The following is a 144179-nucleotide window of genomic DNA, read 5'->3' on the forward strand; positions in this document are numbered from 1 at the left end:
AGGAAAGCATACCAAACGCCTTCTTCACAATCCTATCTACCTGCGACTCTACTTTCAAGGAGCTATGAACCTGCACTCCAAGGTCTCTTTGTTCAGCAACACTCCCGAGGACCTTACCATTAAGTGTATAAGTCCTGTTAAGATTTGCTTTCCCAAAATGCAGCACCTCGCATTTATCTGAATTAAACTACATCTGTCACTTCTCAGCCCATTGGCCCATCTGGTCAAGATCCTGTTGTAATCCGAGGTAACCCTCATCGCTGTCCAATACACCTCCAATTTTGGTGTCATCTGCAAACTTACTAACTGTACCACTTATGCTCGCATCCAAATCATTAATGTAAATAACAAAAAGTAGAGGACCCAGCACTAATCCTATGGCACTACACTGGTCACAGGCCTCCAGTCTGAAAAACAACCCTCCGCCACCACCATCTGTCTTCTACCTTTGACCCAGTTCTGTATCCAAATGGCTAGTTCTCCCTGTATTCCATGAGATCTAACCTTGCTAATTAGTCTCCCATGGGGAACCTTATCAAACGCCTTACTGAAGTCCATATAGATCACATCTACCGCTCTGCCCTCATCAATCTTCTTTGTTACCTCTTCAAAAAACTCAATCAAGTTTGTAAGACATGATTTCCCACACACAAAGCCATGTTGACTATCCCCAATCAGTTTGTGCCTTTCCAAATGTATGTATATCCTGTCCCTCAGGATTCCCTCTAACAACTTGCCCACCACCGACGTCAGGCTCACCGGTCTATAGTTCCCTGGCTTGTCCTTACCACCCTTCTTAAACAGTGGCACCACGTTTGCCAACCTCCAGTCTTCCGACACCTCACCTGTGACTATCGATGATACAAATATCTCAGCAAGAGGCCCAGCAATCACTTCTCTAGCTTCCTACATGTTGCGCTGAAGGGTCTATTTCCATACCGTAGAGTATCTAATGTTCCTGCAAATCAACATAGAATCTCTACCATTAAGGGTGTTTTGAAGCAATATGGGTAAAATGTTATGATAAAAAGCACTGTGTGAATTGTTAACTTTAAATCTGGGATTGAGATTAAGTAAGAAAGACAGTAACTGCCTAGTTAAAATATTCTGGCTATTATTCCAGCACTTATTTTGCTAGCTTATGTCTGTGGTTTTGTGCTAATTTAAATACTGCACTGTCGAAGAAATCAGTGATTTTCTTGAGTGCTGTGGTTTACATTTAATGAAGGGATCATAATTATTGAGGAAATTGATAAATTCTTCTAGTTGTACTGCTGTGTGAATCCATATACCAAATAAATCAAAGTAATGCAGAAGGTAATGAGCTGAATTTTAATATATTTTTGTTAGGAGTCATTTTTTTCTGGTTTCATGGAGGGCTTCGATGAGGGACAGGAAGAAGTTATCCCAAATTCACCTCATTAACTACATATTGCAACCCTTTGGCTTCTCTTGTCCAATGCTGGTCCTATTCTCCCACTCGAGGTTCTAGCTACTAGGCTGGTATTACTGGTATAAACAAGGGTCCAATATTCAAAAGGCCATTGAGCACCCAGTCAGTGCTGGTATACCAGAGTTTCTCTGCTCAGTTGTAGACATTCACCCTGGACATGGCAGAGACTGGAAAGTGGCAGGGTCCTGAGTAACAGTGAGGTGCAGAGAAGGAACATTGTCATCCCCAGGACTGTCAGAGGAAGCCATGACAACATGAGTCAGTGCGGTTTTCACTATCCAGAGAAACAATTAGTATTGCCTCAAGAAGGCAAATGATCGTCTCTGCCGGTGTAAGTGCCACTATCTTCTCTCAGCTCACTTTAGCTGGCATAGTGGCTCAATGGTTAGCACTGCTGCCTCACAGTGCCAGGAACCCACGATTCCAGCCCCAGGAAACTGTCTGTTTGCACAATCTCCCAGTGTGTGTGTGGGTTCCCACCCTCAGTCCAAACAGTAGTTATCCTAATCTGCCCATGGTATCCAGAGATGTACAAGCAAGGTGGATAAGCCATGGGTAATGCAGTGTTGCAGGGATGCAGAGCGCCATTGTGGACTCACTGGGCTGAATGGCCTGTTTACACATTTAGGGATTCTATGAGTCTAGCCTATGACCTCTGTTATGACATGGAGCAAACTCCTCTGCTAATTTAAACCAGCCACGCAAAAAACATTCACTCCGTGTTGTAATCTATTAAAATTCAAGGCAAATAACTATTCCAAAAGTCACTATTTAAAGTAAAAATTTAAGAACTTTGTTCTTTAAGTCTAACAGAGAATATTAACTAACAACTATTTACAACTCCTTTCTCTTAAACCTATTTTTTACCTCCCACTCCAATACTAGTCCGGTAAAAAATCCCGATTACAATTTACAAAAAACCAGCCAGCTTTGCTAAGTGCCCTCTGTAGATTTTCCTCTGTAGATTCACTCTCCAGGTTGGCCTCAATGTTCTGCTGTACAAACTTAGAGACAGGTACCTCTCAGAGAGCTCTTAAACTAGTAGCCTTATCTGTTGGTCTTTTGGCAGTTCTCTCTCAACTGTTCAAAAAGTATTCAGTTTTATACGCCAAAACATCGGATCATTTCATTGGTTTCAATATTATCAAAACACTAACTTCAAACTTGTTTGGAGTTTGATATCTTGGGGCATAATTTAAACTGATTGGCTAAATTTGAATTTGTTTTTGTCTCATGGCAACCCAACTATTCTAGCTGCTTGGACCAAATGTTACTTTGTTACTTTGTTCTGGACTCTCTGTGCTTATCGAAGTCCTTTCTGATGGTGTACAGTACCTCTACACCATCATAACAGCTCACACTCACTGTATCTCTGCTACAGCACCCAGCTCCTGCCAACAATCCTGATCTAGCACTCTCACGGCTGCATTCAGCATCTTCACCAGCGAGGACTGGAAATGATACACTGAAACATCCATATCCTGGTTACTGAGGAAGAAGCATTGGCTATGCTAGTTCTTCATTACCCTCCTAATGTGCATTTCGCCTTAACATGTCACAACCTTGGTCATGACAATCTCTCTGCAGGTACCAGCATGTTCTTGGTGACTTTGACGAACAGGAACACCCCTTGGCAAAGATAGATCGTCAGTTCCAATACAGTTTCCCCAATAGACTCATGAGCACTCATACTTATGAATGTGATCCCGCCCAGCACTGTCAGTTTAAAGATCTGACATACGAACAGCTACTTTATATTGTCCTGCAGTGTGTTCTGATGTTCATACGAATCGACTTGTGAACGTGCCCAAGATAACCGGGGGCCTGCCCATATATGAAATGTTCGAGTGTTTTGATATAAATGTGGCTTCTAGAATTGACTCGTGAATAAAAACTGTTCCAAGCTGTCTGCAGTGGAAAAGACTTGGGAGCACAGTGCTAACTGTCGAGGTTTGAAAACATGACAATAGCTGAAAGATGTCAATAAGCACTGATTGTGCAAATGAATTTGTTTTCACAACTTTAGAAAGTTACGTTCACAGCTTTAAAGGTTTATACATATGACTGTCGGCAAGGTGATGGTGTAGTGGCAATGTCACTAGACTAACAATACAAAATTGAAAATGTGCTGCTGGTTAAAGCACAGCAGGTTAGGCAGCATCCAAGGATCAGGAAATTCGACGTTTCGGGCCAGTGCTCTTCATCAGGAATCTGGCCCGAAACGTCGAATTTCCTGTTCCTTGGATGCTGCCTGACCTGCTGTGCTTTAACCAGCAACACATTTTCAGCTCTGATCTCCAGCATCTGCAGACCTCACTTTTTACTTAACAATACAAAATCCCAGTCTAAATATCTGGGGACTACCGGTTCAAATCCAACCGTGGTTGCAGGTTGGAAAATGAGAATCTAAAAAGCTAAGTAACCACATTTAGTTCTTTTGTGCGCAGTACAAGTGAAATCATAACATACAAGGACAAACAGACCATAGAGTGTTTAGACAAAGTGAGGCATACCAGGTTACAGCTGCACAGGAGGTGCACAAAAGCAAGGTCAGCATTAGAGTTGAAATTAACGAGGTCCATTCCGCTGTCTGTAGTGTTTATCTGGACTGTTAGGAAGGAACTGTGTTCCAGCTCCAAGTCCTGTGTGAGTTGAAGAGGAAATCGCAGTGGTGGTGCATTTGCTGCCCTTACCCTTCTAAATTATGGAGATTTGGAAAGTAGTGCCAAAGAAGCCCTGATCAGATGGAAGCTCTCCAATTCGGTCTATGGGACCAGTGGCTCAGGCAAAAGGCCTGGGCTGTAGTTCAATCACTTGTCTAGACCCACCTCTCCAACGTGTGCCCTGATCTGAGCACACTGACCCCAAGCTAGGGTTCTCGGGCTCTGATGCATCCAGTCTGTCCTGTGCCATGGGTGAAAATTGGAAATGTACATTTGGACAGGTATATGAATAAGAAAGGATTAGATTCCCTGCAGCATGGGAACAGGCCATTCGGCCCAACAAGTCCACACCAACCCGCCGAAGAACAACCCACCCAGACCCATTTCCCTAAATTTACCCCTGACTAAAGCACCTAACACTATGAGCAATTTAGCATGGCCAATTCACCTGATTCACACATATTTTGGGAGGAAACTGGAGCACCCGGAGGAAACCCACGCAGACACGGGGAGAATGTGCAAACTCCACACAGTCAGTCTCCCGAGGCTGGAATCAAACCCGGGTCCTTGGCGCTGAGAGGCAGCAGTGCTATCCACTGAGCCACCGTGCCACCCCAAGGTTTAGAGGGAAGTGCAGGCAAATGGGACTAGTTCAATTTAGGAAACCTGGTCAACTTGAACGAATTAAACCATAGGATCTGATTCAGTGACTCTATGTAGAATAGAGATTGGATAAGACAGGAAGCTGCAACCTTCATCTATGCATCGTACTAAAACAGAATCAGGGTGCAAAAGACAGGAACAAAGTATATTGGGCCCTAAACATTAACTCTGTTTTACTCTTCACAGATGCTGCCAGACTCACTGAGTTTCTCCAGCACTTTTTGGTTAGATTTCAGATCCCCAGGTGCTTCTTTTGAGAGCCTTCCTCACTGCAGTGGTAAGTCAGCACAAATCATTTTCCCTTATTGGTTGTATAGCGGCCGTTCATTGCTCATATAATTTATCTGAATGTGAAATTCAAGTTTAGTAAGATAACCAGAGGTCCACGCGAGTGGCTGGGTGCTTGAACCTATCCACACTCGTTACAGAAAGGAAATAATTTTATAAGCGCGATGCGCAGGGAAATAAAACAGGTCAGCGATGCAACAGGGAGTGGAAGGCTTCTGCTGCAAAACTATTTGAAACAACAAAGCATCACTGTCCAGAACTTCTCTGCACCTGGATGGAGCTGACTGAGTCAGCAAACCTGAGGGACAGCTTGATGAATGGTTAAAGCAACAAGCTTTCTGTTCAGCCACAGTAAGCAATCCACACAAGTTGAAATTGCTATATCTTCAAATTTAAGAAAATGCCTCAAAGATGTTAATATTAATTTTTTTTGTGTGTTCCTAATGGACACTGATTATGTCTGAGTGACTCGAGTAGAATCACAGACCAGCCCAACACAACACAGAAAGAGCCCATCCTGTTCATCTCTTGAAGAACTATGTAGTTGCTTCCACTACCTCATTCTTTTTCCACATCCCTACATTTTTTCCTCACATGTTTATCTCATTACCGTCTGAAAACAACTGCCTCCATCACCCTTTTATGAAGTGCATTCCAAGCCCTAACCAGTCACTAAATAAGTCTTTCCTCACATCATCCCTGTCACTTGTGACCATCATCTTAACATACGTTTTTTTTGTGAAATACAAGATAATTCTGCTTCAGGGGCTTAACTGGAGCAAAGGCTTCGAAAATGTACAACTGAGGAGGTTACTACGTGTTTTAAAGTTTGATTTCTAGACTCCGATTCATTTGGTGACGGCTGCAGGATCCTACAGATGCCTAGAACATCATAAACTCAGCTTCCACGTCCACAATTGGGAAATAATATCTGGCACTGCAACAAAGGAAAATTCATCACAGCACTGTGGAGAAGGAATTCACGCCTGGAGAGGGTCACCCTCTGAAAGAGTCAAGGGATAGAATAATTTAATTCCTTCTGTACATCTTGCACCAATTGCTGCCTGCTGAATAAAATGGTCTTCTCACACCAGCTGCCTGATACCTTCTGTATTCATTTTGTCAGTGTAAATAGTATTTCTGCTCCCGTTCTCTTAAAATGAGATATATTCAAATGCTTCTTTGTAGCACAGAACTCCATTTGAAGAGGTGAATTAAGGTCTAGTATCATACAAATATTATTCCTTTGAGGTGCAAAGCCAATAAATTGGATTCTTACTCGACATGGAGTTTCGTTATGAAAGCGTTTTGTGATCATTTCTAACGAGCAAAATCCATCAATAATTATATCTTCTCCAAGGCAGTGAAATGTAATAGATAGGGCAATCATCAAATATTAGTAGAAAATGAGCAAAACAACCATCACAGAGAGATTTATTCCCAATAAAAGACAAATTTTGCAAACAACAAAATTACCAGAACAGGAAAATCGAAAACCTAGGAAATGGAAGATATATCTAACATACCTGTAAAAGATGAACACGCTCACTTTAACAATATAATCCAAACTATAAATATATATGGACAGCACACTCAGTAGATAAATGTGTGCATGCACCTTCATTTTCTGTTTGAATACTTATACTCAAGATGAGGATGATAATATTGTAATCATGAATTCACCATTTCAAGCACCCGTCATCAGGTTAAATGCAGTGTAAAATTTATTCTCCCCCCAAAAATATGCTGAATAACCCAAATATGACTATCTTACATTTCCAAAATTAGTGGAAATATAATTTCCCTCAGAGTCATAGTCATCTGTTCATAATATTTTGGTTATAGGAGAATGAGTTATAGTTTCAATTTAGCAGCACTGGGCGAAGCATTAGTTACTAGGCCCATATTTGTAGAAGCTGGAATGAATGCCCTGAGTAATGTTTTAACCTCTCCACAATCACAAACAGAACCAATGACAAATTCCATGTGCAGTATGCACTTACAGTCTATTTTACAGTCACCTGCAGCTTTGTACAGTATATTTTGAGGTAATTTTTGTTGCAATCTGACAGAAGCAGCGTGTGACACAAGTTGACTGCATGGGTTGGGCCACTCTCAGCAATGAAGTCAAATGGACAGAAAGGTGGGAGCTCTGAAATCACAGCTGGAAAAACAAGTGATGAAATGACAACTTCTCCTATCTCAGTGAGGATGCTGTCCAAAACAATGAGGCAGAGTGGCTTAGCTGTCAAAGTGCATCAAAACAGGTGGCGCTGATGGATTGGGAGGGTGTTAGGAAACAAAGTTAAAGACAAAACTGTTCTTAAGGTTTAAAATATCAAAGAAAAAACATGTACAGGATATTACTGTAAAAAGTACACATTAGATCCTGGTGTTTAGATTATAAGTTTCTCTCTTCAAACTTTGGCCCTGCAGTTTACATTGCCATTTAAAGCATTTGATCTTTTTTCTTTGATAATCGACCTGTTCAGGGTGATCTGACACAAAGGTCTCCTAGCCCAGAGTTAGACACACTACCACTACACCACAAGAAGCCTTCAAAGCCTTTGATTGTTATTTTGTATTCATTGTTTTCAGCTGCAGATCAACCTATCCTGATCATTTTGAGCATTCTTCTGAACTAAGAGGTCCAGGTTCAAGTGCCACCTGCTCAGAGGTGTGTAATAACCTCTGACAAGATCAAGTAGAAAACAAAATCTGAGTGGGTCTGGCTGCATAGACCACACTCGTTCTTTGGTCTTTCTGCTTCAGTCTTTTAACATGTATAATATCATGAAGCATACTTCGGACTGCAATAAAATGACATTAGTTTGCAAGTTATGAGGTGACAATCAATCAGAAGGTTTTAAACAATCAAGAGCTGAGAGAGAGAGAGAGAGAGAGAGAGAGCTGTTAGAGCAAATCAGAAAGCAGAAGGAAGGAATTAACTTGTTCTTTTCCACTGAAGATTTGACTGGGAATAGGATAATCAGCTTGACGTGGGGAAGGATGATTAGCAACACAGAGCCCAATGATGAAAGGCATCGTAACACTGGCATGATAATGATAATGAGATTTTCCTTTTATGCCAGAGATACTAAGAAATGAATCCTTCCATTATCAATGAATTTTACAGTAACTGGCAGATTTGTACTGGCCAATGGGGAAGCAGCTGAACCAAGAAGCTGCTTACTGTCCTCCTATTGGTTATCCAGAAAACCAAATGGGGACCTAAGGCACACATTATGGAGAGGCAAACCAGCAGTGCCTGCATGTTATGTATTTCACTTTGAAATGTGCTCCTAGGTGACCTAGACCCAATGTAAAAAAAAACTGAAAATAATCACGAGGTAATTCTTGCATGTCCAAAACAACAGCTCCAATGTTATGACAGAATGCCCCAGATACTGCAAGTCATATTAACTGCCTTAGCTTGGTTGCAACTCACTCTAAGAAACATAAAGGCACACCCACATGAAGGCCTGATTGATAGTGGAGGTGCTGGCAGAGGTGCAGGCCTCAGCTTTAGACTTAGCCTTGGTGGTGTGAGTGTCGCATGGGTCACTCCATTTGTTTTCAAATAGGTTGTGGCAAATTGGGAAATGGTGGAACTCAATAAGCAAAACCCAATGTGTTGGTGAAACGTCTTCTTGCATCACTTGCTCTAGGAGGAAATAGAAAGAAAAGAAAAAGCAGATAAAGAGCAAGATAGAAGTTCCAATCTGGGCCCAGAAACTGTTTCTACTTGTATGCAGGCAAACCAAACAACTCTGGCTTGAAATCCTCCATTGACTTGAGTACCAAGGTAGCTGGCTTTGTCAGTTCTGGGTCAAGGTGTGGATCTGGAATCTGGACGACTTGCATTCCTGCTGCCAATGCGGCTGTAACTCCATTCGGGGAATCTTCAAACACAAGACACTAATGGAAAGAAAGAAAGAAAGAAAGCATGCCTATGAGAAAAATACAATTTCTCTTGTTTGCCCTCAACCTTTTAGTTTTCCCTTTCTCTTTACACTTTCATCCAGACACTAATGGATTGCAATAACCGCTGCCCTGGAGAGGTGATGTGCATATCCCATGAATAAATAGTAAAATAAAAATGCTATATTTATTTCACTCCTGAAACTTTGAAAGCATTTTAAAATCCATAGCAGATTAAGTTGTCTGAGTGAGATTATTTGAGTAATTGTCCCTAGCAGAATTTTGTACTTGGCCTGTGCTGAATTGACTGATTACAGCCAGGGCTGAAAATGTGTTGCACTGTCTTGACTGCACTGTCCACTTGACACCCTCTGGTAATACTTTTAACTAGCCATTCTTTATGTGCTAAACTAGACAATGAAAGTCAACTTGTTATTCAATCAGGAGGGACCGAACTTTAGGAACATCATCATCATGGAATTCCTATTGTGTGGAAGCAGGCCATTCGACCCATCGAGTCCACACCAACCCTCCGAAGAACAGTCCGCCCAAACCCACCCCCTCTACCCTATTCCTGTAACCCTGAATTTCCAATGGCTAATCCACCTAGCCTACACATTTCTAGACACCATGGGCAATTTAGCTTGGCCAATCCACATCTTTGGACTGTGGGAGGAATCCTGAAGAAGGGCTTATGCCGGAAACGTCGAATCTCCTACTCCTTGGATGCTGCCTGACCAGCTGCGCTTTTCCAGCAACACATTTTCAGCCCTGGCTGTAATCAGTCAATTCAGCACAGGCCAAGTACAAAATTCTGCTAGGGACAATTACTCAAATAATCTCACTCAGACAACTTAATCTGCTGTGGATTTTAAAATGCTTTCAAAGTTTCAGGAGTGAAATAAATATAGCATTTTTATTTTACTATTTATTCATGGGATATGCACATCACCTCTCCAGGACAGCGGTTATTGCAATCCATAATTGCCCAGAAGGCAGTTAAGAGTCGAAAAATGTGGTGCTGGAAAACCACAGCAAATCAGGCAGCATCCGAGGAACAGGAGAATCGATGTTTCGGGCATCGGCCCTTCATCAGATTTTTGCCTGAAACATCGACTCTCCTGCTCCTCGGATGCTACCTGACCTGCTTTCCCACTCGACACCATACTTTGAGACTTTGATCTCTAGAATCTGCAGTCCTCACTTCCTCCCAGAGGGTAGTTAAGAGTCAACCATACATTTTGACCCCTCCACATTTCATGTCAGCTCTGATGAGGAGTCATCTAGGATCAAACGTTAGCTTGCTCTCTCTCCATGGATGTTGCCTGAGCCACTGCGATCTGCAGCATTTGTTGTTTTCAGGGCAGATTACAGCATCTGCAGTAATTTATTGCTACTCCTTTTGTGGGGCTGGCATCACATTCAGGCCAGACCAGGTAAGGTCCAAATTTCCTCCAGTAAAGAATATTCGTGAACAAGATGGGTTTTTACAACATCAACAGTGATTGCCATTAGGCTAATGAATATAAATTTCACTGTCTGCCAAGGTAGGATCTGAGGCTACAACCCCCAGAACATTAGCCCAGGGTTCTGGATACCTACTGCAGTGATATTATCACTATGCCATCACCTCTCCACTCCATTGTGTCCTATTATAAAGCGACAATGTAAAGAAAATACAAAATTAAGGCAAAATGGGTTTCTCTGATTTTTCTTTCCACACCATCAAGCATGCAAGCCAATCTCTTTCATGCACCTTTAAATCAGCGCATTTTTGATCAAGTGATCAAAGTAAACAGCAACAATTACATTTGTTTTCTATTCAATTTGTCGGAATCCTTTTGAAATCTTTGTATTGTGATTTTTCACAAACTTCCTTGTCCTCGAAACTTTGAAACACACTTATACTCTGCTCAGATTTAACCTCAATGGCTGTGCAACTCTCCTTTGTGTTTCAAAGTGCGTCTCAATTACAGGTTTTACATAGAATAATATTTTGGTGACAGTAACCCCTCCATATTAGTCTTTATCTTGCCCTGGACAGTCCATCTCCATTACTGCTTTGAATGCTTCTCACGATATGCACGTCAAAGTAAAAGCAGACCTTGCCAATTGGCTTTGTTGCGGAGTGTCTACCCACTCCACAGCATTAACTCAAAGTCTCTGAAAAGCTCTCGGTCTGTCTGCTCAAAGCTCTGAAACCACAGCTGAGATATGGTCTGACTTTTGTGAGTAAGCTTAAAAGCTACACAAAATAGCATTATCAGTCCCTTTCAGAAATCTTTGGTATCCAGATATAGCATAGAAATGTACTTGACAAGCTTGCACTGAAAGATCTAATTGACTTCAGTGATGTCTCAGAACTAGCTATATGGGAGCAACCAATTATTAGCCCAGTAATCTGCATAATGGAAGGGCTTAACTAATTCCCTGAAACTAGAGGTAATTAAAACTCCTCATTCCCACAGAAGGCACGTTAATGATCTATAATCATTCTGCTTTTTTGTTACAGTATGTGCATACTCGTCATGTTTGCTTTTGACCACAATGAAAGACATTTGTTCCTCATCAGCATTGAACTGGTGTGCATTACAAATTTGTTGGAAGAGAAGAACAACAAGATATTGCATAGCGCCTGCAGAAGGACTGAAGTCATCCTTATTATCGCCAGATATGGAAAAAGGAGAGGAAAATTGTTGAAAGGCAGCAGCTAAATTTTAAAGTCTTTCTTATTGTCATAAATGAGAGAATGGATGACTGTTTCGGTCTCAGTTTCATCTAATAAAGATACAGGAAATAAGATTGTTCACCGCTCACATTCACCCGTGCCTAGTATTACAGATTTCAAAGGATAGTTGTGACAAAAATTAAACTCTTTCTCCCCCTCATGTCGGGTCCATTAATATGATGAAGTGGGCTGCTCTGAATACTGATTGTGGACAGTGGAGTGCTGTACAAGGTCAGGCTGCAAACCAGCAAGTTACGAGAGCAATGTCAGATTAATAACAATCCATAGGCGCTAATATGCTGAGAATTGAAAGGTTGTTCCATTCTTGATCTTCAATAAGTTTGGAGTGTGGGTTTAGTGACATCCCAAAAGTACACAGCAAAGCTGTACCTGCCAAGTAGGATCATAGCAACAGAGATATAGACAATGCTCAGAAATGTGAAAAAGGCTATCTCTAGATCACAAGACCCACATTTAAAGTGTCATTAAGACTGCTGCAGCCCCCTGGTTTTATCAATGTGTTATCTTTCTGTTACTTTTAATGTGTCTCTCTCATACAGAGCTTTCCCTAAAATTTGGGGATGGATACTAAAAACTGCACAAACAAATCTTAAAGCAAACTTGCACATATTGTGTGGCTCAATTGGCTGCATTCTCGCCTCTGAGTCTCCACTCCAAGATCTGAGAACAAAAGTCAAGACTGATGCTCCTTTGTAGTAATGGACGGTATGGGCAAGTTGGGCCGAAGGGCCTGTTTCCCTGCTGTAGACCGCTGTGACTGTATGACTCTACTGAAGGTGATCTGCACTATCGGAGATGCCACATTTTCAGATGAGACAATGAATGAAGGCTGCCTATTTGACTACTCCGGTGGATATAAAATATCCCATGACACTATTTCACAGTTGATCAAGCCAATATTTCTCTCTCAATCAAGAGGAAACAGAAGGCTAACTTTATAAAGGTTCACAAAATCATGAGGGGCATTGATCGGGTAAATAACAAATGCCTTTTGCCTAGGATAGGGGAGCTCCGAGCAAGAGGGCACATTTTTAAGGTGAGAGGAGAAAGATTTAAAAGTGTTCTGAGGGCCAACTTTTTCACACAAAGAGGGGATCATATGTGAAATGAACTGCCAGATGAAGTGGTAGATGCAGGTACAGTTACAACCTTTAAAAGACATTTGGACAGGTATGTGAATAGGGAAGGGTTAGAGGAATATGGGTCATACACAGGCAAGTGGGCCTAGTTTAGTTTGGGAAACTTGGTCGGTCTAGATGAGTTGGACCAAAGGGTCTATTTCTGTGCTGTTTGACCAAAACAGATGATCTGATCAATATCACATTGGTGTTTGTCAGTGCACTGAGTGCAAAATTAACTGTTTGGTTCATGCATTACAACAGTGAATGCAGCAAAAAAAAAATTAATTTGTAAGATTTGAGAAGCATGTGCCTGTATAAATCAAGTATTTTCTTTCCTTCCCAGAGACACCACTGTCAGAGATCTCTTGTTTTACGTGGTGAATGCAAGCTGCCCCAGAGAGTCCAGTCTGCCTGAGGCCTAGTGATCATTGTGATCTTTGAGAATGACCCAATGGACACAACAAGCAGCAGGCAATTATGGGAGAAGGTGCATTCCTTTCATTTGGTCTTCTATGGGGCAACGAGGTCCATGCTGGTAGGGCAGCTTTCAGCTTGCACATTACTAGAGAAGAGATTCAGCCAACAACAGTAAATGTGGGGGACAGAAGATGACAACGAAAGCTGGAGGAGTGATTGCTGGTTCAACCTTATTCCTCACTCTTGTTTGCTCCTATCAGGCATTATGCCATACAATATAAAACATAATATAATGTTGGGGAGGTGATGACTTAGTGGTTCTATCATTGGACTGTTCATCGAGAGACCCAGGGAATGTTCTAGGGACCTGGGTTTGAATCCCACCATGGCAGAAAGGTGGATTTAAATTCAACAAAAATTCCTGGAATTAAGAGTCTAATGATGACCACGAATCTACTGTTGGATTAAAAAGCCATCTGGTTTGGGGCAGGCCCTTTGGGGAAGGAAGCTGCCATGCTTGCCTGGTCTAAGATAGAAACTGCAGATACTGTTATCCAAAATAGACAACAGGAGGCTCAAAAAAAACACAACAAGCCAGGCAGCACCTGAATAGCCTGGACTGAAAGGTTACACCCGAAATGTCGACCTTTCCACCTCCTGAAGCTGCCTGGCTTGCTGTGTTCTTCCAGCCAATTATTAGCCTGTATATCCTTGCCTGGTCTGGCCCACATGTGTCTCCAGACCCACAGCAATGTGGCTGTCTCTGAAACTACCCACTGGGCAATTAGGGATAGACAACAAATACAGGCCTAGCCAGTGACACATTCATCCCGTCAACAAACACAGGAAAATATGTTTCTTGCATACACGGTCTTGAGGCATTTGATGTGCCCATTTTACGTCTTCACTGACGCACTTCCTTGAGTGGGGGCTTAAAGTCTTTTTATGAAATGTTTAAAAAAGTGTGTATTTGTAAAATGTGAATAGAGAATCCATGAACAATAAAGGTGGAAGAGGAGGGAGGCAGGGGGAATGCAAATTTGTGCAGGGAAAGCTGCAAGTGTTATTTTGTGGCATCTTAGGACCCAAAAAGCTAAATCCCATTTAATGTGGAAAATCACCATGGTGTGCCTGAAAAAGAAAATCCACTCACATAAGCTGCACAGGGAAAGTTATTTTCATAGTTCTGGTGAGCTGCAAACCAAAGCAAATCGCTTGTGTGCACTTAACGTCTCTATGATACAGTGGAACCTTTATTATCCACCAGAATGGAAGGCACCCAATCCCAGGCAGTTTGGCTGATTATTAAAACCTATTCCATATACAGAGTCTAACAGATTAAAACTGTTTATTCAAATTCTTAATATGCAACAAGGACCCATATTTGTCCATTTGAATAATGACACACTCTTCTGAAACTGCTTCCAGGATGATTGCTGCTGGTTCCCTATTCTGAATTTCTGCCCACTGCCACTGACCTACAGCTAAAGATAAATTTCAGAGCTGTATATAAATTAAATCCTACCAGGTGCTGGACATCCAGACAACATCTATTGATTCGATCAGGTCAAGAACTCACAGGCTGTGAAATATGCAATCAAAAATCCCCAAGTGTGCTTTGGCTAGCTTATCAAAACCTGACTGAATTCCATGCAAATCACTGACGTTTCAAGTAATCCAGTGTATTCATCCCCCATCTCATTTCAGTGAGCTCTTCCTGCCAACCAGGTAATTCATTATACCGGTCTCCCTACAACGGCAGATTTATACTCAATCCTGCTGAATATTCAGCATGCTTCTTCCTCATCCTTCTCTGATACTTGCATACTTCAACCTCAATCCTTGATACAGCTGTATGTCTTTTTTTCCCTGAATCTAACACTACTGCCTAATCTATTATGATTAAGCCTATATACGCATGGGAGGTACCAGCATGATCATAGAGATGTACAGCACAGAAACAGATCCTTCGGTCCAACTCATCCAATCAAGTCCCACCTACCCCATCCCTCCAAACCCTTCCTATTCATATACCCATCCAAATGTCTTTTAAATGTTGCAATTGTACCAGCCTCCACCACTTCCTCTGGCAGCTCATTCCACACACACACCACCCTCTGCATGAAAAAGTTGCCCCTTAGGTCTCTTCTATATCTTTCTCCTCTCACCCTAAACCTATGCCCTCTAGTTCTAGACTCCCCCACCTCAGGGAAAATACTTTGTCTATTTATTCTATCCATGCCCCTCATGATTTTATAAACCTCTATAAGGTCACCCCTCAGCATCCGACGCTCCAGGGAAAACAGCACCAGCCTGTTCAACCTCTCCCTATAGCTCAAATCCTCCAACCCTGGCAACAACCTTGTAAATTTTTTTTCTGAACCCTTCCAATAGGAAGGAGACCAGAATTACACACAATATTCCAAAAGTGGCCTAACCAATGTCCTGCACAGTCACAACATGACCTCTCAACTCCTGTACTCAATTCTCTGACCAATGAAGGAAAGCATAACAAATGCCTTTTTCACTATCCTATCTCCCTGCGACTCTACTTTCAAGGAGCTATGAACCTGCACTCCAAGGTCTCTGTTCAGAAACACGCCCTTAGGACCTCACCATTAAGTGTATAAGTCCTGCTAAGATTTGCTTTCCCAAAATGCACCACCTCACATTTATCTAGATTAAACTCCATCTGCACTTCTTCAACCCATTGTTTCATCTGATCAAGATCCTGTTGTAATCTGAGGTAACCCTCTTCGCTGTCCATACACCTCTAATTTTGGCGTCATCTGCAAAGTTACTAACTAAATCTCTTATGCTTGCATTCACATCATTTATATAAATGACGGAAAGTAGTGGACCCAGCACCGATCCTTGTGGCACTCCACTGGTCACAGGCACTTGCCACATTCTTAGGACATGGGAACCGCTGGTTGGAGCCAGCAATTACAGCCCAGCCCTGATGTCCCTCGAAAAGGTGGTATTGAGCTTCCTCCTTGAACTACTGCAGCCCTTGAATAATACAAACACCTGCAGTGAGAGAGTTCCAGGCCTTTGGACTACTAATGCCTTCCATGTGACTGAGGTACATCCAGTGTGTTGTCAGGAAGGTAGTTTTGACTTAGTGATTGGCAATATAGTTCCAAGTCAGAACGTTGAGGGGCTTGGCGGAGAACTTGCAGGTGGTGACGTACCCATTTATCTCCTGCTCATCCTTCTGAGAGGCGGAAATCATGGGTTTGCAAGGTGTTGGTGAGGGAGTGTCTCAGTTCATCTTGTAGGTCCATACTGTTGCCACTGTACATCATGGTGAAGAGAGTGAATGCTGAAGGTTGTGGATGGGGTGTGAATGAAGTGGGTGCTTTATCCTGGATAGCGTCAAGCTGCACTTATTCTGGCAAGTGAAGAATATTCCATCACACTCCTGGCCTGTGCCTTGTAGGTGGTGGAAAGGCACTGGGAGGGCAGGTGAAGAGGTACTCACCACAGAATTTCTAACCTCTATCCCAAGACGGCCATTGCCGGGCATTTCAAACATTACTTACCAATTATCAGCCAAAGCCCAAATGTTATCCAGGTCATGCTTTATTTAGATTTCTGAGGAATTCTAAATGGTGCTGAACATTGTACAATCATCCAGAAGGCAGCTGACAAGGTATGGAGTATCCAAAAGGATTATATGCTCAAGTCTCAAAATAAACACAATGCTCTGGCTCAGAAACGAGAGACCGTGTGCTGCTAACTGAGCCACACACCACCTGTCAGCCAATGAAAATACTTTTCCTTGACTTCAGTTTATCTGCCACTCCTTAGCATGAAGCTTGGTTGAAGACTGCCTGATTGTTGAGGTCAGATTTTTTCATCTCCTCTAGTATTCAACTTTAATTTTTTTTTCTCTGCACAGAAAACAAACTGAATTGCAGAATGTGATCCCAAAACAATAATAAAAACCTTGAACTCCGAAGTAATAAAAAATAAATTAACTTACTTAGCCCTCTTGAAACAGCTATCTTGGCAACTGGCTTTTATTAAGGGTTGTTTTTCAGTTGTACATTATTTCTCAAGTTGTCACATCTTTCTTGGGGCTGTAAGTTTTTTATGCAAGCTGTTTGTCAACTTTACTGAGTTACTGGGTTTTGTAGGTTGCTTTCAATAGTTTGGGAGGTTGAGGTGTAACCTAACAGGGGTGTTTAAAAATGATAAAAGGATTCAATAACATGGAGACAGAGAAGCTATTATCTCTGCTGAGACAAGGGAGATAGTTAGAATGAAGCCATTTAGAAGTGAAATTAAGAAGTGTATTTTCATACAAAGGGTAATGGAAATCTGAAACACTCCCTCTCAAAAGAAGGCCATGGATTTTAGATCAAGTTCAATTGTCAAATCTGAGATTGATAAATTTTTGATGACTAATGGTATTAAGGGATGAAGAGAAGAAAAAAGGCAGATAAATATCTAAGTTGGTACAAATAGTACTGTATACAGTTCTGGTTGCTCTGCTACAGTTGGATATTATTAAATTGGAGAGAGTTTCAGAAAAAATTTACAAGAATACTGCCAGGACTGGACGGTTTCAATTACATGGAGAAGCTGAAGTCAGAAGTCCCACAACACCAGGTTATAGTCCAACAGGTTTATCTGAAATCTCAAACTCTTCATCAGGAGAAGGAGACGCTGGACAGACTGAGACTTTTTTCACTGGCGCATAGCAGGGATGAGGGGTGACTTGTAGAGGTTTATAAAATCATGATAAGGGCATTGATAAGGTGAATAGCAAGCGCCTTTTCCCTGCGGTGGTGAAGTTCAAATCTCGAGGGCATATTTTTAAGGTGAGAAGGGAAAGATTTAAAAGGAAATTGAGGGGGACCGTTTCACATGTTCATATGTAGAATGAACTTCTAGAGGTGGTTGTGAATGCAGGTGCAGACGAAACATGTAAAAGACATTTGGACAGGTATATGAATAGGAAAGGTTTCGAAGGATATGGGTCAAACACAGACAAGTGAGCTTAGTGTAATTTGTAAAATTTGATCAGCATGGATGGGTTGGACCAAGGGTTCTGTTTCCATGCTGTATAACACTATGATTCTAAATACAGCTCAAGGAATGTTCCCTGTAATTTGTTTCCCCCCACTATTAGACCTCCAGGATCTGTGCACAGCAGCAACTCCCAGAAGCAGACGCTAACGTGCCAGACCCGCCTAGAGGCTACACAAACATTGGATTAAAGTATAGATTACCCATGTCCCAAATGAATGGCAGAAGTTGGTCATGGGACTGAATGGCCTCTACCTACTCCTATAAAGCCACACTTAAAGATTTTAAATGTAAATTGCAGACTGTACAGCATATTTTTCCATTTCAACAAGCTTCACTCATTCTAATCTCTCACGGGTGGTATGGTACAGCTTTTCAGAGCCCTCTTCCAAAGCACTCACTTTCACCATTTTGGATTCCTGGTTTAACCTTTTGCAGTCTCCCCCGTATCTTCCTCACTGCTAGTAACGTGTTCTGTAACATTCTTCCAGGTGTAATTGTTGCCTGATTCGCATAGTAGTGTAATGTTTGCTCCTTTTAATTATTGCCTTTTCTTGCAACATCCAGCAACCATTTTCCCATTCAAATTAAATATAAGCAATTCAGAAGACAGAAGGATACACAACTGTTTTGTTTTTATGTTCTAAGCCAATAGAGCAGCAAAGAAATTGCAGTTTCACTTTGCTGCCACTTGTTGTCATTATTGCACTATCCCTGACCCTGTTGCAAGCAACGACATACAACCCATAGCGTAAAGCTGAAAACAACCAACAGTGCACCAGTCTGCTAAAACATTCACTTAGTCCCAGAATGCCACCATTTCAGTGCCTTGCACAAAAAGGACACTCAGTCTGGGTAAGCACCTCTGCCATAATGAAATTGTTGTTAAGCGACTCTAGAAACCAAACAAAAACAAACGATGAGAGATAGAGGCAACAGAGAGAAAAAGAAATTCCATTGGCTCAGGTGCTTTGCTGTGGAAAAGTGCTCCATAAAGCCAGTGCCTTTTAATACTACATCCTGGGCCCTGTGCAATATTCTTCATTCATTACCAAGAATAACTCAACAGTTACCATTAATGACAGGTCTGTAAAAATCAATAACTACCCTAGATTGTATATGGAGATCTTTATAAAGTGAAAAATCCTACCCGCCATGACCAATTACTTAAACCCTAATACTAACATTCTTTGATATACCTTTGCTACGCATTGTAAATGGAGAGAATTTAAAAGAATACCAGTGATATGTTGATAGGCTTTCATTGCTAATGATATTGACAGACTTTCCAACTTGCAGATTTTGATTACCTCTTCTGACCTCCAATGTAATTTCAGCACCTCTCCACCTATCATCAGCTCCAACAATGCCAAGGAACACCTTACACTTCAGATAATGTCCAGTTATAAAGTAAAAGCTGAGAGGTTTCCCGTGGGCTCCAACTCCTTTTGTTCCCTAGAGGAGTAGCATCCCTGAAGTTCTGTATGCACTTCACATATGACTCAATGTTTGTTCAACAGGTTGAAAGCAAAGTAGATCAACAGAAAGCAGTATTTCAACTGATCCCACCCAATATGCATGCACACCCTGTCAGTGGTCACAGGGCAACGAGGAATGGGAATCGTAGATGCCCTTTCCTTCCTTAGCCCCAGCTCTACTGTTTCCCATCTGAACGAGTACAGCTTGCTCAGGGAACTAAATCAAGGAAATCATAAGCTACTTGGCTCAATAACACATTACGTTTATCTAGAGGTTGCAAAGCTATCTTTTACAATGCTAATTAGAACCATAGCCATCTAATGCATATTTGGACACAGTCAGATCTAACCCCACCTAGCAACATCACAAAATATCAAACTCAATATTGATGTTTAAGTCTTTATCTCTTCAATCTTTAACAGGCACGGTGGCTCACAGCACCAGGGTCCCAGGTTCGATTCCAGCCTCGGGCGGCTGTCTGTGTGGAGTTTGCACATTCTCCCTGCATCTGCGTGGGTTTTCTCCCACAATCATATAAGATGTTAAATTGCCCATAGTGTTAGGTGCATTAGTCAGAGGGAAATGGGTCTGGGTGGGTTACTCTTCAGAGGATTGGTGTGGACTGGTTGGGCCGAAGGGCCTGTTTCCACACTATAGGGAATCCAATCTAATCTAGAAAATTTGTCATTGTGGAAGAATTTGAAAGCTAAATCATTTAACAAGATTACAAGAAACAAGAGCAGGAATATACCACTGGACCCTCTGAACCTGCTACAATATTCAATAAGATTATGGTTGTTCAGAGTGCTGTCTGGCCCTCTAATCCTCGTTCAAAATTCCAACTCAATTTAGACGATAGTCAATGAGGCAAACCCCCAATGTTCTCTGGGTTAGAGAATTCCAAAGAATAACGACCCCCTGAGACAAGAAACATTTCCTTACTTAGTTTTTAAATGAAAGACCCCCCCCTTTACAGTTAAACTGCAGCCCCTAGCTTTAGATTCCAACACAAAGAAGACATCCTCTCAAAACCTATCCTGCCAAGTGTCCTCAAAATCTTATAACTCATCAGTGTTTAGAACAGTGAGACGTGTTCGGATTGAAAATATATGCTCGATTTATTCATCCAGGTGACCTCTGGATGAGGCAAATGTATCAAGGTATAAGGAACCCGAAATTAATAGAGACATACAAGATAATAATAGAGACTTACAAGATAATCAGAGGGTTACATAGGGAGAGCCTTTTTCCAAGTACGGGGACGGCAAACACATGGGGACACAACTTTAAAGTGAGGGGAGATAGATGTCAGAGGTAGTTCCTTTACTCAGAGAGTAGTAAGGGTATGGAATGCTTTGCCTGCAACGGTAGTAGATTCGCCAAGTTTAAGTGCATTTAAGTCGTCATTGGACGGGCAAATGGATGTACACGGAATAGTGTAGGTGGGATGGACTTCAGATTAGTATGACAGGACAGCGCAACATCGAGGGACAAAGGGCCTCTACTGCGCTGTAATGTTCTATGATCTATGAACTTGATTTCAGGTTCCTTCAACCTTGATACACTCAATTTTCATTGGGAGTGTTTAGTAGCAGGGTCTTTGGGGATTTGTTTCCATCAGTCCTCTGGCTAGAGGGGCTGGAATGGTGGGTAACCTAGCTGTGGGCCAGAAATCCTGAGTTTGAATTCGATGCCAGGACCTGTTGGTTGGTCCGTGGAAGGTGTGTTTGTGATCAGCCCTGCAAATTCTTCCAATTCAGGTGATAGCAGGTCGTAAGAGCAGGAGAGTTTCCAGTGCAATCATTATGGATAAGACAATGGCAAGCCATTATGGTACTTTGCCCATAAGCAATCTAATGATCGAAGGCAGTTAAAGTTAGGGGAAGGTCTTTTTCAAAATTTACTTCTGGGATGTGGGTATCACTGGGGTGAGGCCAGGAATGTATTGCCCATCCCTGATTGCATTAAGAAGATGGTGATGGGTTGCCTTCCTGAGTTGCTGAAATCCATGGGAAGGGAAGGTATGCCCAGTGCTGTTAGGGTCCATTGTTTTGGGCTTTTGACCCAGCAACAGTAAAGGAATAGGTAAGTCCTAGACAGGATGGTATGTATCTTGGAGGTGAACTTTGTTGCTGGTGACTCCTGTATTTCTACTGCTCTTGCTCTTCCAGGTGGTTGAGGCTACAGTTTTATAAAGGTGTTGTTGAAAAGGTAGCAAGGTACACCTTGTAGATGGCACACATTATGTACTGGTAGCAGAGACAGTGAATACCTCAGGTAGCAGATGGGATACTTGACCAAGTGAATTGCTTTCTCCTGGATGGTGTTGAGCTTCTTGAGTATTATTGGAGCTTGACCCATCTCGGCTAATGAGGAGCATTCCATCAGACTCCTGACTTGGGCCTTATAGATGGTGGACAAGCTTGGAGGAAACAGCAGGTGAGTAACTCACTGGGGAATTCCCAGTCTCTAATTCGCTCTGGTGAGCACAGTGTTGAAAGTCAGTTTCTGGTCAATGATGACGTGGTTAGTTGGGGATTCAGCAACAGTAATGTAATTAAATGTCAAGGAGAGACGGTTCATTTCTTTTTATTGGAGACTATCTTGTACTTGTGTGGGGTGAATTTTGCCTGCCACTTATCAGCCCTAGCCTGAATGTTGCCCAGGTTTTGCTGCGTAAGAAAGTAGGATGCTTCAGTATCTGAAGAATTATAAATAGTGCTGAACATTGCGTAAAGTTGCACAATCACTGATGAAGCAGCTGAAGACAGTTGGGGCGAGGAAACTACCCTGCAGAGATACTTCAACAGCCACAACCGTCATCTTTTCTGTTAGATAAGCCTCCAACTAGTGAAGAGTTTCCCCCTGATTTTCATTAGTTTGGTTATATTCTGTGAAATGCTGCATTGATGTCAAGGGTATTCACTCACATCCATTCTGGAGTTTAGCTCCTTTGTCCATGTTTGAACCAAAGTCATAACAGCACTGAATAGCCCACGTGGAACTCAACTAAGCTCAGTGAGCAAGTGTCACTTCATAAGCACTTCCAATGATTCCCTCCATTGCTTACTTCACTGATGATCAATTGCAGACAGATGGGATAGCAATTAAGCAGTTTGAACTAGTCTTATTTCTTGTGGACAGGATATAACTTGGCAATTGTCCTAATTTTTATCTGTTAGCTGGATGGATCTTGAATATGGCTTTTCCTTTAAATAAAATCCAGTCCCTGCAGCAATTTCTCCTTCCTGAGGCCGAAACACTGTACACAATCTTGACCCACCAATACATTGATAGAGGTTAGTATAAGGGTTTTATCTGACTTCAAAGATCATTCCACAGATATTAGTTACTTTTTAACAATCGCTTTGCAGTTTCTAAGAGCTGCAACCTTGTTACCACCAGGTTGCAAATTAATTTGAATGTTACCCACACACTGCACGTGGGCCAGAATTTAAAAAGTTCTCTGGCAACAGCTAAACTAATGCTTAATCACAAACCTGCAAAACAGGCTCATTAAAATTGTGTTTTCTTGCACTAGATTTTGATGCTTTATTATTCAATTCATAAGGTCATGTACAAAGAAAATGCATCATCTTGTATTTCAAATTCCCATCCTACACCCTTCCTTTTAATCATTCCCCCACCTCCTTTAAAGCCCTCCTTAAAGTTCCCCTCCATGATAAAACTTGTGTCACCTTAACCCTCTCTCTGACTTAGCATTCATTTACCTCATGCCTCTGCAAAGTGGCCTGAGAGCAGTTTTCAATTGCAAACATTTCCAGTACAATGTTACACCTGTCATTGAGTCAGACAGCAAGGAAACAGACCCTTCGGTCCAACCAGTCCATGCCGAACATAATCCCAAACTAAACTAGTCCCACCTGCCTGCTCCTGGACCATATCCTTCCAAACATTTCTTACTCATGTACTAATCTAGGTGTCTTTTAAACATTGTAACTGCCCACATCCACCACTTGCTCAAGAAGTTCATTCCACACAGGAACCACCTCTTGTGTAAAGAAATTTACCCTCATTTTTTTTAATCTCTCTCCTCACACCTCAAAAATGTGCCCCCTAGTCTTGAAATCCTCCATGCTAGGGAAAAGACACCTTCCACTAACCCTATCTATACCCCTCATGATCTTATAAACGTCTATAAAGTCACCTCTCAACATCTTACACTCCAGTGAATAAAGTCCCAGCCTTTGTTTATAAATCATGGCCAGTCAAAACCTGCCATGCAATCTTTGTGAGATCACTAACACAGTTGGAAGAAATTTTGTTCAGATATTTCACTTCATTATTGCCATTGTTCCTGTAGGTACAACAATAGGTGTCATTTTTAAAGCAGCTTTAACATAATAAGCATTCCAAACTGTCTCAAGGAATGTTAAAAATGACACAAAACCACGTAACATCATAGCCACCTCAGATACTGAGGCAACCCAACATTCAGGTTTAGGCTGGTAACTGGCAAGCTACATTTGTGCCACCCACGTGCCAACCAATGAACATCTCCAGCAAAGAAGAAGCAAATTCCTGAATTTAACAAAATAAGTACATGATTATGTAGGGAATGGAAGGATATGTACCAAGGGCAGGCAGAAGGGATTAGCTTCATTCATGTTCAGCACAACATCACGGACTGAAGGGCCCATTCCTGTGCCATACTGTTCTAAGTTCTAAGATGAAATATTGGGGCAGGGGACCAGAAGGTTGCTTGGCAAGACACGTTTTAAGGTGTGTCTTAAATGGAAGAGAGAGAGAAATTAAGCAGCGGAAACGCTGGCAAAGGGATTGAAAGGTTCATTTCCAGACGTTTCGTTACCTTACTAGGTAACATCTTCATGCGAAGACCTCATGCGAAACAATGCTGAAAATTCCTGCTTTCTATTTATATGTTTGGGTTTCTTTGGGTTGACACCACAGGAAATGACATCTCCACCCCAAAGAAACCCAAACATATAAATAGAAAGCAGGAATTTTCAGCATTGCTTCGCATGAGGTCCACTGAAGATGTCACCTGGTAAGGTAACATCTGGAAATGAACCTTCCAGCTCAGTGAGCAAACCTACATCCAAAACCTCAACCTGAGCTACAAATCTTCCCAAAACTTGCTGGCAAAGGGAGTTCCAGAGCTTAAGACTTGGTAGCTGAAGTTGCATCAAATGTTTGAATGATTAAAATCTGAGAGATTTAAATAAAATCAGCATTGTAGGATTATAAGGCTGGAAATTACAGTAATAGGGAGCAAAGACCATGAAGAGGTATGAAACGAGGTTTATGATTTTGAAAATTAAAAAGACTGAATACTCAAGAAACAAATACATATATGTAAGCAGATGAATTAGGGGCAGGAATAAGCCATTTGGCCCCAGGAACCTCCTCCACCATTCAATAGCAGATCAGTATTGATAACAATTTAGAACTCTATAACTAAAGGTAATATTTACTGGTATTAGATGAAGTCCACAGAAGGTTCACGAGATTGATTCCAGGTATGAAAGGATTTTCTTATGAAACGGGGTTTTGATTGTACTCATTCCAATTTAGAAGAAAAACAGGTGACCTTATTGAAACTTAGAAGATTCATAGGGACTTGACTGTGGTAAATGCAGAGAGATTGTTACCCTTTGTGGGACAGTCTAGTAGCGGAGGGCCTAATCTCAGAGCAAGAGTTCGCACATTTAAGACAGAGATGAGGAAAAATTTCTTTTCCTCTAACGTTTGTTAACCTAAGGTATTCTTTAACACAGAGGGCTGTTACACTGGGCCATTAAGTGTATTCAAGGCTGAGATAGACAGATTTTTAATCAGTAAGGGAATCAAGAATTAGACGAATGGCAGGCCAGTGGAGTTTATCAGAACAGCCGTGTTCTGATGGAATGAGTAAAAAAAAACTGCTGATGTTGGAATCCAAGGTAGACCAGCAGGAGACTGGAAGAACACAGCAAGCCAGGCAGCTTCAAGAGGTGGAGAGGTCAATGTTTCAGGTGTAATCCTTCTTCAGTCTCGATGTAATCTTGCTTGCTGTGTTCTTCCAGCCTCCTGATGTTCTGATGGAATGGCAAAGCAGACTCAATGAGCTGAATGGCAGAAGTGGGTACTGCAGATGCTGGAGATTAGAGTGGTGCTGGAAATGCACAGCAGGTCAGGCAGCATCCGAGGAGCAGGAAAATTGATGTTTTGGGCAAAAGCCCTTTAGTCCTGATGACTTTCCTGCTCCTCAATGGGCTGAATGGCCTACCTCTGCTCCTACATCTTTTGGTTTTATGGACTCGCAACACACAGAAAAAAAACTTTTCTTCATGGTCATCCTAAATGGGAAATCCTCCACTATTAAATTTTGTCACCTCATGTCTCTCTCCCACAAGAGGAACTATTCTTCCTGCATCCATTTTTTCAATACCCCTCAGGAGCTTATATGTTTTAATAGAAGTTTATAAAATAATGAGAGGTATAGATAAAGTTAATGGTAGTAGTCTTTTCCCCGGAATGGGGTGTTTCAAGATGAGGAAGCACATTTTTAAGGTGAACGGAAAGAGATTTAAAAAAGACATGAGGGGCATATTTTTTACACACAGGGTGGTTGGCATGTGGAATGAACTTCCTGAAGAAGTGGTGGATGCGGGTACAATTACAATGTGTAAAAAACATTCAAATAAGTACATGATTAGGAAAAGTTTGGAGGGATATGGGGCCAGGAGGAGGCAGGTTAATTTGGGATTATGACTGGTTGTTTCTGTGCTGTTTCACTCTGTGACTCAATAAGGTTTCTGATTTTATGTTGGACATTTGTGCTTTCTGTAATTCTACTGTTGATTCATCAATGTTTGTCAGCAGTTGCAGAGATACCAACGTGATACAACTTGGTATGCATTCTGCACAGTACATTTTTCAGCAAGAGTCTACCTGGTCTCTGTCAGATTTTGTAAAAAATAACTAAAAGGACTGAAGCTTGACTGTAATCATCAACTACAAAGATTGGTTTCCAGCATAGGAACATTAAAGACATGCTCTGACTCTTCCAGGAGACATCTGAGTGAGCACATCAAACCTATGATCAATTGCCTGCCTCTACTATAAAGGTTTGGAACCCGTCAGATGGTTTCTACAAAACAGTTAAACTATCCTCTGATTGAACAGGCTGTCTTCTGTGGTCATATGCCATCAGTCTGTAGGGTTAATGATGAGAGCTAATGTTTCACCAGAGAATAAGGTATTTAGTCACTTCTTTAAAAAAATTACTTGTTCATGGGATGTGAGTATTGCTGGCTGGGCCAGCATTTACTGCCTAACCCAGCTGCCTTCTTGGAACCAGAAGAGTCCATGTGATGGAGAGACACACAATGCTGTTAGGAAGCAAGTTCCCAGATTTTGACCCAACAGTGAAGGTTTGGCTGAATTCGTTCCACGTCAGGATGGTGTGTGGCTTGGAGGGGATGCTGCAAGTTCACCTGAATCCATGACCCATGACCTTCTCAGTGGGTACAAGAAAGGTCATCCACAAATCACAGTTTAAAGTTTAATTTTAATCTGTCGATTTCAAGAGCTGTATTAATTTTAAAAGTTGATAAATAGTGTTGTTAAATGGTAATAACTGTGCTACTACAAAGTAAATCCCTTTGATTGTTAGCTATAGTTGTGATCGCAGTGGTTATGTTACTGTAATCCAGGGAGCTGGACAAATGATCCTGAGCCTTGCTTTCCACAAACTTACTAATTAGGCCACTACATTCTCCTCCAAATCATTTATATATATCACAAACAACCTGGGGACCCAGTACTGATTCCTGCAGCACACCACTGGCCACAGATCTCCAGTCAGAAAAACACACTTCCACCACGACTCTGTCTTCCACAACCAAGCCAATTTCATATCCACCTTACCAGCTCAACGTGGATCCCATGTGACATCAGCTTTTGCGTCAGCCTGCCATGAGGGACCTTGTCAAAGGCTTTGCCAAAGTTCATATAAAAAACATCTAATGTCCTGCCCTCAATCACCTTTGTCACTTTCTCAAAATAATCAATCACGTTTGTGAGACTCAACCTTCTCCACACAATGCCATGCTGCCTATCGCTATTAAGTCCATATTTTTCCAAATGTGAGCTAATCCTATCCCCAAGGATCTTCTCCATAATTTCCCCACCACTTCCGAAAGCCTTTCCAGTATTTACAAGGGACAAGTGTGGAGGGTGAGGCATTTGTTTCTGGATGAGTGCACCTTCAACAACACTTCAGAAACTCTCAGTCTCTGATCTCTTTTTCACTAATCTTACTTGCTTGTACAGGGAAGGACAAGCACAATTGCCCATTCATAGAGTTGTCATAAGCCTGTAAAACCCAGTCTGATTAATTAGGAATCCACCATCACTTTTAACGTTCCTTCGCCCTCAACAGTACATCCCATCTGTGGTGTGCATCATATGCAAGGCGCACTGCAACATCTAGTCAGGGTTTCTTTGACACCTCCCAAACCCGCAACTTCGACCGCCTGCATGGACAAGGGCAGTATGCACACTGGGACATCTGTACCTCCACCTTTCATTCCAATTCCCACACCATCCTTGTTTGGAAATGGACCGTAGTGCCTTCATCAACCCTGGGGTGAAATCCTGGAAATCCCATTGAGCATTGTGGAAGTTAGCAACACGGAAGTAAATTAGTCAGTAGTGAACTGTGGTTGGACATATTCATGGAGGGTTGATTATGCAACAATTGATCATGTGATGTTCAATTGTGTGGTACTCCTTCAGTCACATTTAAGGTTCATCTGCTTTCCTCCACCTCGAGTCAAAATTTAGTCCATAACTTGATGGAAATCCCTTTTATCATCAGCTTAACCCCTCCTCTGCATGCTGTCAGCCTGCCTCATTGCTCATGGAAATTTCTGCCTTTTGTCTGGCTGGATGTTGATCTTTTGCAATCTAGTGGTTGCTGGCAGAAACATTGTTCCCCAGCTCGTTGCAATGGTGACTTTGTGACTTCTTTCTATGCCAATGAATGCACACTGGAAGAAGGGTGCGAGAAAGCTCCCCGTCATTCCGAACTGCAGGAAGGATCTGCTCCCAAGTTGTTCCAGTTGCTCTTTTAAGGTTGGCGTATTTCAGTTTCTTTATTTATTTGTCCATGGGATGTTGGTGTCATTGACTAGACCAATATTTATTGCCTATTCCTAATTTCCCTTGAGAAAGGTGAGCTGCTTTCCTTGGGATGTAAATAGGCAGGTCTAGGATTTTCAGCCAGTAACACTGAAGATACAGTTCCAAGAACGGGAAGATGTGTGGATTGGAAAGGATCTTTGCAGTGGGGGGTGTTCCCATGCAGCTGCTGCTCTTGACCGTTTAAGATGGAAAAGGCCATGGGTTTGGAAGGTCCTGTCAAAGGAGCATAGCCAAGCTGCTACAGTACATCTTGCTGCCAATGTGCATGAGTGGTGGAGAAACTGTGGAATGAGATGCCACTGAAGTAGAGTCCACTGGGTCCTGCCTGGTGTTTAGTTTTGCACCTACTGATGTAAGTTAAAGCTTTGCCTTTGTGCTTTACACCAGTTGATTGGTTCTGTTCGGTACAGTGAAATTCCTTATGCACAGATCAAATTTCGCTCAATGCAATAGAGACGCCAACCATAAAGTTTCTGCTTTGCTCTGTATCTGAATTAAAATTTTGTGGGCTGAAAATGCAGTCTAAATTTTTAAAATATACCAGATACCTATTTTCCCCACATTAGTGGATTTTAATGTCTTCATGAAGCAGTCGTATATTTTCGCCAATATAAAAGAATGTAAGCTCTGAATCATTTCAAAGTCTTGTATGTTTCAATGAAATCATCTCTTGTTTTTCTAAATGCACAGCATGGGCCCAAATTCCACAGCCTTTCTTCAAATGACAACTCACCCAACACTAAGAGCAATCTGGTGAACCTTCATAGCCCTGTCTCCAATACAAGTATATTCTTCTTTAAGTGTTGAGACCAAAACTGCACACAGCATTCAAAGGGTGGTACTACTAACACCCTGTACAATTGCTGGATGACTTTTTTAAAAATTGCACTCCAATCTCTTGCAAGAAAGCCTTCCCTGCCATTTGCCTCCCATATTGCTGACTTCAGTTGGAGCGTTAACTCCGGAGTTTCATTTACAAACATACCCATAGTTGCCTGCACATTATGGCTTTTGAAAATAATTCTGCTTATCTATTGTTACAACAAAAGTGAATAACACCGCACTTCCCCACATTTACCATCACATTGTCCACTCGCTTACAAATTCTTTATTTCCTTGCAACCTCACCGTGTCTTCATAAATTAACACTTACAATTAGCTTTGTATTATCAGCAAACTAATAATCTACTCTCTGTCCAGTTTGTCAAAGCCAATAATAGAAGTTCTAAACAGCTGAGAGGAGAAAGTGAGGACGGCAGAACCGAAAGTGTGGTGCTGGTAAAGCACAGCCGGTCAGGCAGCATCCGAAGAGCAGGAGAATCGACATTTTGGGCATAAGCCCTTCATCAGGAAGGGCTTATTCCCGAAATGTTGAATCTCCTGCTCCTCGGATGCTGCCTGACCGGCTGTGCTTTTCCAGCACCACACTCTCAACAGCTGAGAGGTCCCAGCACTGCTCCTTGTGGCATTTCACAAGGCACAGCCTGCAAATGGAGAATGTTCCATTAATTCCTACTCTTCACTTCCTGTCTATTAATGAACTCTCTTCCCAAACTAACAGTTCATACCCACCCTGGACTCCATAAGCTTACCTATTAACTTTTTGTCTGGCGTCCTATCAAATGCCTTTTGGAAGTCCAGGTATACTGCAACAACTGGTTTCTCTTTCATTCTCTTTTAGTTAAATGCACAAGAAGTTCTATTAAATTTATCAAACACGATTTCACTTTCTAAAACCTTGCTGACTTTGTCAGACCATACCATGATTTTCAAAGTGCACTGTCAAAACTTCCTTTCTTTACAGTTCTTGTAAACAAGAAGTGATGGTTTTATCAACAGACTTACGTTGGAAAAATCGTCTTTAAAAACAATCATAGAGCTCCCGAGTTGCTGTGTCAGTCCTGGCTGTTCCAGAGCTGTTTAGTAACATTGCTGAACAGGTAGATTGGAAGACATAAAACAAGCCACTCACCAATATTCATAGCTTGGCTATTCTTTTCCTGCTGTCTCAAATATTTTGAGCTATTACTGCAGGCTTCAGGACTCTGATATTGAGCTGACAATTTCAAAACATTCCAAAAGATCTAGAAAAGGCTCTGGATCTGCATCTACCTACAGCAGGAGCAGGTCAGCTCAAGGGCAGCAGCAGGTTCCCAATACTACCTCACAGCTCTGAAGCTTTAGCAGCATTACCAGGTGAGTGGACACTGCCGACTCTCACTCAGGGTCTAGTAAGGGTCAACCCATTATTACTCACTATGAATATTGAGTACAAGAGTTGGCAGGTCATGTTACAGTGATAAAAAAAACACACAACACCAGGTTATAGTCCAACAGGTTTATTGGGAAGTACGAGCTTTCAGAGCGTAGCTCCTTCATCTGTAACTAGTGGGATAGGATCATAAGACACAGCATTTATAGCTATAAATTTGGCGTCTTATGATCCTGCCCCCGGCTACCTGATGAAGGAGCAGCGCTTTGAAAGCTAGGACTTCCAAATAAACCTGTTGAACTATAACCTGGTGTTGTGTGACTTTTAACTTTATCTACCCCAGCCCAACACTGGCACCTCCACATCATGTTACATTGAGTAGATTTGGCAGGTCATGTTACAATTGCATAGGACTTTGGTTCAGCTACATTTGAATTTTGCACACAGTTCTGGTCACCACAGTAACCAGAAGGATGTGGATGTTTTGGAGAGGGTGCAGAGGAAGTTGATGTTGCATGGTACGGAGGACGCTGGCTATGAAAAGACAGTGAGTAGACTAGGATTATTTTCATTAGAAAGACAGAAGTTGAGGGGGGACCTGATTGAGGTCGACAAAATCATGAGAGGTTTAGACAGGGTGGGTAGCAAGAGTAGGGGACTCTTTTCCCAGAGTGGGGGACTCAATTATTAGGAGTCACAAGTTAAAGGTGAGAGGGGAAAAGTTTAAGGGAGATATATGTGGAAAGTTCTTTACACAGAGGGTGGTGGGTGCCTGGAATGTGTTGCCAGCGGAAGTGGTAGAGGCGGGCACGATAGCATCATTTAAAATGTATCTAGATAGATACATGAATGGGCAGAGGAATACAGGTCCTTAGAAAATAGGCAGCAGGTTTAGATAGATGATCAAGATAGGCGCACGCAGGCTTGGAGGGATGAAGGGCCTGTTCCCATGCTGTAATGTACTTTGTTCTTTGTTCTATAAGAAGGGTAAAGTTATCATCGTGAAAATATAGAGCCTTGTTGAGACTACACCTGGAGTATTGTGTGCAATTTTAGTCTCCTCCATAAGCAAATGGAAACTTCCCAGAAAGGAAACATAACAAAGACCCACCAAAACAATGTCTAGGATGAAGGATTGTCCCATGAGGAAAGATAGAATAGACTGGTCCTATATTCTCTGGAGTGTAGAACAATAAAAGGTGATATCATTCAAACATATAAAATTCTTATAGAGGTGCAGAGTGCAGATGCAGGAAAGATGTTTCCCCTTTGAAGGATATCAAGAACTTCAGTTTAAAATGAAGTGGAATTTCTTCACTCAGCAGATGTTAAGTCTTTTGAAATTTCCTCTCCCAAAAGACTGTGGAGGCTCAGTTGTTGAATATGTTCAAGACTGCAATCAAATTTCCAGGATACACATGTAATATAGAAACACAACATTGGCGTGTCTCAGGCATGATCTCATTAAGTGGTGGGGCAGGCTCAAGAAGCTTATTTCTTATGTAGTTTAAATTCTAAAATCGGTGGAAGATATGTTTCAATGACAAAGTACAAAATTTACAAATGGACATGGATACATTACATGAATTGACCAAAATTTGGCAGATGAAGTTTAAGGTGAATAAGTGTCAGGTTACCCATTTTGGTCAGAGGAATAGAAAAACAACTTATTATCCAAATGGAGAGAAACTTGAGCGTGTTTCAGTGCAGAGGGATCTCGATGTCCTCATGTATGAATCACTGAAAACTAATATGCAGGTACAGCAGGTAATAAGGAAGGGACATGGAATTTTAACACTTATTGGTAAAGGATTAGTGTAAAAGTAGGGACGTGTTACTGCAACTTCATCAGGAAAGGGCTTATGCCCGAAACGTCGAATTTCCTGTTCCTTGGATGCTGCCTGACCTGCTGCGCTTTTCCAGCAACACATTTTCAGCTCTGATCTCCAGCATCTGCAGACCTCACTTTCTCCTCATTAGTGAGACTACACCTGGATTATTACGTACAGTTTTAGTCCCCTTATTTGAGGAGGGATTTAGTTGCATCAGGCGATGTTCACTAGATTGATCCCAGAGATAAAGGATTTGCCTCACGAAGAGAGATTGGGCAGTTTAGGCCAATTCTTTCTAGAGTTTAGAAGAACAAAAGGCGATCTAACTGAGGTATATAAGGTACCAAAGGGGATTGACAAATTGGATGTAGAAAGGATGTTTCATCACGTCGGGTAATCCAGAATTAGAGGTCATAGTTTTAGGATAAGGGCTAGCTGATTCCAAACAGAAAATGAGGAAAAAAAGTACTTCTCTCAAAAAGGGTTGTCAATCTGCAGAATTCATTACCTCAGAGAGCGGTAGACACTGGGACACGGATATATTTAAGGAGGAGATAGAAAGATGTTCACATATGAACAGTTTGAAAGGCTATGAAGTATGGCCAAGGAAGTGGACTTGTGGCCAAGATGAGATCAGCCATGATTGTATCAAATGGTGAAGCAGACTCGAGGGGCTGAACAGCCTACTCCTGCTGCTAGTTCTTATGTCTTTATTTCTTCTACCTAACATCACGAGTTCAGACAGACCCATGTTGAACTTGAATTATCCATTGAAGCACATTTTCCATTGAATTACCACATGTCATTTAGTAAACTTTGTGATGAACTGTGAAGTAAGTCACTCTACTACCTAGCTCACAAATTAGTAATGTCATAGAGCAAGTGGCAGCACCGTAATACAAATATGAAAATGGAGGAAAAGAGGGACTAAAATTGGCACTAAAGAAAAGGAAGCAGTTTTCTCTGTCTTACCTTTTCAAAAGGTGGTGGAGGGTCAAATCTCTTAGCACAGACCAGGAAGCTGTCAGGTGCAGGCTTGCTTTTCTTGACGTCAGGGTCATCGCCACACACAATATGGTGGAATAAGTAGAAGATCGGCATGTGCCTGGATGTCTTTAGGTTATACTTTTCCTTCGGCGAGCTGGTAGCCACTGCGATTGGCACATTGTATTTGGTGAGATGGCGAACTAACTGCTCTACGCCTTAGGGAAGATCGGATAAAGGAGCAATAGTTAACTATTTTCAAGCAACCCATTGAGTACAACACTCAAGTATCCTCCTCATGTATGTCAATGTGCCAGTCTGCATCAATAGGCTTGCTAGCCTCACAGGGAATCATGTGTGGGGTGGCCCTGGAGAAGGAAACACAAAATTTAGCAAAATTAATGTGTTTTTTTCCCTATAATTCCAATATGGCTGATTAATGGTGAGCAGTATCTAAGCCTACAATCAGTGTTTCCCATTGAAATCTAAAATGCATTTCCTTTTAAGGGTAAACCAGAACAGCTCCAGGAATCTATTCAGAGCAGGAGATGCTCATTGGACTTTGTATTGGCAACAGTCAATCTAAGGGCTCCATGGTGCTATAGTAGAGTCCCTGCCTCTCAGCCAGGAGGGCAAGGTTAAAGACCCACCTGCACCAGAGGCATGTAGTAATGTCTCTGAATATGTTGATCAGAAAATATCTAAATTATGCTCCTGCCTTAGTCTTAGGATAAGGGCTAGCAAATTTAAAACAGAGCTGAGTAGAAACTATTAGTCCCAAAGGGTTGTGAATCTGTGGAATTCACTACCTCAAAGTGCGTTGGATGCTGGGACAGTGAGTAAATTTAAGGAGGAGTTAGACAGATGTTTAATTGGTAAAGGGTGGAAGGGCTATGGAGAGAAGGCAGGAAAATGGGGGTGAGGAACATACCTGCCATGATCGAATGGCAGAGCAGACTCGATGGGCTGAATGGACTAATATCTTATGAATGACCTTTTCAGGGTGCTTGTCTCACAGTTGTAGTGCCCCTACCTCTAAGTTAGAAGGTCTGGATTCTAGACCTATCTGCTCCAGACGTGTGTGGATTAATATCTGAACAGGTTGATTTAGAACAAAAAAGCTATGCTTCTCCCTGGGGTTGACTACTGGATAGGGAAAGGATTCAGAAGGGCGGTGTGTGCAGAATTGGTGTTTGTGCTATAGATTTACAATAAAAAAACCTTGTAAATCTCTGACAGTCTTTTGCTGCCTAATTCAACACATGGACAACTAGTCTGTGATGCCACCTGTACCATCAGCTTGGAAGGGGTCAGTGCATCCAGCTAGTTTCTCCTCGCTGTCATGACCAATACGAAATCGCCAACTGACATAAAAAAAACCATTATCTGGTCATTAATACATTGGTATCATGTCTCCCCACGAAGTAACAATGACTGTACTGCAAAATATTGTTGGCTGTGAATGGAGGTCAGTTATTCAGCCTCTCAAGTCAGAGCCTGCAAGGAAAGTAGAGGCAGAAACCCTCATAACATTTAAGAAGGATTCAGAAATGCATTTGCAACATCAAGGCATACAAGCTGAAAAATGGGATCAAAATACTTAGGTGGCTGTTTTTGACTGACACAGGCTCAGTGGCTCAAAGAGCCTTTCCCTGTGATGTGGACCCTAAGAATCTAGGGTGCATATTTTTAAGTTGAGAGGAGAAAGGTTTAAAAAGGACATGAAGGGGCAACTTTTTCTTTGCAGAGATTGGTTCATATGTGGAATGAAGTTCCAGAGGAAGTGGTGGATGCAGGTACACTTAAAGCATATGAAAGACATTTGGATACATACTTGAAGAGTATAGGGTTGGTGGGATATGGGCCAAATGCGGGCAAGTGGGACTAGTTTGGTTTGGGAACAGGGTCAGCATGGACTAGATAGACTGAAGGGTCTGTTTTTGTGTTGTATGACTCTATAGTAGCCTTGGAATCCCTCCTCTCAAACTTCACCTTGAAGATATCAAATAGCTCCAAATGGCACAGGGGGAATCCAGAATTCTGCTAATGTGTGACTTTTTATTTATCTCCTCTGTGGGAATGTATTGAGGATTAAAATGGGGTCATTTACCCCAATTTTTCTTTACTCCTTCTCCATGGCACAACTGCTCATTGACTTAACAATGGAGGTGGACTTCTCTTTTGATTGCAATGTTTGTGAATAACCGACAGTTACCTGGCATTAAGCTTGCACAAGCAAACAGGCGTTTCTCTATAAGGGAACATTCCTTCACAAAGTCCTCTGGAGTAATTGGGAGCTCCAGTTTTTCACAAATAATTTTGGCCACGATCATGGTCTGCATACCCATAACCATGGATTTCAACTCCCATGTAAACGTCTTATTGTAACGGCCACAGACTTCATCAAACACAAGAGTGTACAGTCTTTCCGTGTCTGAGAGAGAGAATCAGAAAAGCAAATACATTACATTCAAAAAGATTCAACCACTCCCTCCCTTACCCGATCCATGGAACTGGAATGTACTGTGTTAACATGCAGTTTCATGGATTCGGAAGTAAAAGCAGCAAAGACTATGACTGATCTGATAATCCTCAATTCCACTCTCCTGCCTTTTCCCAAGAATCTTTAATTAAATCAGGAGATTTGATCTATGTCTGTTCTCAGCTCTGGAAATGCTGTGAATGCATAACATTGGTCTGGATGCAACCATGACCAGGAGGAAGGGCAGGGGCATGTGAAGAAAAGAAGTCCTTTGCACTTATGCAGAACTTTTCACAGCAACAGAATATGTCAAAGAGCTTTACAGCAAACGTAAAGGTTAGGTGAATTGGTCATGCTAAATTGCCCGTAGTGTTGGATGAAGGGGTGAAATGTAGGGGAATGGGTCTGGGTGAGTTGCTCTTCGGAGGGTCGGAGTGGATTTGTTGGGCTCAAGGGCCTGTTTCCACACTGTAAGTAATCTAATCTAATCTAAAAAGTGCTCTTGAAGTATACTTACTTTTGCAAGAAATGCAGTGACCAGCCTACCTGAAGCAAGATCATGCAAACTGCAAGACCACAATGACCAGATTATTGTTGAAAGAATATTGATGGAGAGATAAATATTGGGAGAACGCCAATATTTGCCATTATAGTACCACGGGAACTTTTACATCAATTGTAGGGTAGACGGGATCTCACCCTGTTTAAAGTCTCACTTAAAATCACAGGTTGCCATGGGTCTACCAGATTTCAATGAAGAGACATGACTGGTGGTGCTTTAACTGAAGGGTCATCGTGCCTCAGGTGAAGGGAGAGGTTGAGAAGGAGAGTCCTTCATGGTAACCTCAGACAATGCAGGAACTGAACTCACTCTGTTGGTATCATGAATCAGCCATCCTGCCAACTAAGCTAACCAACTTCTCAAAAGGCAGAACACCCAGTGGCTCAGCTCTCCATCAGTCTAACCAAGGCATCTCAGTCTTGATTTCTAAGTTCAAGCTCTTGAGCAGAACGTGGATCCAGGATTTTATGACTGAGAGGCAAGCCAATGGAGAGGACTCAGTTATGGCAGAAATCTCCCATGGCATTGCTCACTATAAGCTAGAGGATACAACAGTTTGCTTCTAAAAGGACTAGAACATCATGCAATTGAGCTTCTGCTGCTGAGATACATAAAGTAGATTTTCCACTAAGGACATGTTTAAAAATTCATGGAATGCAGTTGTCACTGGATGGGCCAGGATTTATTCCGGAAGGTGGTAACGAGCTCCTTCTTGAACTGCAGCAGTAACTGGGGTGTAGGAATACTGTTCATTGACTATGAAGGGAGTAACTGTTGAAGGTGGTCAATGGGTCAGTCATGCTTCCTGATTTGTCCTGGATGATGAGTACTTCATGGGGAAGGGCTCGTGCCCAGAACGTCGATTCTCCTGCTCCTTGGATGCTGTCTGGCCTGCTGCGCTTTTCCAGCAACACATTTTCAGCTCTAATCTCCAGCATCTGCAGACCTCACTTTCTCCTTGTCCTGGATGATGCTGAGCTTCTTGAATGTGAAGCTGCACATGCATTTTTAATTGATTCAGGGGATTTGTGCTTCCCTGGCAGTTGACATTTATTTCCAATAAGACCATACGACATAGGAGGCGAGGTATGTCATTTGGCCCATCAAGTCTCCTCTACCATTCAACAAGATCATGGCTGATCTCATAGAGTCATAGAGATGGACAGCACGGAAACAGACCGTTCGATCCAACTTGTCCATGCCGAACAGATATCCCAACCCAATCTAGTCCCACCTGCCAGCACCCAGCCCATATCCCTCCAAATCCTTCCTATTCATATACCTTCAAATGCCTCTTAAATGTTGTAATTGTACTCGCCTCCACCACTTCCTCTGGCAGCTCACTCCACACACGCACCACCCCTTGCTTGAAAACTTTGCCCCTTTTATAGCTTTCCTCTATCACGATAAATCTCTAACTCTGGACTCCCCCACCCCAGGAAAAGACCTTGTTTATTTACCCTATCCGTGCCTCTCATGATTTTATAATCCTCTATAAGGTCACCCCTCAGCCTCTGACGCTCCAGGGAAAACAGCCCTAATCTCTCCCTATCACTCAAATCTTCCAATCCTGGCAACATCCTCATAAATGTTTTCTGAACCCTTTCACGTTTCATAAAATCCTTCCTATATGATCTGACAATCCTCAACTCCATTTTCCTACCTGTTTCTTTGATTCCCTTCCTGATGAAACATCTGTCTATCCTAGCCTTAATGACCTAGCTTTGACAACCCCCTGTTGTACAGTAATCCACAGATTCACTACCCCGATCTGTACCTTAGGTGGGTGACCACTTGTCCTGAGATGGTGCCCTCTCGTCCTAGACTTTCCCATTGAGGGAAACAACCTCATTATCAACACCATCATTCCTGATGAAGGCCTTGTACCCGAAACATTGATTCTCCTGCTGCTCGGATGATGCCTGATCTGCTGTGCTTTTCCAGCACCACAAGTTTCAACACCATCAAGCCTCCTAACAACCTTATACATTTCAGTAAGGTCTCCTCTCATTCTTTTAATTTTTCTAAAGTGCTTTCAGATATTCTAGCAGCATTTCGAAATACTTTTTATACCACTTAAAACAAACAGATAAGCTTTTGTATCCAGGAAGTGCTGGAAAGAACTGGCTTTGGTCAGGTTTAGCACAGCTGCAGAACAAAAAAAATGTGCACTGTTTTATTTTTCCCCGCAGTCTACATGCATTGAATTTCAGATCTGGAGGAGTGTTCTCCATCTGTAATCAGGTTATTACATTTTAAAATCTGAGCTTGTACACTGGAGCCTAATGGGTTTCTTGAAAGGAAGCTTGCATGAACTGGCCAGATCTTCAGTGGGGAGGGGAGGGATGGGGGGGAGGGGAGGGATGGGGGGGGTTGAGGGGAGGGGAGGGGAGGGGAGGGGAGGGGAGGGGAGGGTTGAGGGGAGGGGAGGGGGGGGGTTGAGGGGAGGGGGGTTGAGGGGAGGGGGGTTGAGGGGAGGGGGGGTTGAGGGGAGGGGGGGGAGGGGAGGGGGGTTGAGGGGAGGGGGGGGAGGGGAGGGGGGGTTGAGGGGAGGGGAGGGGAGGGGGGTTGAGGGGAGGGGAGGGGAGGGGGGGTTGAGGGGAGGGGAGGGGAGGGGAGGGGAGGGGGAGTGAGGGGAGGGGAGGGGAGGGGAGGGGAGGGGAGGGGAGGGGAGGGGAGGGGGGTTGAGGGGAGGGGAGGGGTGGGGTTGAGGGGAAGGGGAGGGAGGGGTGAGAGGAGGGGAGGTGGGGGTGGGGGTGAGAGGAGGGGAGGTGGGGGTGGGGGTGAGGAGAGGGAGGGTGGCGTGAGGGGTGGCGTGAGGGGAGGGGTGAGGGAAGGGAGTGGAGAGGGACAGGGAGTGGAGAGGGAGAGGGAGGGGGAGTGGAGGGGGAGTGGAGGGAGAGGGAGGGGGAGTGGAGGGAGGGGGAGTGGAGGGAGGGGGGGGAGTGGAGGGAGAGGGAGGGGGAGTGAGAGGGAGAGGGAGGGGGGAGGGAGTGGGAGTGAGAGGAGGGGTGGGAGTGAGGGGAGGGGTGGGAGTGAGGGGAAGGGGGAAGGGGAGTGGGAGGGAAGGGAGTAGAGAGGGATGGGGAGTGGAGAGGGTTGGGGAGTGGAGAGGGAGGGGAGTGGAGAGGGGGGGGGGGAGAGGGAGGGGGAGTGGAGAGGGAGGGGGGGTGGGGGTGAGAGGGGGGGGGGGGGTGGGAGGGGGGGGTGGGGGGAGGGGAGGGGGGGGGGGGCAGGGGAGGGGGGGTGAGAGGGGAGGGGAGGAGAGTGGAGGAGAGGGGAAGGAAGTGGAGGAGTGGAAGGAAGTGGACGGGGGAGGGGGGTGGGGAGGGGGGGAGGAGTGGGGAGGGGGGGAGGGGTGGAGGGGAGGGGGTGGGGTGGGGAGGGGTGGGAGGTGGGGTGGGGTGGGAGGGGGAATGGAAGGGGTGTGGGGTAGATGAAGAAATGAGTCGGAGAGGGATTGGGAGAAGGGGTGTGTGAAGGCAGAGTGGGGGTGTGATGGGGAGAGGGAGCAGGAAAAGGGCAACGAGAGGATGGGGATTGTCAATGTGGGAGGGGGAACGGGGCGGGGCTCGGCGAGCCGGGGGCGGGGACCAGCTGGTGATTGACAGCTCGAAACCTGGGCGCGGCCATGGGCGGGTTTCGGTGTGAGTGGGCGGGGACTCAGGTGGCAGTGGGCGGGTCCCTCGGTGATTGACAGCCGGGTTGCAGAGGGTGGAGCCCGGTGCGTTTGACAGCTCACTGAGTGGGCGGGGCTCAGGGTAACTGACAGGCCGGAGGGCAGTGGGCGGGGCTCAGGGTAACTGACAGGCCGGAGGGCAGTGGGCGGGGCTCAGGGTGAACCGACTGTGAGTTAGTGATGGGTGAGCGGGTCGGGGTCGGGCGACAAAGCGGGGTCGCTGCGGTCGGCAACGTGTTGACGCTGTGAAGGGACGGAGCGCGGCGACAAGCGGGCACTCACCCAGGAGGAGGCCGTCCATGTCAAAGATGACATGACTAACCGGCTTGAAGTCTGTTGTACAGCTCGCCGCCATTTCCAGAGGAACCGTGGGCCGACGATCAGCTTCCCAGAGTTACCATCCAGGGGATGTGAGCCATAAAATACCGAAAATACATTCCGAAGACTGATAAATCATCCTTCCAGCCCCAAACATAATCAAAGGGTAGGGATTATTATCTTGGTTTGTTAATACTATATTCTGAAGAGAGCGGTATCCTCCATCCATTCGGCATCGCTGTTGTCGTAGCTGGTCCTAAAACGAATGAGCGAAACGTCGGAGGCCTCCCTTTCAACTCCAGCTCTGGTTTCAGTCGGCCACCATCTGCCGGCCTCGGGGCGGGGCTATCCTTCGGAGGCGTGGTCAGGGTGTTGGAGGTTATCTGAGGGACGGGGTGGGCGTGACTGGAGTATGAAGGGGCGTGGTGACCGGCTCAGGATGAAGGGCGGGGCTTTAACGATAGAGGCGTGGCCATGTGGTGACGGAGGCGGGCCAAGGAGGCGTGGTCTAATGGGTGTGAGGAGCGGGGCCAGTGGTGAAGAAGGCGTGGTCAATGGGAAGGGGCGTGGCCATGATGTGAGGGGCGGGGCTGTCGACGTAGACCGGGCGATCTGTGGGGGCGGGGCCTATGGAGAGGGTGTGGTCAGATAGTGGGGGGCGGGGTATGTCTGGGAGGCGGGGCTGCCAGCCCAGGTAAGGCTGACAGACACTGCAGCAGGTAGTCAAGATTAGAATGGTGCCTGAAAAGCACAGCAGGTCAGGCAGCATTGGAGGAGCAGGAGAATCGACGTTTCGGGCAAAAGCCCTGCATCAGATACTGCAGGTAAGTGAGCTCCTACCTTGACAGCTTCCACCAATGGTACTGCTGAGCTCAGGATGGTGTTTTTTGCATGCACACTGATTCAGATTTCTATTTGATATGTGATTGTCTCCTGCCTCTTTGCTTCCATAAGACATAGGAGTGGAAGTGAGGCCATTTGGCCCATCAAGTCCACTTCTCCATTCAATCATGGCTGATGGGCATTTCAACTCCACTTACCCGCATTTTCCCCGTAGCCCTTAATTCCTTGTGACACCAAGAATTTATCAATCTCTGCCTTGAAAACATTTAGCGTCTCGGCCTCCACTGCACTCTGCGGCAATGAATTCCACAGGCCCACCACTCTCTGGCTGAAGAAATGTCTCCGCATTTCTGTTCTGAATTTACCCCCTCTAATTCTAAGGCTGTGTCCATGGGTCCTAGTCTCCTCGCCTAAGGGAAACAATTTCCTAGCGTCCACCCTTTCCAAGCCATGTATTATCTTGTAAGTTTCTATTAGATCTCCCCTTAATCTTCTAAACTCCAATGAATACAATCCCAGGATCCTCAGCCATTCCTGGTATGTTCAGCCCAGTGCAGGTGACCAACAATTCTTCTGAGCCTTTTTGACTAAGACTACACCCTCTCCTAGGAGCTGATTTCTGTTTCTTCTGTCAGCTGTCAAGATCAAGTCTCAGAACCTGTTTCTGAGGGGTGTCCAATGTATTAACTCAGGCAATCACGCTGCCACTTTAGTGTCACATCAGTAAGGTTGTAGGGTCCTGCAGTCGTACTGCATGGAAACAGACCCTTCTGTCCAACCAATCCGCAGCAACCATGTTCCAAAATTAAACTTGTCCCACCTGCCTGCGTTTGGCCCCATCCCTTCAAACCATTCCTATCCTTGTACTTATCCAAATGTCTTTTAAATGTTGGAATGGTACCTGCATCTTCAATTCCTTTGGCAATTCATTCCACACACGAACCATTCTGTTTGTATAAAAAAAGTGCCTTTCATGTCCTTTTTAAAACTTCCTCCTCTCACCTTAAAAGTATGCCCTGTAGTTTTGAAATCTCCCATTCTAGGGAAAAGTTTCTTACTATTCACCTTCTCTATGCTTCTCGTTATTTTACCAATCTCAATAAGGTCACCCCTCAACCTCCAACGCTCCAGCAAAATAAGTCACAGTCTATTTTTGTAACTCAAACCCTCCATTCCTGGCAAGATCCTGGTAAATCCTTTCTAAACCCTCTCCAATTTAATAATACCCTTCCTATAACAGGGCAACCAGAATTACCCAGAAAAGGCTTCACTAACATCCTTCTGTGTCTGCCAATGCAATATTGGTTCAGGTGACTCCTGACTCCAGTAGACTCAGGACAGGTGTAACTAACCTTTATGGAAGACCATTCAACACTGGTTTGAGTTTTACTTAATGTAAATGACAATATTGAGTCACTGTTTTATTCTAGTCACATTTCCTTAAAAGGTAATTGGCTAGCTTCAACTTATTCACACACATTTTCGCATCAGGCCAGTCTGCTAAAGTGGTGTCCAGTATTTCACAATCTTTTTTGACTTAAATGTAAGCACTTTATAATCAGCAGTCGAGAGACGTGCATATCTGATAGACTGAATAAGTGGTGGCTGTTACCATATGTGTAACTGTCTCCAAAAGGAAGAATTACATTACTCATTGGAAATTGTGACGTTTATGAACAGATTAATAGACACCACAATCAGTCCCTCAGAATATGCTGAACTGATCTGAAACATTGCAAAAGATCTCAACGATTTGGGTGCAGAAGTCAGCTGTTGGTTCCTGATACTGTTTGCCATGCAAGAAAGAGTGCTGATAAGCGACAACATTGAGGTGCATGTGAGAATTTGGTGCTACGCTCCATACTGTCCCCAATCCCACTTTGAAAATGTTAGTGATAGCAACTGGCTATGATTGAAGAATAGCCATGCCTGAAAGTTTTCTTGCAACCTGCACTGGCAGAGGATTGAACACCACTCCTGCAGGAGAATTGTTCCCTTTCTCTCGCTAAAATGACTGTGCAGCAATAACCTCTCTCATACTGTGTATAATGTATAATCACACTGACTTTGTTTTTTTTAGGAACATGAACATCTTGCTGATGTTCTTTCTACTATACTTGGCAAAAATAAATGTGGGGCAAAGTGCAAGCTCGCAGCCCAACTATGTCCTTATCATGGCCGATGACCTCGGAATTGGAGACCTGGGATGTTATGGAAACACCACATTGAGGTTTGAAGCTAAATGTGTCGCCTTTTTCTTTTTACTAAAGTCATTATGAATGGCTTGTGCTGCCTGCATCTGGTGTTCAAAAAGTAGCTGTTTCCAATGGCAGCCATATGAAAGCACTGGCCAAGGAGAGTGCTCTGTGTAAGTGGACTGCCATCGAATCAGGGCTTCCCTCTGTATCTGTATAGGTAAATAATTAAAATGTGGCCGGATGGTACAACAAAAGAGAAAATAATTTAGAGAGTGACGTTCCTGGATAGATTTTGATACAAGAATTAGAACCAAATTTTGATATTTTACCCCTTGAACCTGTTTCACCATTCGATAAGGTCATGACGACTCACCCAAATTAGGAGATTGCACATTCTCCCCGTCTCTGTGTGCATTTCCTCTGAGTGCGCCAATCCAAAAATGTGCAAGTTAGGTGGATTGGCAATGCTAAATTGTCCGTAGTGTCCAGAGGTGTCAAGGTTAGGTGTGTTAGCCATGGAGAATGCAGGGATAGGGTAGGGGCTGGGTGGGAGACTTGGTGTGGACTTGTTGGGCCGAAGGGGGATTCTGTATAAATGAATGAGTCTTTAACTCCATGTTCCTATCAGCTGCCCATACCCTTTAACTCATTGATCAGAAAACTGTCCAATACGTTGCTTTATAACTAATCATTTTTTTGAAGTGTACTGAACACATCAGCCAATTTGTGTACAGCAAGCGCCCATATGCATCAATGTGGTAAGGATAAAGTAATCTGCTCTGGTGTCTGTTCAGGGACTAAACATTGGCCTGGAGGTGAATTCCCTTGCTCCTTTTCAAGCAGTGAAATTGTTTGAGAGGAGCAATGTTTAATGACACATCAAACAATCCCTGATAGCACAGCTTTCTTTTCATGAAATCAAAGTGGAGTTTGTGCTCATATTCTTGAAGTGGGAATTGAACTATCTTCCTTTATACACAGGAGTCAAGAACATTTTTCACTGAGCCACAGCTGCAGCGCTGTGATGTCGGGTTCATTTTGTACGCATCAAGATCCAAAAAGCTTTGGGATAGTCAGCATTTAAATCCACCCTTGTCAAGAGGCTTTGGAAATGCTCAGGGGTATCGAGTTTAAGAGTCACAAGGTTTTGCTGCAGAATACAAGTCCCTGGTGAGACCACACTTGGAATATTGTGTCCAGTTCTGGTCGCCCTACTATAGGAAAGATGTGGAGGCTTTGGAGAGGGTGCAAAGAAGGTTTACCAGAATGTTGCCAGGCCTGGAGGGCTTGCCTTATGAAGAAAGGCTGAATAAGCTCGGACTTTTCTCTCTGGAGAGAAGGAGGAAGAGAGGAGACCTGATCGAGGTGTACAAAATAATGAGAGGAATAGATAGAGACAATAGCCAGAGACTTTTCCCCAGGGCAGGATTGACTGGTATGAGAAGCCATAGTTTGAAGGTATTAGGAGGAAGGTATAAGGAGACATCAGAGGTAGGTTCTTTATGCAGAGAGTTGTGAATGCATGGAATGCGTTGCCAGCTGTGGTGGTGGAAGCGAAGTCATTGGGGACATTTAAGCGATTGCTGGACATGCACATGGATAGTAGTGAGTTGAGGGGTGCGTAGGTTAAGTTACTATATTTTACATTAGGATTAAGTCTCGGCACAACATTGTGGGCCTAAGGACCTATTCTGTGCTGTAATGGTCAAAGTTTCATCCTGCTGTTCAAGAGTCTGCAGAGCTCCAGAGAGGTAGACAGCTAGATCCTAAACAAAGCCATGCGCACAAGTCAGGTGCATGAAGTACAACCCTGCAGTTGGAGCGTTAGTGGCCACCAGTGGATTACTGCACACTGGAAGTTGGCACCTTCAAGAGAGGAGTGTTCAAAGTTGGCAAGCAGCAAGGCAGAAATGAGAAGTGCTTGTCTTCGATGCAACAAAGTGTTTAAAGTAGAAAGTCATACAGAGCTTATCACAAATTATTTTGAGTTGTGCTTCAGAACAAAAACATACAGTCTTGTATAAGCGGCTGTGGGAGAGAAGATAAATCCACATTGTGGTATCTGTATTGTTTGAAGCATTGGTTTTGATTATCAGCATGCTTTCAGTGGGAGGAAGTTAATGTGTTGGCGGGACTCACTTGTTGTACTGCAAACCCAGTCTCTGACTGAACCAACAGATCTGACAGCATTCTGCTGTGCTTCCTTTAACATTTTAAAACTAGTTAAGAAGCGAATGAACTTTATTATCAATCCACGGGAAATTATTTAGTGGCTAGGAAAGGCAATCAATTTAGAATTGGAATCCCTACAACATGGAAACAGGCCCTTCAGCCCAACAAGTCCACACTGACCCTCTAAAGAGTATCCCACCCAAACCCATTCCCCATTACACTACATTTAACCCTAACCTAAAGCACCTAACCTACACATCCCTGAACACTATGGGTAGTTTAGCATGACTAATTCACCTAACCTGCACTTCTTTGGATTGTGGGAGGAAACCGGAACAAACCCATGCAAACACGGGGAAAATGTGCAAACTCCACACAGAGACAGTTGCCTGAGGCTGGAATTGAACCCGGGTCCCTGATGCTGTGAGGCAGCAGCGCTAACCACTGAGCCACTGTGCCACGCGAGGTGATGGCCTCGTAGTAATGTCTTGGTTAGAGACAAAAAAACTGCAGATGCTGAAATCTAAAATAGAGAGGCAGAAGGCTGAGAGAGCACAGCAAGCCAGGAAGCATCAGGAGGTGAAAAAGGGTTACACCCCAAAAAATCAGCTTCTCCACTTCCTGATGCTGTCTGGCTTGCTGTGCTCTTCCAGCCTCCTTCCTGTATATCTAGTAGCAATGTCTATCAGACTGGTAATCTAGATAGCCAGGTAAAATGCTTATTGAATATAAATTCCAATGCCATCATAATAGGTGATGAAATTTTAATTCAATCAGTTGGTTAGGCGACTTTTGGAAAATTGCATGCAATTTTGGTCTCCCTGCTAGAGGGAGGATGTTGTGAAACTTGAAAGGGTTCAGTAAGGATTTACCAGGATGTTGCTGTGGTTGGAGGGTTTGAGGAAAAGGGAGAGGCTGAATAGGCTCAGGCTGTTTTCCCTGGAGTGTTGTAGGCTGAGCGGTGACCTTATAGAGGTTTATAAAATCATGACGGGCATGGATAGGATAAATAGACAAAGTTGTTTCCCCAGGGTAGCAGAGTCAAAGACTAAAGGATGTAGGTTGACGGTGTGAGGAGTAAGATATAAAAGGGAGCTAAAGGGCAGTTTTTTCATGCAAAGGGTGGTACGTGTATGGAATGAGCTGCCAGAGGAAGTGGTGGAGGCTGGTACAGTTACACTATTTAAAAGGCATTTGAAGGGTATATGAACAGGAAGGGTTTGGAGGGATATGGGCCAAATGCTGGCAAATGGGGTTAGATTAATTTAGGATATCTGTTCAGTATGGACGAGTTGGACTGAAGGGTCTGTTTCTATGCTGTACATCTCTATGACTGTAAATCCAAAAAACATGGGATTTTTGTGAAGATAAAATCTCATCTAATGGTGCCTATGTAACCGTAGTCAATTGTCATGAAAGTATATCTGGTTTATTAATGTCATTTCCTGGAGGTAATCTGCCACCCTTACCTGATCTGGCCTACCTGATTTCAGACCCATGTAGTTGACTCTTAACGGCCCTCTGGCTCTCAAGGCCATTCCAATCTGTTCCAGGGGAATTAAGAAAAGACAATAAATTGCCAGCAACACCAATATTCAATGCGAGAATAAAAGAAAAAAAGAAGCTCAACTTGCTTGGTTCGGGGTGGGAGTGTGATGGAGAAAGATGGCCTGATGTATAATTAAGAGAAAAAATGTGCATTTATGTCACTCCTTCCATAGTCTCAGGTTGTAACCTTACTGCCAATGAAGTACTTTTAAACCTGGGTGTACAATGTAAGAGATGATGAAGAGCTTATGCCCGAAACATTGAATTTCCTGTTCCTTGGATGCTGCGTGGCCTGCTGCGCTTTTCCAGCAACACATTTTCAGCAAGAGATGTGGTAGCCAAATTATATGCAAATTTCCACAAGCAGCAATGTAATAATGAAATAATCAATCCTAACTGGGTGACACGGTGGCTCAGTTGTTAGCACTACTGCCTCACAGCACCAAGGTCCCAGGTTCAATTCCAGCCTTGGGCGACTGTCTGTGTGGAGTTTGCACGTTCTCCCTGTGTCTGCATGGGTTTCCTCCCACAGTCCAAAGATGTGCAGGTCAGCTGAATTGGCCATGAGAAATTGCCTGTAGTGTTAGATGTATTAATCAGAGGGTAGGTTACTCTTAGGAGGGTCGGTGTGGACTTGTTGGGCTAAAGGGCCTGTTTCTGCACTGTAGGGAATCTAATCTAAGTGATAAATGTGGCCACAACAATGTGGAGATTACGCCCACTCTTTTTTGGAAATATCATAGAATCCTTTATGGCTACCTGTGATGGCAGACAGGGTCTATGTTTAACATTATGCCCAAATCCCATGTAGCACCAACTTGTTGCTTCTCAATCATGATGTCTAAATGGAGGAGTGACCAGAAGTAGATCATTCAACCCATTGAGCCTGCTCAACCATTCAGTGAGATCATGACTGTCCTGAGAATCTTTGATTCCATTTTCTTGCCCTTTCCCTGTCATAATTCCACAAATACTCTACCCTCTGAGAGAATACATTTTTCCTTGTCTCTGTCTTCAATGTACAATGCCTTATTCTGAGAATAAGCCCTCTGGTCTACAACAGGAAACATTTTTTCCCGCATCTATTCTCTCAACTCCCCTAGAACTTTAGATTTAGATTAGATTCCCTATATGTGGAAACAGGCCATTCGGCCCAACAAGTCCACACCGACCCTCCGAAGAGCAACCCACCCAGACCCATTCCCCTACATTTACCTCTGACTAATGCAGCTAACATTATGGGCAATTTAGCATGCCAGTTTACCTAAACTGAACATCTTTGGACTGTAAGAGGAAATCAGAGCACCCGGAGGAAACCCATGCAGACACTGGGAGAATGTGCAAACTCCACACAGACAGCCGCGCAAGTCTGGAATCGAACCTGGGACCCTGGTGCTGTGAGGTAGCAGTGCTAACCACTGAGCCACTGTGCTTCTAATTTCCAATGCCCAACCTACTCAATCTCTCCTCATTAGACAATCTTCCATACTTGGTAGCAGCCTAGTGACCCGTGTCTGTACTACCTGTACTATCTACCTGTTCATAATACGTGACCGGCACAGCTGACACTACCTCATGCATACAATCTCTTCTCAATCTCATTGCCGTTTAACCACTCGGCCATACAGTTTACCCATCCTTCGCCACATCCTCTCTGAATCCCGGTTATGCTGTCTCCAATGCCCACTGGAGACCAGCAGCTTGTTGTTTTCCAATAGAAGAACATCACAGACAGACAAGCATTTGGACAGTTCCAAACAGAAATTTATTGATGGGCCACTAATGGGAACAGAAAGGAGATGAAGACAGGCTACAGTTTGTAAACACAATGCAAGTCAAACACTGACATCTTGTCTTGACATTCCATGATAGGTCTTCTGTAGCTAGCTTCCGTCTACTGGAAACTGGATGTTAGTCAAGACTTCTCTAGTTCAGAGCACATGATGCAGTTGGACTCTTGAACAACAAGTAGACCTTCCTCCACCTCAGTGTTCTCATCCTTCTCCTCAGATAGCTGCTCCTCGGCATCTATCACATCACCAACTGCCTGCTGCAGTTGTACAGGGCATAGGGTGGTGTGGTGCAATCTGCCAGACTATACTGGAGGTCTCCCCAGACTGTTCCAAGCTGCAAAGCTACACCTTCATCAGCTGTGTCATGTGTTCCAGCACAGCCTTAATCATAGCATGTGCATCAACTTGGTGAAGGTGCCACACCTATTAAGTGACCAACATACTCAGCATGCTCCTGATGAAGGGCTTTTGCCCGAAACGTCGATTTCGCTGCTCGTTGGATGCTGCCTGAACTGCTGAGCTTTTCCAGCACCACTAATCCAGAATCTAGTTTCCAGCATCTGCAGTCATTGTTTTCACCTATGCAAACAACCACGGCAAGACAAGATATGGATGCTGCGAGAGTGCAGTTAAGTGCTAAGTGTGTGAACACTACGAGAACAATGAGGAGCCCTGAGATGCAGCCTGGTCCAATCTGTGAGCTAGGTGCCTGTCCCTGTCATTTTCCCTGAAGGGAGGCGATGGCCTAGTGAATTAATCAAGAAACTCAGCTAATGTTGGGGGCCCAAGTTCAAATGTCACCAAGGCAGATGATGGAACTTAAATCAATATAAAAGAAAATCTAGAATGAAGAACATGAAGATGAAGAGCATGCGCCATTGCCGATTCTCAGAAAAAAATATTCATCTGGCTCACTCATGTCCTTCAGGGAAGGAAACCTGCCATTAAGTTCCCATCCTCATCTAGTCAGGTCGACTTCAGACCCACAACAGTGTGGTTGACTCTCAGCTGCCCCCGAAAAGGCAGGTTGGGATGGGCACTAAGTGCTGGCCCAACCTGCGATGCCCACGTCCTGTGAGTGCATTTTAAAAAAGCCTTTTAATGCTCGTCAGTGCACCACAAAAGGCAAGTCTATGCATGTAATTGGCATCAAAAAGTATAGGAGAGGTGCCATGAGGGTTGTGAACAAAAGCTTTTATCTATTGCCAGATGGTGCCCGAAGTTGCCGGTTGGTGCTGAACAATATGGAGACGTCTTCCAGTGAGTGACAAGCTGAAGTTGCCATGTATTAGTGTTAATTTCCATGTTGAGATTGCTTGATATCCTGTTTGTTCAACACGTGTGATAACGTAGAAAGCTGGCTATTATTGACACGATGGCCAAGTGGTATTGTCAGTTGACTAGTAATCCTGAAACCCTGGTAATGTTCAGAGGTCCCAAGCTCAAATCCCACCACAGCCCATTTACAAAATGAAACTGCCTTCAGTGACAACATTGGAAGAGTTGTCTCACAGACCAGTCCAGCAACGGTCTGATACCTACACTTTCGAATCGTACCTTACACACAACATCCCAGACACCCCATTACCATGCCTGATCTACCAACAGCACAGAGCCAGAAGATGTGGTGGTTCAGTGGAGTACAGTTCCATGGCATCAGGTCATACATGGACAAGGAAACCTCCTGCTGACTACCACATAACATCCTCTCTCAGCTGATGACTCAGCACTCCTTGATGTTGAATAACACTTGGAGGAATCACTGAGGCTGGCAAGGAACAGGATGTCCAATGAGTGGGGGACTTCAATGTCCACTACCAAGAGTGTCTCGGCAGCAACACTACCAACCAGGCTGCTAGACTGGATAAGGTAGTGAGGGAACCAACAAGAGGAGGAAACATAGTTTACCACTCCGCACCAGTCTGCCTGCTGCAGATGCATCTCTCAGTGACACCACACAGTCCCTGTTAAGATGAAATCCCACTTTCACTTGAGGATATGTCCAACGTGTCATGTGACACTATCAAGGTTCTAAATGGGATAGGCTTCGAACAAATTGAGCAACTCAAGACTGAACATCCATGAGGTGATGTGAGCCAACACAGTAGAAGAATTGTACCCAAACACAATCTGCAAACGCATGGCTGGTGTAACTCCCAGTCTATCATTCCTGGTAAGCAAGGGATCAACACTGGTTCAATGAAGAATGTAGGAAGGTATGATAGGAGCAGCACCAGGCGTACATAAAAATAAGGCCACAGCCGGGTGAAGCTACAAAATGAAACTATTCGCATGCCAAACAGCACAAGCAATAGACAGAGCTAAACAATTCCACAACCAACAGGTCAGATCTATGTTCTGCAGTACGGCTACATCTAGTCATGAATGGTGGTGAACCGTGAGCAATTCACAAGAGGACACTCCACGAACATTCCCCATGTGCCTGATTGCAAATCCAACAAAATTCATGAAACTCAGCACAATCCAGGCCAGAGCAACCCACTTGATTGGTGCTGCATTCACAAACATTCACTCCTTTCACCAATGATGCTTCATGGTAGCAGTGTGTACTAGCTACAAGCTGTACTGCAGAAATTCACCAAGGCTTCTTAGACAGCACCTTCCAAACCCACGACCATTTCCATCTCGAAGCACAAGGGCAGTAGATACATGGGAACACCACCCCCTGCAAGTTCCCCTTCAAGCCCCTCACCATCCTGACTTGGAAATATATTGCCGTTCCTTCATTGGCACGGGGTCAAAATCCCCAGGGGCCCTGAACTGTTCAGTTTTCCAGCTGTGCTCTGACTAGTGCTTTGTATTGTTTTCGCAAAATCTCCCTCCATTTATATTCATTCCCTTTGAAATAAAGGAGGAGAAAGTGAGGACTGCAGATGCTAGAGATCAGAATCAAACTAAAGACCAATATTGTATTTGCCCTCCCTGCTACCTGCTAAACTTGAATGCTGGATTTTTGTGATTCAGGAAAATCAGTAGACCTTCTTAACCAGGAATCTAACCAGTGAGACAAGATCTCTCCAGGACCACGACGCCCATATATTTCCTTTTTTTCATCACCACCCAAGAGATTAAAAGTCTGCCTTTTAAGAGTGGGGTATCAGATCACATGATGTGGTGTGCAATTCAGGGTCTCCCAGTCCCTAACCTCGGTCTGGGGATAGCAGCTTCAGAATAGCATTAGAAAGTTCAGAGCGAGCTAAGTTTAAAAACAATCAATATTTATAAAGCCTCGAGCTGTTTGTGAGAAGGGTGTGACAGGACCTGAGCCTGATTGGAATGCAAATACTGAAAGTCTCGGTTAGTTTATTTTCATGTATGCATCTGTTACTCAGTTGGACATGTTCAAACTTGCTAATGTGTTTCCTTAATTGTAGGTTCCTTTGAGTCTCTAATAAGTTGTTGGGTTGTTCTATAATTGGCTGGGTTTTTTTTATCATGAGCTGTTGTACTATTGCAGATATTTTGAAATCGAAGGCCCTTGTGCAGTGGTAGTGTCAATATTTCTGAGCCAGGAGGCCAGGGTGTGCAATAGCTTCTCTGAACAGGTTGATTAGAAAATATCTCAAAGTTTTGATCGCCAATTCACTGATCTAGGCTAATTCTGAGCACTCTTGTCATGCAGTGATAGTGTCCCTATCTCTGAGCCAGAGGGCCTAGGTTCAAGTCTCACATTCTACAGAGATGTGTCTGAACCAGTTGATTTTTTAAAAAAATTAAATTCAAAACTGCAGGCACTGATGATGCAGTGGTAATGTCCCTATATCTGAACCAGGAGGTCCATGATTATGGCCTACTCCAGTGGTGTGTAATAACATGCAGTGCAAGTTGAAAATACCAATTAAAGCAAAGTTATCTGTCCAGAGATGTTGTTACATACTTCCGGAGCAGAGGGTACTTGAACCCTGGTCTCGAGTTAGGAATGCTACTACTGTGCCGAGGAGCCCTGCCCTAAGCTATTGTATATTTTAAGACCCAATAAATCTGAGCTGAACGGCAAAAGCTCAATTTTGAGCAAATAAAAGACCAATGTGAAATTTACTTTTTGAAGGAATTCATTTTGGAGTCACATAAAAAGAAGAAACTCAGCAGGTCTGGCAGCAGCTGTGGAGAGAGAAACAGTGAAACAAGTCCAGTATGGCTTCCCCACAACTGAAGGAGGCTAGAAATTGATTAGTGTAATGATGGGAAACATTTTCCATCGTTCCATCCTAAGCCAGTTGCAGTGTTCCAATGATGTTCAAGTGAAGCTGGAGGATTTGCAACTTATTTTCTGCTTAGGAAGTTCCTTTACAGACTTTGAGATTCAACATTGGGTTCAATAACATCAGAGTATGAGCATTGTTCTGCATTTTGATTGTAACATGACTTACCCCTCTCTGTGTTTTGTCAGTCTCTTGTTGAATTTGCTCTCAGCAGAGTTGGGAGTGTGGTGCTTTTGCCCGAAACGTCGATTTTCCAGCTCCTCAGACGCTGCCTCACCTGCTGTGCTTTTCCAGCACCACTCGTCTCTTGCCCCTAATCTCCAGCATCTGCAGTCCTCACTTTCGCCTCATGGATTTTCAATCAAGAGAGTGTTGCTGGAAAAGCACAGCAGGTCAGGCAGCATCCGAGGAGCAGGAAAATTGATGTTTCGGGCCGGAGCCCTTCAGCAGCAGAGTTGACCCGGTTTCTCATAGTCAAGCCTGTTATTAACACTTATTATACATCTTAATCTCTCTTTTACCAATATTAGCACTCTCCTTGAGTTTTGCTTGGGCACTGTTGCCATCTGTTCCACTTGCTCCTCCTCCCACTTTATCAACAGCAAACACACTCCCCATTATTTTCTAGCCCCTTCAGTTTCAAAGAAGAGCCTTTATACTCCAAATGTTACCTCTGTTTCTCTCTGCACAGATGCTGACTAACCAGCTGAGTTTCTCCAGCGTTGTCAGTATTTGATTCCAGCTTCGAGTATCTGCAGGCTTTTGCTTTTTTTTTTGATTTTGGTGTCACTTAAGTTTTGAGGTGCAGTTTTCTTTTCATTCTCCTCTAATTAATATTTCATTGAAGTGACTGGGGGTTCGAACGCTAAGTTTTGAACTAATGGGAAATTCTAGCTAAAATTATCAATGTTCCCAAAGTAGGCGCAGAGGGATGGCCATTCAAGTTCCTGTTGAATACAGTGTGAGGCGCTTTTGACAGTTTTCCCACTGAGACCACATTTTGAGGCTTGAAAATTGTCCCAGCCCTCTAAATGAGACATGACAGAGGAAGGATTGGGCAGCACAGTGACTCAATGGCTTGCTCTGCTGCCTCACAGAGCCAGGGACCCAGGTTCAATTCCATCCCCAAGTGTCTGTGTAGAGTATGCACCTTCTCTTCGTATATGTGTAGCTTTCCTCTGGGTGCTCCAGTTTCCTCCCACAGTTCAAAGATATGCAGGTTAGGTGGATTAGTCATGGGAAATACAGGATTATAGGGATAGGGTAGGGAGCTGAGGTTGGATCTAGGTGGGATGCTCTTCAGAGGACTTAATAGGCCAAGAGGCCTGCTTCCACACTGTAGAGATTCTATGATTGCTGGAAACATGCTGGAGGAAGGAGGCCTCTGAAGCAAAGAATCTGAGTATCCAATTCACTGTTGGCTACACTGTGTAACATCAGGTCATTCAGTGATTCTGAAACAGTTTAGTTCAGGACATGGGGCTAGAATAAACAGGGAGAAGTGCGTCATCATAGAAACAGTTAAGGAAACCAGAAGCTGAGATCCACAGCACTGGATGGAAACTGAAAGTGAACATTGCAGTTTGATGGTAACTTGGGTCAAGGTGGGGGATAAAAGGAACAGTGACTCATTTGTTTCCTCCAACTTCTGCTTTGAAAATACAACACAAGCTACTGATGTACGATTGCTTTCACTCAAGTTGTGTAACTCCAAGTTGTGACCAACATTTCAGATACAGAAAAACATTTCCATAGTGTAATTTATGCCAAAATAGGACTGTTTAGTACACAAGGATGTGACAGTGATATGTATAACCAACACTACATTGCTACCTTCTTATCAAATTTCATAGCGACCTCCAAAAAAATGGCATCGTACAAGTGCTGTAGGTTGTTTTATCCATGAATAATGTCAGTAGTTTTCCTGACATTAAACTAGACTATTTGAGTGTTTCTTCTTTTAATTTTTATACTTTTGTTTTAAGACTTTGTCTTCTGTTGCAGAACACCCTACATAGACAGCCTGGCAAAGGACGGAATAACACTGACCCAGCATATAGCTGCAGCCGCATTATGTACCCCAAGCAGAGCTGCTGTTCTGACCGGCCGGTATCCAATCAGGTCAGGTAGGTGTGCTCTCAACTAAAGCAATTTAAGGAAAGGAATTGCAGAATAACGGAATGCGCAATGATTGCAGTATTGTTGCCAGAGTGAGGTATTTCATGGCACAGTTAGGTTTCTCCCCGAGCATTTGCTGCAATTTACTCGAAGTGAGAGCTGAAACGAGCACAGTGAGGGCAGGGGGAAATCTGAGAGCTTGGTGAACTACTGTACCAATAGTCCATCTTCTTAAACCCATGAGATTAAAGAGCAAAAAAGAAACTGATGAATAACAGAGATGGTGAGAGAAATTAGAGTCGAATCTCTACAAAGAAAACAAAAACTGAGAAGGTTTAGATTACAACCTGATCCAGATGGACTCCAAATGAGTTGGTTCAATATCAATATAACCCACCTGGAGTTATGAAGGTAGAGACCTGCTTCACACCAGCAGTCTCGGAAATCTACCAGTAGTCCTTGAGTAAACCGCTCTTGGTAATATAGATTGCTTTGCATACCTTATCCACGTAATCTTTCAGCCAGGATATTGGGTTGGTGCCTGCTCTAGTCATTGCGTTAACTTTGCAGGAGGTAAAAACAATGACTGCAGATGCTGGAAACCAGATTCTGGATCAGTGGTACTGGAAGAGCACAGCAGTTCAGGCAGCATCCAATGAGCAGCGAAATCGGCGTTTCGGGCAAAAGCCCTTCATCAGGAATAAAGGCAGTGAGCTGGAAGCATGGAGAGATAAGCTAGAGGAGGGTGGGGGTGAGGAGAGAGTAGCATAGAGTACAATAGGTGTGTGGGGAAGGGGATGAAGGTGATAGGTCAGGAAGGAGAGGGTGGAGTGGATAGGTGTAAAATGAGTTAGGCAGGTTGGACAAGTCCGGACAAGTCATGGGGACAGTGCTGAACTGGAAGTTTGAAACTAGGATGAGGTGGGGGAAGGGGAAATGAGGAAGCTGTTGAAGTAGGGTTAAAATCAACCTACTTCAACAGTTTCTTCATTTTCCCTTCCCCCACCTCATCCTAGTTTCAAACTTCCAGTTCAGCACTGTCCCCATGACTTGTCCGGACTTGTCCAAGCTGCCTATCTTCTTTTCCACCTATCCACTCCACCTTCATCTCCTCCCCCACTCACCCATTGTATTCTATGCTACTCTCTCCCTACCCCCACCCTCCTCTAGCTTATCTCTCCACGCTTCAGGTTCTCTGCCTTTATTCCTGATGAAGGGCTTTTGTCCGAAACGTCAATTTTGCTGCTCGTTGGATGCTGCCTGAACTGCTGTGCTCTTCCAGCACCACCGATCCAGAATTAACTTTGCAGTAGTCAATGAAGAGCTTTGTGGAGCCATCTGGCACAACTGGAATTACTGCTGCTAAACCAGCATTTAACTAACCTCCTCCCCTACCTTAGCTAGCAGTTCTTTGCCTAGCCAATAGAAGAGAAGGTAGAAAACTTGAACCTTCTCTTGGAAAGTAAGGCAGGGCAGGTGACTGAGGTGTCAGTGGGAGAGCAGTTGGGGCCAGCGACCATAATTCTATTAGTTTTCAAATAGTGATGGAAAAGAATAGACCAGATTTAAAAGTTGAAATTCCAAATTGGAGGAAGATCAATTTTGATGGTATTAGGCAAGAACTTTCGAAAGATGATTGGGGGCAGATGTTCACAGGTAAAGGGACGGCTAGAAAATGGGAAGCTTTCGGAAGTGAGATAACGAGAGTCCAGAGACAATTCCTGTTGGGGTGAAAGGCAAGGCTGGTAGGTGTAGGGAATGGCTAGAGTAATTGAGATTTTGGTTAAGAATAAGAAGGAAACACATGTCAGGTATAGACAGCAGAGATCGAGTGAATGTCAAGAAGAATATAAAGGCAGTAGGGGTATACTTAAGACGGAAATCAGGGGGCAAAAAGAGGACATGAGACATCTAAAGGGATTCTGCAAATACATTAAGGACAAATGAGTAATTAGAGAGAGAATAGGGCCCCTCAAAGATCAGCAAGGCAGCCTAAGTGTGGAACTGCAGGAGATGGGGGAGATACTAAACGAGTATTTTTCATCTGTGTTTACTGTGGAGAAGGACAGGAAGATATAGAATGTGGGAGTATTGATGGTGACATCTTTAAAAATGTCTATATTACAGAGGAGGAGGTGCTGGATGTCTTAAAACGCATAAAAGTGGATAACTCTCCAGGACTTGATTAGGTGTACCCTAGAACTCTGTGGGAAGCTAGAGAAGTGATTGCCGGGCCCCTTGCTGAGATGTTGGTATCATCTATAGTCACAGGTAAGGTGCTGGAAGACTGGAGGTTGGCAAATGTGGTGCCACTATTTATGAAGGGTGGTAAGGATATACCAGGGAACTATAGACCAGTGAGCCTGACATCGGTAGTGGGAAAGTTGTTGGAGGGAATCCTGAGGGACAGGATTTACATGTATTTGGAAAGTCAACATTGCTTTGTGCGTGGGAAATCATGTTTCACAAACTTGATTGAGTTTTTTGAAGATGTAACAAAGAGGATTGATGAGGGCAGAGCGGTGGACATGATCCATATGGACTTCAGTAAGGCTTCTCATGGTAAACTGGTCAGCAACGTTTGATCTCATGGAGTTCAGGGAGAACTAGTCATTTGGATTCAGAACTGGCTCAAAGGTAGAAAATAGAGGGTGATGGTGGAGAGTTGCCTTTCAGACTGGAGGTCTGTGACCAGTGGTGTGCCACAAGAAACGGTGCGGGATCCGCTGCTTTTCATCATAAATGATTTGGATGTGAACAAAGGAGGTATAAGTAGTAAGTTTGCAGCTAACACCAAAATTGGAGGTGTAGTGGACAGCGAAGAAGGTTACCTCAGATATCTTGATCAGATGGGTCAATGGGCTGAGAAGTGGCAGATGGAGCTTAATTTAGATAAACACGAGGTGCTGCATTTTGGAAATGCAAATCAGAGCAGGACTTATACACTTAATGGTAAGGTCCTGGGGGAATATTGTTGAACAAAGAGACCTTGGAACACAGCTTCACATTCCTTGAAAGTAGAGTCATAGACAGATAGAATAGTGAAGAAGGTATTTGGTATGCTTTCCTTTATTGGTCAGAGCATTGAGTATAAAAATTTAGAGGTAATGTTGCAGCTATACCTCTTAGGTAGGTAATGTTTGGAATATTGTGTGCAAATTCTGGTCTCCCTCCTATCGGAAGAACGTTGTGAAACTTGAAAGGGTTCAAAAAAGATCTACAAGGATGTTGTCAGGGTTGGACAATTTGAGCCTTAGGGAGAAGCTGAATAGGGTGGGGCAGTTTTCCCTGGAGCATTGGAGGCTGAGGGGTGACCTTATAGAGGTGTATAAAATCATGAGGGGCATGGATAGGGTAAGTAGTCAAGGTCCTTTCCTTGGGGTGTGGGAGTCCAGAACTAGTGGACATAGATTTAGGGTGAGAGGAAAAAGATGTAAAAAGACCTGAGGAGCAACTTTTCTACGCCGAGGGTGGTACGTGTATGGAATGAGCTGCCAGAGGAAGTGGTGAAGGCTGGTACAATTGCAACATTTAATAGTCATCTGGATGGATATATGATTAGGAAGGGTTTGGAGGGTTATTGGCCAAGTTCTGGGAAATGGGACTAGATTAGGTTAGGATATGTGGTAGGCATGGACGGGTTGGACCGAAGGGTATGTTTCTCTTCTGTACATCTCTATGACTCTAAATATTGCATCATGAGAGGGCCTTCTCCAACATCCACGTCATGAAGTGCTTGTCTCTCCACAAGCCCTTGAGTGCAGTGAGTGGTATTGTTAATCACTGTTCTGTACCTAGGGGAGCAATGAGGCATCTCGGTTGCTCATATTTCAGTACATATTTCAGATCGTCAAGAGTTCCCCGTGGGCCTCACCCCTATCCACCTCCAGTTCATCCCTGCTGCTACGCTCATCTTCTGTATTGTCGGGAGTGAGACTGTCCAAGTCCAGCCTGTCCCCTTCTCAGTGGTGGTGTTGCTTTTATCATTTCGGCATGACAGAGCTTTTGCTATTTTCCCCAATCAAATAATTTGTGTCTCCAAGCTTATTTGCTCCTCAGTTCAGGGAATTGGGATCACTCATCAAATCTCTCTCTGACCTGATCCTTCATCTCCTCCCAAACCTTGGCTAGCTTTTCTTTGACTGGCCAAAAGGAGTGTTTCCCTATAGAATGGGCGAAATTAAGTGAGTGGCCAAATACATGGCAATGCATTATAATGTGGATAATTATGAGGTCATCCACTTTGGTAGCAAAAAATGGGCAGTCAGATTATTATCTGAAAGGCAATACATTGGGAAAGGGGAAGATGCAATAAGACTTGGGTGTACTTGCATACCAGTGGCTACAAGTAGACACAGCAGGTGGTGAAGAAAGCAAATGGTATATTAGGAGCATTGGAACAGGAGTAGACTAGAGTTGAAAAATATGGTGCTGGAAAAACACAGCAGGCCAGGCAGCATCCGAGGAGCAGGAGAATCGACGTTTCAGGTACAAGCCCTTCTTCTGGAAAGAATCATCTTTCCTGAAGAAGGGCTTATGCCCGAAACGTCGATTCTCCTGCTCCTCGGATGCTGCCTGGCCTGCTGTGTTTTTCCAGCACCACATTTTTCAACTCTGGTCTCCAGCATCTGCAGTCCTCACTTTCTCCACAGGAGTAGACTATCCAGCCCTTCGAGCCCGTTCCACCATTCAATGAGATTATAGCTGATAGCGGCCTACAGAGCAAGAGGATTCAAGTACAGGAGTAGGGACGACTTGCTGCATTGTACAAACTCAAAACGTGGTGCTGGAAAAGCACAACATATCAAGTAACATCTAAGGAGCAGGAGAGTTGACGTCCAGATGAAGAGCTTATGCTTGAAATGTCGACTCTCCTGCTCCTCGGATGCTGCCTGACCTGCTGTGCTTTTCCAGCACCACACCTTTTGACACTGATTTCCAGAATCTGCAGTCCTCACCTTCTCCCTGCATTGGTGAGACCAGCGTTGCAGAATTGTATGCAATTTTGGTCTCCGCATTTGAAGAAGGATCTTTTGGATATTGAGAGAGAGCAAAGAAGGTTTAGTAGACTGATTCCTCTTCCTGCTTATCACTTAATTCAAGGTCCCTTAAATCTCACCTCTCTGGTCACCTATCCTGTTCCCCAGTACATCTCTGTTGATTAAGTTTCAATTTTTGTCTGATTATACTGCTGTGAAATATCTTGGGATGCTTTTCTACGTTTAATATATTTATTAGATCCAAATTATCATTGGAAATTGAGTTGGGTGTACATCTTGTGCTGTTGCTCCCTAAGAGCCTTATCTTCCATGGAGATATTAAATTAAGCCAGCCCTGGGGTGATAGTACTGCAGCACTTATTTTGGGATCATTTGGCTGCTTCATGTTTGTGTATATTAATGAGCACTCTGACCATTGCTCACAATGTAGTTTGATTGCCAATGATAGCTTGGAGGATAGCATGTTGAATACGTCCAGGAATCCGCTCAGTGTTTAGCTGTTCTTTTGCTATCTGACAGCTCAGTGAGAGGCTGTGAATAACTCAGGTGCTTTAATCAAAATCAACCCGAAAGATGTTTATATTATCTGGTTGGCAGAACATTATTGGCTGTGGTTAGCACTCAAATTTAAGATCCACACCTGCACTGCTCTGCCAATTGTTGTGAAATAACAAGAACATTTGGCCAATGTTTCTTCTCTCTCTCTTTCTCTCCCCCCCTTTCTCTCCCCCCCTTTCTCTCCCCCCCTTTCTCCCCCCTCTTTCTCCCCCCCTCTTTCTCCCCCCCTCTTTCTCCCCCCCTCTTTCTCCCCCCCTCTTTCTCTCCCCCTCTTTCTCTCCCCCTCTTTCTCTCCCCCTCTTTCTCTCCCCCTCTTTCTCTTTCCCTCTCTCTCTCTCTTGCTCACTCTCTTTCACTCCCTCTCTTTCTCTCTCTGTCTCTTTTGTTGGTCGCCTTTTCTCACAACATGTTGAGCTCAACTGTTTGAGGTGGCCAACTGTCCGTGGATGATTGAACCTAGTGTGCTTTCACTCACCTTATGCAAGTGGGCATTCACTGAACCATAAGATCAGTTTGCCCTCAGTCATGCTCATTCTCTTGTTCACACGATCTGAATTGGCAAGTGTTCTGTTCAGCTGTTTTGAGAGCCTGTCTATCTGCAACATACAAGTTTGCAAAATTCATTTGCATTCAGTGTTTTATGTGAATGTTCTGTGCCATCAGTTATCATTAGCCTTTGCTGGGCTAGCAATTACAACCTTGGCCAGATTCAGTCATCGGACAATTACTTTAAATGGAACTTTTTATTTCTGTACTATAATTATCATTAACAGCTGTTTTTTTTTAAACACATTATTTTCCATGAAATCTGTATTTAATACAAATGCCTCATAATGTGCAGCCAGTAATTATTCCCTCTAACCTATAATTTTCCCTGTACCTTCTAAAAAAGGAAACATGAATAATTCATATCGCACCTGATTTGCCTCTCAATATCAAACATGCAGCAGGGTAGGTTTTGACTTTGTTAAATGACGTAAAATAAATAAATTAGCAATGACCATCTCCAATACAAGATTAACTAACCAACACCTCTTGACATTCAGTAGTGTTACCATCGCTGAATTCCCCACTATCCTGGGGTTTATCATTAACCAGAAACCCAACAGAACTCAACATAGAGTATCAACAAGAGCAGGTTAGAGAGGAATACTGCAGTGAGTAACTCACCTCCTAACTCTGTTCGCTATCTCCAAGGCACAAGTCAGATGTGTGATGGGAATATTTCACTGTTCCTTCACTGTCGCTGGGTCAAAACCCTGGAATTCCCTCCATTAGGGCATTGTGGGTCTACTTACAGCATATGGACTGCAGCGATTCAGGAAGGCAGCTTACCATCACTTCAAGGATAACTATGGATGGGCAGTAAATATTGGCCAGCACCAATTTAACATCTCTTGTCATTTGTTTTACTTCAGTCCGATCTCTGAAGTTGGTTGGAAATATTTTTGGATATATTAAGTGCAGTCAATGACATTTCTCATCCATAATCATCTTGGGAGGTACCGAAACTATTTTAATGGGTTTAATGTGCCTTGGTTTAACATCACCAGTCAGTTCATTTTCAAGAATGGAATGCTGCAGGTGAGATTTGTCCTAAATGAACTTTTCAAGTTGCAAAATAAGAATCAAAATTCATGTGAGAAATTGGATAATTTGATTTAATTCACACTCTGTTCAATATACAATTCAGCGGATGTAAGACTCTGAGAGATTCTCAAATACTTAATTTTCTAATGACCCTGAAAATTTATCCTCCAATTGGAAAAGACTTCCCCTGAGAGGAGTCTTTCTGCCTGCTGTTCAAAGGTTTGTGCAAGTTATGTGCTTCAATATTGTGTTAAAGTGGATAATAACTCTCTTATAGTTATAGGTGGTATTTAATGTTTAACTTAATTGTGCATAGATATTTTACATGCTTTCCGTCTACTAATCCGACATCTATCCAATTCACACACCATACAGAATCAAATGATAAAGGAGTCGGCTATTTGAACATTTGACCTGCTCTGCCATTCAATAGGATCATGGCTGATCATCATCTGCTTCGTCACCAAATCCCTCATTATTTTTATCTCCCAACAATGTATCCAATTCAGTCTTCAATCTGCTCAACATGTGAGCATCCACAGGCAAACTCCAAAAATTCACACCTGTTGGAGTAAAGAAATATTTCTGCACCTCAGTCCTAAATGGCCAACCTCTTATTCTGAGTCTGTGATGCCATGTTCCAGAATCCTGAGCTGGGGTAGACATTTTGTCAGCATTTATCCTTTTCTGCCCGTTAAGAATTTTAAGTTCCAATCAGATTACTTTTCATTGTTCCGAAATACAGAAAACATGGGCTGAGTCTACTCACTTTATTCTTAGGACAACTCTCCCACCATGAACCAGTACAAAGTATGTTCATTGTAATCCCTATAGAGGAAGTAAGTCTTCCCTTGGGTAAGGAGATCAAAGATGTAAACAACACTCTAAGTGTCTTCACCAATGCCCTCTATGATTGTTGTATGACTTCATTATGCTTATACTCAAATCACTTCTTAACAAAATATCATATACAATTTACCTTTCTACTTGCATGTTAACTTTCTGTGACACATGTATCAGGATGTCAAAGTCTCTGTGAATGCATATTTTCCCATTCTTTAGTGCAGGTATACAATCCTTTATCCAAAATTCCAAAATCCAAAAAGCTCCGAAATCCGAAGTTTCTTTTGTGAAGTGTTTTTCTGCATAACAATGTTGTTTGGCATGTGAACAGGTGACCCAACTCCCCGCCCACTTGACCCTCATCACTCAGATATGTCATGGCGGTGCAGCCCAGCACTGGCAGGCATCAATTGCGTCTCCGTGCTCGTACTAGTCGCACGTGTGTCTGCTGCTCGGTAAGATTTCTTTTAATTTCACTGTGAAAATGTCATTTATTCTGAAATACGAAAAATTCCAAAATACGAAAAACAACTGGCCCCAAGGATTTCGGATAAAGGATTGTATACCTGTACTTCAAAAATATTCTTTCTTTTCAATTTTCTGCCAAACTGATAACTTCACATTTCAAGATTTTACACTCTATCAGCTCCTTTTTGCTCATTCACCAATGTATATCCTTCTGGGTGCCCTCCTCACTGCTTGCTTTTGCACTTAACTTTCTATGTGAGTAAACTTGAACATGTTACAGTCAATATGTTCATCAAGTCATTAATGAAGATAATAAAAGCTGAAGACCAAGTACAGATCTCTTGTGGTATGCCAGCTAAATCCTTTCAGAGGATTGCTCACTCAGTCACGTTTGCTCTCAAATCTGTGCTGATCAATAACATTGATTCTAATCCTTGGACCTTCTGGCTGATCCTGCTCCATGGGTTGGTTGATCCTGTTCAGAATAATAGTGAAGTGATAAAAGTTGATCTATGCATAGCTTCATTAACCACAGTTCAAGCTTGTAAAAACCAGTCAGTATTCCCACTCTTGTATCACTATCCAGGAAATGTGTTTGATGGCATTAACACACAGGAGTAAGCTCATTGACCACCCTGTAGTCAAATAGCACTTGTATGTGACCACTTGCGTAGAGTACCTGGAAACCTTTCACTAGAGCTGGGGAATGGACAATAATTTAAACCTTGTTCACCTAAAAAGTAATAAACTGGTTTATACACTGGTGTACTTCAATACCTCAGACTTTTTTGTGTGTTTAATGCTCCTGTCATTATAATTTGGTGTATCATTCAACAGTAAAAAGTGAGGTCTGCAGATGCTGGAGATCGGAGCTGAAAATGTGTTGTTGCAAAAGCGCAGCAGGTCAGGCAGCATCCAAGGAACAGGTAATTTGATGTTTCGGGCCAGAGCCCTGATGAAGGGCTCTGGTCCGAAACGTCGAATTTCCTGTTCCTTGGATGCTGCCTAACCTGCTGTGCTTTAACCAGCAACACATTTTCAGCTCTGTATCATTCAGCATACTGCTTTAAAGATGCATAGTTATATTTGTTCAATTGGCACACATCTTTAATGTAATGGACAAGATCTGTTCTCTTCCTTTTAGGAATGACCACCTTCCAAAGAATAGGTGTCTACATTTTCGCAGCTGGGTCAGGCGGACTTCCTACAAATGAGACAACCTTTGTCAAGCTGTTGAAAGAGCAAGGTTATTCCACTGGGCTTGTTGGTAAGAGATAAGGGTCTTAGTAATCATGCCTTCAACCTTCCAGGTTCTTTCTTTTTGGTAGCTCTCCTGTTTATTTCCACCCCTCTACCTTATTTAACTACCGGTTTGCCTATTCCAGTAATTTCTTCAGATGACAGTCAGTGCTGGAAACATTGAGGTCTGCACATTCTATTAACGAACTCTTAAAATGATAACTGCTCTTTATCCAGTGTGTTTTTCTTAGATTCCCTACAGTGTGGAAACAGGCCCTTCAGTCCAACAAGTCCACACCAACCCTCCAAAGAGCAACACACCCAGACCCATTCCCTTACATTTACCCCTGCACCTAAAACTGTGGGCAATGTACCATGGCCATTTCGCCTGACCTGCACATCTTTGGACTATGGGAGGAAACCCATGCAGACACGGAGAGAATGTGCAAACTCCACTCAGACAGCTGCCTAAGGCGGGAATTGAACCCAGGTCCCTGGTACTTTGAGGCAGCAGTGCTAACCACTGAGCCACTGTGCCACCCCCTGATATTGCCATTAAATTGTCTTACACAATGTTACACAATATTACTCCTCCCACCATGAAACCTTTGAACAGCATATAATAATGAAATGGGGTGGCACAGTGATTCAGTGGTTAGCACTGCTGCCTCAAAGCAGCAGGGTCCCAGGTTCAATTCCAGCCTCGGGCGACTGTCTATGTGGAGTTTGCACATTCTCCCCATGTCTGCGTGGGTTTCCTCCGGGTGTTCCGGTTTCCTCCCACAGTCCAAAGATGTGCAGGTCAGGTGAATTGGCCATGCTAAATTGCTAGGAGAAAGTGAGGACTGCAGATGCTGGAGATCAGAGCTGAAAAATGTGTTGTTGCAAAAGCGCAGCAGGTCAGGCAGCATCCAAGGAGCAGGAGGAAGGGCTTATGCCCGAAACGTTGATTCTCCTGCTCCTTGGATGCTGCGCTTTTCCAGCAACACATTTTTCATGCTAAATTGCCCATTGTGTTAGGTGCATTAGTCAGAGGGAAGCGTGTGTTACTCTTCGGAGGGTCAGTGTGGACTGGTTGGGCTGAAGAGCTTGTTTCCACACTGTAGGGAATCTAATTTAAAAAAGTCTGTAGATATATATATTACCTCTTGATGGTATGTATGGACAATTACAAACAAAAACAGACACTGCTGGAAAAGTTCAACAGGTCTGGCAGCACTGTGAAGGGAAATCAGAATTAACATTTCGGGACTGGTGAGGAAGTGTCACCGGCCCTGAAACGTTAACGCAGATGTTGCCAGACCAGTTGAGCTTTTCCAACAATTTAAGTTTTTTGTTTCTGATTTACAGCATCTGCGGTTCTTTTGGTTTTGGTGCATGAGCAACTATTCTGTTTTAACTCTAGGTTGCCAATAGGAATGCCTCATCAATGTCCAAGGCATTACATGGTTGTGCTTCGGAGCAGGATTTTTTTTGTTGAAGAAACTTTATGCTAAATTCGAGAAATGCTTGCCCAATTACCCCTCTCAGCATGAAATTGTATTGATTGTAGAAGTCCTGGAGAAGATGGCAAACTTAATGAGCCAACTTTCACGTTGTGTTTCTTTTCCTAATTAATCAAAAATATTTTGATTAAACACATGATCTATCGAGGCCAGTTTTGTTCTAGGATCTGACTAGTTAGGTGTTACCATCAGCTAGGATCATTAATAAAAATTGATTTGATTAACCAAAAATGTTTTGATTAATCAAATCAGTTTTTTTTAATGATCCTAGCTGATGGTAACACCCAACTAGTCAGATCCTAGAGCAAAACTGGCCTCGATAGCTCACGTGTTTAATCTTTGCAGTTGGTTAGTGTGTGGTTAGTCACCACAAATGTTCACATTAGGCCTCGGATGTCCTTTAACAGCATAAAAGTTTTGCGCACAAGAAAAAATATACAACAGTTAGATATACAAACAGCAAAACAAATATTCAACCCTGTTTCCAAACATGGCTCTTCTACAGACACTCAATTCCAGAGAAATGTTACTCCTCTGTCATCTCTATCTCAACCAACTCCTCCCAGTTTCCTGTCCTTGGACTGCAGATAGAACTCTATGATTCCTTTCTAATTTTGCTTTCACAATTTTGACACCCTAAACTTTTTCAATTCTAATAACTTGAAGACGTCTGTCCAAGCTCTCAGATTTTGGAAGTTCTGAACACTAACAATGCTTCAGCTGGGGTGAATGGTTCCCGGGAACTAAAATTCACCAGCTAGGAAAAACTTGACTCCCTTCTGAACTGCACTCCTCGTTCCTCTAAACTGAGACCTTGAACTTTCTGTCCTGAAGTCTGAACCAAACACTGATGGCATTTCTGACCTGTTGTACACTCAGCAATATAAAATTTCTATTTGTTACCACTGCAACAGTTCTCCCAGACACTGGACTGCACTTGACATCTTGGAATTGACGTCATTGGCCATTGTTTCAAATGACATTCCGAAGTGTGGGGAGAAAAAAATACCTTCACAGAGCTGACCCACATCCATTGGCCTCTATTTGAAAATCCATATCTCGAGATATAATACACACCTTTTATCCCACTGCATGTGAATCCCACAGAATTTACAGCACACAAAATGGCCACTCAGCTAAGCCAATTCACATTGGAGGTTGCTCCTCACAAACCTCATCCCAACCCTTTTCAGTTTTTTTTTCTGAAGATTAGATTCCCAACAGTGTGGAAACAGGCCCTTCGGCCCAACAAGTCCACACTGATCGTCCGAAGAGTAACCCACCCCCAGACCCATTTCCCTCTGAATGGTGCACCTCATGCTATGGGCAGTTTAGAATGGCCAATTCACCTGAACTGCACATCTTTGGAGTGTAGGAGGAAACGCACACAGACAGTCACAGGAATTGAACAACAGTCCCTGGCAATATGAGGCAGCAGTGCTAACTACAGAGCCACCACAATCAATCAATCAGAGAGAGTCAAGGAAGAGATGAGCCAAGTAGAATGATAATGTTTGCATGCAGAGAATAGTGGGGATTAGCACGTACCTCATACATAGAGAGCACTCCAGGTCAAACGCATCAACAAGCTTTGGTAAGGTATCTTGTTCTCTCCTGGGACTCTGTGACCTGGCTCGCTTATTGCATTTGGTTAGTCCGATCAGAATGCCATTCCGCAGAAGCAAAGCCCTGCAGATACTGGAAATTTGAAATAAAAACAAAATGGTAGAAATACTCAACAGATCTGGCAGTAAAGAACTTTGCCACTCTTGGTGAGCTGTGTTTCAAATGACAATAGGAATGAGCAGGGAAGATGCAGAGAAACTATTTCCTTCAATGAGGGAACTTAGAACAAGGGGGCGGAGGGGGGTCACTATCTTAAACAAGAACATTTAAAAGAGAAATTAGACGGCACTTTTTTTTATACAAAGCACAGAGGAAATTTGGAATTCTGTACCCTGAAAGTACTCCTGAAGGTTCAGCTGGAGCTCTGACATCTAAAGTTGATGCATTCTTGGTGGATAAGCAACTCGAAGAATCTCAGTGAAAAGGTCGAAGTGTGTATTAGCTCTGATCTCATCCAGTGGTAGAGGGGGCTTAGGAGGTTCTACAGCTCCCTTCTTGTGCTCTGTGTAGCAGCTGTGGCTCATTTGACAGGATTCTCACCTCATGTCTACCCCCAGCATATAACTCAAGCTGACAGTCCAATGTGAGGGAGGCATGTACTGCAGTGTCAAACCAAGACCCTGACCCACAGCCATATTTCACAGATGGTTATGAAATTCCTGCATGGTGACCTGGTCAATGTTTATCTCTTAACCAACATCGCAAAAAACAGGTTACTGGAGGCAGTCATCATCCCATTACTGAGAATGGAAACTGCCAAATAGGATCGTGCAAGTTGGCTGCTGGGTTACCAGGAAAATGCGCAACAGAAATGTGGGAGTTGTTTAGCGAACACTTGCTGATTAGTGCTGGATCGGTTTGTCCCACCGAGGCAACGAAGGGATAGTAGGGTGAAGGAACCTTGGGTGACAAGGAATGTAGAACATCTAATCAAGGGGAAGAAGGAAGCTTACTTGAGATTGAAGAGGAGAAAGTGAGGTCTGCAGATACTGGAGATCAGAGCTGAAAATGTGTTGCTGGAAAAGCACAGCAGGTCAGGCAGCATCCAAGGAACAGGAAATTCAACGTTTCGGGCATAAGCCTGAAGAAGGGCTTATGCCCGAAACGTCAAATTTCCTGTTCCTTGGATGCTGCCTGACCTGCTGCGCTTTTCCAGCAACACATTTTCATCCTTGAGGTTGAAGAGGCAAGGATCAGACAAGGTTCGAGAGGGCTACAAGGTAGCCAGGAAGGAACTGAAGAATGGACTTTGGAGAGTGAGAAGGGGGCATGAGAAAGCTTTAGCAAGTAGGATTAAGGAAAACCCTAAGGCATTCAACACTTATGTGAGGAACAAGAGGATGGCCAGAGTGAGGGTGGGGGCCGATCAGGGATAGTGGATGGAACTTGTGCCTGGAATCAGAGGAGGTAGGTCCTTAATGAATACTTTGTTTCAGTATTCACAATTGAGACCGACCTTGTGCAGATAGCATGAAACAGGCTGGTTGATGTTAAAAAGGAGGATATGCTGAAAAGTTTGAAAAACAAAAGGATAGATAAGTCCCCTGGGCCAGACGGGATACACCCAAGGTTACTACAGGAAGTGAGGGAAGAGATTGCTGTGTCTTTGGTGATGATCTTTATGTCCTCACTGGAGTAGTGCCAGATGATTGGAAGATGGCATCTGATATTCCCTTTATCAAGAACGGGAGTAGGAATAATCCTGGTAATTACAGACCAGTCAGTCTTATGTCTGTGGTGGGCAAATTATTGGAGAGAATTCTGAGAGACAGGATTCATGATTACTTGGAAAACCATAGTTTGACTCGAGATAGTCAGCATGGCTTTGTGAGAGGCGAGTCATCCCTCACAAGCCATATTGAATCCTTTGAGGATGTGACAAAACACATTAATGAAGGTCGAGCAGTGAATGTGGTGTACGTGGATTTTAGAAAGGCGTTTGATAAGGTTTCCCATGGTAGGCTCATTCAGAAAGTAAGGAGGCATGAGATACAGGGAAATTTGGTTGTCTGGATACAGAATTGGCTGGCCCATAGAAGACAGCAGGGGGTAGTAGATGGAAAGTCTTCAGCCTGGAGCTCGGTGACCAGTGATGTTCCACAGGGATCTGTTCTAGGACCTCTGCTCTTTGTGATTTTTATAAATGACTTGGATGAGGAAGTGGAAGGGTGGGTTAATAGGTTTGGTGGAGTTTGTGGATAGTGTGGAGGGCTGTGTAGGTCGCAATGGGACATTGGCAGGATGCAGAACTGGGCTGCGAAGTGGCAGGTGGAGTTCAACCTGGAAAAGTGTAATGTGATTCATTTTGGAAGGTCGAATTTGAATGCAGGTTACAGGGTTGAAGGTAGGATTTTTGGCAGTGTGGAGGAACAGAGGGATCTTGGGGTCCATGTCCATATATCCCTCAAAGTTGATAAGGTTGTTAAGAAGGCATTTGGTCTGTTGCTTTTCATTAGCAGAGAGATTGAATTTAAAAGCTGCGAGGTTATGTTGCTGCACTCAAGCCCTGGTTAGACCACACTTGGAATATTATGTTCAGTTCTGTTTGCCTTATAGGAAGAATAGGAAGCTTTAGAGAAGGTGCAGGAGCTATTTACCAGGATGCTGCCTGGATGGGGAGCATTTCTTAACAAGAAAGATTGAGGGAGTTAAAGCTTTTTTCATTGGAGCGAAAAAGGATGAGAGGCGACTTGGTAGAGGTGTACAAGATGATGAGAGGCGTAGATAGAGTGGATAGACAGAGACTTTTTCCCAGGGCAGAAATAGCTATCATGAAGGGGTATAATTTTAAGGTGATTTGAGGAAGACTTAGGGACGATGTCATGGTACGTTCTTCACACAGAGAGAGATGGGTGTGTGGAATGCACTGCCAGTGTTGGTAGTAGAGTCAGATATATTAGGGACATTTAAGTGTTTAGATTCACGTGGTTCTGGAAAAGCACAGCAGGGCAGGCAGCATCCGAGGAGCAGGAAAATCGATGTTTTAGGCAAAGGGCCTTCATCAGGAACGGAGGCAGGGAGCCTCCAGGGTGGAGAGATAAATGAGGGGAGGCTCTTTAAGGGATTCTTGGATGATAGTAAAATGAAGGGAATGTAGGTTAGTTTGATCTTAGGATCAAAGATCGGCGCAACATCCAGGGCTGTACTGTTCTATGTTCTGACACAGCAACAGTGACCCTGGGTGGAATTTGTTTGTTTGTAATTTGAGGGCGAACTCTGATTTCATCAATTAAGGCTTGTGGATGACTTTCTGAAGAATCAGTTTTTTTCCATTCTGTGTATGTTCAGTCATCTCACTCATGTTCCTCTTGCCTGAACAGCATGGGGGAGAATTCTGCCCTCCATTTCAAAAGGAAACCCTTTGCTGTAGTAGATTTTGAGATGTCCTGAGATTACAAAAGGTGCTGCGTAAATGCGAGTCTGCTCTTTCTGTCCTGCTCTCTTGTCTTTCAGGGAAGTGGCACCTTGGTTTAAACTGTGAATCGAGCGAGGATCATTGTCACCACCCACTCCGCCATGGCTTTGACTACTTCTACGGTCTTCCATTGACCAACCTACGTAACTGCAAGCCCGATGGAGGCAATGTCATTAATGTGGGAGCTCGGAGTGCCGTGCGCAGCGTGGTCCAGGTTGCAACTCTATCCCTCTTCACGCTGCTGCTGCTGGATTTCTGTCAGCTCATGAGGGCGCCGTGGAGAGCTCTGGGTTTCATCTTTCTAGCTGTCGCTCTGTTATTTGCTGTTGTTTTGCTTTTCTTCTCCCAGTTCCGCAACCTCAACTGCATCCTGATGAGGAACTGGACAGTCATCCAGCAGCCCTTTTCATGTGAGAACCTGACGCAGAGAATGACCAACGAAGCCACAAGTTTCATAGAACGGTAGGAGATGTGTCCCGACCTGTGTCATTATCCTTGATACGTTGTCTTATTTCAGTGTAAGTGTTGCATCAGAATTGACAGGATTCTGAAAGAGTAGATTTTACACAGTGAGATTACACAAATTTGCCTCCTGTTCCCTTTCTTTTTGCAGTTTGAAGGGTGATTAAATTATATCAAAAACAGGACTTATTCAATAGTGCAGAAACGGTAAAACTGTTTCACAGAATCCCTACAGTGTGAAAGCAGGCCATTTAGCCCATCGAATCTGCACCGACCCTCTGAAGAGTATCCCACCCAGACCCCTCCTCTATCCCTACATTTCCCACGGCTAATCCACCTAACGTGCGCATCCTTGGATATGATGGCTCAGTGGTTAATGCTGCTGCCTCACAGCACCAGAGACCAAGGTTCAATTCCAATCTCGGGCGACTGTGTCTGGAGTTTGCACAGTCTCTCAGTGTCTGCAGGGGTTTTATCCGGGCGCTCTAGTTTCCTCCCACGCTCCAAAGATGTGCAGGTTAGGTGAATTTGCCATGGTATATTGCCCTTAGTGTCCAGGGGTGTTTAGGTTAGGTGCATTAGTCAGGGGAAATGGAGAGTAATAGGGTAGGGGAATGGGTTGGGATGGGATACTCTTCGGAGGGTCAGTGTGGACTTGTTGGGCCAAATGGCCAGTTTCCACACTGTATGGATTCTCTGATTCTCTTCTCTGACTCTGGGCAATTTAGCATGGCCAATCCACCTAACCTGCACATCTTTGGATTGTGGGAGGAAACCAGAGCACCCAGAGGAAACCCACATAGACAGTCGCCCGAGGCTGGAATTGAACCTGGGTCTAACCACTGAGCCACCGTCCTGCCCATTTCTTCTCTCAGCTCCTCCACCCGGAGCAACGGGTTCTCCACTCACTCGGAAATGCACCCGATTATTTATCCCTTCGATTCTATTGGGATAAAATCATATAAGCTGTAGGTGGCCAGGTTATTTGTTGGACCAGATGTTTATAGGAACATCTGAGCCAGCAACAGAGGAAATCAGTAAGCCCTTTGCCCCTGCTCTGCCATTCAGTAAGATCATGAGTGGTCTGATTTTCACCTTATATCTGCATTTCTCTATATCCTCAATAATCTTTCATCCCTTCGGGAAGAATCTATCTACCTCTGTGTTAAAAATATTTAACAGACTGCATCCACTACCTTTTGAGGAAGGGAATTTCAGCCCCCAGAGAAAAACAATATTTCCTCATCTCTGTTCACTCAGATGATGAGGGTGCAAATTGCCTTGTGCAGTTTCCAAGGATAGTTCCTGAATAATCATCAGGAGCTTGTGTTCTGAGCTCCAGTCTTGAATACTCCAAAGCCCTCTTGCCTCACTTTCAATCTTGGAATCCATGAACTGGAGTTCATGTAATTGGAGACACTGGCATGGTGACGATGTCAGCAAATTAATCATCCAGATTCCAACATGTTCTAGAGACATGGACTCCAATCCAGGCATGGCAGATGGTGAAATTTGAGTTCACCTGGAGTATTTTTTTAAAATTGCTTGTCTAATATTGACCGTGTAACTGCTGTCAATCCTTTTGGTTCAGTGTCATTTTGGGAAGGAAATCTGCTGTCCTTCTCTGGTCTTGCCAACATCTCACTTTAGACCCACAGTAATGTGATTAACTCTGAGCTGCTCTCCTAAATGGCCTAGATGGTCACTCATCTCATGATGGGCAATACACTGTGGGCCAATCCGTAGTGCCCACATCCCATGAACGAATTTAAAAATCCCACAGTATGTCCCACATTCATCATCCCTATGTTCTACATTTGATTTCAGTTCAAAACACTCAGTTTGATTTTAAAATGCATGATGGTCTCAGCTCTCCCTGTCTCTTTGACCTCTGCAGTCCCACACCTCAGACCTCTGACCTCTTCCAGTTCTGCTTCTTGCATGCCCGAGGGTTTTCAGTGGCACACCATTGCAGCTGTTCCTGCTGTTGTGTGGTCCTGAACTCGGCAATTTCTTTCCTAACTCTCTCTGGCTATCCACCTCCCTCCTTTCAGACCTCCTTTCAAATGTTTAGGCATCTGTCTTCATGTATGACTCGATGACAAATTTTATTTGGTTACTTGGCATGTTATTAAACTGTAGGGACTATATAGTTGTCCCTATATAGTCCCTCTATGACTCAATAATGTTCCTTAAACTCCGCAGGGGGAAATTTGACATGAGATTCAGCTTAAAGCTAGTTTGTCACATCTGTTACATTTATCTGGCTTTTTATCTGAAATTCTACAACCAACAATCAATAAATTGTCAACTCCTGTCTTCAATGCTTCCTCTCTTGCCAAATAATCTCACATTCTCTGGGTTTAAAAGCACCAAATAATGGATATAACAAGTCTAAAAAGATAGATTAACTTTTGGAGATCACACAAGAGCATTTTACTCTGAACTGTAGGGATATATAGTTGTGATCAGTGATATGCATTTTTTTGCTTATCTGGAATGAGCTGAAGCCCCAGTCATTTTATGAATGACACCTTTCTACATTAGCTGAAAATGTGATGCTGGAAAAGCGCAGCAGGTCAGGCAGCATCCAAGGAGCAGGAGATTCGGGCATAAGCCCTTCTTCAGGACCTTTCTACATTACATAGGATCAACTGCACAGCAACAGGCCATTTAGTCCAACCTTGGCTGATATCTCCTCTCAGCTTTCCTCATCAAAATCTCTCATGTGTGACCTATCTCTCCTTCTTGTGCTAGTCTAGCCCTATCCTTAAACATACCTATTCACTTTAACCATTCTCTACACAGGATGTGAATGGTTAACTCCAGCTGGATTTAATGGATTGTTATTGTCAGGCAAAGTCCCTGTATATCTACTTCAAGGCTAGTCACTTCAGAAATTTCGAAATTAAATGAACCATTTCTGAAATCTGACTCTGAACTGTATCGCACTAAGACCAAGGTTTAGAAGGTTACAGTCCAAATGCTAGAAGTGGGTTTAGAGTAGGTAGGTGGTTGGTTTTGACTGACACAGATTCAATGGTCTGTGGACCTCTATGACTCAATAATGTTCCTTAAACTCCGCAGGGGGAAATTTGACATGAGATTCAGCTTAAAGCTAGTTTGTCACATCTGTTACATTTATCTGGTTTTTTATCTGAAATTCTACAACCAACAATCAATAAATTGTCAACTCCTGTCTTCAATGCTTCCTCTCTTGCCAAATAATCTCACATTCTCTGGGTTTAAAAGCACCAAATAATGGATGTAACAAGTCTAAAAAGATAGATTAACTTTTGGAGATCACACAAGAGCATTTTACTCTAAAAATTTGCAACACCCACAGTGAATTAAGGATGTTACTGCAGTGAAAACGTGATCTGTTTGAACTTAATACTAAGTTCTGCTTTCCTTGATGTGACTCAGGCTCACCAGTCCTGGGAAAGAGAGCATAGTGTGCAACTCACAATGTGCTTGAGTAAAGAATTTTCAAAACTGCATCCATCTCGATTTCAAAAAGTGCACAAAGGGGAATAAAATGATGTGGTCATTACAACCGCAAGATTGCACAAACTTGGCTTTTGTTCTGTTTCAGTTGAGAAGTTTTCAATGGTGGTCAGATTGAGATGAAAGCCAAGTTTCTTCACTCGGGCAGACACAGCAAAACCCTTTTCTCTCCTGGCTCCCCTATTTGGACGAATGGAACACCCACTGATTTGGAAACGTATCCAATTGTTCACCCCCTTTTTTCATACCAGCAAGTCAGAAATTGCCATGAGATGCAAGTCTCACCCAACACTTTGTGATTCTGCAAAAATCTAGTTCGATATCATCGTAGTTATCCTCTTTTTTCTGACTGTCACTTTATTTTCTTCTTTAGACTTTTCAGGTTTCATTCTCTGTTTATACTCATTTCCCATTTTGCACTATTTTCTGTCTCTGTTGCTGTCTTGCATATCTCTCTCGCTGGCATGTCTCTCCCTTGCCCAAAACTCTGGCTTCCTTATTTTTATCACACTGCTAAAAGTTACCACTTTTCATTTTCTATTCTCCTCAAGTAGTGACCCATGGGGCAGACAAATTATCTGCTTACACATGTTTCCATGACTAGTTTTGTTTTTGCCTGGGGCAGTTCTGTAGCTTGTCGCTAGAGGTTGTGGTTTGAGGGTTGTCATTCTGCATCCAGTTGCCTGACCAGGAGAATCTCTCGCACTTACTGCTTGCCGTTGATGTAGAGTTCACAGCTTGATAATCTACCTGCTTGAGCGCACTAGATAAACCATGATGTGGAGATGCCGGTATTGGACTGGGATGGGCAAGGTCAGAAGTCACACGACACCGGGTTATAGTCTAACTTCATCCGACTAAAGAGCAGCGCTCCAAAATCTTGTGATTTTAGATAAACCTGTTCTGCTATTATCTGGGATCGTGTGACTTCTGACCTTACAAAGCTGAGAGTATAGAAGCAGGATTAAGCTATTCAGATCTAAAGCTTTTCAACTAGACCATGACTGAACATCTATCATGTTTCTCCAGTACCCCACGTGTTTTGATTTTATTAGTAACTCGAAACCATCGATCAGAAATTCTGCAACCTAAAACCAAGTACCATCTCCTGTCTCCAATAATTCCCTTCTTCCCAAACTTCCACATTCTTCAGAAGGTGAATGCAGTTGCCTCAGCCATCGAATCATGGAGAGAGACTCTAAACCAAAGCTGAAAGCTCAGTGGTAGGGGCTAGACTGTGGGATTTTTCCTCTTCTCTCCCTCATCACCCTCCCACCTCCTGTAATCTCTTCCAATGTTTTATTCTAAATAAAAAAAATAGCCAAAGTCACCACAGAGACCTTAAGGCTGTTCTTTCAGAGAGAGGCGACTGGTGGTGGTTTGACCTGAGGGTCACCTCACCTCAGGGGAGGGGAGAGATTGAGAAGGAGAGTCCTTCATGGTAGCCTCCTAAATATAGCACAAGGAAAACCAATTTCAGAGTTAAAAAGAGAAGTAGATGTCTTTTACTTGGTCATTTCAAGAGTTTTGCTGCCCCTGATTATACAAAAATAACTGACCTCATCTTGAAGACTGGAATTCACCTTCTGAGAGGGTGAAGTCTACAGAAAGGGAAAGGTGAACTTTTGAAACTGTTTCCGTTTTAGTAATATCAATTTAATATTAGTTTATTCAGTATTTTACCATATATACAATTTATTCAGCAGTTTATTCTGTATTCCAAGATGGAACCGGAGTGTGGCGACAATATGCAATTTTCACTGTACCGAGGTACAAGTGACAACATTAAATAAACCTAAAACTAAATCATATCTGTAGCATGTTCAGCTCCTCAATGCTGATCTGACCCACCAACTCTCCTTTTTGCTGATATTTCTTGATGTTCCCTTCGATCTCTCCTTCAGAATATCTTGATTCTGGGCACAGGCCTCAGCTGAGGTGCCGTGTGTTTTTTCTTACTCTTCATCACTGCTGCTTCTGCTTCGGAAAACACTTCAGAGAGAAAGCAGTGAGTTAGAGTCTTCTGTGGTTAATGGTTTGGCCAATCTACCCTTGTGATGTCACATTAATGCCAGACTCAATACCACAGCTATGCCATTGACAATATATTTCTGTTGATAATTAGTGAGGTCAGTGTTTACTGGCACATGGTTTCTGATACCTATTTCCTTTGAAATTGCAATTCCCTGATATTTTGCTTTGAAGTCCTTTGTGTTTTCTCACAGAATAACAATAAGCAACTTTTCCAAATATCAGTCAAGCAATGCACCTCAAAGTCTGATGTTACTGGTATTGCCAGTATCTCTATATTTCTCTATAAGTTTCTCGTCTTTCCTCTGGCTTGCTGTATTCCCTCACCTCACTTCTATGTTTCAGTCAATCGCCACCTACATCTTCCACTTTCTCTTTCTTATATCAAGAGCTTTGCGAAACATCTCCAGCATCTTCTGCTTTTTTTCCTTCAGATTGATATTTTTCTTCCATGCAACGGTTGGTGTTGGAGGACTACTTGTGCTCTGAGCAGGCTCTGCACCAACTGTTGCCCATCTGAGGGATAATCCTCTTCCAACTATAGAGATTTCATTCCTTCCTGTTCTCTCTCGCTAACATAAGTGACTGCTACTCAAAGCATGCTGGACTTGTCAGAGTCAGTTGGCTCATTGGATTGCATGGCTGGTTTGTGGCGCAGAGTGATGCCGACAGTCTGGGTTCAATGCCCACATTGGCTGAGGTCACCACAAAGGTCCCACATTCTCTTGCCCCTTGCCTGAGGTGAGGTGACCCGAGGGTTAAACCCACCACCAGTCAACTCTCTCTTTTTTTTGGGACAATGGAAACCACTACCACAACCATATCTCTGACTACAGTTAAAGTCCAGGCCAATTACATTGGTAATAATAGCAAGTCTTTGTGAGTAACCCTGGGCCATGGCAGTAGTAACTTATGTCCTTGACTATGAAAGGCACATGTGCTTTATCCTTACTTCTCTGAACATCAACCAATGCACGCTTTTGCAACAGTCAGTCTGGAAACTAGGATCCTGTGTCTGCGTGGGTTTCCTCCACATGCTCCGGTTTCCTCCCACAGTCCAAAGATGTGCGGGTCAGGTGGATTGGCTATGCTAAATTGCCCGTAGTGTTAGGTAAGGGGTAAATGTAGGGGTATGGGTGGGTTGCACTTCGGCGGGTCGGTGTCGGGCCGAAGGGCCTGTTTCCACACTGTAAGTAATCTAATCTAATCTAATCTTGCTATTTTCTCTTCTCTCTCCCCTGTTTCTCTTTACTCCCTAGACGCACGCACACTCTAAGGCAGAAAGATTCCAGTGCCTCTCAGGAGACTTGAGCACAAACTCCAGGCAGATATTCCAGTGTGTGTTATTCAAGAAGTGTCAGAAGTGCGGACCTTTAGGCAAAATGTTTCCTTAGCTAGTTAAATAGGATCCTACAGTACTCTTTTGAAGAATATTACAGGAGGTCTGCCTGGTGTCCTGACCAATATTTAATGCTCAACCAACATCATCGAAAATAAATCAGATCCACAGGTCATTATCACATTTGTTATTGAGATTGCGATGGGCAAATAGGTTGCCACTTTTCTAACCTTGCCATAGAGAATACTTCTGAAAGTATGCGCAGTCCTCTGCACTTACAGTGCACACAGAGTACACTTTGATCACAAAGTGTTCTGCAACAACCTGAGGTTGTGAAAGGTGCAGTTAAATCTTAAATCTTTCTTCTCACTCCAATACTTGCCAATTGTAGCAACTTCCTTGAAATTAGTTCATGCAGGAAAGTTGATGGATTGCAACTGAGTCTAGTTCTTTATCTCAGTTCTTTAAGTGGATAGATTGCTGCCAGTGTCACATTAGAGAGAAAGAAACATAATTTAGCTTCTATAGTACAGTGAACACTATAGTAGGCTAAGACTGTGGTGACTGTATCTTACCTTTAATCGTTTTGTTTGATTGCTAATGATGAGAAGGAGAATGGTTAAGTGAGAGGAAATTGCCTTGGAGGAGATGAATTGGCTCTGTAGCTTGAAGAAATTGCTTCAATGTCAATAGCTTGGGTCATTCCCTTTCCGAGGCTTATCCAGAATGCCATTGGTCAGTCACTGTCAGTATATTTTGCTAACGCCGATTTGCTGCCTTTTTTTTTAGATTTGCTGCCTTCTCTTAACCCATTTTTGGATATTGACATTTTCCCTTGAGAAATCCCAAATGTCAATCATAATGGTTTGATTTATATTCCTCTAGTTTAAAGTTTATATTTCACGTAGAATGTGAAAGTAGAAGGAACAGAAAGAGGGTATTCGAGCAACTGGTCCATGAGAGCCAGTTCCCACTAGCTCTTTATAACCTGATGAGCATACCTTCCCATCCTTTCCACTTACCTCTGAATAGCCCTCAGAAGTCTGAAAACAAATTCTTATCACAGAACTCCCAGCCCAGGGCCAGTCCAGTAACCACAGTATTTCTTTGGCTGATCAGTTCCCTTTCCCAAGGATGTTGATAATGGGCCGCTCAGCGATGAGAATGTCAGTGAATATCAAGTGGAGATATTTGGATTCATTCTTGTTGGAAGTGGTCATTCCCAGGTCCTTGTGTGCCCAAGCATTACTGGATCTCAAATTGCACTTGTTAGCAAAAGTGTTACTAATGTTGGATTTCAAATGAACATTTGCCAATCATCACTTGCCATTTCTGTGTCAGGTTTGCAAACTTCTATGATAATTTCTGTGTAGAAATAATGTCTAACTTCACTCCTTAATTCCTGGCTTGATACATTAACCTACGCAACCGGTACCTTGATTCTGTAAACAGTGGAAATAGATGGAGAGAAACTAACAGTTCTCTTTGCAATGTTGAAAATTTCAAACAAGTGACCCCTTTACATTCTAAATCGGAGATAATGAAATCTTAGTGTGTGATCTCCTCTTGTCATTTAACCCTCGAAGTCCAGGTATCACTCGAGTGAATTAACATTGCACTCTCTCCTTCCTGAGGTATGGTGTCTACAACTGCTCACAGTATACCAGATGTGTGGTGTGATCTAACTAAGGAATTATATACCTGAATCATAGCTTCATAATTTTCAAGCCAGCTGTAGCAATGTACTGGGATACGTTCTCGAGTCATAGAGTTATAGAGATGTACATCACTGAAACAGACCCTTTGATTTAACTCGTCCATGCCAACCAAATATCCTAAATTAAGCTAGTCCCATTTGCCAGCGTTCCTACTCATATACCCATCTAGATGCTACTTAAATGTTGTAATTGTACCTGCCTTCCCCATTTCCTCTGGTAGCCCGTTCCATGCATGTACCACCTTCTGGGTGAAAACGTTGCCCTTTAGGTTCCTCTTAAATCTTTCTCCTGTCACCTTATACCTATGCCGTCTAGCTTTGGATCCCCGTATCCTGGGCAAAAGACTTTAGCTATTCATCCTATCCTTTCCCCTCATGGTTTTACACACCTCTATAAGATCCCCCCCTCTGCTAAAGGCGAGTGTGCCAAATGCCACCTTCACCACCCTGCCTATCACGGTCACTTCAGTTTCTTCAAAGAAAGCAAATGAAAATGAAAAGCAAATGAAAATGCTCAACAAGCTTGCCACCGCTTTCTGTTACACAAATAATAAACAAAACTTCCACAGATTTGGCTTTTGTCCATCTTCCTGCCAGCTCTTTGTATATCCCGAGGCTGATAAAAACTGTTTATTAGTGAAAGGTTGATATTCACTAGTCTCCTAGTCTTCTGCACATACAAAAAGCACAAGAGGATTTTAGATTGGCTCATTAGTGCAATTGGTTCATCTCATACGACCTGCCAAAAAGAAAATCATTTGAAAGAGAGCTGGTAAAATTAAACTTCAGGATGCAAAGTAGGAGCTGGTGGACTGATTGGAGCAGCATGTTTCGGAACCAACTAAAGAGCACATTGTTTTACACTTGGTATAGTGTAATGTGACAGGATTAACTAATGACCTCAGAGTTAAGGGACCTGTAGCAACCACAACGTGATTGAACTCTAATTTGAAAGGACGGAGAGTTGGAGAAGACTAAATCTAATATTTTGAACCTAACTAATGCCAACTTTGTGGGTATGAAAGCTGAAGTGAACTGCCAAATTAGACTAGAGGATACATCTGTACAGGCACAGTGACAGAGACTGATGGGGAAATGTCAGAATATTCAAAATAAGCATATTCCTACTTCAAGCAAAATAATATTAGGAGGATGCACCAACCATGGTTAATTATCAAAGCTAAGGAAAGTATCCAACTTAATGAAGAAGCATAATTGCACATAGATAAATCATATTTGAACTTATTTGTCATAGTATCTAAAGAATGACTGAAAGACTAATCGGGTCAAAGAGAGGAAGCTTGCTAGAAAAGTAAGAGTTGAAAACTGTGATGCTGGAAAAACACAGCAGGCCAGGCAGCATCCGAGGAGCAGGAGAATCGACGTTTCGAGCATAAGAAACATCGATTTTGCCCGAAACGTCGATTCTCCTGCTCCTCGGATGCTGCCTGGCCTGCTGCGTTTTTACGGCATCACATTTTTCAATTCTGGTCTCCAGTATCTGCAGTCCTCACTTTCTCCTAGAAATGTAAGAGCGAGTGTTTCTGCAGGCATTTAAAAAGAGAGCAAGTGAATGTAAGATCTGAGGAAAACCTTTTTCGCTCAGAGGCTGGGGACATCTGGAACTCACTGCCTGTTAGGCTGTAAGAGGCAGAAACCTTCATAACATTGTCTTGTTTAGGTTTGCACTTGCAATGCCAAGGCATAGAAAAGTATGTAGTAAGTGCTAGAAAATAGATAGGTGGAGGTTTTTGACTGACAGGGATGCGCTGGACCAAAGGACCTGTTTCTATGCTGTAGATCGATGATTCTGTAATGACTGCAGAACTGTAATGTGCAGGGATTTAAGTGTTTTTGTGCATGAGTTGTAAAACGTTAGTATGCAAGTATAGCATGTAATCGAGAAGGTTAATGGGATGCTGTGCTTTATCATGACAGGAACTGAACGTAAACTTAGGAAGTTATACTTCAGTTCTATACAGCATTGGTGAGACCACATCTCCAATATAGTGTGTAGCTTTGGTCTCCTTACTTAAAAAAGGATGTAAATAATTGTAGATGGGTCAGATGTGGTTTATAGGTTGAAATCTAAAATGAGTAGGTTGGCTTTCAACGATAAATTAAACAGTCTGCACTTGCTCTTCTGAACTCAGGTGGAAACTAGGTGGCTTGATTGAAGTGTACAAGAGCCTGACTGGATTGACAATGTGACATGGGAAAGGATGTTTCTTCTTGTGGGTCAGTCTAGAACTAGAGGGCACTATTTTAAAATTAAGTGTCACCCTTTCTGGACAAAAATGAGAATTTGTTTCCAAGGACTAAAGGACTTTGGGTCTGCAACAGAGACACAGTAATTGAATAATAACTGCTTTTAAAGCAATGATACTTAGATCCTTGTTTGGCAAAGGAATCAGTTGTTGTCAGGGGTAAATGGGAATGTGGAATTTGATGGACAGATAGATCAACTTTGATGGCCAAGTAGGCTCAAGGAGCTGAATGCTCTACTTCTACCCTGTTTCATCTATCTGCTTTTATAATAGGACAGTTAAAGGGAAACCTGCCTGAAATCCAGATTGGCCATCACCTCACTTGTGACCAGTGTGCCACCTCTTGCCATTGCTTCCTATATTGTTGGGCTTGCCAGGCATGCATTGTACACCATTATACACACTTCATTTAACTTCTCTAATCAGAATTTTCTTTTGTGTCTTCTTGCTTTGCAGGAACTCAGACCGTCCATTCCTGCTCTTTATGTCCTTCATACCTGTCCACACGGCACTATATGCATCTCCAGAATTTTTAGGGAAGAGTAAGCATGGTTTGTATGGTGACAGTGTGGAGGAGATGGACTGGAGCGTAGGTAGGTGTTGCATTGTCGCTACACTTCCCAGCTTTCTTGCTCAACTCATTTGGCTTGTGTTTGCTTATCCAAAGTTTGTGGTAAACCTCAGACTTGCTCGGTGACTTTAACTGACCTGAAACTATGGAAAAGATTAAAGAGTAAATCTGAAGTATCAATTCCTTCTTTTCTCAAAATACAAGAGAAGGAGACCATTCCAATTAAAGAACCTAAGGTTATTACCTCCATTCAGTGAGATTATGCTTGAAACAAGGCCCTGGTGACACCAATGTTTAAGTTTGACCCCATATCCCTCTTGTACAACTCTTGTTACCTCATTTACCTGGAACACACACCATTCCTTTTGTAACTGGATGCCAGCCTCAGATAAACGTCCTCCAAACTCTCCACATGTTCCCTTACAGTCGCTCCTGAGATTAAAAACATCATCCAGATAGTTTGCCACTCTGTGCGCTTCTTGGAGGATGCTGTCTATTACTCTTTGAAAGATGGTGCAAGCTGAAGGTACTCTAAAGGCCAAGCAAGTGTTCTCATATGGTCCTTTGTGAGTATTTATAGTAGCATACTTCCTGGATGCTCAAGCTCCAGCTGGAGGAAGGCATGACTCATTCAATTTAGAAAATGTGAGACCCAGCCAGCTTTTCATCTGCCTTCTATGCTTTGGCATAAGGTATCTGTTGAAGTGGGAAGCACTTTTGACTATCAACTCATAATCCCCACAGAGAGTTGTCAGGTTTTACAGCTGGAACTACTGGCACAGCCCATTCAGCAAATTGTAATGGGCTTGTGATGTCCAGTTCCTCGAGACATTCCAATTCACCCTCTATTCTGGCATGTAGGGTAGAAGGGACCAGTCATGCCTTGAAGTATTTAGATTGGGCATCTGGATCTACATAAACTTTGGCCTTGGTACCTTTTGTCGCCCCAACACCCTCTCGGAACACTTCTGGATGCTTCCCAAGGACTTCATATTGATTACCGGTACCCATTTTAAAAAAAGTGTTACCAATCCTAGCAGATTTTCTGTAGCAAGTCATTTTCCAAATGTTTGGACCCTGGCCCTTGCATCACTATTTAAGGGGAGTTGAATTGTGTATCACCCCTGGGGGTTACAGTGGTTGAAATGATATGTAATGGCTCCTCAGAGCATGTGACCACGTCAGACTTGGTGTCTCACATGCTTAAGTTCAAGATGCCCCTTCAGAGTTGCCTAAAGGTTTTCTCCCCAGCAATAGATACAGCTGTCCCTGTGTCTAACTCTGTTTAGGGGGTGGCCATTTACCTTAACTGGGATTACTTTGGGGATATTGATACAATTTAGTTGTATCAATTCCTCAACCTCAGGCTGATTTATTTGCAAAGCCCTGTCTTGACATGGCTTTGCTCTTGGCCTTGACAATACTTGTTTCACCTGTTTCGATAGTCTTGTCTAGGCAGACCCTATGACTACAAGTGCAGCATGGAAGTTGTTGTTCCTCACAGTATTGTGGAGAACCATCCCATCCTTGCGGCCTCTGATTCTAATCGCCCTTCCTTGGCAGCCAGCAGGGGTATTGTCTGCTGAGGACTTAGCTCTGTGGTATGGGCTAGTCCAAGGTTGAGGAAGGAACCATCAATGAACCCCTAAAGCTGATGAGTCCCTTGTTCCACATTTTTGCGGCCAGTTCTGTGGCTTTCTTGAGGTCCAGATGAGGTTTAGTCAGTAGCTTCCTTCGGATCGCAATGTCATTAATTTCACAAACTAATGATCCTTTAACATTCCCCGAAGTGCTGGCCTATGCTTGCAGTGTTCTGCCAATTTCCACAGTATCATCAAGAACTCAGTCACTGGCTCTCCAGGAAGTCTGTTATTAAACGTCTAATGTTGGTATATAGCAAATGGTATATAACACTACCATATCTATCAATTATGGAGTCATTGAATCATACAGCATGGAAACAGACCCTTTGGTTCATGCCAACCATAATCCCAAACTAAACTCAACGCACCTGCCTACACCTGGCCCATATCCCTCCAAACCCTTTCAGGATTGCTGGGTAGGTTGAACTTTTCCTGATGCTGAAATTCGGGGCCCCATAACTGATTTTCTGTCAGTGACCTTCTATTCTGTTTGTCATTTTATCAGTATACCGGGCTAAGACCTCATTTTTTAATCCTCCACACCCTCATTTTAAGGTTCCAATTCCCAAAGAGCAACATTTCCTATATCTCCCTGTCATGATCTTACCAGGCAAAGGCTGACCAAACATTTTCTTGACTCTCATCACCAGCATAATAACTCAGGAAGTCTGACTGAAAAGGGACTTTGTTTATTGTTGAACACCATAGGAGAGGCACTATCCATGTTGTACATAGGCTTGTCCCAGTCCAGGACAGACAGTTGTCAAGTTCCAACCCTGGGTCTGTTTTAAGATATTTTCTCATCAGCCTGCTCAGGGATGTTATTACACACCCCTAGAGCAGTTGGGAGTTGAACCTGGACCTCCTGGCTCAGACGTAGGGTCACCATGTATTGTACATGTTAGAGTATTGTGAGCAATTTTGGGCCCCATACCTCAGGAAAGATGTATTGGCCCTGGAACAGGCCCAGAAGAGGTTCACCAAAATAGTTCCAGGAATTAAAGGCTTAACAAATGAACAACATTTGAGGACTCTGGGCACTATACTCAACAGAGTGTAGAAAGATGATTGAAACTTTCAGAATACTGAACAGCCTGGACAAAGTGAACATTGGGAAGGTGTTTCCATTGGCAGGGAAGGCAAGGACCTAAGGGCACAGCCTGGGAGTAAAGGGAAGGTCTTTTAGAACGGAGATGAAGAGAAACTTCTTCAGCCAGAGCGTGATGAATCTGTGAAATTCACTGCCAAAGAAGACAGTGGAGGCCAGGTCATTGAGCATATTTAAAACAGATAGATAAGTTCCTGATTGTCAAGGGGATCAAAGTTACAGGGAGAAAGCAGGAAAATGGGGTTGAAAAACCTATCAACCATGATTGAATGGCAGAGCAGGCTCGATGGATTGAATGGCCTAATTTCTGCTCCCTTGTCTTCTGGTCTTAGTGATGCTGAGAGACAAGAATCCTTGGATTTACTTTAAGATATTCCTAATTAACCAGTTCAGAGATGTTATTACATACCCACTGGTGCAGGGATAATTTGAACTGGACCTCTTGGCCCAGAGGTAGGGGCAGTACCAACTGTGCCACACAAGCCCTTCGGTCTGTTTTAGGATATTTTGTAGTCAGAGATGTTTTTTTACACAGCTCTGCAGTAGATGGGACTTGAATCAGGCCTCCTGGTTCAGAAGTAGGAACTCTGCCACTGTACCAGTAGAACCCTCTGGGTCCTTTAAATATTATATAAAATCCTAATAGCTAACTTACAACTTGCAGGAATACAACTCCTCAGGTAATATATTTTACAATCAACCTTCTCAGAAATGCCTCATTCCTGATGAAGGGCTTTAGCCCAAAACATCGAACCTCCTGCTCCTCGGATGCTGCCTGACGTGCTGTGCTTTTCCAGCACCGCACTCTCTTCTCAGAGATGGTATTACACACTTCTTGAGTAGGTGGGACATCAACCCAGGCCTCCACGCCCAGAAGTAGGGACACTACTATTGCACCACAAGGGTCATTCTGGATCTGCTTGAAGATATTTTTGTCATCAACCTGTTCAGACACATTGTGATGCACCTCTGGAGCAGGTGGGACTTGAATTCAGGCCTCCTGGCTCAGAAGTGAGGACTCTACCACTGTACCTCCGTTTTTCAAGGTATGATTTACATATGCCTCTTTCAATATACCAAACTGATTTTTCTGGACACAATGTGGTCTTCTGTAGACTGGGGACACCATAGACAGATGATGTGGTTTGTGGGACACCTCACTCAATTTGCAAGCATGACCCCGAGCTTCATGTTGCTTTTCATCTTAATTCTCCATTTTGCTCCCACATTGACTTTCTGTCCAAAAGGACTTCTTTTATATTGACTGTTCATCCTTTCTCATAGAGTCATACAGATATACAGCATGGAAACAGAGCCTTTGGTCCAATTTGCCCATGCCAACCAGATATCCGAAATTAGTCTAGTCCCATTTGCCAGCATTTGGCCCATATTCCTCTAACCCTTCCTATTCATATCCCCATCTAGATACCTTTTAAATGTTGTTATTGTACCAGCCTTCACTACTTCCTTTGGCAGCTCATGCTATACACACAGCACCCTTAGCGTGAAAACGTTACCCCTGAGGTCCATTTTAAATCTTTCCCCTCTCACCTTAAACCTATGCCCTCTAGGTTTGGCCTCATGCTCTGTCTTTGTCGTTCTTATTCTTCTTTTTAAGATTTCCTTTATCCATTCTGTATTTGGTTTGATTCTCTACCGTGTTACAAGTCTCACATTTGACAGAAATCTGTTTCTTGTCTTTTGTCATTCACAGTGCTCTAATGTTCGATTCCTCTTTCCCTCCTGTGACTGTGCAGTTCCCAAATGCTCAAATAATGTCTGCTATGTCTAATTGTGTTGTGAAGGGAAAGGAAATACAATTCTGTGATAAACGTGTTTCCAAGACTGTTGCTTTTAATCAAAGCAATTTACAAACCCCTTAGGCTGCAAGGAAATATGTTAAGTGGTGTTTACTGAACAATTGACTCAGAGCATCCACTTTGCAACACAGAGATTTTAAAATCAGGTATTCTAAGAATCATAGACAGCAGCAAAGTTGTGGAAAGTTCTCACCTCTTCTCAAAACAGCTTGTGTGTCAGCTATTCATTTCCGTATAAATCAAATTAAAAGATTAGAACAAAACTAAATGTTCTTTATCAAGGAAAAAAATAAATTACCTTTGTGAGATGTTCACTTTTCAACTGGCTTTAATATGAAAGGCTGAAAACACTGGAAGCAATTATAAGTATGGTAATAAGCTGAAGATATTGCCAGCTCCAGTAAATAATTGTTATTCTATCAGCGTGACGTGAATGCACACAGACTATTAGGCTTCAATTATATCCAGTCTATACTTCACAGTGATATACTTTTGGAATCAAATAATTATTCATTAGTTAAGACTGGTAGGCTGGGGTTTTGCAATTTAAGTTCTTATGAATATGTATGATGGTCTTTTTTTTGCACTTTATCATTGGTAGAGGTGGGCAGGTGTAGTGGGCTCATATAGAAGTTGTCCCTTTCACCATGATCGAAAATAAGTTATCAATCCCTTGGAATCTGCTCTCTCACCAATAATGCTGAAAGTTCGGAAGGATTGAGAAAGGAAATGAAGATAAAGAACATTTGATCTCTGGTGTTTCCAAGCCGGTTCTCAGAAAGCACTCATCACTGTTCATCAAGAGCAGTAACTCAGCTTTACACCCCCACCATCAATCTCCTGTGGTGTTTCAGGTCAAAATGAGTCCTTCTGGGAGTGATAGCGCAACATTGGCACTGCTGTCCTTGACCTGAAGTGGATATTTTCAACATTGTTTGCATCCTGCTTTGTGAGGTGGGAAGAGATGAAGAAACCTCTGATCCCAATGGTGCGATACAGTGACCACAATTGGCTCTTAAATCACATTGAAAGACTTTCTGAACTGTAATGTACTACCTGAAATATTAGATTATAATTCTCAAATGGAAGTTGGATACGTACCTGATGGAACTATGGAAGTGCAGGGCTGGAGGGAAGAGTAAGGGTTTGTGACTGATTGGTTAGCTCTTGGACCAATGGCTCTACTGAGTGGTTTCCTGTGCTCTCGGATTCCAGCTGCCTGCAGATTGGTCTTTCTGGAATGGAATGGAGTGTGCCTCAGTGGATGAAAAACTGTCAGAGAGCTAACTATGATGTTAGTATCTGTGTGTATGTGGAAATGATCTAAAAACTATTCAGTCAGGTTATGTTTTGTGCTTGGCCAAATTTTGATGAGTTATTTGGCTGAAAGTCAACTCTTGGCGTCATCAGTCAAATGATCCATTTGAGAAGTGAATAAGTTTAACAACACTGCACACAGTACATTTTTGCACATGTAATTTTTTTTATGTTCAGCATTCCATCAGGTTGCCAGGGCTTCAGTTGGTTGATATAAATAATTTAAATGTAGATTTACTTCCACAATGCTGAGTAAGTTCTGAAGGGAAATAAAGGCTGAAATATTCATGCAATCTGATAAAGACTGTTGCCTTTGTCATACAACAGTTTTGATCACATCTTGCATTGTTGATGTTCTTTTGTTACTGAGCCTCTTACGAGAGATTTTGTCACCAGATTTTTGAATGTGCACAATAAATCTTGTTGCAGGAATATTTTAATTGAGGATGTCTGATTACATTATTAACTTTGAATGTTACAGTTCCACTCGTGAACATAAGATCATTATTCCGCTGCTAGGCATATTGTGTTTGTAAGAAGGCTACATTTACATTTAAGCAGTCCTAGCTGTAATGGTGTAATTCCCAGTTTTTTTGTATGGAGACAATTAATCTGATCATAGGTGTCTTCCCTATGGCCTGGGTCAAGGCATACCCCAGATGTCCACTTGATGGAGAGGTGGAAATAAAGGCAAAATGCTGGAAATGTTCAGCTGGTCTGTGGGGAAGGGAAAGCAAAGATGTCTGCTGATGAGATGTCACAGACCTGTAATATTAACCCTCTTTTTCTCTCTCTGCCCAGTCGGCCAGATCAATTGAGTATTTCAGTGGTTTTTTTTCAGATATTAGCATTCTGTGCATATGCACCACTTCCGTCTTGGTAAATCTGGTGGCCTAGAAATTCAAATTGGACAAAAAACTTATACTTATTTCACAAGTTTAACAGAGGAAAATGTTCCAAGGCACTTCCAGGAAGCATTATTATCAAAATTTGATACTGGATATGAGTTGCCAGCATTTGTGAGTTGCATTTAATCAAGAGGCTGTACTTTTAGGACTCACGATTACTGGGCAAAGACATGTATCAGTGTGCGCTGGTTAAAGGGAACATCTGATTGTTAGGCAAAATGAGTGTGGTAGAATGGTTGCCTTGCAGAAAGCCCAGTGTGCAAACTGTGCACAGCAAGCTGTCACCAACAGCAATGTGGTAATGACCGGATAATCCCTTTCTCTGTGTGGTTGATTAAAGGATGAATGTTAGCCAAGGAAGAGCTTCTCTGCTCTTCATCAAAATTGTGACTTTTACATCCACGCTGGAGTACATAATAAGCCTTGGTTACTATTTCATCTGAAGCAAAAGGCATCTTCCACAGAGTAGACTCCCTCCTCACTCCAATAAATTATGAGGCTAGAGTTCTGGTTCAACAGTCTTATGTGTGGTTAAAACCTACAGCCTTCTCATTGAAAGGTGGGAGTGTTACCAGTTAATGTGGTGGATCATGTCAGCAGTCCAAAATCTAACTGGGTCTAGTTTCCAGTGAAAATAACTAAAGATGCGAGAAAGAAAGCATATTTATTGCCTTATTTTCAAGTATATTTGATTAATAGCGGGAGTCAAGGGTTGTGAGGTGAGAAATATCAGATTAGCGATGATCCTATTGAATGGTGGAGCAAGCTCAAAGGGCCAGAGGCTGACTCCTGTTCCTGTTTCCAATGGTCTTATGAGTGGATAGATGGGGCGGTTGGGGGGGGGGGGGGGTGGTGTGGTGGGGGGGGGAGGTGGTGGGGGGGGGAGGTGGTGGGGGGGGGGGGTGGGAGGAGGGAGTCAGTGTGGGTGATGGTGCAGTATTGGTTCCAATCCTGTACATCCCCTAAGATTTGGAAAGGGAAAGGCCAGTTTGCAATTTGAAAACTGACACCTCTTCACAAAGATGTCCAATAAATGCTGGCCTAGCCAGCAACCCCCTCATCCTGTGAATGAATTTAAAAAAAAAGAGATGTTTGTCTGAAGTTGGAGGCTAAAATGATAAGCTTTCCTTGGGGATTTTCTATTTAGCACCACAAAGCAGCAAGACCAAAGTAAAAGCAGAGTAGACCTTTCAGTCCCTTGAATTTAATCCAGCATTCAGTTAATGTTCTTGAATTGAATTTCATGTTCCTTGACTCTCCAACCTAACAAATAGCTTATGGTGGCTAAGTGATTAACATTGCTACCTCACTGCACCAGGGACCCAGGCTCAATTCCAAACTTGGGTGACTGTCTGTGTGGAGTTTGTGCATTCACCCTGTATGGGTTTTTTATGGGTTTTTTTTATGGGTTCCCTCTGAGTACTCTGTTTCCTTTCACAATCCAAACATTTGCAGGCTAAGTGAATTAGCCATGAGAAGGTAGAGGGCTCTGTGGTGGGATACTCTAGAGAACTTGAATGGCCTGGTTCCTTGCTGTAGGGATTCAATGATATATTAAGTTTAGGGTGTAGTGCACTGTTGGAATTAACATTTGCAGATGAGATATTGAACTAACACCTCATCTACCTTTGGGGTGGCACGGTGGCTCAGTGGTTAGCTCTGCTGCCTCACAGCACCAGGCGTCTGGGTTCAATTCCTGCCTCTGGCAACTGTCTGTGTGGAGTTTGCACATTCTCCCTGTGTCTTTGTGGGTTTCCTCTGGGTGCGTCACTTTCCTCCCACAGTCCAAAGATGTGCAGGTGGGGTGAATTGGCCATGCTAAATTGCCTGTAGAGTTAGGTGCATTAGTCAGGGGTAAATGTAGGGGAATGGGTCTGGGTGGGTTGCTCTTTGGAGGGTCAGTGTGGACTTGTGGGGCCACACTGTACGGAATCTAATCTAATGCAGAGTGGTAACCTCCATCTGTACCCCAGCGTCTATGTACATTTGTGGTTGGAAATTCTAGATTTTTCATGCACTTTGTCTGAAAAAGATTTTCCTCCCAAATGGTCCAGCTCTACTTTTAAGATTATATGCCCTTGATTTCTCTTAAAGAGAAATTAGCTTCTCTCATAATTAAATCTTTAACTACATTTGTGTTCAGCTGTGAAGGTCAGGGGTAGGGGAGACGAAGGGCTGGGTGGAGTTCAAAATGTTGAACTCAGTTCCTCGGTCACTGGGAGGGATGCTAAATACATTTGCATTTTGAAATTTCAGGACAACTCTTGGCTTCGTTGGAAAGGCTTAATCTCAGTGACAGAACTCTGGTTTACTTCACCTCAGATCAAGGGGCCCATGTTGAAGAGATCTCTGACACTGGGGAGGTCCACGGAGGATGGAACGGCATCTACAAGGGTAAGTAAGCATCACCGTAATGAGAACAAATCATTCTGCTAGTGTTTTACCCAATGAGAATTTCAGCACAATAACGAGCCCCTGAAACAGTACTGTATATATTTTGTGACCAACCTGTTCAGAGTTGTTATCACAAACCTCTGGAGATGTGGTACTTAAACCCAGGCTTCTGGCTCAGAGGGAGGGACACAACCAGTGCACCACAAAACCCCTAGAAACAATACTGTATGACTGGTTCAAATTCCACCCAGAGAGTGGTGGATATATGGAATGCTCTGCCCCAGAAGGCAGTGGAGGCCAAGTCGTTGGATACTTTCAAGAAAGAGATGGATAGAGCTCTTAAAGATAGTGGAATCAAGGGTTATGGGATAAGGCAGGAACAAGATACTGATTGTGGATGATCAGCTATGATCATAATGAATGGTGGTGCTGGCCTGAGGGGCTGAATGGCCTACTCCTGCACCTACTGTCTATTGTTTATGTGTTGTCCCTTCCCTCTGAAAGGAGGTGACACCTTTCAGCTGTTTCCATTACCTCACTAAATAACCATTCTTTTGCAGTTCACCGCAACTTTCTCAAGGGCAAGTAGAGACAGGCAATAAATGCTGGCCCAGTCAGCGGTGCCCAATTCCCATGAGTGAACAAAAAAGCATCTATATTGAGAGTGCTGGGAGGCCCCCTATTAAAGCAGCAGTTCCTCCTCCCATTGCCAGAGTTTCTCCCACTGGCTGTACACCACCTTCAGAATGATAGTAAGGAAGGTGTCGTTGAAGTGGGGCACAGTGTTTACGAAATCCGTAGTCTTTCTTTGACTTCGCTTGCATCATGCTATGATATATTGTTTATTCCTTCACTGGATGTGGGCATTGATGGCTGGACCAGAATTCATTGCCCATCCATAGTTAACCTTGAGAAGCTGCTTCTGAGCTGCTCCAACTTTGACTCATGCAATCCCTTCAGTTTAAGAAGCAGGCCATTCAGCCATCAAGCCCATTCCGACCCTCCAAAGAACATCCCCCCAGGTCTACCCAGCACCCCCCCCCCCCCCAACTATCCCTGTAACTCGGCATTTCCCATGGTTAATCCACCTAGCTTACCCATCCCTGAACACTATGGGGCAATTTAGCATGTCCAATCCACCTCACCTGCACATCTTTCGACTGTGGGAGGAAACAGGAGCATCCAGAGGAACCCACGCAGACACTGGGAGAATGTGCAAACTCCACAGAGACAGTCGCCTGAGGCTAGAATCGAACCTGGAACCCTGACACTGTGAGGTAGCAGTGCTACCCACTTGCTTCTTGAAAGCAGTTCTCAAGACTTCCACTGTGACGTAACTGAGACTATATCAGGGAATAAACTGATGCTGAAGTGGGTGAAATGAAAGGCTTCAGAAAGACATGTTGAATGTATTTCTATCCAAGCTTGAAGTGCACACAAAATAATATCAAGATCATTGCTTCAGTTTCCCAGCATAACATGTCAACATCTGAAGCTCTTAACTTTTTAATTAACTGAGTCTTCCCATGAAGGTGCTTCTTCTTAATTAGTGCAACTTCTGACTACTCACTTAAATGGTGCGTGTAAAATAACCACTGTAGATTTAGCGGATACGATCTCTAAATGAAGTTGGTGCACATTTGAAATGATCATGTTCTCTTCAAAGTACTTTACATCAGAGTTTAATTTAAGTAATTAATTATTACTCAACGAAACAGAAACGGAACTTCTTTTACATTTAAAGCTCATTTAGTGGTGGATTATGGAGGAAATCTTTTTCAAACTTGCTTTGTAATTAGTAACTGCTAGATTTTCCAGTAACACTTCAGTGCCTTTAATCTTGTGTTCATAGCCGGATTGCTGGAATTTCCTGACCTAGTTGTATACAAAAGAGACTTTACTCCTTATTTTGAAGTTACTCATTCTAAGAACATCATTGGGGATTTCATTCTCGACACTGTAGAAATGTTACAAGCAGAAATGTGCCCCACCATCTCTGATGATGGTGCAAAGCTTCAGCCAGTTTCCCTTGCTGTTTTGTCTCTTGTTCTTCAGTTCCAATAAAGTTGCCTTGCACAGCTTTCCTCCTGCCCTCATCGTCATTGTGTTGAAGTCAAGACCTTGGAGACTTTGACTCCTTAGTCTGTTCCTTTAGGCTTTTGTCACGTTTTTTTTCAACTGAGACACAGCAGTCTGACGGTTTTCAAACATAAAGAAGCTAAGAATTGTCATAATTTAATACATACTTTTTTTCATGTTTCACCCATGTTCCGATCTACTATTAAAGATCCTAAAGCAGTAACTGACCTCTCTTAAAGACTTAATCTTTCCAAAACTACGTTGAGACTTTTTCTTCAAATTTGTAAGTGCTACAGGTTATGTTTCAGAAACCTCAGATGATGAAAATTGCCCTAAGTGAAGTCAGCTGCAATGTGCTGCAGCGTCTGAGAGTCTGGGATGTGTGAAATATGCCCAACCTTGATTCCGTTCTTTGATCTCCCTCCCAACCAAAATGGGGATGACTGGATACTTTGATCTTTTGCTATAAATTCTGTGTCTTATGATCCTGCTCCACAGCTATCTGATGAAGGAGCAGAATTCTGAAAGCTAGTATTTCCAAATAAAATGGTAGGCTATAACCTGGTGTCGTGTGATTTTTAACTTTAGCCAAAATAGACTGGGGTTTGAATCTAGAAGGTCAAAGTATCCAGTCATCCCCATTTTGGTTTAGATTAGATTAGATCTAAGTAATCTAATCTAATCTAAACCAAAATGGGGATGACTGGATACTTTGACCTTCTAGATTCAAACCCCAGTCTATTTTGGCTAAAGTTAAAAATCACACGACACCAGGTTATAGCCTACCATTTTATTTGGAAATACTAGCTTTCAGAATTCTGCTCCTTCATCAGATAGCTGTGGAGCAGGATCATAAGACACAGAATTTATAGCAAAAGATCACAGTGTCGTGCAACTGTTACAGTACAAGGGTTTGTTCAATATATCATATCATTTGTGTGATTTTTCAGTTTGCCAACCCCAGTCCAACACTGGCTCCTGCAAATCAGGTTTTGGTTAAGGCAGTGAGCTGTTCTCAGCATTGAATGTATTCACAGAGATGGGGGATTCCAAAGCCTCACAACTGAGCACGCTGGCCCAGTGGTTAACACTGCTGTCTCACAGCACCAGGAACCTGGGTTCTATTCCAGCCTCGGGTCACTGTCAGTGTGGAGTTTGCACATTCTCCCCGTGTCTGCGTGGGTTTCCTCTGGGTGCTCCGGTTTCCTCCCACAATCCAAAGATGTGCAGGTTAGGTGAATTGACCATGCTAAATTGCCCATTGTGTTCAAGGATGTGTAGGTTAGGTGCATTAGTTAGGGGTAAATGGTAAGGGAATAGGTCTAGATGGGTTACCTTTTGGAGGGTTGGTGTGGACTCTTTGGACCAAATGGCCTGTGTGCATACTGTAGGGATTCTATGACCCTTGTAAAGCGATTTCTCCCTATCTCAGTCTTTAGTGGCTGATTTGTTATCCTCCCCAGGCAGAGAAAATAGCCTTTCAGAATGTGTCCCATCAACCCCTCTAAGAATTCGATGCACGTCAATGAGGACCTCTTTTATTCTCTTAAATTCTAGACAATAAAAAAGACATTCCCCTCAATCTTTCCTTGTTCCTTTCCTCTACCTCCCCTTCGAGGCACACCTAACTTCTCTCAGGTAACCAGGCCCAACTGTTCACAGAGCTCCCAGTGTGGCCTTGCCAAGGCACTGTACAATTGCAACGAGAAGATGTGTCTTTGGATTTGAAGCATCAACTCTGTTTCTCTCTCCATGGATGCTGCAGACGTGCTGAGCTCTCCAGCACTTACAGTTTTAACATCAGATTAGCTGGGCCATCTTGTCCTTCTCCAGACGATGGCAGGATTGACAGCAAGGCAGTCTTCAAGCCCCCTGTTTCCCAATGCCTGGTCAGTCAATTGAGGGGAGAGTACCTGATTGCTAGGAACCTGACCCAATGGGCCCTAAGCTGTGTTTTTGGCTGGCAAATTCTTTCTCAAACCCCCGGTGGGCCCTTCAGAGCAGGAAGGCTATCCTGCGTCCCTGCCTGCCCACTGTGACTCCAACCCTCTCCAAAGGGGGTTGGGGCAAGCTGTCACACCATTAACTCTCTTCCTCAATGTACCAGTGCTGCTGACAATTTGTTTTAATTTCGCATTTCCAGCACCTGTAGTTTTTTTTGCTTTTGTGTCACGTTTGAACATACAGGTTAGGAGTAGGAATAGGCCATTTGTCTTCCCGAGTCTACTCCACCATTCAGTGAGATCATGGCTGATCTGATTATTCCCGTCAGTGGATTAGTGTCTGATGGTGCAGGTTGAAACATCTTGAGTGAGATCACTGAGCTGGGCGCTGTTTGGAATTGTGATCCTTGGTAAAATATTAATGATAACACTGATCCAGACATTCCGCTCCATTAAATACATCTCTCTTGTGTGTTGTGTAGAAAAAGTCTCATTTGTTTTCTTCTGATTCTGTATGTTCCAAATGTGACATTGTATCAAATTAAAATGTTTCGAACCCCTTATAAAATTGTACAGTACAAGTACACATTCCTTTATCCGAAATCCTTGGGGCCAGTTGTAATTCGGATTTTGGAATTTTTTTGATTTCAGAATGAATGACATTTTCAATAAAAAGGAACTATGCAAACAGCAGACCCGCGTGTGACTAGTACGAGTGCTGAGACACAGTTGATGCCTGCCAGTGCTGGGCCACGCCACCACATCATATCTGAGTGACGTGGGTCGAGTGGGTGTGGAGTTGGTTCACCCGATCGCATGCTAAACAACTTTGTTATGCTAAAAAATCCTTCACGGAGAAAATTTCAGATTTTGGAGCTTTTCAAATTTTGGAATTTCAGATAAAGGATTGTGTACCTGTACTGAAGGATACCATTGTCCCATTGTGACTGGATGGTCGTTCCAGTTCTCTACCCTTTTCACACAGTACTGTAACTTATTTCCTTTCTATGGCACAGAAGTAATGTTACTGGACTAGTAATCCAAAGACCAGGCACAAGGTTTCGATACAGGGATTCAAATCCTGCAACAGTGGCCGGCAGAATTTCAATGCATTTAATGAATAACTTTGGAGAAAAAAAATGCCGTTCTGGTCGATAATGACTTTGAAACTACTCTATTGTCATTAAAAACACAGCTGTTTCACCAATGGTTTTGGTCGAGAAAATTTGCCACTCTCACCTAGCCTGGCTTATGCCTGACTCCAGATGCAAGTCACGTGGGTGTGTTTTAACTCCCCCCTGAAATGGCCCAGCAAGCCACTCGTTATAACAAATATTACACAAAAGCAGAAGCACAACAGGTTTCTCACATCACATTGACTGCAGCACTTCAAAAAGGTGGCTTCCCACCATCTTCTCAAAGGCGACGAGGAGTTGGCACTGAATGATGGCCTTCCAAACAATATTCACATCCCAAGAATAAATAAAAATAAAATATTTATCGCATGACTTTTTGAAAGTTGCTGTTGAATCCATCAGTCCTCCAGATCATACGGAATTTTGCTTTTGCAGAAATACTTTTTCTGCGCGATGTTTCTTTTTTGAATTACTTAAATCTGTGTCCCCTGGCAACTGGCCCTTCTGCAAGCGTGAATAGCTTTTCCTTATTTACTCTGTGTATGAACCCCTCGAAATTTTGAACAGCTGTACTAAGTATTCCATTAACCACGTCTACTCTCTTCACAATTTCGGGTGCAGTGACTTCTCTTGTTATGAGGGCAAGTTCAGCAACCATTCTATGCCCACACCCTACCGGGCATCTGATCAATCTTGTTTCCATTAATTAATCTTTCTGTCCACATTTTGGCTTTTTCACAGGCTTTGTATTTTCTTTCCTAAATGTTTAGGTGGAAAAGCAACAAACTGGGAAGGTGGAATCCGGGTACCTGGACTCCTCAGGTGGCCTGGAGTGTTAACAGCAGGCAGGAGCATTGATGAGCCGACCAGCAACATGGATCTCTTTCCAACAATTGTCAGACTCTCAGAAGCCACAATGCCCAGAGACCGGTAAGCAGGCGATGCAGAAGAGAGAGGACAATGTGAACCTTGCACACATCTGTGAACAAAAACAGAAATAGCTGGAAAAGCTCAACAGGTCTGGCAGTATCTGTAGAGAGAAATCAGGGTTAACTTTTCAGGTCCATTGAGGAAGGGTCACTGGACCCAAAACATCAATTCTGATTTCTCTCCACAGATACTGCCAGATCTGCCGAGCTTTTCCAGCAATTTCTGTTTTTGCTTCTGATTTACAGCATTCACATTTCTTTCGGTTTAATTTAGTGTGAACCTTGCACTGGGTCATTCGGAAGTGCTGTTACCTGTGACTTGGGAAGCTGTTACCTGTCCAGTTCACTGTCTGTTCAGCAAAGTTCTCTGACGCATCTGTGTGCAAAGTGAATATTTTCCTATTAGTGTAAAGTCACAGACAACCATCATTTCAGGTCAATTAATGATTCTATTGTTGGAAAGTGGAATGAGTGTAGGATTAGTACAGAGGTTAAATGGCCTCTTCTGTACTGTATAATGCTGTGATCACATATACTCTTGCCTTTTCTGTTGCAACTGACTACCCCTCAGTTACCCTCCAGATGAGCTCGAGTGACTGAAATATTAAACCTGCCTATACCCTGCTCTCCCCCCAGGATAATCGATGGCCAGGACCTGATGCCTCTGCTACTAGGTGAAGTGCAGCAGTCAGAGCATGAGTTTCTCTTCCACTACTGTAACAGCTATTTAAGTGCAGTTCGCTGGCATCCAAGGCATAGTAAGTCCAATAGTTTCTGGTACTTTAAAGTAGTTAACAGAAGCTTTGAAGTAGGCATGTAAAGGCTCTAACTTATAAAACAGTTTGGTAGTTACAGCAGTTCACACACATGTATCCTTTGCTGGGTCTACAGGTTGGGCTGTTTGTAGTTTGCTGCCTCAGCTCTTTGCACCAGCAGTACTCATTAAGGCACCGGTTTAAATGGTTAAATACAATGGGAGAGGTCACTCAAAGAAGGGTTGTACCTGCTGATCGATTTCGGGTCCAGCTCAACAAGTGTATTTTATTTAATCCTGAAGAGAGAAGACAAACATTAGCTGCACATAGACGTATAAATAGATTCACTTAAAATTAGTCAACTCATACTCACTAGTTTAGCCTGACAGGAGAAAGAATTTAAAACAAAACCTTTTGGTTTAGTGCCTTTATAGAAAAGTGAGACTGACCCCACTATTCTTCATGCACTGATCCACCAGTCAAAGAAAAAGCCCCGTGCATTTATGCTGGGGTTAGCTAGCTCAGTTGGTGAAATGGATGGTTTGCAATGCAGAGTTACGCCAACAGGGTGGACTTAATTCCCACAGCGGCTGAGATTGCTATGAAGGACTCTGCTCCTCACCCTCTCCCCTCACCTTAAATGTGGTGACCCTCACCTCAAACCACCATCAGTCATTGCTATCTGATGAGAGAGCAGCGACATGATTCAGTAGGACGATGGTGACTTCAGCCTTTACCTGAGAAGTGCACAGAAGATATGATAAAGAAGCAGGCCATTCAGCCCAACCAGTCCATGCTGGAGTTTGTGCTAGACTTACACCTCCTCCCATCTTTCCTCAATCGTCCACCATTTAGCTTCTCTCTCTCCTCCCTCCAATCCTTGTCTATATTCCCCTTAAAAGCATCTAAAATATTTGCTACAACCTCTCTCTCTCTCTCTGTGGTAGCGAGTTCCACATTCTCACCATTCTCTGTTTAATGAAGTTTTTTCTGAATTTCCTGTTGGATTTCTTGTTACCCATGTGTTTGAAATCATGTCTCACAAACTTGATTGAGTTTTTTGAACAAGTAACAAGGAGGATTGATGAGGGCAAAGCGGTAGATGTGATCTATATGGGTTTGAGTAAAGCATTCAACAAAGTTCCCATGGGAGATTGGTTAACAAGGGTAGATCTCATGGGATACAGGGAGAACTAGCCATTTGGATACAGAACTGGCTCAAAGGTGGTGGTGGAGGGTTGTTTTTCAGACTGGAGGCCTGTGACTGGTGGAGTGCCACAAGGATCAGTGCTGGGTCCACTACTTTTTGTCACATATATATTTATATAAATGATTTGGATCTGAACATACAAGGTATAGTTAGTAAGTTTGTAGATGACACCAAAATTGGATGCATAGTGGACAGTGAAGAGGGTTACCTAAGATTACAACAGGATCTCGATCAGATGAGCCAATGAGCTGAGAAGTGGCAGATGGAGTTTAATTCAGATAAATGCGAGCTGCTGCATTTTGGGAAAGCAAATCTTAGCAGGATTTATACACCCAATGGTAAGGTCCTAGGGAGTGTTGCTGAACAAAGAGACCTTGGAGTGCAGGTTCATAGCTCCTTGAAAGTGGAGTTGCAGGTAGATAGGATAGTGAAGAAGATGTTTGGTATGCTTTCCTTTATTGGTCAGAGTATTAAGCACAAACCTTGGGAGGTCATGTTGCTGCTGTACAGGACATTGGTTAGCCACTGTTGGAATATTGCATACAATTCTGGTCTCCTTCCTATTGGAAAGATGTTGTGAAACTTGAAAGGGTTCAGAAAAGATTTACAAGGATGTTGCCAGAGTTGGAGGATTTGAGCTATAGGGAGAGGTTAAATAGGCTAGAGCTGTTTTCCCTGGAATGTTGGAGGCTGAGGGGTGACCTTATAGAAGCTTTTAAAATTATGAGGGGCATGGATAGGATAAAATCACAAAGTCATTTCCCTGGGGTGGGGGAGTCCAGAACTAGAGGGCATAGGTTTAGGGTGAGAGGGGAAAGATATAAAAGAGACCTAAGGGGCAACTTTTTCGCGCGGTGGGTGGTACGTGTATGGAATGAACTGCCAGAAGATGTGGTGGAGGCTGGTACAATTACAACATTTAAAAGGCATCTAGATGGGTATGTGAATAGGAAGGGTTTGGAGGGATATGGGCTGAGTGTTGGCAGGCGGGACTAGATTGGGTTGGGATATCTGGTTGGCATGGACGGGTTGGACCTAAGGGTCTGTTTCCATGCTGTACATCTCTATGGCCCTATGACTGTATCTGGCATTGATAGCCCCTGGTTATGATTTCTCATTAAAAATAAACACTCTCTATATCTATTCTACCAAAACATTACAATTTCAACGATCTCTAATAGACCAACACTGGACCTTTTTTAAAAAAAAATGTATCTAGCCTGGCAATCCTTTCTTAATCTGTGATCCTTATAAATCGACTCTCTTCACTCTCCAGTGCTGCTATAGCCATTTTATAATGTGGAAACTAGAACTGCACCCAACACACCAAGTGTTTCCATTTGAGAGTGTGGACAATACCTTGTTTTCATCACCTCACCAGACAGTATGAAGGCAGTAGAGTAAACACTCAGTACCTCACTGGACTGTCAGCCTAGATTATCTGCTCAGGTCTCTGAAATGGAACTTGAGGCCACGACCTTCTGAGCTGGCAGTACGACTAACCGAGCTGCCACTGACAGGAAATAAGACTCAAGAAAAGCAGTAATAAGTCATGGTTGAAGAGGTAAGGAGAGTATGAATCAAAAATGAAGGAAGTAGTTCGGAAAATCAATGATGGTGGTGGCATTTTGTTAAAGCTCGCAACATCTTGCAGAACATGCCAAGAAATATGAGTGCCAGTATTATCTTGGGCTCTATGTCACACTGTAGGGAATTAAGTACTTCACTCATTCTCATCATATTGATGTGTTGCAGCACCTGCCTGTCTATCTAATCCACATCTGCAGACAATATGTCCTCTTAATATGCAAAAGTAATTCCGCTGGGGGTGATACTCTATGTGTCTATATGCGACTGACAGGGATACAATACAGCAATTTTGGGATGAGTGGGTGACTCAAACCACATGCTGTCAAATAAAATTTAAAGAGACTACTGCAATAACTGGTCAAAAGAATCTAATGAATAGATAGATTTTAAATTTCCATATTCTTCCCATTGCAATAATCAAATTAGATATTTATTTAAAATCTGAAATTTTTAAATGGGTACATATTATACATTTTCAAGTTACAGTTACGCTCTCTCCTTGCTCTCGCACTAAAGAGAATGACTACAGTAGGTCTGATTTGCCTAATCTCCATTCTGAGTGTAAACGTGGTGATTTATTATGGAAACATATTAAAATGGGAACTAAATTCCGTCTGAGTCCCACCCCTTTCACCTGTAAATTATACTTGGTCTTGAGACCCAGTTTTCCATGCTAGAGGTAGCACATATGATGTGTAATACAGTAAAGTATCTACAATGGATAGTGTCTCAGCTGAATTCCGACAAAGTAATTCTATCCTCGTGACAGATCATGTTTGTGGGACCATATCAAGTAAAAAGGCAGCAGAAAAAGAGACAGAAAAGGAGTTTCCAAAGCAGCAGAGCTTCCTTTTTCTGTTCAATTTGTATCGTAACTTATTCTCATATGAGATAGAAAGAAACCAACTCAATGAGTAGACTTCATACTGTTCAGTGTGCTGAAAAATTAGTGGATCTCCTCTTATTACATGTTCGTTTTTGGGATGTGAACAAAGAACAATAGAGCACAGGAACAGACCCTTTGGCTTAGAGACTGTACCAACATGTGATGCCTTTCTAAATTATAAACTTTTTTGCCCCTGTGGGGTCTATATCCCTCTATTCCCTGCCTGTTTGTATATCTGTCAAGATGCCTCCTAGACTTTACTATTGAATCTGCCCTCACCACCTCCCCTGGCAGCGCGTTCCAGGCACTTAGCACCCTCAAACATCACGAGCAAAGGCAGCATTTACATCTCGCCAATCCCTAATTGCCCTTCAGAAGGTGTGCATATCCTTTGGAGCTTGGGTTATCATTCTTTGCAAACAGGCTTTGCAAAACATGCCAAGCTGATTGCAGATACTACAGGGTGCCCTGTCCTCATTAAATCATACCCCAGCGATAGCTACAAACATCGGGGTGAGGAAAGGTCTCGGGAGGGCTGGGTGAGAGAGAACAAAAATAACCAGCAAGAACTGTTGATCATCTGTATTTAAATCATTTGTTTGAGTATATAGAATTTCAAAAATGAAATTATGCTGCGCACTGTGATATAGTGTCATAAAGATGTACAGCCTGTTTAATCCAACTTATCCATGCCGACCAGATATCCTAAATTAATGTATTCCCACTTTCCAACACTTGGCCCATATACCTCTAAACCCTTCCTATTCATGTGCCCATCCAGATGCCTTTTAATTGTTGTAATTGTACCAGCCTCCACCACTTACTCTGGCAGCTCGTTCCATTCAGGCACCACCCTCTGTGTGAAAGAGTTGCCCTTTAGGTCCCTTTTAAATCTTTCCCCTCTCACCTTAAACCTATGCCCTCTAGTTTTGGACTACCTCACTTGGAGAAACGACCTTGGCTATTCATCCTATCCATGCCCCTCATGATTTTATAAACCTCTATAAGGTCAGCCCTCAGCCTCTGGTGCTCCAGGGAAAATAGCCCCAGCCTATCCAGCCTCCCACTACAGCTCAAAACTTTCAACCCTGGCAACATCCATGTAAATCTTTTCTGAACCCTTTCAGGTTTCACAACATCCTTTCTATATCAGGGAGATCAGGATTGTACGCAGTGTTCCAAAAGTGGCGTAACCAATGTCCTGTACAGCCATAATGTGATCTCCCAACTCCTGTACTCAATACGCTGACCAATAAAGGAACGCATACCAAACGTCGCTTTCACTATCCTGCCCACCCTGGGAATCCACTTCCAAGAAACTATAAATTTGCTTTCCAAGGTCTCTTTGTTCAACAACAATGCCCAGGACCTCAGCATTAAATGTATAAGTTCTGCTCTGATTTGCTTTTCCAAAATGCAGCACCTCACATTTATCTAAATTAAACTCCACCTGCCACTCCTCAGCTCATTGGCCCATCTGATCAAGACCCCATTATACTCTGAGGTAGCGTTCTTCACTGTCCATTACACCTTCAATTTTGGCATAATCTGCGAACTTACTGACCAAATCTGCTATGATCACATCAAAATCATTTATATAAATGACAAAAAGCAATGGATCCAGCACTGATCCTTGTGACACACCTCTAGTCACAGGTCTCCAGTCTGAAAAGCAACCCTCCACCAGCACCATCTGCCTTCTACTTTCAAGCCAGTTCTGTATCTAGATGCTTTCATGTTGTATGGTCTATAATAGTACAGTGTAACAAATATTGTGTATCTACTGGTGGCTTCTGGGAGATCTGATCTGAATAGTTGGGTGGTCACAATTGTTATGGTAAAAAATGAGGTCTGCAGATGCTGGAGATCACAGCTGCAAATGTGTTGCTGGCCAAAGCACAGCAGGCCAGGCAGCATCTCAGGAATAGAGAATTCGACGTTTCGAGCATAAGCCCTTCATCAGGAATAAGAGAGAGAGCCAAGCAGGCTAAGATAAAAGGTAGGGAGGAGGGACTAGGGGGAGGGGCGATGGAGGTGGGATAGGTGGAAGGAGGTCAAGGTGAGGGTGATAGGCCGGAGTGGGGTGGGGGCGGAGAGGTCAGGAAGAGGATTGCAGGTTAGGAGGGCGGTGCTGAGTTGAGGGAACCGACTGAGACAAGGTGGGGGGAGGGGAAATGAGGAAACTGGAGAAATCTGAATTCATACCTTGTGGTTGGAGGGTTCCCAGGCGGAAGATGAGGCGCTCCTCCTCCAGCCGTCGTGTTGTTGTGTTCTGCCGGTGGAGGAGACCTGCATGCCCTCGGTGGAGTGGGAGGGAGAGTTAAAGTGTTGAGCCACGGGGTGATTGGGTTGGTTGGTTCAGGCGGCCCGGAGGTGTTCTCTGAAGCGTTCCGCAAGTAAGCGGCCTGTCTCACCAATATAGAGGAGGCCACATCGGGTGCAGCGGATGCAATAGATGATGTGTGTGGAGGTACAGGTGAACTTGTGGCGGATATGGAAGGATCCCTTGGGGCCTTGGAGGGAAGTGAGTGTGGAGGTGTGGGCGCAAGTTTTACACTTCCTGCGGTTGCAGGGGAAGGTGCCGGGGGTGGAGGTTGGGTTGGTGGGGGGTGTGGATCTGACGAGGGAGTCACGAAGGGAGTGGTCCTTGCGGAACGCTGATAGGGGAGGGGAGGGAAATATATCCTTGGTGGTGGGGTCCGTTTGGAGGTGGCGGAAATGGCGGCGGATGATACGTTGTATGCGGAGGTTGGTGGGGTGGTAGGTGAGAACCAGTGGGGTTCTGTCTTGGTGGCGGTTGGAGGAGCGGGGCTCAAGGTCGGAGGAGCGGGAAGTGGAGGAGATGCGGCGGAGGGCATCGTCGATCACGTCTGGGGGGAATCTGCGGTCCTTGAAGAAGGAGGCCATCTGGGCTGTGCGGTGTTGGAATTGGTCCTCCTGGGAGCAGATGCGGCGGAGACGAAGGAATTGGGAATATGGGATGGCGTTTTTACAGGGGGCAGGGTGGGAGGAGGTGTAGTCCAGGTAGCTGTGGGAGTCCGTCGGTTTATAATAGATGTCTGTGTTGAGTCGGTCGCCCGAGATAGAAATGGAAAGGTCTAGGAAGGGGAGGGAGGAGTCTGAGACAGTCCAGGTGAATTTCAGGTCGGGATGGAAGGTGTTAGTAAAGTTGATGAACTGTTCAACCTCCTCGTGGGAGCACGAGGCAGCGCCGATACAGTCATCGATGTAGCGGAGGAAAAGGTGGGGGGTGGTGCCAGTGTAGTTGCGGAAGATGGACTGTTCCACATATCCTACGAAGAGGCAGGCATAGCTGGGGCCCATGCGGGTGCCCATGGCAACTCCTTTAGTTTGGAGGAAGTGGGAGGATTGAAAAGAGAAGTTATTCAGGGTGAGGACCAGTTCAGTCAGTCGAAGGAGGGTGTCAGTGGAAGGGTACTGGTTGGTGCGGCGGGAAAGGAAGAAGCGGAGGGCTTTGAGTCCTTCGTGATGGGGGATGGAGGTGTACAGGGACTGGATGTCCATAGTGAAAATAAGGCGTTGGGGACCGGGGAAGCGAAAATCCTGGAGGAGGTGGAGGGCGTGGGTGGTGTCCCGAACGTAGGTGGGGAGTTCTTGGACTAAAGGGGACAGGACCGTGTCGAGGTATTGGGAGATGAGTTCGGTGGGGCAGGAGCAGGCTGAGACAATGGGTCGGCCGGGGCAGGCAGGTTTGTGGATTTTGGGCAGGGGGTAGAAACGGGCGGTGCGGGGTTGTGGGACTATGAGGTTGGAGGCGGTGGATGGGAGATCCCCTGAGGTGATGAGGTCCTGGATGGTCTGGGAGATGATGGTTTGGTGGTGGGAGGTGGGGTCGTGGTCAAGGGGGCGATAAGAGGAGGCGTCCGCGAGCTGGCGTTTGGCTTCAGCGGTATACAGGTCAGTGCGCCAAACTACCACCGCGCCTCCCTTGTCTGCGGGTTTGATGGTGAGGTTGGGATTGGAGCGGAGGGAGTGGAGGGCTGCACGTTCTGAGGGTGAGAGGTTGGAGTGGGTGAGAGGGGTGGACAGGTTGAGTCGGTTAATGTCACGGCGGCAGTTGGCTATAAAGAGGTCGAGGGCGGGTAGGAGGCCAGCACGGGGTGTCCAGGTGGATGGGGTGTGTTGGAGGCTGGAGAAGGGGTCGTCAGAGGGTGGGCGGGAGTCTTGGTTGTGAAAGTAGGCATGGAGGCGAAGGCGGCGGAAGAATTGTTCAATATCTCGCCGCGTGTTGAACTCATTAATCCGAGGGCGTAGGGGAATGAAGGTGAGGCCCCTGCTGAGGACTGATCTTTCATCCTCAGAGAGGGGGAGATCTGGAGGGATGGTGAAAATCCGGCAAGGCTGGGAGCTAGGACCTGGTGTGGGACTGGAGCTGGGGCTGGGGGCGGGGTTAGGGGCGGGGACAGAGATTGAAGTAGGGGTGGAGTTAGACGTGGTGACGTTGCTCGATGTGGGGGCGGGGTCATGCGTCGTGACGGAAATAAGCGTGGGGGCGGGGTTACGTGAAGTGACGAAAGACGGCTTGGGGGCGGGGTTATGTGTGGTGACGAAGGTTTGCGTGGGGGCGGGGTTACGCGTAGTGACGAAAGACGGCGTGGGGGCGGGGAAACCTGAGGATTTGTGCTCCTGCAGGTTAGTGATGTGAGTGGGGGCGGAAGTGGCTGCGCCGACGGCAACCGGAGGGGCGGAAATGGTTGCAGCGACGGAGGAGTGGTGGTCATTCCTGGTAGCCGCGTGGGTCGCGGGTCCGTCGGCGATCGTGGAAGCGGTTGTGTGTGTGGTGGTCACCGGGGCAGTTGTAGGGGCGGCGATCGCGGGGGCTCCGAGGTCGGTGGGGGCGGAAGTGACGTCACGGTCGGCGGCGGCCTTTGGTGCCGCGGGCGCTGTGGAGGCCACATGTGTAATGGCGTCCGACAGGCCTATAGAAGATTCTGGAATAGTTGAGGAGCCACGAGTGTGGGGGTAAGTACATGAAAGTTTTTGGTACTTACTGTCTTTAATCTCTGATATGGCTAGGAAGAACTGTTTGTTGAGTTTGTGGATTCTTCTGTAGATGAAGAACAGCAGGGGTCCTTTGCAGGTCTGTGAGAGTGTTGTCCTGAGCTGGGGTAGGGCTGATTGCAGGGAGTGTAGGTAGCGACGCATGGCTGCAAGGGTGGAGCGGAGGATCCGGAGGGAGGTCTGTTGCTGGAGGCTTCGGATTTGTTGTAGGTACAGGTTGTCCTGGTTGGGTCCAAATTTTGTTGGTTGGAATGTAGTTCGGAGTCCGTGTGGGATCAGTCGGTTCCGTAGGCAGGTGCTGAGGAAGGAGATGTGGCTGTGGTAAAGAGTCTGTTTGAGAACGCGGCTGAAGAGTTTCTGTGCAGAGGAGATGACCTGGGGGGTGCAGTGAGAGAGGGACTCACTGAAATCCTTGTAGAGGGAGGAAGAGAGCTTCTTCAAGGAAGGCATCCTTGTAAGAGGATTCGCAGTAGGTTAAAATCTTCGAGTAAAAAATGAGGTCTGCAGATGCTGGAGATCACAGCTGCAAATGTGTTGCTGGTCAAAGCACAGCAGGCCAGGCAGCATCTCAGGAATAGGGAATTCGACGTTTCGAGCATAAGCCCTTCATCAGGAATAAGAGAGAGAGCCAAGCAGGCTAAGATAAAAGGTAGGGAGGAGGGACTAGGGGGAGGGGCGATTGTTATGGACCAGGCCAGACCTCCTCAAAATATATCAAGAAAGTAGCCCAGACCCTAACTTTTCCAGTTGTTTTAAACAGGTGTAAAGTGGATATTCCAGGAGGGATGCAGTTAGCCCAACCACTTAGTTTTAAACAAAACAGAATTTACTTGCAAGGTTACCGAATGAAATGCAAACAAAAGAGAACAGAATACAGAATAACTTAACCTATCCTAAAACCCAACAGACTATCCCAACTTAATGATGCTGTTCAAAATTCCTGCAACAATCCCCATAAACACTCTTGGCATAGAATTTAAAATCAAACACAGGGCGTTACAGGAGAGAGAGAGAGATGGTAGAGAGATTCAGCATGGAACACCTTCTCCCATGTAGCTGTTTCTTTTGGATTACCAAATAACAACTGACTAGCAGATCTCAACAGCAGATTGCTAAAACCAAATCATGCCAGATCAGAGAAAAGTCGAGCTGGGAGAACTGGCCACTCCCCTTTCATTGAACAAGTGTTTTTTTTTAACTTGAAAGCCTTTTGCCTAAGGCACTATCTGTTGGCAGTAATCAAACTAACCCTAAAAACCCATCTAAGCCAGACACCCTAAAGTCGCTGTGTTTACAAAACCTCGGGAAAAAAATCAAGGGCAATATAACTTTGTTAAAGGAGCAGCATTGTCACGCAATACCTATGTGAACTGCAAACTTGCCCACAATAATGATTTATTTAATAATGTTAATATCTCATGTACGATTTATCCTCCTACGTTTATCACAGGTTCCTCTATATGGAAAGCTCACTTCTTCACACCAAACTTCAATCCAGAGGGGTCTCAGGGTTGCTTCGACACCCATGTTTGCTTGTGCTATGGAGATTTCATCAGTCCTCATGACCCACCTTTGCTCTATGACCTCTTGAGGGACCCATCAGAATCATTCCCACTAACACCCACCTCAGAATCCCAATATCACCAGATTCTGGAAGTGATGAAGGAGGCTGTGAGGAAGCACCAGGAGACACTGACACCAGTGCCCGATCAGTTATCAATAGGTAATTTGATTTGGAAGCCTTGGCTCCAACCTTGCTGCAGCACCATGTGGAAACGCTGCTACTGTGATAAAGAAACAAACAGCAGCACAGCACTGGATTGAATAATGGATTAAATACAACTCCCTCATCTGAGGTCTCAGGAAAGATGAGCATTTGGCATGATTGTATTTTTCTTTCCTTCTCTCATCATTTGTTGTTTACACTTTTTCCTTCCTTTTTTTCCTTTCTTTCAATGTCTTATTTTCTCTTCTCTCTCTTTTTCTCACTCTCTCTCTCTTCCTCTGTCCTTTCTTCCTCTCTCATTTTCTTTCTCTCTCTCCTTTCTATCCCTTTCTATCCCTTTCTATCTCTTTCTTTTTCTCTCTCCTTTCTTTTGCTCGCCTCTTTCTTTCTCTGTCACTTTCTGTCTTTCTCTTTCTCTCTCTCTCTCTCTCACACACACACACTCTCACCTCTCTCACACATACATTGTCTCTCTGTCCTTTACAAACACTCTATCTGTCAGACATTTGTTTGGTGTACTGTACTGGTAGTTGTGCCCTGAGCAAATGGCTCGCTGATATCAAACTGAGAATGATACACCCATGCGTCACTGAGTGTTATGCCAAAGTTCAGGTTAATGTAGGGTTGAAGAAAATTTTCTCCTAATCTAACCATCCCCCCAAATCCAATTTGGAAGTATTTGACATTTTCAAAGATGACAAAATGCTCAGTTCTAAATCTATCCTTATCTTTAAATCCCTCCATGAGTTTGGCCACTTAGAAGCCATCCTTCTCCAGCTCTGTGTAGCTCCAAACTCCATCCCTTACATTCTCCCAGCAAAGATGACTTGAGCCTTCATTTGCCTGGCTGCTTCTCTCCAAGAATCCCCTCACTGAAGCCTCTGTATTTCTGTTCTCTGCTTCTAAATGCTTTACTCAATGGCTGAACACTTGGCCTCTCCTCCTAATGTCTCCTTTCCTCGCTCAGTGACTGTTTTCAGTATGTCACATTTTAAGCACCTTGGGACTTTATTTTATGACGGAATGAAGGATACTAAATGTGGTTTATTGACCTTTTATTAACGAGCACAATATTCACAATATTTTAAATAGGAAGATGTCTGACTCCAATTTCAACAGGTGATGCCAAACAGGTTGAGATAATTGTTGACCGATCTATCTGATCTATATTGAGATATGGCCACCGCACTTCAGGCATTGTATGTATACATCACCATATATTAATCATTCCATTATTATGCAAAAAAAGGTAGAGAAAGCCATTTGTCCCTCAATGGTTTACTCAGATCTCGGGGAATAGCTGGGCTTTGACAAGCACTTACCTAATCATCAAGAGGAAAAGCTTGATTTTCTATTTACTTCAGCGTTTGGAGAAGACCAACACACATCAACGTCAGGATGGGCTGCAATAGCAGCAAACTGTATCTCTTTGATGAAAGGGGCAGACCATTATACACAGAGAAGCATCGCAGCAATCTCTATGAATGTAACTGACTAATACCTCATGCACTGCATGGTGTTCCAAAACGTCCTGTGATGTACGACAAGAGGTCTGCCACGGTACAAGTTTTGCATGTGTGTGTGGTGTCCTATAGGAAAAATTGGGATTTCAAAGTGAAATTAAGACTTGAGTATTAATGGGCGCGTTTCATGACTTCAGGTTGTCTCAAAGTGCTTCGCAACCACAGAGGTACTCCTGAAGTGTAGGCACCGTTGTAATGTAGGAATCAACGGAGTTGCATTAAAACTACGATGAAAAACAAAGATAATCATGGCCACTTAGGATCGTTTGAACCGGTTTCATTTTAAAGGAAGCTATTGAGACATGTTTGAGAAACCAGCAGTCACTCAGTCCTTTCTAATTCTCTAAACATGGCTCAGTTGTGAAAATTTATTTAATATGTACTATGTCCTCAGATGTAAAATGTGATCGCTAATGTTGGAATTATAGATATTTTGCAAAGGGGTTTTCAAATAAAAAGGCACGGATACATATGGATCTTGTGATTTTTCAGTCAGAGGAGGTCAATGATTGAGGGAACCTCATGTGACTCCACACTTGTCATTCAAACCCTCGTAGCAAGAGTTGAGCTTGATATAGAGGATAGGAAACATATATAGAGCTGGTATTTCCTGGTTGACTAAACAATATTCGGAGGACTTTAGCTGGGGAATGAGTCCTTTGCAGCGTGGTGGTGGTGCTGGTGTCGGGGGTGGGAGGGGGAGGTGGTAGACAGTGTGATCAGGCAACTCTGAACAGGTTTTCAATTGTCCTTGCAGAATGTGACTGACAGGTGCTTTGAGTAGAATTGCCACCCACAGACATCCTGATTGACAGAGATAACAGTAGGGGAGTGGGAGAGCTCTCCAAATCAATCCACTGCCCGTAAGAAACCTGCTTTGAAATGGCTAGACATGACTTCATTACCTGGTTCTATCAGGAGACAGGAGTTGGTTTTAGGATATTGAAAATAATTGTATTCATTTCTGATAGCTGGAAGCTACATCTGTTCATAAGCAATGTAGTGAACATGTCCACTTTTCAACTTAACAAACTTTCAGAGACCAACTTGTTATGGATTAGGCTAGACCCCTTCAAAACGTTTCAGGAAGCTAGCCCAGACTCTAATGTTTCCAGTTGTTTTGGGCAGGTGTAGAGTGGATATTCCAGGAGTGATGCAGCTGGTCAAAGCCCCTCGGTTTTAAACAAAACAGAATTTATTTGCAGAGTACGGAACAAAACAAAAAAAAAGAGGACAGAATGCAGAATAACTTAATATCTCCGAAAACCCAACAGACTATCCCAACTTAATGATGCTGTTCCAAATTCCTGCAACAATCCCCATAAACACCTCTTGGCACATAAAGTAAAATCAGACACAGGAGAGAGAGATGTCAGAGAGATCCAGTATGGAACGCCTTCCATGTAGCTGTTTCTTTCCGATTCCCAGCAGCTCTGAATAGCCAGAGTGCTCGAACCAAACCAGACCAGAGAACATCCAAGCTGGGAGAACTAGCCACTCCCCTTACATTGCGCAAGTATATTTTTTAAACTTAAAAGCTTCTTCAAGTAGATGAATGCAGACAAAATGCAACCTCTGTCTTTACAATTCCTCTGAAAAGAATCCAAGGACAATCTAACCTTGTTAAAGGAGCAACATCATTTGACCTCCCCCTTTAAAAATATGCACCATCGATAATCAAAGATGGCTACATCGAAAACCACCTTAATCTTATACTGATAGCATACTATAACAGAAATACACATCACATTGACAATAATCATGCGAACATACACATTACATTCTGTTAATTTGCTTTACTCCCACCACCGAATACTGTTTCTCATCCAAGTCTGGACAATGCATTGGCAATCACATTTTCTCATCCTTACACATGCCCAGTTTTCAAGTTGAATGGCTGTAACAACAAGCTCCACCTAAACAGTCTGGAATTTTCATCCTTAAATTTCTCCACAAACTTCAATGGTCAGTGTGTATGATTCTCTCAGAAACTTTAATGGTAACATAAACATTGAAATGTCTCAAAGTCTCCTTTTCAACTGTTGAGCATTTCTGCTGATGAATGTTCAATGTTCCTGGATAAATACCCAATAGTTGAAAATGTGTTGCTGGTTAAAGCCCAGCAGGTCAGGCAGCATCCAAGGAATAGGAAATTTGACGTTTCGGGCATAAGCCCATTCCTGATGAAGGGCTTATGCCCGAAACGTCAAATTTCCTATTCCTTGGATGCTGCCTGACCTGCTGTGCTTTAACCAGCAACACATTTTCAACTGTGATCTCCAGCATCTGCAGACCTCATTTTTTTACCCCTAAATACCCAATAGGTCTTTCTGTCTTCTTGTTGTCTTCCTGTAACAGCACAGTACTGAAACCCACATTTACCTTGAATGGCCTAGCGTATGATTAGCTTAGATTAGATTACTTACAGTGTGTATACAGGCCCTTTGGCCCAACAAGTCCACACCGACCCGCCGAAGCGCAACCCACCCGTACCCCCACATTTACCCCTTACCTAACACTACAGGCAATTTAGCATGGCCAATTCACCTGATCGCACATCTTTGGACTGTGGGAGGAAATCGGAGCACCCGGAGGAAACCCACGCAGACACGGGGAGAACGTGCAAACTCCACACAGTCGCCTGAGTCAGGAATTGAACCCGGGTCTCAGGCGCTGAGAGGCAGCAGTGGCTAATACCAGGGCAGTGGTTAACACAGGTTTCAGGCTGTCAGATGCCTTCTGACAGTCCACTGTCCACTAAAGCTTCTTGCCTTTCCTTAGCAATTCAGTGAGTGGAGCAGCCACACTGCCAAAATTTGGTCCGAATTTTCGATAAAATCCATTCAATCTCAAGAATCGTAGTACAGCTGTTTATGTTGATGGTATTGAAAACTCCCCAATTACCTTTGTTTTTGCATCCCATGCAGCCATTTATCAATGTCCAATAACATGACCCAGGAAGGTGATTTGGGCTTTGACAAATCATTCTTAGCTGGGTTTATCCCCAAGCCTGCCTTCCGATGTCAGTCGAACAATTCATATAAATGTTGCAAATGTTCCTTCATGTATGACTAAAAAATCACCAGGTCATCGACATATATACGACACAGCTGTGTAATCCGGCAATGACCTTATTGGTTAGTCTCTGAAATGAGGCCGGCACATTTTTCATATTGAACAGCATGACTTTGAACTGATGCAGTTCATTCGGTGTTACAAAAGCCAAAATTGTCTTCGCTCTTTACAAAGGTACCTGCCAGTATCCATTGAGCAAGATTAACTTAGAAATGTAAGTTGCTTGTCTCACCTTTTCATCACAGTTTTCTAAATGTGGAATCAGATATGCATCAGCCTCTGTAACTACATTGATTTTGCAATAGTCCACGCGTAGTCCGCTGATGGGTGAGTGCCGAACCAGAGGACACAGCTTAAAAATATGGGGTAGACCATTTAGGACAGAGATGAGGAGAAACTTCTTCACCCAGAGAGTGGTGGCTGTGTGGAATGCTCTGCCCCAGAGGGCAGTGGAGGCCCAGTCTCTGGATTCATTTGAGAAAGAGTTGGATAGAGCTCTCAAAGATAGTGGAATCAAGGGTTATGGGGATAAGGCAGGAAGAGGATACTGAGTAGGAATGATCAGCCATGATCATATTGAATGGTGGTGCAGGCTCGAAGGGCTGAATGGCCTACTCCTGCACCTATTGTCTATTGTAACTGTTGGATACCATCTGGTTTTGGCACATTATTATGGGTGAGCTCCAGTCACTGTAACTCACTTTGATTATGTCATCTTGGAGCATACATTCAATCTCCTTTTGAACCTGTGCCAACTTTGGAGGGTTATGCCTCTATGAATGTCGCTTATTCAGAACAGCACCTCCTTTATCTACATAGTGCATAATTAGGTTAATACTTCCCAGCTTATTTTCACATATCTCCCATACATTGTGATAGCAACGACACTTTAAAGTCTGGAAGGCAACTCAATAATTTTTCCCAATTTTTGACAACTGCCAACTTTAATTTGAGGAATGTCCAATTCAGAATCCTCTCAGCTTGGTTCTTCCCACTGTGTTGTAACAAATAACCCGTTCTCCCTCTTGCTTTCCTTCCCTGTCAAAACACCTTTTGAGCATATTCACATGACACACACTGTGAGATTTCTTTCCATCTGGAATCCTTATCAAATAGTTCACTTCATTCAATTTCCTTTCGATTTGATAAGGTCCACTAAACCTTGCTTTTTAAGGATCACATCACTGGAAAGTAACACTAATACCTTATCGCCGAAAGCAAAATAGTAAGATTTTGATTTCTTGTCTGCTTCCCATTTCATTGTATGCTGTGATAATTTTAAAAGCTGTCTAACCAACTCCCCCACTCTATTTAATCATGTCCTAAATCTGACGCATAGTCCAAATGTGTAGTCTCTGAATTTTGACTCATCAATTTCTCTTTAATCAATTTCAGTGGTCCTCTCATTTCATGTACAAAACCTAATTCAAATGGACTGAATTTGTTCAATTCATTTGGTGCATCTCTGATCGCAAAAAGCACAAATGGAATTCCCTTATCCCAATCATCTGGATAGTCTTGACTATAAGCCCTCAACATGGTCTTTAATGTCTGATGTCATCTTTGTAGTGCTCCCTGTGATTCTGGGTGGTATGGGGTAGATTTGAATTGTTTTATTCCTAAGCTGTCCATGACTTCCTTCAATAATTCTGATGTGAAGTTTGACCCTTGATCTGATTGTATCTCTCTGGATAGTCTATATCGAGTGAAAAATTTTAGTAACTCCTCTATAACCCTTTTAGCTGTGATATTTTGTAATGGAATGACCTCTGGAAATCTAGTGGACACATCCATTCTTGTTAACAAACACCAATTCCCAATTTTTATTTTAGATAGGTGTCTACACAATCAATTAAGACTCTTGTAAAAGATACTTCAGTTGCAGGAGTAGGTATTAAAGGTGTGGGCTTTATTACTGCCTGTAGTTTTCCAATTACCTGACATGTATGACATGTCTGGCAAAATTCAACTACATCCTTATGCAGTCCAGGTGAGTAAAATGTTTTTGTATTTTAGCTTGAGTTTTTCTCACTGCTAAATGACCTCCTCATAGTAGTTCATGCGCCACCTGCAACACCTCCTTTCTCTAATCCACTGGCAAAATGGCTTGATGAACTTCTGCCCATTTCTCATCTGCCTGAATATATGATGATCTCCATTTCCTCATTAAGACATCAGTTTTAAGATAGTAGCACACTGGGCTTCTTTTAGATTCTTCTTCCGTGTATGCTTTTTGGTACAATTGGTTTAGCTTCTCATCTCTCTGCAGTAAGAAGTTAATTTCTCTGAGCTAAAGATGTCTGTTTTGTCATCTATCTGCTCTAACTCAGTTAATTTCTCTGAGCTAAAGATCACTGCTTTGTCATTTTCTGCTTCTGGTTTGTCTCATAGATTAATCACACAGAGTCTCTGCTAATTCCACTTCAACTTCATTTTTTGTACTCTTTGATCTCTCCTGTTTTAACTGGTGACTTTGTGACCTCATTACCACACAGTCAGGAAAGATCCCAGGATATATGTCCTGCAATAGTTCAGTTGTCTGAATTTCCACTGGCTTTTCAACTACAGCACTTCTACCTATGAACCAGCTATATCATTAGCAAGGGCAAATTGTATTCCTGGAGCCGAGAGTTTGTCCAGTACTCCTACCACGAATTGTCCACTCTTCACTGGACACTCTAACCTCATTCTACATAATTGAGCACTTCTTGTCTCACCATGAATTCCCGTTGCTTGCACCTTTTCTGGCAATAGTCCTTCAGAGTTAGATATCTCCTCATCTTTCAACATCAAAGATTGAGAAGATCCTGTATCTCTTAATATCCCTTTTCCCGCTGCTCCAGGCCTATGCGAGTAAACTTTACCTTCGAAGGTATATGATTTAAGAAGATCTGGCACTTCCTCCTTAACCAACCTCCAACCAGCTTGTACATTTTGGTGCAGCTTTCTAGCCTCCTCTGTGCTTTCTGTTACCACACCAACAAAATTCACTGGCTTATCCTGTTTTCCTACATCTGGCTTCCCAGTGCTTTTCCTAACCCACCAATATTGTGATTTCATGTTGCCTACTTTTTTGCAGTGAAAACACCAGAGATTTTTAACTTCTCTTTCTCCTTCAAGAGTTTCCTTTTGACCCTGAGGTAAGTTATCCTTATGACCTTCACTGAGATCTTCCTTTCCCTTTCCACGTGAGGATTTCTCTTTTCCCCAATTTCTACCGCTCACAGATTGAAACTTATATTGGAAGCCAAGCTTTGATTTATGAACAGCTCAAGATCATCAGCCATTTCAGCTGCTAACCTTGCCATTTTAACTCTCTGCTTTTCCCCATGAGAGCTCACTACTTAGGGAGTGAATTTTTGAACTCCTCCAAAATAATCGTCTCAAAGAGTGTCATAGGTTTGCTCTATTTTTAATGCCCTAATCCATCTATCAAAAGTACTTTGTTTGATCCCTTCAAACTCAATGTAGATTTGACCAGGGGCCCTTCTTAGATTCCCGAAACGTTGTCTGGAGGCTTCTGGTACAAGCTCATATGCACGTAGATGGCTTTCTTCACTTCCTCATACGCCTAGCTACCTCCTCTGAGAGTGATGTGAATGCCTCACTAGCTCTACCTACAAACTTTTGTTTGGATAAGCTACACCATTGTGGTCAATGGCCACCACATTTGTTTAGCCACCTTTTCAAATGAGATGAAAAAGGCTTCTACATCCTTCTCATCAAATTGAGGCAATGCATGAGTATATTTAAACAGATTCTCACCAGGCCTTTGGCTACCTTGAGTTTGCTGTTCCTCACTCTCTTCCTCACTGAGTTTACCTTCAGACTTCGTCTCCATCTTTTTCAGTTGACTTTCCTGTCTAAGTGCCAGTTTCTGAAGTTCAAACTCCCTCTCTTTCTTCCTTTGCTCTCTCTTCTCTCTTTCTTTATCTTTTTGTTCTGCTAAAGCGATTTATTCTTTTTCTCTTTCCTCCACTTTTAATCGCAATTCAGACTGTTTCGTTTCTTTTGCCCTTGTCTTGTCTTTTGCCTCTAACTCACTCCGCTTTGTTTTGACTTGAACCTTAGCCATCTCTAAAGATTCTGTTGGTGTTTCCAGCAAAGTTAAGTGCTGAGCTATTGCTGTAATTATCTCTGCTTTCCTCACGGAAGGAGACAGCTCCACCTCCAGCCTGTCTGCTAATTCCAGCAGCTTTACCTCATTCAGCTTTTGTAAAGCCCCCAAAATCACTTCTTCCACCTCAAGAAAACTCTTAGTGACTGAAAGAGCCATAACTAAACCAAGGCTGAAAATGTGTTGCTGGAAAAGCGCAGCAGGTCTATTTTTAATGCCCTAATCCAGCAACACATTTTCAGCTCTGATCTCCAGCATCTACAGACCTTACTTTTTCCTCGAAGATAACTAAACCAAGCACTGTTTAAACCAACCAAAATCAACACCCAGAATAAAAGGTACTAACACCTACTACCTGTCTTCGAGTCCAGCAACCCTGATGCCAATTTAAAATAAAATCCTGCAAAGAGACTCCAATCTGTAGGGTGGCATGGTGGCTCAGTGGTTAGCACTGCCGCCTCACAGCACCAGGGTCCCAGGTTCGATTCCAGCCTCAGGTGACTGTCTGTGTGGAGTTTGCACATTGTCTGCGTGGGTTTCCTCTGGGTACTCCAGTTTCCTCCCACAATCCAAAGATGTGCAGGTCAGGTGAAGTAGCTATGCTAAATCGCCTGTAGTGCTAGGTGCATTAGTCAGAGGGAAATGGGTCTGGGTGGGTTACTCCCTGAAGGGTCAGTGTGGACTGGTTGGCCCAAAGGGCCTGTTTCTGCACTGTAGGGAATCTAATCAGGCCAGAACCCTGATTGCAAGGGCATTTCAGGAAGGTGGCCCAGACCCTAACATTTCCAGTTGTTTTGAGCAGGTGTAGAATGGATATTCCAGGAGGGATGCAGCTGGTCAAAGTCCCTCAGTTATAAACAAATCAGGTTTTATTTACAGAGTACCAAGCGAAACACAAAAGAGAACAGAATACACCTATCTGAAAACCCAACAAACTATACCAACTTGATGGTGTTCCTCCATCCCCATAAACACCCCTTGGCATAAAAGGTAAAATCAGATGCAGGTTCTTACAGGAGAGAGAGAGAGAGAGATGTCACAGAGCTTCAGCATGGAACACCTTCTTCCATGGAGCTGTTGCTTTTGGATTCCCAGACAACAACTGAGCAGCAGCTCTGAACATCCAAACTGCTCAAACCAAACCAAACCCTGCTCCTCGGATGCTGCCTGACTTGCTGTGCTTTTCCAGCACCACTCTAATCTAAACTCTGGTTTCCAGCATCTGCAATCCTCACTTTTGCCAAACCAGAGAAAAGCTGAGCTGGGAGAACTGGCCACTCCCCTTTCATTGCATGTGTTTTCTTTTAACGTAAAACTTCTTCAAGTAGGTAAATGCAGAAAAAAATTGAACATCTGTCCTTCTGACCCCTCTGAAAAAAAACCCCAGGTCAACCTAACCTTGTTAAAGGAGCAGCATCGTCCCAATCTATTCCCTGTTCATTGCCTATGGCATCATGTCAGCCAATCAGAGCTGACTTGCCTTTTCTAAATTAAAACAAAACCTTGATGGATAACTGTTCCCTAGCAGGGGATACCTGGCAACACCTTCACCAATCAGCACCTTTTTCCCATGCAGCATAAACTGTTGTCCCTATTGAAATTTGGTATTCATGCATCTGGCCTGATGAGTGCCCAATGCAAAGCTTTGATTGCTTTCTATCAGCAGTGTTTGTATTCCATCATGTAGAAGGGGTCGTTTGGACACAAAGCGTTATCTCTATTTCTCTCCTCACTGCTGCTGCCAAACCTGCTGATTTAGTCCAGGACTTTGTTCTTATTTCAGATCTCCAGTGTCTGCAGTACTTGGTTTTTGTTATATTCATGGTGTTAAAAATATTTCTGTTCGTATCCTTACAGCCAAAATAATCATTACACTTCTTAGAAGGATGGCCAGTTTTGCTAATGAAGACAACTTTGAGTGTGATTTTGTTTTAAACCAGTGCAAAGGATTCCATAAACTCAAATTAAGGCCAATTGCTGCTGGAAATCTGCAGAGAATTCTGGAGAAAGTAAGCAGGTTTGGCAGCGTCTGTGGAGAGAGAAAAACAGAGTTAACATTTCCAAGTCTGGAATGACTTTTACTGAACCTGAGCCCAAGGTTCTTTGAAAGAAGACTCATACTGGACTCAAAACATTTGCTTTGATCTTTCCACTGATGCTGCCAGACCTAATAATGGCACGGTGGCACAGTGGTTAGCACTGCTGTCTCACAACGCCTGAGACCTGGGTTCAATTCCCGACTCAGGCGACTGACTGTGTGGAGTTTGCACGTTCTCCCCTTGTCTGCGTGGGTTTCCTCCGGGTGCTCCGGTTTCCTCCCACAGTCCAAAGATGTGCGGGTCAGGTGAATTGGCCATGCTAAATTGCCCGTAGTGTTAGGTAAGGAGTAAATGTAGGGGTATGGGTGGGTTGCGCTTTGGCGAGTCGGTGTGGACTTGTTGGGCTGAAGGGCCTGTTTCCACACTGTAAGTAATCTAATTTGTTCAAGTTGCTCTTAAAGTAATTTGTGTTTAAATTTCTGACATTTTATTCACTGCTGTGCTGATCACAGCTCTGAAAAGATCAGCACAACCAAGGGGAAAACCCGATGAAAGTTCATTCGGATAAATCGATGCATTTATGTCAGCACATCGATGACATCATCGGTGCTGCTTCCCTCTCTCATCCAGAATTGGAAAAAATCATTAATTTTGCTTCCAATTTCACCTGGTCCATCTCTGATTTGGTTTGATTTGATTGATTGTAGTCACCCACGTACAATGAAAAGTTTTGTTTGCCTTACTGACTCCTCCCTTCCGTTCCTCGACATCTCTGTTTCCATTTCCAGGGATAGGCTGGCCACCACAAACCCACCAACTCCCACAGTTACCTCGACGCTACATCCTCACCCCTTGCACCTTGTAGAGACTCCATTCCATTCACCCAGTGTCTCCATCTTGGACAGTTCACGCAGCATCGGCGGCAGTGTGATGTCCAGCCCATCAGAGGGGGGGTTTGTGTTCCCAGTGGTGGCGGAGGGAGGCGGGGTTTGGGCCCAGTGCCCTTCAGGACCCCACAACATCAGCAATGGCTGTTTCAGCACTGGTTGCTTCAGCAACCACATTACCAGGATCAGGCCCACGTGGACTCATGTTGGTGATGGTGTCGGTGGAGGCAAGATGGCGCCAATGAATGGTGACATAGAGGCAGTAGTGAAGAGACTCAATGCTGGCCAACTGCATTGAGCTGTTGTTGGACTCAGCATCTGGTTGGAAGAGCCTAGATCCAGGCCTATCCGTAAGGCCATTAACAAGAAGGACTGCAAAGTGGAACTTTTAACTTTATTTCATTCTTTATTTTAGGTTAGATTCCCTACAGTGTAGAAACAGGCCATTCGGCCCAACAAGTCCACACCAACCCTCTGAAGAGTAACCCGCACCCCTGCGTTTATCCCTAACTAATGCACCGAACACTATAGGCAATTATGCATGGCCAGTCCACCTAACCTGCACATCTTTGGACTGTGGGAGGAAACCGGAGCACCCAAAGGAAACCCACGCAGACACGGGGAGAATGTGCAAACTCCACAGACAGTTGCCTGAGGCTGGATTGAACCAGGGTCCCTGGCACTGTGAGGCAATGGTCCTAACCACTGAGCCACCATTCCATATTCTATGTCTTGGTTTGTTTTCTGTGTTTTAAGATGAGACTGGATAGTGGCGACGTTACACAACACTTTTCATTGTATTTGTAGCGAATATAGTAGTGCCTCGACTATCCGAATGAGATGGGCAGGGAGTATATGGTTTGGATAATTGATCAATCGGATAACCGGAAACAAGCAGTAATTTATGAGTGCCAGTTATCCAAATATTTCTCGGTTAAGCGGCACTGTGCACCAACATGTTGTTTAACTGATAACTGATCTATCGTAAACAAGCAATAATTTGATGGTCGGTTATCGAACATAGAACATAGAAAAATACAGCGCAGTACAGGCCCTTCAGCCCTCGATGTTGCGCCGACCGAAGCCTACCTAACCTACACTAGCCCAATAACCTCCATATGCTTATCCAATGCCCGCTTAAATGCCCATAAAGAAGGAGAGTCCACCACTGCTCCTGGCAGGGCATTCCATGAACTCACAACTCACTGAGTAAAGAACCTACCCCTAACATCTGTCCTATACCTACCACCCCTTAATTTAAAGCTGTGTCCCCTAGTAACAGCTGACTCCATACGTGGAAAAATGTTCTCACTGTCAACCCTATCTAAACCCCTAATCATCTTGTACACCTCTATCAAATCTCCCCTAAACCTTCTTTTCTCCAATGAGAACAGCCCCAAGTGCCTCAGCCTTTCCTCATACGATCTTCCTACCATACCAGGCAACATCCTGGTAAACCTCCTCTGCACTCGTTCCAGTGCCTCCACATCCTTCCTATAGTATGGCGACCAAAATTGCACACAATACTCCAGATGAGGCCGCACCAGAGTCTTATAAAACTGCAACGTGACCTCAGGACTCCGGAACTCAATTCCTCTACCAATAAAGCCCAGTACGCCAAATACCTTCTTCACAGCACTATTTACCTGGGTGGCAACTTTCAGAGATCTGTGTACATGGATACCAAGATCCCTCTGCTCATCCACACTACCAAGTAGCCTACCATTAGCCCAGTAATCCATCTTCTTGTTACTCCTACCAAAGTGAATGACTTCACACTTAGCTACATTGAACTCCATTTGCCACCTTTCTGCCCAGCTCTGCAACTTATCTATATCCCGCTGTAACCTGCCACATCCTTCTTCACTGTCCACCACTCCACCGACTTTCGTATCATTCGCAAACTTGCTCACCCAGCTTTCAAGCTCCTCCTCCAGGTCATTTATAAAAATGACAAACAGCAATGGTCCCAAAACAGATCCTTGTGGAACACCGCTAGTAACTGCACTCCAAGATGAACCTTTACCATCAACTACTACCCTCTGTCTCCTTCCAGCCAGCCAATTCCTAATCCAAACCTCTAATGCACCCTCAATGCCATACCTCTGTAATTTTTGCAGTAGCCTACCATGGGGTACCTTATCGAATGCCTTGCTAAAATCCATATACACCACATCTACTGCTTTACCCTCGTCCACTTCCTTGGTCACCTTCTCAAAGAACTCAATAAGGTTTGTGAGGCACGACCTGCCCTTCACAAAATCATGCTGACTATCCTTGATCACATTATTCTTGTCCAGATGTTCATAAATCCTATCCCTTACAATTCTCTCCAAGACTTTGCCCACAACAGAAGTGAGACTCACTGGCCCATAGTTACTAGGGCTGTCCCTATTCCCCTTCTTGAACAAGGGGACCACATTCGCCATCCTCCAGTCTTCTGGCACTATTCCCGTAGACAACGACGACATAAAAATCAAGGCCAATGGCTCCGCTATCTCCTCCCTAGCTTCCCAGAGAATCCTAGGATAAATGCCATCAGGCCCAGGGGACTTATCTATTTTCACCCTTTCCAGTATTCCCCAGACCTCTTCCCTACATAGCTCAAAGCCATCCATTCTAATCACTTGTGACTCAATATTCACATCAGCAACAGTGTCCTGTTCCTGAGTGAATACAGACGAAAAGTATTGATTTAGTGCCTCTCCAATTTCCTCCGCCTCCACGCACAACTTCCCACTACTATCCTTGACTGGACCGATACCTACCCTAGTCATCCTTTTATTTCTGACATACCTATAGAAAGCCTTAGGGTTTTCCCTAATCCTACCAACCAAGGACTTTTCATGTTCCCTTCTCGCTGCTCTTAGCTCTCTCTTTAGATCCTTCCTGGCTACCTTATAACTCTCAATCACCCCTATTGAACCTTCACGCCTCATCTTTACATAGGCCGCCCTCTTCCCTTTCACAAGGGATTCCAATTCCTTATTAAACCACGGCTCCCTCACAAGACCCTTTCCTCCCTGCCTGACTGGTACATACTTATCAAGTACACCCAATAGCTACTCCTTGAACAAGCTCCACATATCATTTGTGTCCTTCCCTTGAAGCCTATTTTTCCAATCCACACATCCTAAGTCATGCCTCACCGCATCATAATTTCCCTGCCCCCAGCTATAACTCCTGCACTGCAGTGCACACTTATCCCTCTCCATCACTAGAGTAAAAGTCACCAAGTTGTGGTCACTGTCCCCAAAGTGCTCACCTACCTCCAAGTCTATCACCTGGCCTGGTTCATTACCTAGAACCAAATCCAGTATGGCCTCACCTGTTGTTGGCCTGTCAACATATTGTGTCAGGAAACCTTCCTGCACACATTGGACAAACACCGACCCATCTAACGAACTCGAGCTATAGCTTTCCCAGTCAATATCTGGGAAGTTAAAGTCCCCCATAACAACCACCCTACTACTTTCACTCTTCTCCTGAATCATCCTTGCAATACTTTCTTCTACGTCTCTCGGACTATTAGGAGGCCTGTAGAAAACTCTTAACAGGGTGACCTCACCTTTCCTATTTCTAACCTCAGCCCAAACTACCTCAGATGGCAAGTCTTCCTCCATCGTCCTTTCCACCGCTGTAATACTATCTTTGACAAGCAATGCCACACCTCTTCCTCTTTTACCCCCATTTCTGACCCTGCTAAAACATTTAAACCCTGGAACCTGCAATAGCCATTCCTGTCCCTGTTCTACCCACATCTCTGTAATGGCCACAACATCGAAGTCCCAGGTACCAACCCACGCTGCAAGTTCACCTACCTTATTTCTTATACTTCTGGCATTGAAGTATACACACTTCAAGCCACCTTCCTGTTTACCGGCACCCTCCTTCGAGATCGATGCCTTGTTCCTAACCTCCCTACACTCAAGGTCCTGTACCCTGAAGCTACAGTCTAGGTTCCCATGCCCCTGCAGAGTTATTTTAAACCCTCCCAAAGAGCACTAGCAAACCTCCCCCCAAGGATACTGGTGCCCCTCAGGTTCAGGTGGAGACCATCCTGTTCATAGAGGTCCCACCTTCCCCAGAAAGAACCCCAGGTATCCAGAAACTGGAATCCCTCCCTCCTGCACCATCCCTGTAGCCACGCATTTAACTGTTCTCTCTCCCTATTCCTCGACTCTCTATCACGTGGCACGGGTAACAAACCAGAGACAACAACTCTGTTTGTTCTAACTCTGAGCTTCCAACCTAGCTCCCTGAAAGCCTGTCTGACATCCTCACCCTTCTTCCTACCTATGTCGTTGGTGCCAATGTGGACCACGACCTGGGGCTGCTCCCCCTCCCCCTTAAGGACCCGGAAAACACAATCAGAGACATCACGTACCCTTGCACCTGGGAGGCAACATACCAATCATGAGTCTGTGTCGCCCCCACAAAACCACCTATCTGTGCCCCTCACTATTGAGTCCCCAATAACTATCTCTCTACCTTTCTCCACCCTTCCCTTCTGAGCAATGGGGACAGGCTCCGTGCCAGAGGCCTGAACCTCGTTGCTTACCCCTGGTAAGTCATTCCCCCCCACAAGTATCCAAAACGGTATACTTGTTATTGGGGGGACCGACCGCAGGGGGTCCCTGCACTGGCTGCTTCCTCCCACTCCCCCTCACTGTCACCCATCTCTCTATAACTTTCGGAGTAACTACTTCCCTAAAGCTCTGATCTATGACCACCTCTGCTTCCCGAATGATCCGTAGTTCATCCAACTCCAGCTCCAGTTCCCTAACATGGTCTTGGAGGAGCTGGAGATGGGTGCACTTCCTGCAAGTGTAATCAGCAGGGACGCTAATGGCTTCCCTCACCTCAAACATCTTGCAAGAGGAACATTGCACTGCCTTCACTGCCATCCCTCTAAAAAGTAAACTTTAAATAGAAAACTGGATCTAAAGAAACAAACAAGCAAAATGCAGCACTTACCTGCTTACCACAACGGGTCTTATTATTAGGTTAGAGGAGGAGGGCAGGTGGGAGGCTCTACCCCTGTAGTGCCTCGGGTTCCTTGCCTGTGCGCTTTTATAGAGAAAAAAACCTTCCCAGGTAAGCTAGCGCGACACCAGCTTCCGGGTCCACTAGGCGCTTAAAAAAACTTTAAATTTAACCGTTAAAAAAACAATAACTGGACTATACCGCGACTTTAAAAAAACACCACCAGACAGCCGTTACCTGCTCCGCCGAGAGTTATTTCTCGGTTATTCTGCAATGCCCACCATAATGCCATCTAACCAGTAACTGAATGCTCAGTTGCCAAGTGCCATTTTTACGAGACCTTGAGATCTTGTTCAGATAATCCGGAATTCCAATAATTGATGTTTGGATGATCGAGGTTCTACTTTACATGTAACCAGTGCACGTGACAATTTGTAAACCAATCAAACCTGTTCTCATGATACCAGCTTCGACAAGAGAGCCTCTGAAAAATCCACCTGCTTGGAACTGATGGACTGGACCGTGTTCACGTGCTCAGTCGAAAACCTAGGCGAGTATGCCTCACCATCACGGACTTCATTGGCAAATGCATGGAGGACTGTACCAAGTAGATCAATCTGAGTGTTCCCCAACAGGAAAAGTTTGGATGAGCCAGAAAATCCACTCCCTACTGAAGACCAGACCTGCAGCTTTCAAGTCAGACGACCCAGACCTACACAGGAGATATGACAACCTCAAAGCCATCAGGGATATATGGGATACTTGCCTTTGTTAGCTGAGGTATAGGATGTATTAGCAGGGTGGTAATGCTGACATAGTATAAAACTGTATATAAACACCTCTCAAGCCTGCCATTTGAGAAGATCATGGCTGATCACATTGCTTCAACTGCACTTTGGTGTTGATCACAAAACTTTGCCACCTCCCCCAGCCCACCCAATTACATTTGACCACCCTGGCGATCAAACATCTTTCCAATTCAGCCTTAAGTATGTTCAATGGCTCAACCTGCACTGCTCTCTGGGAGAGAGAAGGCAACACTCCAACAATCCGCTGAAAGAAAAAAGTCCTTCTCTCAAGGGTGGCACGATAGCTCAGTGATTAGCACTACTGCCTCACAGCGGGAGATCAGGGTTCAATTCCAGCCCCGGGTGTCTGTCTGCAGTTTGCACATTCTCCAGTGTCTGCATGAGTTTCCTCCTGGTGCACTGGTTTCCTCCCATGGTTGAAATGCAGGGTTACAGCAACTGGGTGGGATGCTCTTTTGGGGTCAGTTTGGACATGATGTGGACAGATTCTATGGATCCAGTGCCTCATTGGCTGGCAGTGCCTGAGCCTGGCAGTGGGCACTGCCAGACTGCAACCAGTCTAAAGCAGAATGCCTAATAGATCACTAGATGCAGGTAGGATGGTGCCATTGGGTTTTGACCATCATAGGTAGGTGGGTTTTAAAGTGAAAGGTGTTGCAGAGTTGGGGCACACAATCTTCTGGGAAGGTGCCTCGATGCATATGGGGCACTACCCAAAGGTATCCTGCTGTTCCATTCCTTTATAAACCTGTGGGGAAAAAAAGGTGACTTTTTCCTGCCTGTCTGCCCAACCAATTGTGCTATAACATGGGCAGGAGCTAATTATGGGTTTCCACAGACTAATGGCCTTAAAGGCAATGGGAACAATACAGGAAAGTGGCATTGATATATTTGAATGATATATTTGATCAGGAATGATCTGTTTGAATGCTGAGATAGAATCATTGGCCTGAATATTCCTGTTCCTCCTGTTCAAGGTGAATTCTCCCCTTTATTTCCTCTTTGACCAGACAAGACTTGGTTTCTTTGTTATAAATTTATGATTACATACGTGGAAGCAGTACACATTAAGAGAATGGTGCATAACTCAAATTGTCATCACAATGATAGAAGTTTTTTTTTTGAAACCCCCATACCTACTGCTATGCAGCGGGAAAGACATCCTTGGCCAGGGAACCAGTCACAAGCAAAGCCTGGTATGGGCAATGCTGACATGAGAAGCAAAGTGAAGGAGGAGGGTAGAGATTCAAATCAAAATAGAGTTGGAGAGGAAAGAATAAAGGTTTTATAACTATTCTTACACATAAGACAGCATCTTCCAAACCCACAACCACTTCCATCTAGAAGGACAATGGCAGCAGATACATAGGAATACCAAGTTCCCCTCTAAGCCATGCACCAATCTGACTTGAAAGTGTCATTGGGTCAAAACCCTTCCCTCACAGCATTCTGGGTCTACCTACAGTACATGGACTGTAGCAGTTCATGAAGGGAGCTCAACCCCACCTTCTCAAAGGGCAACTAGGGACAGGCAATAAATGCTGGCCCCACCAGTGACACCCACATCCCACAAGCGAATCAAACAAAAGAAGATTCCAATCCAATGCTACTAAAAGTAGTACCTTCCAATTAAAATCTTACACGCTTTTAACTTTTATCTTTGCTCAAGCCTTTTTGTAGATTAGATTACTTACAGTGTGGAAACAGGTCCTTCGGCCCAACAAGTCCACACCGACCCGCCCATACCCCTACACCTAACACTACGGGCAATTTAGCATGGCCAATTCACCTGACCTGCACATCTTTGTGACTGTGGGAGGAAACCGGACCACCCGGAGGAAACCCACGCAGACACGGGGAGAACGTGCAAACTCCACACAGTCAGTCACAGGAATTGAACCCGGGTCTCAGGCGCTGTGAGGCAGCAGTGCTAACCACTGTGCCACCGTGTTGCCCACCTTGTTGCAATGCTCACCTTTCAAGGTAGTACACATGACCATATTATTCAATCGTAGTCAAACTTATTAAATCACAGCCAAACTAATACATGTGATTACGTTACCCAATCACACGTTCACACCTAGTTGCAGTATGCACTTTATGATTACCAGTAAATGTGCACTGAGTATTCTCCCTTTCAGTCACTCCTGTTGCCCACCTTGCCTATTTTCTCTTTCACTATATTCCAAATTGAGTTGTCATCAAACTAAATTGACCCTTTTATCAATTTCCAAAAAGCTGCCAATCTCAGTCGCCACCCACCTCTGTTTTTATGGGAGGGGGTTCCCATGGTGGCTGAGAATGTGGTGAAATCCAATCTGCGCTCTCGGTATGGCTCAGTAAACCTTCAAAAAAAAATTTCCCTCTTTTTAAATTCCATTTTCTTTGTAATAGATGCCAACACTCTATTTCCTTTGCTAATCAATTACTGTACCTGCGTATTAATTTGTTTTGAATTGGAGGTAGGGTGGACAGAGTCAGAGTCAGAAGTCACACGACACCAGGTTAATAGTCCTAGGAGACAGTTAGGACCGCAGATGCTGGAAACCAAGGTCAGTGGATGTGATGCTGGAAAAGCACAGCAGGTAAGGCAACATCCGAGTGCAAGAAAGTGAACATTTGGACCAAAACTCATTGTCAGAACTGGAATAACTTTCAAGTAAACCTGTTGGACTATAACCTGATGTCATTAAAATTCTCGAGTAAAATATGAGGTCTGCAGATGCTGGAGATCACAGCTGAAAATGTGTTGCTGGTTAAAGCACAGCAGGTTAGGCAGCATGTCAGGAATAGGGAATTCGACGTTCAGAGCATAAGCCCTTCATCAGGAAGATGAAGGGCCTATGCTCGAAACGTCGAATTCCCTATTCCTGAGATGCTGCCTAACCTGCTGTGCTTTAACCAGCAACACATTTTCAGCAGTCATTAAAATTCTGACTTTATTTGTAAGGATTCATGTACCAGGCCATTCAAATCTCTCTGTGCCCCAATGTCCTGCGATCTCTTTCCATTTAAATAATATTCTGCTTTTCTACTTCCTCTGTCATAACAATCTTATATATTTCCGAAAGGTCATTTTTCATTCTTCTAAACTCCAATGGGTACAGGCCCAACTTTACTTTACCTCTCCTTATAAAGCAATCCTTGCATACCCAAGATCGACAAGTGAATCTTCTCTGGGCTGCTTCTAATGCCAATGTATTGTTACCTAGATAAGGGACTAAAGCTTTTCACAGTATTCCAGGTGTTGGTTTAGCCAGTAGCTTATGTAGTTTAGCAAAACCTCCCTACTTTTACAGGAGCAAAATTACTGCATTTACTGGAACCTACATTAAAAACAAAAAATGCTGGAAATCACAGCAGGTCAGGGGGCATCTGTGGAGAGAGAGCACACTCACGTTTCAAGTCCAGATGCCAAGGTTTGAGCTATAGGGAGAGGCTGAACAGGCTGGGGCTGTTTTCCCTGGAGTGTTGGAGGCTGAGGGGTGACCTTATTGGAGGTTTACAAAATTATGAGGGGCATGGATAGGGTAAATAGACAAAGTCTTTTCCCTGGGGTCGAGGAGTCCAGAACGAGAGGGCATAGGTTTAGGGTGAGAGGGGAAAGATATAAAAGAGACCTACGGGGCAACTTTTTCACACAGCGGGTGGTACGTATATAGAATGAGCTACAGAGGAAGTGGTGGAGGCTGGTACAATTGCAACATTCAAGAGGCATTTGGATGGGTATATGAATAGGAAGGGTTTGGAGGGATATGGGCCGGGTGCTGGCAGGTGGGACTAGATTAGGTTGGGATATCTGGTCGGCGTGGACGGGTTGGACCGAAGGGTCTGTTTCCGTGCTGTACGTCTCTATGACTCTCTGACTATGACTCTTCATCCTTCCCTTTCTTTGAGCTTTACTTGTTACATTCTCTATCACCATCATTATGGACCACATCAGACCCCCTCAAAATAACTTAAGAAGGTAGCCTAGACCCTTTTTCTTATTTTAAAGGCAATGTGTTGTCCAGCTGTGATGCAACTGATCAAACCACTTGACATTAAGCAAAACACAATTTATTTAAACACTTTAGTTAAAATACAAACAAGAGAAAGAGGAATTTAGAATAACTTAACTATTGGAAAGCTTAACCGAATAATGGATACAGTACCGATTACGAATTAACTATTCCAATACACTAACATCCCATAACCACACCCTTTAGCAAAAAGGTAAATTCAGACACAGATTCTTACATGTAGTCTTCTGATCCAGGAGGGAATATCAAGAGAGATTTCAGAGAATTCGGAGCTAGGAATCATTTCACTGAAGCTCCGAATCTTCAGGGATCCAAATGGCTTCTGACTCCTATGGCTAAAAAAAAATTGGAAGACGTGTTGCATGAGAACTGGCCAACCCCCTTTCATTGTTGCAGCTTAGACCATCTCCTGTAGTGCCTCTGCCTTTCCAACCTCTCTTCAAAGAAAACCCAGGATGAAATAACCTTTCTAAAGTGAAAGCATTGTCACTCCGTCTCCTCTGACCCCTCTCCCCACCCGAGTGAGACTGCCTATCCTCCCAGTTTGGCAGTTACACATGCCATTGTTCTGCCACTCTCACAGTTCGATCACACAGTGGCTCAGTGGTTAGCACTGCTGCCTCACATCGTCAGGGACCTGGGTTTGATTCCCACCTAGGGCAACTGTCTGTGTGGAGTTTGCACATTCTCCCCATGTCAGCGTGGGTTCCCTCCGGGTGCTCCAGTTTCCTCTCACAGTCCAAAGATGTGCAGGCCATGCTAAATTGCCCACAGTGTTAGGTGCATTAGTCAGAGGGAAATGTAGGGGAATGGGTCTGGGTGGGTTGCTCTTCGGAGGGTCAGTGTGGACTTGTTGGGCTGAAGGGCCTGTTTCCACACTGTAGGGAATCTAATCTATTCCTCTCACCATTTTTTTAGATATTTTTATTAGAAATTTAACATTTTTACAAGTTTATAAAAATAAACAAAACTCTCAAATACAAACATTGATGTACAATTAAATCAAATATACAATAGTCAAAATTTAACAAAAGAAAGAAAAAAAAACCAAAATAAAATTAAAAAAACCAAAACTCAACTTTCTACTAATCTAACCTATAACTAACCAGAGTGTATACTTAAGTCTCTTACATGCTCGGAATGTATTAACATCAAATGTAATAAAACCCGTATTCGTGCAGGATTCCTCTCCCAAGGGGCCCCGGAGCAGCCAGGTTTGTAATCTTCACTAAATAAAGGCCCTTGTTAGGATGGCCGAAATATCTGCATTTATGTAATTCAAAAAGGGCTGCCATATTTTATAAAATAATTCAGTCTTTCGGTGCACCATATTTGTAAGGAAGTCAAGGGGAAAAATATTTTGATGAACTGGGTGGCTGAGGTCCCCCCTAAACTTTCAAATTGGCACAGATTAATTATGGAATATATTCCCCTTGACTATTCCTCTCACTTAATCTGCTCTCTTATCACCCTTTCTCCTCCAGCACTCCACCCCCACATCTATAGCATAAATGTTGCCTCCTCCGTAGTTCACATCAGCTCTGATGAAGAGTCATCTAGCCTTGAAACATCAGCTTGCTCTCTCTCCATAGATGCTGCATGACCCACTGTGATCTCCAGCATTTACTGTTTTCAGTACAGATTCCAGCATCTGCAGTAATGGACTCCTACTCAGAGAACGGTTGATCATTCAGATCTGAGATGAGGAAATATGTCTTCACTCAGAGAGTTCTGAATCTTTGAATTTGTCTACCCAGAGGGATATGGATCCTCCATTGCTGAGTGTATTCAGGATGAAGATTGATAGAGTTTTCATGCCTTAGGGAATGAAAGGATATTCAGAGTATCAAGAAAGTGAAGATGAGACCATGGATCATGATCTTATTGAATGGCAGAGAAGGTTGAGAGACGAGATAGCCAGTGCTGACAAACCCTGATGAATTATCATTCCAGCTGAAAGGTAACAACACTTCCAGCTATTCTAGCAGCTAAAACTGTGCCAACACGTGTTCAGAAATCACAGGGGAAGGGGAGAGGGAGGAAGGTAAAAGGGCACCAGAAACAAAAATGTGATTTAAGAATGCCTTTCCCAATTAACACAGACGGAATAAAGGTTAACGCTATCAGCAGATAGTCATTCTAATGAGGTGATGGTTTTTGATGCAAAGAGCTCAAACCATCAGTGCAAACAATACACCAGAGACTATTGTGATTAATGTCCGTGACTTGACTTTCTCGAAGACATGAAGAAGATTGTTAAGGCCAGAAATAGTGGTGACCAGCGCCTCGACTTGCTGCGTATACAGATCATAATGAGTCAACGACGTCTCATCACTCACAGGCTGTGTGCACGTTAAAAATTCATTACACTGCTCAACAAATTCCTTGTTGCGGTCCACTCTTCTCATTCAGAATTGCCAGAAATAACAGCACTGCCCTGTTAAGGCCACAGAGATGAAATTTAAGCCATTAAAGGCATCAGTCTTTTTTTCTGTTTTGGTTTCTAAGACTGATTGAATCACAGGAGGTCACCTCCTCCAGCGCAATGCCACTTGGCTTGTCACCAGAATTAATGATGATGACAAAAGTATTTGCATGGGCCATTGTATTAAAGCACTCTGGTTGTAGACTTGCAGCCATTTGTATTGATTTTTCCCAGCATTCAGTAATGCAACTGGAATAGGGATACAGAGGCCATTCAGCCCCTTAAGCCTGTTCTAGCATTCAACTGCATAACAGCTGATTTCTATCTTATTCACCTTCATCCCCCCCCCCAGCTTTTAATATCTCAATAACAAAAAATTTGCTGATCTCGGTTTTCACATTTTCTAATGAAACCCTCCACCACTCATGGCATCAAGAGCATTGTTAAAGGAATGAGTTCCAAACTTTCACTATTTATTGTATGAAGAATTGCTTTTTAGAAATCACCGCAACTCCCCCAGCTCCAGTTTTAAGTTTCTTGCATATTTTTCTGTCTAGTGCTCCCCCATCAGAGCAAATAGTTTCTCTCTCCCTACTCTATCACAGCTATTACAACTGCTGCAAGTGTTACAGAACCAACAGCTATCAGCGAATGGTTGGGAGAAGAGAATGTTTCCACCAATCCTCTTATCCTTGTTGAATTTAAGGGCCTGTTGGTTAAACTTTGGGAGAGAACTAACAAATAGTGAATCTTATCAAGAGGACTAACAGGTTTGAGTTTATTACACGATAACAATGGTGCCATCAGAAAGGGCAGAGGTTAATGCATTCTCTAACACTAGACCTTTCAGAATTTTTGCTTTATATAACATCACCTCTTAAGCTTCTAACCCCCAGCGTTAGCACTTGTACATGTACATATTTCATTTACATTTACAATTAGTACTGTTCCATCTCCCCACTCAAGTGCCTTACTCTCTGGCAGTCTGGAGTTGTTGCAATTCTTGTGGAATGCATTCTCTTCAGACTCAGAAGATTTGTAGATCACAGAGCCATAGAGTCATAGAGGAGTCATACAGCATGGAAGCAGACCCTTTGGTCAACTCGTCTATGCCAATCAGCTTTTCCAAACTGAACTAATCCCACCTGCTTGCATTTGGCCCATATTCCCCTAATAACCTTCCATCCATTGACTCCATCTGTATTGCTCACTGCCTCGGGAAGGCAGCCAACATCATCAAAGACCCTTCTGAAGCTGGTTATACTCCATTCCAATCTCTTCTGTCAGGCAGAAGATACAAAAGGTTAAGCACACAAACCAACAGATTCAAGAACAGCTCCTTCCCCGCTGTTAATGGACTTCTGAATGGACCTCTCCAATTTTAAATTTAATGTTGATCTTGCTCTTTGTGCACCATCTCTACAGCTGTAACGTTATATTCCTCGCTCTGTTCTATTGCATGGTATGATTTGCCTGTACTGCATGCAGGACAAGGTTTTTCCTGTACATGTAACAATAATAAATCTAAACCAATTCAAATCAAATCAAATCAGAAAGGTGATGCTGATCTGGTACAAGACTCTTCGTAGAACTCAGCTGGTGTATTGTGTTCAGTTCTGGGAATAGTATTTGGGAAAGATGTGACTGCATTGGAGGCAGTGCAGAACGAGTTCATAAAAATATTTGTGGGCAGCACGGTGGCACAGTGGTTAGCACTGCTGCCTCAGAGCGCCTGAGACCCGGGTTCAATTCCCGACTCAGGCAACTGACTGTGTGGAGTTTGTACATTCTCCCCGTGTCTGCGTGGGTTTCTTCCAGGTGCTCCGGTTTCCTCCCACAGTTCAAAGATGTGCAGGGCAGGTGAATTGACCATGCTAAATTGCCCGTAGTGTTAGGTAAAGGGGTAAATGTAGGGGTATGGGTGGGTTGTGCTTCAGCGGGTCGGTGTGGACTTGTTGGGCCGAAGGGCCTGTTTCCACACTGTAAGTAATCTAATCTAATAATTGCCAGGGTGAGGAATTTCAGCAATGGGGATAAAATTGAAGAACTTTGGACTGTTTTCTTTGAAGAGAAGAAGACTGAGAGGTGAACTGATGCAAAATCATGAGTGGGCTGATGGAGTAGATGGACAGCATTTGTTCTCATCCGTAAAATGGAACGAGAGTAAAAGATTTAAAGTGACCTGCAAAAGAAGCAAGGATAAAGTGAGGTAAATCTTTTACAGTCCACGAGGAGTGAGGATGTGGAATGCACTTCCTGGAAGTGTGGTAGAGGAAGGTTCAATTGAGGTATTTATGAGGGCAACTGGTGATTATTGAGTAAAAGTAATGTGGAAATCTAAATGGAAAGAGCAGGAGATTGGCACCAGGTATTATGCTCATTCAAAGAGCCGGTGTGAGCATAGTGGGCTGAATAGCCTCTACCTGCACTGTAGCAATCCTGTGATCCTGTGAAGTATCTTTCCAGTCTTGCAAAGTCAACTTTTTGGTAGGATAAGGAGTTCAGTCTTCAATTTTGTCTTGAACTTGTGCTAAGATTTATTAGACAAGGTGTGACAGGGGCATTCCAAGCCTTAAGGCCTTTTTGTTTTAATGCTTGGAATATTTACAATCCTGTGAATGAATGTGTCATGCAAATAGATGTAATTAGGAGTATGGAGCAATGGCTATAGGGTGACCAAGGAGGAGAGCTGAATATCCATGAATATTCAGTTTTTCGGAAGGACAGACAGAAACAAAAGGAGATGAAATTATATTGCTAGTTTAAGAGAAAATTATTGCAATAATGAAGAAGGGTATTAGCGCCAATACAATAAAATTTGTATGAGTAGAGCTTTAGAAGCACCAAGGGGCCAGAAACAATAGTGGTGTTGTATTTGGTAGCATTGACAAAGGCATTAAATATTAAAACAGAGATGCAAGCAATAAAGGAACAGCTGTAGTCATAGAAATCTTGATCTCCATATAGTTTGGGAAAATTACATCAGTCATACCCTAGAGGAAGAATTCCCAGAGTGCTGACAAAATGATTTTCTCAATCAATATACTGAAAAACCAACCAAGAATAGATTATCCTAGACTGAATATCATGTAATGAGATATGAATAATTGGCAATCTAACAGTGTCACATCACTTGGGGAAGAATGACCATAATATAACAGAATTCTTCTTTAAGATGGAGAGTGACATAGTTGATTGTGAAATTAGGGTCCTGAACCTAAATAAAGGAAGCTAAGACAGTATAACTAGGATGGTATAAGGTGTGAGTTGGCTATGATAAATTGGAAGCATTACTTAAAGGGATAATGATGGATGGGTACTAACCAAAATAAACAGCAAATCTAAGGATTGTGAGTAGTTTAGATTTCAATCTGAGAAAGTGAGTAGGTAGTTTAGAATTATTTTTTAAAATGTTCCCTCAGATGTAATGAGGGTAGTTAAAATTCCAGACCAGAAGTGATTGGTTAAATTCCTGAAAGGGTCATTTGAAGCTGAGAAAGTTTAAGTTACATTGTGTGAATGCTCCAGAAAGATGATATCAAATTCTCAAGACTGGGAATTGAAGCAACAGTTAAATTAAGCCCTACAGGTGTGAGAGAGATGGGAAATCTCTATGATGTGTGTGCTATAGAGTCATACAGTCATACAGCTCAGAAACAGGCCCTTCAGTCCAACTCGTCCAATGCGAACCAAATGTCCTAAATAAATCTAGTCACTTTGCCAGCATTAGTCCATATTTCTCTAAATCCTTCCAATTCAAATACCCATCCATTTGAATGTAATTTTACCCATCTCACCACTTCCTTTGGCAGCTCATTCCACACACACCATTCTCTAAAGGATTGCTTTTGTGATTAATGAGATTATATTTTTACCATGTGATTTAAAATGTTTAAATATAGATTATATGTAAATGTGGTTTATTCTATGTTATTTTCATTAATTTTGCATAATACATTTCTGCTTCATTGCTAAAACCTAATCAGCAATATTACATAGTTATGTTTCAGCGAGAGATCATCTATCCAAAACTAAAAGAAACAAATGCAAATGATCTAGTCAGCCAGATTTCAGTCTGGGATCTGACTTGTTCTATGATAACATGACCTGCTATAGGTCCTTTTGAAGTGGTAATGTACTAATTTGTTCAGCTTGCAATTTAGTAATTAAGTTTAAAGCAATTCTGTATCCTAAGAATTGTTTTCTCCAAGTTGTTGAATGCTATGTTCTATTTGGCTCATTTCTAATGTCAAATGCTTCTGGCCATATGATTTATCTTAGGCAAAAGTGAGGACTGCAAATGCTGGAAACCAGATTCTGGATTAGAGTGATGCTGGAAAAGCACGGCAGGTCAGGCAGCATCCGAGGAACAGGAAAATCGTTTCAGGCAAAAGCCCTTCATCAGGAATGATGAAGGGCTTTTGCCCGAAATGTCAATTTCCCTGTTCCTTGGGTGCTGCCTGACCTGCATCAGGTTTTTCCAGCATCACTCTAATCGAGATACCATTTATCTTGCCATGTCTTCTTAGGTGATTAATTATTCTTCTATCTTAAAGCTGTTTTAAATTCTGCAGCATCTATATGTTGCTGTATTTTGGTATCTTGTTTTTATTTGACAGTAAGTCATTGCTGTGTTAATCATGTTTTGTTTTTGGAAGGTTACTGCTTCCATAAATAACCATGCTGTTTTTATTTTATTTGTATTACAATCTTCTCACCTGTGTAAAAAAAAGACTTTGCTTTTTTACATTTTTCAAAGTTTTAGGTTCTGTTACATTACAGTAATGTTCCTGTGCACCGTCTACTGGGTATTTTCCACGGTGTTTTTCCATCTTCTGCAGATAAAATTGACATTTTCCTGGCTTTCACAGTCTAGAGTGGAATGCGCATTCCTATCTATTATTTTCTAATAAATATTACATCTATGCCCTTAATAAAACTTCCCGGCCTGAACTGCAGTTTAAATTATTAATGTCCAATTTTTTTATCACAATGTTAAAAGTCTTCTAAGTATTTTCATCTGTTCGACTCTCTTCTTTACTTTTTGAATAGCCTGTTTGTCACATTAAGTCTGCTACACAACATTCCTGATACTGCAGCCTTCATGTACATTAAATCCGTGCTCCTTGTCACTGTTACTGGAGCCAAGCTTTGTGTGTTCATGGTCTGGTAAAGTTGTTGTGAACAGTGGGTATTCTGTTCTTTAATTCTATCTTTCTCCATCTACTCCTTTGTGCCGTTATTTCAAAGATTTTCGTTATGCCTAACAGGGATCTTAAATTTTATTTAAAGAGCTCCGAAGTGGTCACTCTGCAGCCAAATCTCAAATTGAGACTCTCCCCAACAGTTCTTTCTTCTCTGTGGATTCTAATTGCCACATGTGATTGTTTCTTTTTAAGCTCTTGCCAACTAACAACACTTCTCCCATGCTTCTTAATGGGGCTTAAGTGAAGGTATTAGCCAAGAGTGTTCTTTCTATCTTGTACTTCCTTCCACAAGTCCTGCTGATTGCTACTTCATTCAAGCACTTGCTGCTGATGACTGACGAAATATTCTTAAAGCATGGATGGTACGGTGGCTCGGTGGTTAGCATTGCAGCCTCACAGCTTCAAGGACCTGGGTTTGATTCTGGCCTCAGGTGACTGTCTGTGTGGAGTTTGCATATTCTCCCCTTGTCTGTGTGGGTTTCCTCCCACAATCCAAAGATGTGCAAGTTAAGGTGGATTGGCCATGCTAAATTGTCAATAAAGTTCATGGATGTGTAGGTTAGAGGTAAAAATAGAGAAGGGAGGAATGGATTTAAGTGGGATATTCTTTGGAGGGTTGGTGTGGACTTGTAAGGGTGAAGGGCCTGTTTCCACACTGTAGGGATTCTATGAAATTCTATATTTAAGTGTATTTAAAGGAGTAAATGCAATGTCTTGTATTTCTTTTACACCAAGATCTAATCTTTCCACCATTGTTACCTTAGGGTATTTCAGTCACGATGCTCACTACTGATCACCATGTTCTTTCTGCTACAAAATCAACCACTACCAGCTAATGGCTGGGGTGGAGACACTAATCTTCTTTTCTACTCTTTTAAATAAACAATAGCAGCTTAGACAAACTATTCTTCCTTTCTGTGCTGGGTTGATTTGGGTAACATTGGTAGCCGATGAACTACAAGTGAATCTTAACAAGAAGAGGCACTTGACTCAACATGTAAAAAATGAGGTCTGCAGATGCTGGAGATCACAGCGGCAAATGTGTTGCTGGTCAAAGCACAGCAGGCCAGGCAGCATCTCAGGAATAGAGAATTCGACGTTTCGAGCATAAGCCCTTCATCAGGAATAAGAGAGAGAGAGACAAGCAGGCTAAGATAAAAGGTAGGGAGGAGGGACTAGGGGGAGGGGCGATGGAGGTGGGATAGGTGGAAGGAGGTCAAGGTGAGGGTGATAGGCCGGAGTGGGGTGGGGGCGGAGAGGTCAGGAAGAGGATTGCAGGTTAGGAGGGCGGTGCTGAGTTGAGGGAACCGACTGAGACAAGGTGGGGGGAGGGGAAATGAGGAAGCTGGAGAAATCCAAATTTTGTTGGTTGGAATGTAGTTCGGAGTCCGTGTGGGATCAGTCGGTTCCGTAGACAGGTGCTGAGGAAGGAGATGTGGCTGTGGTAACGAGTCTGTTTGAGAACGTGGCTGAAGAGCTTCTGTGCAGAGGAGATGACCCTGGGGGGTGCAGTGAGAGAGGGATTCACTGAAATCCTTGTAGAGGGAGGAAGAGAGCTTCTTCAAGGAAGGCATCCTTGTAAGAGGATTCGCAGTAGGTTAAAATCTTCGAGTAAAAAATGAGGTCTGCAGATGCTGGAGATCACAGCTGCAAATGTGTTGCTGGTCAAAGCACAGCAGGCCAGGCAGCATCTCAGGAATAGAGAATTCGACGTTTCGAGCATAAGCCCTTCATCAGGAATAAGACTCAACATGATATAATTTATAGCAGATAACCATGCGTACAGCTTATACTGGCTAATTACACATAATATCTAGCATAATTAGGAGACACTGATGATACATTTTAAAGAATGATAGAGTCATACAGCATGGAAACAGACCCTTCAGTCCCACCAGCCCATGACCACCATGTTCCACAACCAAACTAGGCCCACTTTCCTGTGTTTGATCCACATCCCTCCAAACCTTTCCAATTAATGAATTTGTCCAAATGTCTTTCAAATATTGTAACTGTACCTGCATCGGTCACTTTCTCTGGCTGTTCATTCCACACACAAACCACTCTCTGTCTAAATACGTTGACCTTCATGGCCTATTTAAATTTTTCTCTTCTCACCTTATAATTATGCCCCATGGTCTTGAAATCCCCCACCCTAGGGATAAGAGCCTTATGATTCACAATCTACACACCTCATTTTATAAACCTTAATGCAGTCACTCCTCAACTTCCTAAACTGCAGTGAAAAAAGGTAGAGGTAAAGTTTCGAGTTCAGGCCCCTTCTCCTTTTGTCGTTTGTTCTCTAATGTTTATTCTCATACTTGCCTTGTCCTCTCATTTCCCCTTCATCGAGTCAGAACAGCACAGAAATAAATCTTTCAGTCCAACCAGTCCACACCGAACAGAATCCCAAGCTAAACTAGCCCCTCCTGCCTGTTCCTGGTCCATGTTAGATTAGATTAGATTACTTACAGTGTGGAAACAGGCCCTTCGGCCCAACAAGTCCACACCGACCCACCGAAGCATGGGTTTCCTCCGGGTGCTCCGGTTTCCTCCCACAGTCGAAAAATGTGCAGGTTAGGTGAATTGGCCATGCTAAATTGCCCATAGTGTTAGGTGCATTAGTCAGGGGTGAATGTAGGGGAATGGGTCTGGGTGGGTGCGCTTCGGTGGGTCGGTGTGGACTTGTTGGGCCAAAGTGCCTGTTTCCACAATGTAAGTAATCTAATCTAATCTAATCTCTTCAAACATTTTTTATTCATGTACTTATCCAAATGCCTTTTAAATATTGTAACTGCACCCACATCCACCATTTCCTCAAGAAGTTTATTCCACATGGAAACCACTCTCTCGTGTCTTTTTTCAATCTCTCTCCTCTCACCTTAAAATTATGCCCCCTAGTCTTGAAATCCCCCACCCTAGGGAAAAGACACCTACCATTAACTCTATCTATACCCCTCATGATTGTATAAACCTCTATTAGGTCACCTCTCAAACACCTACACTGCACTGAAAAAAATCCCAGCCTATCCAACCTTCCTTTATAACTCAAAACTTCCATTCCCAGCAACATCCTGGCGAATCTCTTCTGAATCCTTTCCAGTTTAACAATAACCTTCCCCGATAACAGGGTGACCAGAAATGCAGACAGTATCCCAGAAGAGGCCTAACCAATGATCTAGTTATGATTCCAGCTGATAGTGTAACGGCACAAGTTGGACCCCAGGCTGGAATCTGGTTTGATAGTTTCTAGTTCTTTTCGATGGTTTTAATAAGTTAACCTCTCACTGAAACACAAGCGCACAATGCTGCAGATTTGGTTTTAACAATAAAACAGAAGCTCATTATTCAAAAAGAATGACAACAGAATAGAATTAACCACACGATTTACATATAACACACATCTGAAGATTTTCAAACACAATACTACAATCCCGGTAGTCCTAACAGTACCTTACAATACTCAAACCTCAGAGAGAATGCCCCTTCTTTATAATACATAGGGCTGGCCTTAGCTGTTGTTTCAATTCACAATTTGGAAAATCTGACACCCTTACAACTAAGCTTAGACTTTAAGGCCATAAGACCAGAAGAAATAGGAACAGGAGTAGGCCATTCGGCCCCTTGACTCTGCTCCACCATTCAATTGGAACATGGCTGATGCCCTTTCCCTGTAACCCTTCATTCCCTGATTGATTAAGAATCTATCTCAGCCTTAAATACACACAAGGACTCCTCCCCCACAGCTTCTAGTGACATTGAGTTCCAAAGACTCACAATCCTCTAAGGGAAGAATATCCTCCTCAGCTCAGTCTTAAATCAATGCCTGATTATCCTGAGATTATGCCCTCTGATTCATGACTCTCCCCTGAGGGGAAACATCCTCTCTGTATTTACACTGTCAAGCCCCTTAAGAATCTGATATGTTTCAATGAGATCACCTTTCATCCTGCTCAACTAAAGTGAGTAGAGACCCAACCTTTGCTCATAAGACAATCCCTCCATACCAGGGGTTGTCCGAGTGAACCTTTTCTGAGCTGCCTCTGATGAAATGATATCTTTTTCAGCAGCACATTGTAGAATTTGGATAGAACTTTGTGTCAGAGTGAAGCGTCACACACATGCGCAAAAGAAGTGAAAGTAGAAATGGCAGAAAAGTTTGTTTGTGGTCAGACATCTGTTAGTCTTTCCAGCGCAAGTGCCAACTCAAACACTTCCTCCCAGTCAGAGCTCCAGGTGACCTGGAACTTTTCAAATCCTCCTTAGAGGTGGAAATTGATCCTTATTAATTCTGCACAGGTCTTAATTCAGGGATTAACATGATACCTTCGGCATGGTATAGCATAGCAGTTTGGGGAGTGAGTTCGGTGGGTGGAGCTGTAACATCCACCCATGAGTTTTAAAAACAAATCCTCATCCATTGCAAGCGTTTGTTCATTAATCAAGAATCAAGTTACAAGTGCTTTCCAAAAGTGAAATTGCCGATGCAAGAAGCAAGTTTTGATCAAAATATCAGTTATTATTTCTGATCTACCTGTAAGCGTCTCAGTAAGAGATTG

General features: G+C 43.5%; 2 protein-coding genes across 3 annotated transcripts; one reads left to right on the plus strand and one right to left on the minus strand.

Moving 5' to 3' along the window:
- Nucleotides 1–6569: 6569 nt before the first annotated feature.
- On the minus strand, nucleotides 6570–41110 carry pudp (pseudouridine 5'-phosphatase). Its single transcript, XM_060826294.1, has 4 exons — nucleotides 40996–41110; nucleotides 36206–36424; nucleotides 33979–34208; nucleotides 6570–8985 (listed from the first exon to the last, which is right to left on the minus strand). The coding sequence occupies exons 1-4, from the start codon at nucleotides 41066–41068 to the stop codon at nucleotides 8809–8811; spliced, it is 699 nt and encodes a 232-aa protein (XP_060682277.1). The 5' UTR covers nucleotides 41069–41110; the 3' UTR covers nucleotides 6570–8808.
- sts (steroid sulfatase (microsomal), isozyme S) lies at nucleotides 40867–112521 on the plus strand. Of its 2 annotated transcripts, none has more exons than XM_060826292.1 (10): nucleotides 40867–41197; nucleotides 43955–44104; nucleotides 55813–55934; nucleotides 65530–65652; nucleotides 72209–72632; nucleotides 83950–84086; nucleotides 93117–93254; nucleotides 99183–99342; nucleotides 99978–100099; nucleotides 110255–112521. In XM_060826292.1, exons 2-10 carry the CDS (start codon nucleotides 43959–43961, stop codon nucleotides 110626–110628), a joined length of 1746 nt encoding a protein of 581 aa, XP_060682275.1. In that variant the 5' UTR covers nucleotides 40867–41197; nucleotides 43955–43958; the 3' UTR covers nucleotides 110629–112521. The 2 variants fall into 2 exon arrangements, with proteins under 2 accessions (XP_060682275.1, XP_060682276.1); XM_060826293.1 differs by lacking the exon at nucleotides 40867–41197 and adding an exon at nucleotides 41762–41855.
- The last annotated feature ends 31658 nt before the right edge of the window (nucleotides 112522–144179 follow it).

This window comes from Hemiscyllium ocellatum, chromosome 6 (assembly GCF_020745735.1).
Source record: "Hemiscyllium ocellatum isolate sHemOce1 chromosome 6, sHemOce1.pat.X.cur, whole genome shotgun sequence".
Classification (NCBI taxonomy): Eukaryota; Metazoa; Chordata; class Chondrichthyes; order Orectolobiformes; family Hemiscylliidae; genus Hemiscyllium; species Hemiscyllium ocellatum.

What these genes read in the sequence shown, in the direction of transcription:
- pudp (XM_060826294.1), bottom strand. Translation starts at nt 41,068, where the DNA reads ATGGCGGCGAGCTGTACAACAGACTTCAAGCCGGTTAGTCATGTCATC. An exon ending in CATGGACGGCCTCCTCCTGG is followed by an intron (nt 36,425 to 40,995) that starts GTGAGTGCCCGC and finishes TCTCTCTCTCAG; the next exon opens with ACACGGAAAGACTGTACACT. An exon ending in TTGTGCAAGCTTAATGCCAG is followed by an intron (nt 34,209 to 36,205) that starts GTAACTGTCGGT and finishes ATCTTCCCTAAG; the next exon opens with GCGTAGAGCAGTTAGTTCGC.
- sts (XM_060826292.1), top strand. Translation starts at nt 43,959, where the DNA reads ATGAACATCTTGCTGATGTTCTTTCTACTATACTTGGCAAAAATAAAT. An exon ending in TATGGAAACACCACATTGAG is followed by an intron (nt 44,105 to 55,812) that starts GTTTGAAGCTAA and finishes CTTCTGTTGCAG; the next exon opens with AACACCCTACATAGACAGCC. An exon ending in TCGCTGGCATCCAAGGCATA is followed by an intron (nt 100,100 to 110,254) that starts GTAAGTCCAATA and finishes CGTTTATCACAG; the next exon opens with GTTCCTCTATATGGAAAGCT.